Source organism: Peromyscus californicus, unplaced genomic scaffold, assembly GCF_007827085.1.
Source record: "Peromyscus californicus insignis strain IS unplaced genomic scaffold, ASM782708v3 Scaffold_18__1_contigs__length_77618521, whole genome shotgun sequence".
Lineage (NCBI taxonomy): Eukaryota > Metazoa > Chordata > Mammalia > Rodentia > Cricetidae > Peromyscus > Peromyscus californicus.
In genome coordinates, this window is record NW_026294480.1 from 6,598,191 (window position 1) to 6,701,798 (window position 103,608).

General features: G+C 39.5%; 3 protein-coding genes across 10 annotated transcripts in view; all 3 read right to left on the reverse strand.

Moving 5' to 3' along the window:
* Positions 1 to 18,039: 18,039 nt before the first annotated feature.
* LOC128113353 (zinc finger protein 58-like) lies at positions 18,040 to 64,773 on the reverse strand. 6 transcript variants are annotated; one of them, XM_052742960.1, is made up of 6 exons: positions 53,470 to 53,602; positions 43,532 to 43,765; positions 34,943 to 35,048; positions 31,811 to 31,937; positions 31,024 to 31,119; positions 18,040 to 20,479 (listed from the first exon to the last, which is right to left on the reverse strand). In XM_052742960.1, the coding sequence occupies exons 3-6, from the start codon at positions 34,982 to 34,984 to the stop codon at positions 18,192 to 18,194; spliced, it is 2,553 nt and encodes an 850-aa protein (XP_052598920.1). In that variant the 5' UTR covers positions 34,985 to 35,048; positions 43,532 to 43,765; positions 53,470 to 53,602; the 3' UTR covers positions 18,040 to 18,191. The 6 variants fall into 6 exon arrangements, with proteins under 6 accessions (XP_052598920.1, XP_052598921.1, XP_052598919.1 ...); XM_052742961.1 differs by having other exon boundaries at positions 43,532 to 43,748; positions 53,470 to 53,600; XM_052742959.1 differs by having other exon boundaries at positions 43,532 to 51,578; positions 53,470 to 53,557.
* LOC128113359 (zinc finger protein 58-like) lies at positions 64,662 to 76,687 on the reverse strand. Of its 3 annotated transcripts, XM_052742979.1 has the most exons (6): positions 76,558 to 76,687; positions 72,568 to 72,670; positions 72,163 to 72,252; positions 70,396 to 70,522; positions 69,803 to 69,898; positions 64,662 to 68,155 (listed from the first exon to the last, which is right to left on the reverse strand). In XM_052742979.1, exons 4-6 carry the CDS (start codon positions 70,517 to 70,519, stop codon positions 66,993 to 66,995), a joined length of 1,383 nt encoding a protein of 460 aa, XP_052598939.1. In that variant the 5' UTR covers positions 70,520 to 70,522; positions 72,163 to 72,252; positions 72,568 to 72,670; positions 76,558 to 76,687; the 3' UTR covers positions 64,662 to 66,992. The 3 variants fall into 3 exon arrangements, with proteins under 3 accessions (XP_052598939.1, XP_052598937.1, XP_052598938.1); XM_052742977.1 differs by lacking the exon at positions 72,163 to 72,252; XM_052742978.1 differs by lacking the exons at positions 72,163 to 72,252; positions 72,568 to 72,670 and having other exon boundaries at positions 76,558 to 76,684.
* A 20,343-nt stretch (positions 76,688 to 97,030) lies between these two features.
* The window catches only part of LOC128113356 (zinc finger protein 58-like), a 9,992-nt gene continuing 3,414 nt past the window's right edge, over positions 97,031 to 103,608 (reverse strand). Inside the window, exons 2-4 of the mRNA XM_052742973.1 lie at positions 101,791 to 101,917; positions 101,209 to 101,304; positions 97,031 to 99,412 (exon numbers count right to left, since the gene is read on the reverse strand). Of these exons, the coding sequence (XP_052598933.1) occupies positions 98,019 to 99,412; positions 101,209 to 101,304; positions 101,791 to 101,917 (1,617 nt within the window). The 3' untranslated portion in view covers positions 97,031 to 98,018. The remainder of the gene's footprint in view (positions 99,413 to 101,208; positions 101,305 to 101,790; positions 101,918 to 103,608) is intronic.

The following is a 103,608-nucleotide window of genomic DNA, read 5'->3' on the forward strand; positions in this document are numbered from 1 at the left end:
CAATTCTGATTTTTGAACTGAATTATAAGGACTTTGAACCACTTTGCTTAAATTTTCTGATTTGTAACCTGCCTTTCCTTGTTTGTTGGCATCTGTATAAAATGTACGAACTCCAGATATGGGTTTTTTCCTCACAATTTGAGGCAAGATCCAATCAGCTCTCTTTATAAGATCAATTCTATTGCTTTTGGGATATTTGCTGTTAATTTCTCCCAAAAAATTACTACAAGCTTTTTGCCAAGCTTCATTTTCTATCCATAATTTTTCAATGTCCTCCTTAGTTAAAGGTACGACAATTTCTGCTGGGTCTATTCCTGCTAATTGACGAAGTCTCAATTTTCCTTTCCAAATCAAGTCAGAGATTTTTTCAACATAAGTTTTTAATTTTTTATTTGGTTTATTTGGTAAAAATATCCATTCCAATATAATATCTTCCCTTTGCATTAATATTCCTGTTGGGGAATGCCTAGAAGGTAAAATAACCAAAATGCAATCCAGCTTTGGATCAATACGATCTACGTGCCCTTCATGTACTTACTTTTCTACCAAGGCCAATTCTTTCTCAGCTTCAGGTGATAATTCTCTTGGACTATTTAAGTCCTTATCACCTTCTAAGGTTTTAAACAAATTATTCAGTTCATCATTTTTTACCCCAACAATAGTTCTTAGATGAGAAATGTCTCCAAATAATCTTTGAAAGTCATTAAGAGTCTGTAGTCGATCTCTCCTAATTTGCACTTTTTGAGGTCTAATTTTTTGAAGTTCTATTTTATATCCTAAATAATTAATAGAGTCTCCTCTTTGTACCTTTTCTAAAGCAATTTGTAATCCCCAGCAAGGCAAAATTTTCTTTACTTTTTCAAACATTCTTTCTAAAGTATCTGCATTTGAATCAGCTAATAAAATGTCATCCATATAATGATAAATTATAGATTTAGGAAATTTTTTACGTACCACTTCTAATGGCTGTTTTACAAAATATTGGCACAAAGTTGGGCTATTCAACATTCCCTGTGGGAGAACCCTCCATTGAAATCTTTTAACCGGTTGAGAATTATTATAAATAGGCACTGTGAAAGCAAATCTTTCTCTGTCTTTTTCTTGTAAGGGTATTGAAAAGAAACAGTCTTTTAAATCAATAACTATGAGAGGCCAGCCTTTTGGTAACAGAGTAGGTAAAGGAATTCCAGATTGTAAAGAGCCCATTGGCTGAATTACTTTGTTAATTGCTCTAAGGTCTGTTACCATTCTCCATTTACCAGATTTTTTTTTTTATAACAAATACAGGAGAATTCCAAGGGCTGGTTGATTCTTCAATGTGATGAGCATTTAACTGTTCTTCCACCAGCTCTTGTAAAGCCTGGAGTTTCTCTGTTGTTAAAGGCCATTGCTGAACCCATACAGGCTTGTCTGTTGACCATTTTAAAGGTAGAGCTGTTAATGTTTTTGGAAGATTATCAGTTGTTGTGCCCTGTTCTTGTATGACATGGATGGCTGGTGAGCACTCATTAGAATAATATCTTTTAATATTTCTCTCAGAAACATGTACTAATTTATGATTTGTTTCTGAGATTGGAGGGATATTAATCTGAGTATTCCATTGTTGTAACAAGTCTCGATCCCACAGGTTCATAGCTATGTTAGCCATATATGGTTTTAATTTTCCTTTCTGTCCTTCTGGACCTATACATTCAAGCCATCTTACACTTTGTTTCACTCTAGATAATGTCCCAATTCCTAAGAGTTGAATGTTTACCTCCTGAAGAGGCCAATTTGGATGCCAAAATTCTGGTGCAATTATGGTAATGTCAGCACCTGTGTCTACCAAACCAGACAACAAAACACCATTTATTTTTATTGTTAGTTTTGGTCTTTGTTCATTAATAGAAGTTTGCCAAAAAATTTTCTTTATGTTTTTTCCTGTATTTCCTATTTTCTCTGTTTCATCATCTCGACTAACATGATTTATTCCAATAGACATTTGGTTATTTAGTTGCTTTGAGTAGGGGTTTCCTCTACAACTGCAGGAAAGGTTTGAACTGGATTTACTGTGGGGGCCTGCCTGAGGCCCCTCTGGGAGTTTCCCGAAGCTCGAGGCAGAGGGTTACCCTGTCTGTCCCTTGTTGATCTACATTCGTTGGTCCAGTGTTTTCCCTTACCACACCTTCTGCATACTCCAGAAGGAAGGGGCATTCTGTTGCCAGTGTTCCTTGAAGAAACATTATTTCTAGGAATGACCTGTTTACAATCCCTTTTCAAATGTCCTTGCTTTCCACATCCAAAACATCTAACATTGCTCAAACCTTTTGAAATTGCTTTTCCTACCCACATATCATCATGGTCATAAGCCTCTACATTAACTGTATCTCTAATCCAATCTTCCAAAGGTGCAGATCTTGCCTTTAACGGCCTAATTATTCTTTTGCACGCTGCATTTGCATTCTCAAAGGCTAAAGATTCAATTATTATCTGACTAGCCTCTGAATTTGGGACCATTTTTTGTACTGCTGAAGTCAATCTTTGTAAGAAATCTGTGAAAGATTCTTTGGGGCCCTGTATAACCTTTGTAAATGACTCAGTTTTTTTTCCTGGTTCTTCAACTCTGTCCCATGCATTCAAAGCTGCCGTTTTACATAGAACTAGGGTTTGGACATCATATGAACATTGTGTTTGTACTGAAGCATATTGGCCTTCGCCAATAAGCTGATCCTGGCAGACTTGTATTCCGCTATCCCTCCATTGTCTTTCTATATTTTTAGCCTCATTACTGAACCACATTTTCCACTGGAGATTTTGTCCGGGTTCAAGAACAGCCTGTGCCAATTCCTGCCAGTCCTTTGGTAGAATCCTATTACAAGTTGACCAGGTGTTTAACATTTGCTTTACATATGGGGAGTGCATGCCATAAGATGCTATTGCCTCCTTAAATCTTCGTAAGTCTAACATTTCAACTGGAACCCAAGTATTTTGTTCATTCTCTTCATCAGGTAGCTGCTGTACGGCTACTGGATAAATTAAGGGTGATTGTGTGAAAACTGGCTTTCTTTCTATAACCTTATGATCCAATTTTGAAACAACTTCACTATTTATTTCTTCTGTCTGAATTTGAATTTCTCTATAATTCATTTTTACCGGTTTAACAAGTTTTTCTAAGACTGTTATCCTGGCACTTAAGTTGACGATCTTTTTAAATAGTAAAATGAGGATAAGAAAAGTAATAAACTGAATAATTCGATCAATATTAATCTTTTCATATAGTTGTTCCATTGTCAGAGTGCCTAAAATTTCAAACAAAGCCCAATTTTCTTCCAATGTACACATAAAGCCCCTTTTTTTTTAATGTAGAAAAAAATTCTCTTTTAAATAGATATGTTAATTGACTTACCAAGTCTGGGTAGAACAGTAGAATCCCAGGGAATTTCACAGCCACCTGGTGTTCGAGGTGTGAATCCAGAGAGAGAGAGAGAGAGAAAGTGTAGCTGCTTGAGTCGAGTCAAGCCTTGGCTTTACAGGCAGGGGCCCTGTTCAGCAGGGCAGGTCTGAGTTGTTTGTAGCAGTTGCAAGTAGCTCCAGCTGCGGGTCAGTCAGGCCTGGGCCCAAGCTAGGCAGCCGGGCCGCCCAGGCTGGAAACCGGACCTGCCGCCAAGCCAAGCCAAGCGGTTTTTAATGAATTCTTGTCACGTTGGGCGCCAAATGTAGATGTATCCAACCTTCTTATTAAATAATAAACACAGAACCAATGCAAAGAAGAAAGCCAAGAGGTCAGAGCTAAGAGCTAAAACCTTACCCTTCCTCCTGCGGTGGTCCTACCTCTCCGAACCAGAGCTATCCCTGTGTTAAAGTCTTTATATAGAGTTCCTGTCCTGCCTTCTCATTGGTTGTAAACCCAACCACATGACCGCCTCCTCACAGCCTGTCTGTATAGGCCTCCAGGTTTTCCATGATTGGTATTAAGATTAAAGGCATGTGTATCCAATAATGGCTGTATCCCTGAACACACAGAGACTTACCCAGCTCTGCCTACCAAGTGCTGGAATTACAAGCGTAAGCTACCACTGCCCTGCTTTCCTATGGCTTGCTAATAGCTCTGACCCCCGGGCAACTTTATTTATTAACATACAAATAACATTTTAATACAAATAAAATATCACCACGAAGTGATATTCAGTTGGTGATATACTTGTGCCTGTCTAGGTGATAAGCCCTAGGGAGAGTTTAATGCTGTTATTCTAACAAGTAGATAGTAATTAAATGAACCCAAGTCCTCTTTTTTTTTTTTCCCAAGACAGGGTTTCTCTGTGTAGCTTTGTGCTTTTCCTGGAACTCACTCTGTAGACCAGGCTGGCCTTGAACTCACAGAGATCTGCCTGGCTCTGCCTCCAGAGTGCTGGGATCAAAGGCGTGCACCACCACCGCCGCCGCTGCCCAGCCCAAGTCCTCATTTTTATACCTAGAGAGTCAGGCACCTCTCATCACACACCAGAAAATATTAATTTTGTAGTAAATGGAGAATAATACACAAATGCAAATTGGTTGGCATGTAGAGTATATTAGCCTGTGGAAGGCCCTAATCAAAAAGTGACATGTGTATCACATTGTAAGGGAGGTCCCTTACACACATGTAAAGCCAAGGTTAGGGATAAGAGGTATAAGCATTGCTAGACCCAGATATAGTAGATATCTTCAGTGAAACAATAGTGATGTTGAAACGTCTCTAGAAGAGTGAAACATTGCTAGAAATGTCAGTAGCATTTCATGCTTGACCATACTGTGGCTATTACTATGTGGAGAACACTTATACAGGCTAAACCCCCCATACAGTAAGCATGTATATTGTAGGGCCTCACTGTGTTTCACTGTGAGTGGAGGAGCTCTTGGCAATTGATGGCTCCTGAAGAGAGGCAGTTAATCTGAGAGTCTTCCAGGTTCTAGTCAAATGTCCTACAGCCCTACACATAGAGGGAGCACTAAGTGGGATGAAGAAATAACAAAATGCCCACCAAGCTGAGAGTAAAGTGCTTTTAAGGATAAGTAATAGGTGAAGGAATGTGGAGATTTAAATAAAACATTCAATATACATGCATTAAATTCTCCCAAAATAAATATAATTTTAAACCTTGTTTGTTTTGGATATGTCTAAACTTGACCTGTTTTAGCAGTGATTACAGCACACGAGTGTGGCTGTCATAAAGTTTCCAGAGGGTCTGCATCCTACTGGGAAGGCGTCGTGAGATCAAGTGAGTGGACTCCTAAGATGGCTCAGATGTGAGGACTAAGGAGCCCTGCATCAGTGTAACCTCAGATAAGAGACAGGGATGGCTTTGCAGAGATGAGATGAGATCAGACTCACCTTGAATGTTCTATTTGACTTTGCCATGAGTACAATAGAGGAAGAATGAATAGTGGTCTGCCCGCCCTCCTTTACCTCACTCCTATATCCATAGTGATCACAGCTGGTTTTGTTCCCGGTTATCCATCATTACTAAAGTTAGGAAAGGAGTGTAACATTTAAATTACCTTGGGTGAAAAGTTAAAACACATAACATCCCTTCTATCATTGAGTTTTATTAAAAAGTTTATTAGCATGTAAATGTCATATGCACATTAGAGAAAACATGAATAAACCTTTAGATTACATGGCAAAGAAAGTCTATGCCTCTGGCTTTAATTTTCATCATAGTTAACAATAAAGAAAGGTTGCTGTGTGGGAAAGTATTATTTTTTAAAATGCCTAAGATGTGGTCAGCAATATAACATGAACAAAGGTCAGGTTTGCTGTGTGTATGTGACTCAATGTTTTCTTCCTTCTTAGAGTCTCTGTAGACCTGGTTATTTTCCTCAGAACACAAGAGGACTATTTCCTTATGAATGGAAATGACCTTAATGAATATAAATTTCTCCTACAAGAGAATGAATTTATAAAGCTACAGTTTGTGGGGAAATATTCTCAAGGACCCAGCTTATGTGAGAACTATAGCAGAGACAAACTCAGGAGTAAATAGTTTACCAGAGACTCTCAAGCTCAGGAGTAAATAATATAGCAAAGGCTCACACTGTCAGGAGGAGATAGTATAGCAGGGACAGATACACTCAGGAGTAAATAGAATAGCAGAGACCCACACCCTCAGGAGCAAATACTATAGCAGAAACATATACTCTCAGGACTAAATAGTATAGCAGAAACTCATAATCTCAACTGGTGTTTCTCATTTCTCTCTTTTAATTTTAAACCCCATTATTTTGAAAGTGAAAAAAAATTACGTGAAAATTAAAAGACCTGAAAACTACAGTGTTGTGGAATATTATTTTAACTAGGCAAAGATGCACTACATTTGTTTATGCTGTGGAACATTACTTAACTGTGAAAGGTGTTACATTAGTTTCTGCTGCCTTTGTTAACAGTGTAAACATGTGTTGCATTTGTTTTCCCCTTGCCTGCCTAAGGCACCTGATTGGTCTAATAAAAAGTGGAATGGTCAATAGCTAGGCAGGAGAGGAATAGGTGGGGCACCCAGGTAGAGAGAATAGATGGGAAGAGAAATCTAGGATGGAGGAAAAGGAGACCAGGATGAGGGAGAGAGACACACACCAGGGCCAGAAGCCAGGCAGCCTCCAGACAGTCATGGAGATAGCAGAACAGTAAGATAGACAAAAAGAAAAAAAGTAAAGAGCCTTGAGGCAGAACACAGATGAAGAGAAACATAAGAGCTAGCAAGAAATGAGACTAAGCTAAGGCCGAGCATTCATAACTATTAAGTGTCTGTGTCTTAATTTGGGAGCTGTTTGGTGGCCCAAGAGAAAGCCTGCTGCACTACACTGGTCATGAACTTCTGTACAGTTAGAACACACATTCAGAACAGAATCTGAGGCATTTACACTGGACTTGACATTGTCTGCACTAAATATATTTTATGCACTTATACACCATGAAAACGAAAATCCATGCCAGGGTTTGTAGATGTAACCAACCTTCTTATTAAATAAGAAACACAGAACCAATGCAAAGAAGAAAGCCAAGAGGTCAGAGCTAAGAGCTAAAACCTTACCCTTCCTCCTGCGGTGGTCCTACCTCTCCGAACCAGAGCTACCCCTGTGTTTAAGTCTTTACATAGAGTTCCTGTCCTGCCCTCTCATTGGTTGTGAACCCAACCACATGACTGCCTCCTCATGGCCTGTCTGTATAGGCCTCCAGGTTTTCCATGATTGGTATTGAGATTAAAGGCATGTGTATCCAATAATGGCTGTATCCCTGAACACACAGAGACTTACCCAGCTCTGCCTACGAAGTGCTGGGATTACAAGTGTACGCCACCACTGCCCTGCTTTCCTATGGCTTGCTAATAGCTCTGACCCCCGGGCAACTTTATTTATTAACATACAAATAACATTTTAATACAAATAAAATATCACCATAAGGGTTGGAACCTGAAAATCAGTTATGTCCTCTTTTACAACCCATGTTCATTACCTGCTTTAAATCCTTACTCATCCACTAATATTTAACCTTTATTCTCTTTTCTACTTTACCTAGTGTACTCAAATAGATATTTCTTCACATGTGTACATATATTGCTGTGTATATTAAATATATGAGAGAGAACATGCAGTGTATTTCTTTGAGTACCTCAACTGATATACATTAGATGTCCATCCATTTGTCTGTAAGTTTTGTGATTACACTTTTTTAGAGCTAAGTAGCATCCCCTCGGTATGTGTGTAATAAGCATAATTTATATTTATTAACTTATTTTCCATTACTATATATATGGACACCTATATTGACTCAAGTCCCTTACTCTCATGAGTAAAGAAGCAATCATCATGGGGCAATCTCTATACTAAGGCATGAGGAACCTGTGGCATCAGCCCAGGGCTCAAATTGTGTGGATAGTGCAGTTACTTGAGTCCTGGTTCCAGTGGTGTGAGATCACTATGGGTGTGGGGTGCTGGGAGGTTCCAGTGGCCATTGCAGTACCCATGGTTGTAGTAGGACAGGTCCATAGGGTTGAGGAAATTGGCTCATTTGCCAAGGCATGCACATAATGTACTTCCTTATGAGCCAACGTGGAGTCTGCCTGAGGACTTAGCAACAGGCGCTGTCAGAGTTCCTGATCATGGGGAGTCTGTCTGAGGACCTAGCAATAGGCACCATCTGAGTTCCTGATTGTGGGGAGTCTGCCTGAGGGCCTAGCAACAGGTGCTGTCAGAGGTCCTGATCATGCCTAGCTAGTGAGGGGTGGCCACACAATGTCACCAGATTGCTGTCTATGGTGATATTTTATTTGTATTAAAATGCTATTTGTATGTTAATAAATAAAGTTGCCCAGGGGTCAGAGCTATTAGCAAGCCATAGGAAAGCAGGGCAGTGGTAGCGTACACTTGTAATTCCAGCACTTGGTAGGCAGAGCTGGGTAAGTCTCTGTGTGTTCAGGGATACAGCCATTATTGGATACACATGCCTTTAATCTTAATACCAATCATGGAAAACCTGGAGGCCTATACAGACAGGCTGTGAGGAGGCGGTCATGTGGTTGGGTTTACAACCAATGAGAAGGCAGGACAGGAACTCTATATAAAGACTTTAACACAGGGGTAGCTCTGGTTTGGAGAGGTAGGACCACCGCAGGAGGAAGGGTAAGGTTTTAGCTCTTAGCTCTGACCTCTTGGCTTTCTTCTTTGCATTGGTTCTGTGTTTATTATTTAATAAGAAGGTTGGATACATCTACATTTGGCGCCCAACGTGACGAGAATTCATTAAAAACCGCTTGGCTTGGCTTGGCGGCAGGTCCGGTTTCCAGCCTGGGCGGACCGGCTGCCTAGCTTGGGCCCAGGCCTGACTGACCCACAGCTGGAGCTACTTGCAACTGCTACAAACAACTCAGACCTGCCCTGCTGAACAGGGCCCCTGCCTGTAAAGCCAAGGCTTGACTCGACTCAAGCAGCTACACTTTCTCTCTCTCTCTCTCTCTGGATTCACACCTCGAACACCAGGTGGCTGTGAAATTCCCTGGGATTCTACTGTTCTACCCAGACTTGGTAAGTCAATTAACATATCTATTTAAAAGAGAATTTTTTTCTACATTAAAAAAAAAGGGCTTTATGTGTACATTGGAAGAAAATTGGGCTTTGTTTGAAATTTTAGGCACTCTGACAATGGAACAACTATATGAAAAGATTAATATTGATCGAATTATTCAGTTTATTACTTTTCTTATCCTCATTTTACTATTTAAAAAGATCGTCAACTTAAGTGCCAGGATAACAGTCTTAGAAAAACTTGTTAAACCGGTAAAAATGAATTACAGAGAAATTCAAATTCAGACAAAAGAAATAAATAGTGAAGTTGTTTCAAAATTGGATCATAAGGTTACAGAAAGAAAGCCAGTTTTCACACAATCACCCTTAATTTATCCAGTAGCCGTACAGCAGCTACCTGATGAAGAGAATGAACAAAATACTTGGGTTCCAGTTGAAATGTTAGACTTACGAAGATTTAAGGAGGCAATAGCATCTTATGGCATGCACTCCCCATATGTAAAGCAAATGTTAAACACCTGGTCAACTTGTAATAGGATTCTACCAAAGGACTGGCAGGAATTGGCACAGGCTGTTCTTGAACCCGGACAAAATCTCCAGTGGAAAATGTGGTTCAGTAATGAGGCTAAAAATATAGAAAGACAATGGAGGGATAGCGGAATACAAGTCTGCCAGGATCAGCTTATTGGCGAAGGCCAATATGCTTCAGTACAAACACAATGTTCATATGATGTCCAAACCCTAGTTCTATGTAAAACGGCAGCTTTGAATGCATGGGACAGAGTTGAAGAACCAGGAAAAAAAACTGAGTCATTTACAAAGGTTATACAGGGCCCCAAAGAATCTTTCACAGATTTCTTACAAAGATTGACTTCAGCAGTACAAAAAATGGTCCCAAATTCAGAGGCTAGTCAGATAATAATTGAATCTTTAGCCTTTGAGAATGCAAATGCAGCGTGCAAAAGAATAATTAGGCCGTTAAAGGCAAGATCTGCACCTTTGGAAGATTGGATTAGAGATACAGTTAATGTAGAGGCTTATGACCATGATGATATGTGGGTAGGAAAAGCAATTTCAAAAGGTTTGAGCAATGTTAGATGTTTTGGATGTGGAAAGCAAGGACATTTGAAAAGGGATTGTAAACAGGTCATTCCTAGAAATAATGTTTCTTCAAGGAACACTGGCAACAGAATGCCCCTTCCTTCTGGAGTATGCAGAAGGTGTGGTAAGGGAAAACACTGGACCAACGAATGTAGATCAACAAGGGACAGACAGGGTAACCCTCTGCCTCGAGCTTCGGGAAACTCCCAGAGGGGCCTCAGGCAGGCCCCCACAGTAAATCCAGTTCAAACCTTTCCTGCAGTTGTAGAGGAAACCCCTACTCAAAGCAACTAAATAACCAAATGTCTATTGGAATAAATCATGTTAGTCGAGATGATGAAACAGAGAAAATAGGAAATATAGGAAAAAACATAAAGAAAATTTTTTGGCAAACTTCTATTAATGAACAAAGACCAAAACTAACAATAAAAATAAATGGTGTTTTGTTGTCTGGTTTGGTAGACACAGGTGCTGACATTACCATAATTGCACCAGAATTTTGGCATCCAACTTGGCCTCTTCAGGAGGTAAACATTCAACTCTTAGGAATTGGGACATTATCTAGAGTGAAACAAAGTGTAAGATGGCTTGAATGTATAGGTCCAGAAGGACAGAAAGGAAAATTAAAACCATATATGGCTAACATAGCTATGAACCTGTGGGGTCGAGACTTGTTACAACAATGGAATACTCAGATTAATATCCCTCCAATCTCAGAAACAAATCATAAATTAGTACATGTTTCTGAGAGAAATATTAAAAGATATTATTCTAATGAGTGCTCACCAGCCATCCAAGTCATACAAGAACAGGGCACAACAACTGATAATCTTCCAAAAACATTAACAGCTCTACCTTTAAAATGGTCAACAGACAAGCCTGTATGGGTTCAGCAATGGCCTTTAACAACAGAGAAACTCCAGGCTTTACAAGAGCTGGTGGAAGAACAGTTAAATGCTCATCACATTGAAGAATCAACCAGCCCTTGGAATTCTCCTGTATTTGTTATAAAAAAAAAAATCTGGTAAATGGAGAATGGTAACAGACCTTAGAGCAATTAACAAAGTAATTCAGCCAATGGGCTCTTTACAATCTGGAATTCCTTTACCTACTCTGTTACCAAAAGGCTGGCCTCTCATAGTTATTGATTTAAAAGACTGTTTCTTTTCAATACCCTTACAAGAAAAAGACAGAGAAAGATTTGCTTTCACAGTGCCTACTTATAATAATTCTCAACCGGTTAAAAGATTTCAATGGAGGGTTCTCCCACAGGGAATGTTGAATAGCCCAACTTTGTGCCAATATTTTGTAAAACAGCCATTAGAAGTGGTACGTAAAAAATTTCCTAAATCTATAATTTATCATTATATGGATGACATTTTATTAGCTGATTCAAATGCAGATACTTTAGAAAGAATGTTTGAAAAAGTAAAGAAAATTTTGCCTTGCTGGGGATTACAAATTGCTTTAGAAAAGGTACAAAGAGGAGATTCTATTAATTATTTAGGATATAAAATAGAACTTCAAAAAATTAGACCCCAAAAAGTGCAAATTAGGAGAGATCGACTACAGACTCTTAATGACTTTCAAAGATTATTTGGAGACATTTCTCATCTAAGAACTATTGTTGGGGTAAAAAAGGATGAACTGAATAATTTGTTTAAAACCTTAGAAGGTGATAAGGACTTAAATAGTCCAAGAGAATTATCACCTGAAGCTGAGAAAGAATTGGCCTTGGTAGAAAAGAAAGTACATGAAGGGCACGTAGATCGTATTGATCCAAAGCTGGATTGCATTTTGGTTATTTTACCTTCTAGGCATTCCCCAACAGGAATATTTATGCAAAGGGAAGATATAATATTGGAATGGATATTTTTACCAAATAAACCAAATAAAAAATTAAAAACTTATGTGGAAAAAATCTCTGACTTGATTTGGAAAGGAAAATTGAGACTTCGTCAATTAGCAGGAATAGACCCAGCAGAAATTGTCGTACCTTTAACTAAGGAGGACATTGAAAAATTATGGATAGAAAATGAAGCTTGGCAAAAAGCTTGTAGTAATTTTTTGGGTGAAATTAACAGCAAATATTCTAAAAGCAATAGAATTGATCTTATAAAGAGAGCTGATTGGATCTTGCCTCGAATTGTGAGGAAAAAACCCATATCTGGAGTTCGTACATTTTATACAGATGCCAACAAACAAGGAAAGGCAGGTTACAAATCAGAAAATTTAAGTAAAGTGGTTCAAAGTCCTTATAATTCAGTTCAAAAATCAGAATTGTATGCTATTCTGTTGGTATTAATGGATTTTTCAGAACCTCTCAATATAGTAACTGACTCTCAGTATGCTGAAAGAGTAGTATTACATATTGAGACTGCAGAATTTATCCACGATGCTTCAGAATTAACTTCATTATTTATTCAGTTACAAGATACAATCAGAAAAAGGAGTCATCCTTTATATATAACTCACATCCGATCCCATACTGGTCTGCCAGGCCCTCTAGCACAAGGCAATGATGAGATTGATAAATTATTGATAGGAAATGTGCTGGAGGCCTCAGAATTTCATAAAAAACATCATGTAAATAGTAAAGGTTTAAAAAAGGATTTTTCCATAACCTGGCAACAAGTCAAAGAAATAGTAAAGAAATGTCCTACTTGTTCCTTCTACAAACACCATTACCAGCAGGATGTAACCCAAAGGGTACTCAGAGGAATGAAATCTGGCAGATGGACGTGTTTCACTTTGCAGAATTTGGAAAACTGAAATATGTACACCACACTATCGATACTTATTCAGGATTTCAATGGGCAACTGCTTTGAGTTCTGAAAAAGCTGATTCTGTAATCACTCATTTGCTAGAAGTTATGGCCATTATGGGTATACCTGCACAAATCAAAACTGATAATGCTCCATCATATGTCTCTGTTAAAATGAAACAGTTTTTTGCTTATTATAATATAAACCATGTTACAGGTATACCACATAATCCTACAGGTCAAGCAGTTATAGAAAGATCAAACAGAACTCTAAAGGATATGCTAAATAAACAAAAAGGAGTAACAAAAACCCCCAGAAATAGACTACATAATGCTCTATTAACTTTGAATTTTCTCAATGCCAATGAGAAAGGAACAACAGCTGCAGAGAGACATTGGATAATAGAAAAAACTACAGAATTAAATCAACCTATATACTTTAAGGATGTGCTGACCTCAGAATGGAAACCAGGGTATGTGTTACGTTGGGGACGAAGTTTTGCTTTTGTTTCTACAGGAGAAGATAAGCTGTGGGTACCATCAAAATTGATAAAGGTTCGATTTGAACAAGAGAGACCTCTTAATTAGAGGAGGTGATAGTTCATCAACTATCGTAAACATCCAATTTAAACTAACTTACACCAGTAACACATGCCTTTTCATTTAATCAGATAACTTGTCAAAAAGGAACATCCCCAAAAAACCTTGGGGAAAGGTTTTTGTTTTTGTCTTTTAGGAGAATGAAGGTTAAGGAATTTGAAGAACACTGGACAAATGAGACAACTGAAGAAAAGGAACAAATCATCTATCCTAAGAAACAGAGTGAAATGGCATATGGGTATGTTATCTAAAAAAATTTTATGTCTTCCTAAATGTTTGTTTCTGCTTTTCTTTAAAGATTTAACACTATTTAACTTCTAATAGTCCCAGTTCAATTAAAATTTAAAGCTGACTTTGGAGTTGGAGAATGGCTCTCTCCTTCTTTAAACTCAAGCATGTTGTTAAAAGGAAAATGCAAACTCCCTGTATCATGCCAGAAGAAAAGAGCCATCTTCTGCTATGGGACAGGAGAAAAGCCAAATTAATTAAGGGACTATTCTATTACGAATCTCAACTCATTGATTCTATTCTGATTCTTTAAACTTTTCTTAAAGTATGAATTTTATATCAAAATTTACAAGATCAATATATATAGATATATATACATTTTAAACTTTGTTAAGATATAAATGGTCATATAGAGTACTAACTAATTCTAAAAAGTCGCATATATGGTCTTTGTGTTCGAGTCTCTTATCAGTTTTTTGCAGGAAATCACGGTTAGGCCTAACATCAACTGAAGTCTCCAGGAAGAAGATGGGGCCCCACAACAACAATTCCACGTGGACAATAATAACATCACTAAGCTGACAAACATCATCTACAGATCAGCTTTGAACTACAAAGTGCTCAGAGCAATTTTGAGAAGAGCTAGCTGAGATGATCCAGTCTCAAAGACTACTTGAATAAGGATTTGAGATAAACCCTGAAATTTGGCATTATACACAGACTGGATAACGAAGGATATATTTACCTTTCCTAGAATTTGACAATTAACCTAAAATTTTTCTTTCAGGATAAAGATACCTTCGCCCATACCCAGCAGGAAGCAATTTCAAGAATACGACGCCCACATTCCCAAAGAGGTGGTGTGGGGCAGTTGGTTTTTTTGGTCTTTTAATGGGTTTTGGGTCTGGGATAATTTTCATTGATTAGGGGGGTTGGTTACAAGTTATTGTCAAGGGTTAGGAAAAAGGCTAAGCAAAGGAGATTAGATTTAAGGTTCTTATTAAAAAAAAAGAAAGAAAGAAAAGAAAAATGTAAATACTTTACATTGGATTGGATTGTTTTATATTGTATACAAATTATATATATATTGAAATTGATATTGTTAGAAAATGTTATATATATTTTTCTAATTGTACCATTCATCTAACAATGTAATGCAATTTTCTGATCCTTGAATGTTATTACCAACTATTAGGATATAAAGAAATGAAAGTTAGTAGTTAGATATTATAATAGAACTTGTAGTTATATTAGGTATATTTTCAAGATTGAGTAGATATATTTTAGATAGACAGGTTATCTTCAAACCCTTCAGAGATCTACAGAATATGGCATTTAAAATGTTTTAATAACTTAAAAAATTTTTCTTTTTTGTTATGACTATGAGACATGTCGGCTCCTGGCAGTACCAATCTACTTCAGAGAAAATATGGGCATTGAAGAAACTGCATATGGAGTTAACTTTCATTGTGGCAAAAGTTAGCCACTGGACAACAAAGTATCCTCGAATCAACAGGACAAAATGAACAGACAGGACATGAAACAAAGGACTACTGATTCTTGCCAAAACAAGTGTGGTTATGGCTTTATCAAAAGGCATCTTCAGAGGCCAGGACAATATGGCACCATCCCTGAAGTGGCCTTCGCAATTCGGAAAAGGTACAGTGCCCTTTTCTTCGAAGGCAGCTGAACAGGCAATGGGCCGATGGCCTCTGATGTGCAATGGAACAGCAGCTGAAACAGTTATTCTTGAAGAGTAACTAAGCTCACGCCTCTCAATAGTAGACTGGCATTTGATAGAGGGATATGGAGAAGAATGGGATGCTGAGATGAAGCCATATATACACAGCCAAGAAGAATGGACAGCTGAATTAAAAAACCATCAACAATTTCCAGAATTTAAAATCCTGAATCATGACATGACACTAGTGGAATTCAGGTTTTTCTGGTACATGGACTACTCTCACTCAATGTGAGGTTGAACTGTTGACCTTGTGTACATCCTACTTCACAAATGAGTTTGTCAGATATGCTAAGCCTATAGGCTGAAGATGATGCCCCAGCACTGCGGAGAAACCTCAGGTGACTGTCCAGACAGCTGGCTGTTTCTGTCAACTCACAAATTTTTTGGAAGTTGCTTGCATGCACTTCCTGTTTTTATTTTTGTTAGCTTGGGTCTCTGAGGGAGTTGAAGATTAGTTAGTTATAGTTGAAGTTTAGTTAGTTATAGTTGAAGATTAATTAGGATACATTTTGGACTTACCAAAATAGGATAATGAAATTATTTTCTCTGAATTTGTCAAATACAAATGGACTAGACATTGTTTAGGTATTTATTACTTGTATATATTGTATATAGTTATTGTACTTTTGTATATAGTTTTTCTTATGTTAGTTATAAGCTTTTTCTTTTTTTTCCTTTTTATTAAAATAGAAAAGGGGAAATATGGTGATATTTTATTTGTATTAAAATGTTATTTGTATGTTAATAAATAAAGTTGCCCGGGGGTCAGAGCTATTAGCAAGCCATAGGAAAGCAGGGCAGTGGTAGCTTACGCTTGTAATTCCAGCACTTGGTAGGCAGAGCTGGGTAAGTCTCTGTGTGTTCAGGGATACAGCCATTATTGGATACACATGCCTTTAATCTTAATACCAATCATGGAAAACCTGGAGGCCTATACAGACAGGCTGTGAGGAGGCGGTCATGTGGTTGGGTTTACAACCAATGAGAAGGCAGGACAGGACCTCTATATAAAGACTTTAACACAGGGATAGCTCTGGTTCGGAGAGGTAGGACCACCGCAGGAGGAAGGGTAAGGTTTTAGCTCTTAGCTCTGACCTCTTGGCTTTCTTCTTTGCATTGGTTCTGTGTTTATTATTTAATAAGAAGGTTGGATACATCTACAGTTACCATTTATGGAATGAGCTTCAAATCCAATCAGAAAGTGATTGGTTGCTCTCCTAACTTCCCTGCCACCATTGCTCCACGGGCACTGTCGTTTATCTGAGGCACAGCGGCTGCACTTGACACTGCTGCTGCCTCAGCTGATGACGGCATCCCTCCAGCCACTGCTGTCACCTTGCTGCTGAGGCCTTAGAATGCAAGAGCCTTTATGTTGTTTTAAGTAAGTCTTTATTTTACCAATAAGGACACAACTCAGACGCACCTTAACCAAAGAAAGGATAAAGAAAATGTACATTTATACAATAGAGTATTGCTCAGCGGTAAAAAAACAATGACCTCATGAAATTTGCAGGCATATGGATGGAACTAGAAAAAAAATCATCCTGAGTGCGGTAAGCCAGGTTTTGAGTACAAACACAAACACTGTATGCACTCACTAATAACTGAATAGTAGATGTAAAGCAAAGGATTTCCAGCTACAATCCACAGCTCTAAAGAAACTAGGTAAGAAGAACTGTAAGAGGAATGCAAGGGCCACTCTGGGAGAGTAAACAGATGTGATCTCCTGAGTATACTGGGGGTGGGATGGTGGAGAACATGGGTATTCAGGATGGTTGAGTTGGAGGAGGGGCAGAGAGGGAGAGAAACAAGATCTTGATAAAGGGGGCCATTATGGGGCCTTGGGGAGAAACCTGGTGATGGGGAAAATCCTTAAGGATGACCCCAGCTAAGACTCCTAGCAATAGTGGAGAGGGTGCCCAATCTGGTCTTCTCCTGTAATCAGATGGGTGACTACCCTAATTGTCATCAGAGAACCTTCAGCCAGTAACTGATGGAAACAAATGCAGAGATCCACAGCTAAGCACTGGGCTGAGCTCCTGGAGTCCAGTTGAAGAGAAGGAAGAGCGATTATAACAACCAAGGGGGCGAAGGTCAAGATCAGGAAAAAGAAACCCACAGAAACAGATGATTAGAGCTAGTAGTTCATGAACTCTGGATGCAGAGCTAGGGAGCCTGGATGGGACTGACCTAGGCCCCCTGCATGTGGCTGACAATTGTGTAGCTTGGTCTGTTTGTGGGTCCCCTAGCTGTGGGACCAGGATCTGTCCCTGGCACATGAGCTGACTTTTTGGAACCTCCTCCCTATGATGAGCTACCTCTCAGTCTTGATGCAGAAGGGAGGAGCTTAGTTCTGCCTCAACTTGATATGCCATGCTTTGTTGACTCCTAAGGGAGGCCTTTCCCTTTCTGAGGAGTGGATGTAGGGTAGAAAGGAGGTGGGGAGGGAATGGGAGAAGAGGAAGCGTAACTGGTTTGAATGCAAAAAAAAAAAAAAAAAAAAAAAAAAATTAATAAAAAAGATCTGTATTGGTACCAAAGATTTTACATTTCACACTCATTGGGTTTGTAGTTAGAATGAATCATATGATGTGTTTTAAGGATTGAACAAGTAAACTATTTAAGACATTTGTAGGATTTCTCTCCCATATGAACGATATCATGTGTTGAATAAGGATATAAAGATTAGCAAAGTCTTTGCCACAATCTCTACACTTTTAGGGATTGTCTTCAGAAGGAATTTTCTTTTTTTTATGTCGATTAAGTGCTGAAGATGAGGAAAAACATCTGTCACACTCTTCACACTGGTAGGGTTTCTCTCCAGTATGGACTTTCTTGTGTTCCCCAAGGGATGAGTGATAATGAAAAGCTTTGTGACATTCTTCACACTTGTAGGGTTTCTCTCCAGTATGAATTCCCTTGTGTTTCCAAAGGGATGAGTCATAACAAAAGGTTTTGTGACATTCTTCACACTGGTAGGGTTTCTCTCCAGTATGAATTCCCTTGTGTTTCCAAAGGGATGAGTCATAACAAAAGGTTTTGTGACATTCTTCACACTGGTAGGGTTTCACTTCAGTATGAACTCTCTTGTGTTTCCTAAGGGATGAGTGATAATGAAAGGCTTTGCCACATTCTTCACACTTGTATGGTTTCTCTCCAGTATGAATTGTTTGATGTTCCTGTAGACTCCTAGAACAGGAATATCGTTTGCCACATTGTACACATGTATAAGGATTATGTTCAGAATGGATTGTTTGATGTCCTCTAAGGGATAAAGATGAAGAAAAACATCTGCCGCACTCTTCACACTTGTAAGGATTGTCTTCACAGTGAATTATTTGATGTCGCCGAAGAGATGAAGAAAAGTAAAAACATTTGCCACACTCTTCACACTTGAATGCTTTCTCCCCAGTATGAGTTTTCTGATGTTCTTGAAGGTATGATAAACAGGAAAACCCTTTGTCACATTCTGTACACATGTAGGGATTCTCTTTGGAATGAATTGCTTGATGTCGTCGAAGGGATGAAGATAAGTAAAAACATTTGCCACACTCTTGACACTTGCATGATTTCTCCCCAGTATGAATTGTCTGATGTTCTTGAAGGTTTGTAAAAGAGAAAAACCTTTTGCCACACACTGCACACTTGTTGGGATTGTCGTCAGAATGAATTTCTTGATGTCGTCTAAGGGATGAAGATGAGGAAAAACATTTGCCACACTCCTCACACTTGTGTGGTTTCTCTCCAGTATGGACTGTCTGATGTTCTTGAAGGCGTGCAAAGGAGGAAAACCTTTTGCCACACTCTCCACACGTGTAGGGATTGTCTTCAGAATGGATTATTTGATGTTGTTTAAGGGCGGAAGGTGAGGAAAAACACTTGCCACACTCTTCACACTTGTAGGCTTTCTCTGCAATATGAGCTGCCTTGTCCTCAATGAGGAAAGCAATCTTAGTAAATTCTTTTCCACTCAGTTCACGCTTGTGGAGTTTCTCTTGAATATGAACTGCCTTGTGGTTCTTAAGGCCTGAATGATAACGAAAGGCTTTGTGACATTCTTCACACTTGTATGGTCTCTCTCCACTATGAATTTTACGATGTTTCTGAAGCTTTGCAGAATGGGAAAAAGTTTTGCCACACTCTTCACACTTGCAGGGATTATCTTTGGAGTGAATTGCTTTATGTTGTCTAAGGTATGAAAACGAGGAAAAAGATTTGCCACACTCTTCACACTGGTAGGAGTTCTCTCCAGTATGAACTCTCTTGTGTCTCCTAAGGGATGAATGATAATGAAAGGCTTTGTGACATTCTTCACACTTGTATGGTTTCTCTCCAGTGTGAACTGTTTGATGTTCCTGAAGGCTTGCAGAACAGGAAAACCTTTTGCCACATTCTACACACTTATAGGGATAGTCTTCAGAATGGAATGTTTGATGTTGTCTAAGGGATGAAGATGAGCAAAAACATCTGCCACATACTTCACACTTGTAGAGAGAGTCTTCAGAGTGGATTGTTTGATGTCGTCTAAGGCATGAAGATGAGGAAAAACATTTGCCACACTCTTCACACTTGTAGGGTTTCTCTCCAGTATGAATTCGTTGATGTTCCCGAAGGACTGAAGGAACATGAAAAGCTTTGCCACATTCTTCACACTTGTAGGGTTTCTCTCCAGAATGAATTCTTTGATGTTGCTTCAGAATTGAAGGATAGTGAAATGATTTGCCACATTCTTCACATTTGTAGGGTTTCTCTCCAGAATGAATTCTTTGATGTTGCTTCAGCTTTGAAGGATAGTGAAATGATTTGCCACACTCTTCACACTTGTAGGGTTTCTCTCCAGAATGAATTCTTTGATGTTGCTTCAGCTTTGAAGGATAGTGAAATGATTTACCACATTCTTCACACTTGTAGGATTTTTCCCTTGTATGAATTCTCTGGTGTTGATTATATAGGGAGTTACAATCAATGGCCTTGCTGTAAACGTTATCATCATTGGGTGTTGTTCCTGTTGAGCAAACATTGAGATATGAACAAGAGATAGGAAATATTCTTCATAATTAGAATGCTCATCTTATTAAAAGGAAACATTTACTTATACATATTGAAGCATGAGAAACTACAGTATATTTTAAATGACAAAAAATTGGAGGCAGAAATAATCTATACTTATACTAGAATAGGGCACAACCAAATACAACATAGACATAATGGCATATTATTCAAAATTTAATAGCTAAGTAAGTAGTAAGAGCATTTTACTAACAGAAATAAGCATATTAAACAATAGAGATATTATAAGTACAACACTCATGAAATTATAAAGTAGGCAAGCCTGGAAAAGAGAAAGTTAATTGTGATTGTGTAAATTTGAGCCATCATTAAAATACAAAATTTTTATCCTTCACATAGAGTTTTGTGTTGGAAGGCACAAAAGATATGCTGCCCAAGAAGAAGATGGCCTATAACAAGAGTAAATAATATAGCTAAAAAATTCAGGACAGTATTTTAGGTTTTATTTGGATGGCAAAATATTTATACCTGAAACATACCAAGTCTCAATAAAAAAAAAAAGCCAACAACTTTAGGTTCACCTGTTCATTAAAGACATTTTGCTAAGACAACATATTTACCAGTGAATAGATAACAAATGGACTGATTTCTCTTTTTGTTTGCTTTTGCTTTTTAAAGACAGGCATTCTCTATGAATCTCTTGATGTCCTGGAACACATTATCTGCATCAGGCTGGCTTCAAAGTCAGAGATCCATCTACCTCTGCCTCCCAATTGCTGGGAGTAGGCCACTATGCCTGGGCAATTGTTATTTCTAAGATTTATTTAGTAACAAGACTAAGCAGTTATTGAGCATTAAATAGAGAGACAATGAACAACAAATGAAAACAGGAGACGTGTTTACTCATGAAGTAGAAATTCAAAGAGCAGAGTTCCTATTTTGTAATCTTACACTGTCCTTATGTACTTTATCAATGTGTTGTATCCATCAACTGAAATATATAGGAATATATAATAAATCGTTAGAGTTTATATTCACCTCCAAAATAATACCAAAGAATATCAAATGGCAAAGAAAGTAAACACGTTTGGAATTCACAAAATTTTGAAAGCTTAGTTGCTGCAGGCCACAAGATTATGCAAAGAGATTTCAGCTGTTATTTAAAAGGTCATCCCACCAGAAATATAAATATTCTGACAGAATAAACAAACATGGAAGGCATTTGGAAATACTGCCTTTTGAATAAATTGGTTGTCTCTTGCTGTAGATTTCTTGTGTGAAGCCTTATTTCTTGCTGGTATACTGGATGCCCCCCCCCCCCCACATTGTGTGGGAGGTCACACAGTCAAAACCTTTGTTCTTACAACCAGATCTTTGTTCCCTTCCCCAATATAAACTTAGAAGTCTGTCCTCCTGCAAATATCTTTATTGGCAGGACAGTTGGACTGAAAAAGTGTCTATGCAAATAGATCACAATTGGAGCCTTCACAAGACAGACTCAAGGACAGCATGTCTGAGCTTGTTAATCCATAGCCTTAAAGATAAGATGGGCAGAGTGCCCTCATCTCAACTTGCCCCACCAATAACGGGAAGGGCTCGGCTAACCTTGCACTAACGATAAACATGTCTTTAACTCTTCGTATTTACTTTCACCTTGGTTTATTGATGTAAGATTTTAGCTTAGGAGATTTACTGCTTGTGTTTTTTCCAGAGAGATAATAGGAAAAAGTAATTAACCATTTGCTCATTCCCAGAGAAATATAATTTTCCCACAGGCACCACTGGGATGTATGCAGCAAATGACCAGTGGGGCTAGGAGGTGTCAGGGTCTGGATTTTGTACAAAATAAGCATAGCTCCTCCCCTTGCTCTAACCACTTAGGTTAAAAGGTGTAATCTTTAGAACTGAAAGGTTCTTTAAAGCCAGCTAAAAATTGGCAAATATTCTAAAAAGGACCAGATGTCTCAGGCTTCCCCTGCTGTTTACACAGGTTGCTATGGGTTACCCACTTCCTCCAAAGCTGAGGAGGAAGTGGTGCTAGAAGAGGGACAGCTCCTGCCATGTCTTGCCTGTGTCTTACAGATTATAGAACTTTTAGCTTACTATCGAGCCGTACTTAGGAATATAGTATAGCACACAAATCCCTCTCTTCCCTTCTTAGATTTCCCTATTTGATTTAAGGTCTATCTCCCTCTTATTTGACCCCACTAACAGTTCACCAAGGCTTCTACTAGCCACTCCCCACTTGAGTCATAAGCCTGACAGTTAACTGTCTTGTGCAGCTCTTACCTGTTTTTATGTCTCTGAAAAATTCTAGCCTTGTTCCCTGCTAGAGCCAAAGAATTGCTGACTGTAAAGGTAGATAAGCTGGAAACTTTGCAGAATGGCAGAACAATAAAGAGATATATTAAGAGGAAAATGTATGTGAGCTGATGCGTTCACCCCCAGATATTTTATTAGGCTTCCTTCGATTCCTGTAGCATCCTGATCTCAACTGTGAAGATAGTCTTCAAAGCTGGACTTTGAAGCTATCAATACTTAGTGGTGAGTATTAAATGCATACTCCTAGTTATAGACAGTTTTAATCTTTGAATATATATGCACAAAGGGCATGCATTTTAAATCCTTATTTCTTAGTGTCTGATAAAGAAATTCTTTAGAAGATATCTTCATCAAAGACAAAGAACTCAAAAGAGGTCACTTTCCTCAACAGGACTGTAAGTAACATGAAATAAATTCATGTGTGAAGTTAGTTTCTTACACTGGGTTCACACTTAGGTATTCAGAAATGTGTGCAATTTTACAGATGTGTACAGAGTCTATTATTGAACTGTCACAGTGACTCTGTTTTTCCTGAGTTTCACCCAACTGCTGCCCCAACTAAACAATCCTGCTGGGAAAATGTTCTCAGGCAGCCTCGTGGGCAGGTTTGGAAGATCCACTGTTTTACAAAAAGAAACAAATTGTTTGAATCAATAGAACTAGAAGTTTTGGATTTTTAAGCCCTTGGCCTACATCTGGTTTGATGAAATTGTGGGTTTGGCTTTATAAACCCAATCAAACAAGGGTTAGAAAGTACTGGAATGCTCAATGTATTTCCTGACACAAAACTCAATTTTGTCCTTCAGGTCCTTCAACGGGGCAGGTGTGAGTATTTTTGGCTGGTCCAGATTCTGGTAAAACAGCTGACAGAGAGTCCTTCCCCGGGTCACCTTCTAAGAGTCAAGATGTTGACTGAAGAAGTAAGGGATATAATTGAGTTAAATCCACCCCTTCGGTCATTTCTGTGGATGCTGAAGGAGTGACCATATAGTCCACTCCATCTGTGCTCGCTCTGCTCTTGTTCTGGGCCTTACACTTTGTCACCTTTCCTGACCCTCCTTGTGGAACAGAGTCAGCCACTCTTTGAGCTCACTGTGGATTCAAGGCTACTGGATGCTGTGGGGTTCCTCTGTCCTCCTGCCTGTCCTCCATGGGCAGTGCCAACATCCTTTCTGAGGCTGTATTAGTGGGTCTGGAAACTCCATGTCTATTCCTCTTCAAACCGCTCATGCCGGGCAGTAAGCTCTCCATTATGGTATTCTCTATGATGATACAAGCTATTGAATGTATGAGTGCAGGATTGATTTAGATTTTATACAGTACACTATAAAGTGATCAGGAGACTGAAGTTCTCAATTCTTCCATGGACTGTATTTATATTTAAATTTTGTTTCGTTATAAAAGGTTTTCAGTTCAACAATTGTAATTTTAGAGTGTAAAAATTTTAAGAGATAAAGTACTTTCATTTATTAAGTACTAATCTGATGAGTCATTATTTTGTTGTAAACTGTTACAACAAAGGTAATTAAGGCATAATAGTTAATGAGTCACCTAATAATGATGAAAAATACTTAGTGTGCCCAAAGGTATGTTTATATTCATGCTAAATACAAATATAATTCATTTACAGACATAATATTAGAGGGAGAGAAAAATTTCTACCTTCCATTATCCAGTCCTCTGTACATGTCATCAAAATTAAGCCTAAAGAAGGTAACTGAACAAATTTAAGCCAAACTTCTTTTTTCATTAACATAGGATAATACTAAAATCAGATGCACTTAAAGTAACTGGTTATTGGGCCAGGAGTGGTGATATCAGCACACCTTTAATCCCAGCACTCAGGAGCAGGGGCAGAAAGATCTTTTTGAGCTTGGTGCTAGCCTAGTTTACAAAACCAATTCCAGGACAGTCAGGGCTACACAGACAAACCTTGTCTTGAAAAACAAAAGAAAACAAAATAGAACAACAACAAAAGAAAAAAAAAACATAGAAAACTGGTTATTGAAATTGAATGCTTGAATGCTTGAGTAGAAAGTGTTGAATCTACACTACACTTGCATGGCAGGACACAACCAGAATAGGTTAGCATGTGTACCTTCAGATGGGACACAGACCTACTGGAATTAACGGCATTCTAGTTTCAACACAGGATAAGGATGCGTGGGTGCCGCGGGCTATAGGAATACACAGAAGGTGACAACTAGTATTTAACAGGTCGATCCACTCACCCACCTGATGGGCAGCACCACCAGGCAAGGCCTTGGGGTCACTGGCTGTGGAAACGAGTGGTTTTCTGTCTGTAATTTCTCTCAAGTGCCACTACATTTCTTCCCTTAGAAGTGCTTATGGGTGTTTTCCCACTGCTTGTGTGTTTATCTCATGAAAACATTCCATTTTTGGGCACACTTACAGATGTGAATGATCACGAAGATGATTTCTGTTTAAGCTATATAATTCTGATGAACAGAAATAATACCAGAATATTTTTCTTTATTGACTCAGGAAAGTAACGGTATTCTCAGTCACAAATACAGCTAATTTTAGACTTCAGAAGAAATTCAAAATAGACTAAGCTGACCTTGAAGAAAATACACAAAGACAAGATAACAGGTGTTATTCGTTGATGAATCAAGGTCAGAATTGAAGCAACTTTGGTAGACATAACTCCCTTCAGTAATTCTCTTTCTGCACGTACCTGTACCACTCAAGATTCAGCCAAATACTATTTTTGTTAAGTCCTGAATTTCAATGTCATTCTCCATCTGGCAAAAAGTTACATGCTTGGCTGAGCATCACTGGCCAGTCAACATGACCTTCATAGCCTGACAAAAACCGTGTGACTTATCATGTGTTCTGAGAATGGGTCGGACCCTGAAAAGGTAACATAGAGCTGTCCAGAGTTTGGCTATGAGAAGTGCTGCTGCTACTCACAGGAACTGTGTAAAGAGCTGCATGAGTGTGAAGGAACTGTGTAAAGTGTTAGATGGTGAGAGAGCTATGTAAATGAGATGTACAGCTGTGGCCGTGTGGAGGTTTGTACCTGTGTGGAGGCAAGGAAGATGAAATTGTATAAAAAGGAGATGTAGAAGAGAAATGTATGTAAAAGAAAAATGTGCAGTCATGTGAAAATAGATGTAACTGTGTATAGAGATATATGGCTATATGTATTGTAAAGGAAGGTATGTAGTTGTATGTGCTGTGGGATGGTCTGTAGTGCTGTGGGATGGTCTGTATGTCAAATGTGTTGCTCTGATTAGTCAATAAATAAAGCACTAATTGGCCAGTGGCCAGGCAGGAAGTATAGACGGGACTAACAGAGAGAAGAATTGAGAGAACAGGAAGGCAGAGGGAAACAGTGCCAGCCGCCGCCATGACAAGCAGCATGTGAAGATGCTGTGGGCTGTTGGACTGCCAGGGCTTGGCGGGACCCAGAGAGAAAACTCTCCAGCTACATGTATGCATAGAATATGGAAGTGTAGAGATATGTAGCTGTGTGGAGACAGAGTCAGAGAGCATTTTTTAGGTAAAGTAAAAGAGAAAGATACCACCAGAAAGTTTGTGTGTTTCCTTATATTCCTTTGAGATAGAAAAAGTTTAGTCCTCAGATAGGTAAGAATTTTCCCTAAGCCCTTGCTACTCAGAGGTCTTATATTCACAACCCTGGAGCAGTTCTTGGGAACTGGCCTTCCCTGGACTGTGACACATGGGGAATAGGAATTGTCAGTGTCTGCTGCTCCTGTCTACCTATGGTCTGTTAGCTAGACCAGGAAATCCTATTTTTATCTGGAGGGAAGATGAATCACTCATGTTCCACAAAACAGGGCGTGGATTCTCTCATGCTGAGAGATTCTTAGATTCTGCATCACATTCCAAATGTGTCAAACAATGGAAAGACATTGTAATTTCATGGCACTCCAGGTCTTTTGAACTGATAGCTGAGGATACTGAAGGGAACCTTATACTGATGAGGCTCCCAGCACATTTCCTATCAACAGTTAATCTATTTCATCATTACATTGTGTTAGATGACCTGGAAGACCCATAAGGGATCAGATATGTGTTATATATGAGGGATGATTCCCATTCCTATTTCTTATAACTGAATAAATAATGAAGTTAATTCTGACTCATCTGGGATAAATTCAGCTCTTTGTCAAGGTTCACTTTCTGCCCATAATTTGTCAATTTTATCTTTAGTTAAAGGTACTATAATTTCTGCTGGGTCTAATTGACAAAGTTTTAATTCTCCTTTTAAAATCAAATCAGAAATCTTTTCCACATATGTCCTTGATTTCTTATTCTGTTCATGTGGTGGAAATATCCATTCTAATATCTTCACTCTGCATTAAAATTCCTGCAGGACAATGTGTAGATGGTAAAATAGCCAGAATTCAATCAAGCTCTGGACCCAAAGATCCACATGTGCACCCTGTAATTTCTTTTCTACCAAAGCCAGTTCTCTCTCATCTTTAGCTGATAATTCTCTTGGACTATTTAAGTCCTTGTCACCATCTAAGGTTTTGAACAAATTACTCAGTTCATGATTTTTTACCCCAACAGTGGGCTGTAGATTGGAAATGTCTCCTAGGCAATCTTTGAAAGTCATTAGAAGTCCACAATGGATCTCTCCTAATTTGCACCTTTTGGGGTCTAACTTTTTGGAGACCTATTTTATATCCTAACTAATTAATGGAATCTCGTCTTTCTATTTTTTCATGAGCAATTTGTAATCCCCAACAAGGCAAAATTTATCTTTACTTCTTGAGACATTTTTCTAAAGTAGCTACATTTCAATCAGCTTATAAGATGTTGTCCATGTAATGGTAAACTATAGATTGAGGGAATTACTTATATATCATTTCCAGTGGCTGTCATACAAAATACTGGCATAGGGTGGAGCTATTTAATATTCCCTGTGGCAGAAAGTTCCATTGATATCTCTTAACAGGCTGAGAATTATTACAAGTAGGCACCATGAAGGCAAATTTTTCTGTCTTTTTCTTGTAAAGGTATAGTGAAGAAACAGTCTTTTAAGTTGATAACAATAAGAGGTCATGCTTTAGGTAACAGAGAGTTGGCAAAGGATTTCAAGATTGTAGAGAGCCCATTGGCTGAATCACCTTATTAACAGCTCTTAGAGGTGTTACCATTCTCCATTTTCCAGATTTCTTTTTAATAACAAATACAGGAGAATTCCAAGGGCTGGCTGATTCTTCAATATGCTGAGCATTTAGCTGTTCCTGTGCCAGCATTCTAAGTCTTGCAATTTCTCTGATGTTAAAGGCCATTGCTCCACGCATACAGGCTCGTCTGTTAACATTTTAAAGGTAGGCCTGTTGGTGCCTTGGAAAGATCACCAGCTGTTGTGTTCTTGTACAACCTGAATGGCCAGTGACTGTTCTTTATTATACTTTCTAATATTTTCCCCAGAAACGTATGTTAGTTTTGTTTTTTTCTGAGATTGGAGGAATGTTAATCTGGGTATTCCACTGCTGTAACAAATCATGTTCCCATAAATTCATTGCTATGTCAGTCACATATGGCTTTAATTTTCCTCTCTGTCCTGGCTCTATACATTGAACCCATTTAATGCTCTGTTTTAATTGAGATTATGTCCCAGTGCTTAAAAGCTAAACATTTATCTCCTGAAGAGGCCAATTTGGATGCCAAGATTCTGGGGCAATTATTGTTACATCCACACCTATGTCTATAATTTATTCATATTTTGTCTTTGTACATTTATAGAAGTTTGCCAAAATATTTGCTTTATCGTTTCTCCAAAATTTTTTGTTCTCTTTTTTATAGCTGTTCTACCATCCAGAGCAGTATGGTTTTTCTTTTTTTTTACAATAGGCATTAGGTTGTTTAATTGTTCTGGGAAGGAGTTTCTTCTACAGTGACAGGAAAGGACTGAACCAGTTTTGAAATGGGGGCCTGCCAGAAGCAACTCAAGGGTGCCTCTGCCCTCTGATCTTTACACAACCTTTGTTAGAGTACAAATAAAGTATCACCACAGAACTACACGCTAGTTCAAACAACCATGACATCCCTGGGCTTTGAATTTCCTCCTCTTAACAAAGCTAATCCCAGAGCTGAGCTGTCAATGCCTGATTGTATAAGAAGTTCTCAGCAAAGTGGTAGATAATATATGACAGAGGCTCTGCCACAGGGACACTCAGCACAGCAGGATGAACTGTGGCACTCATTTAAACTAAGCTGCTTGTGCGATGTGTGGACCCACCGCATCAGGTAAAGAAAGGAATATGGCCTGAGGAGGCTGTGAGGTGGACTGTGAAAGTTCACCCAAAGCAGTCGTTCTGAGTTACCATCCAGAGACATCTGGGACCAGTGCCTATGATGTGGAGCAATCTTTTTGTACAATATGAATATGTATTACTCTAATAGTTAACAAAAAGCTGAATGGCCAATGGCTAGGCAGGATTTTATGGGCAGAGGGAATGCTGGAAAGAAGAGTAGATGAGAGGAGCTGCCAGCAGCTGCAGAGAGAAACAAGATATCCCCACATGGCAGAGGGTAGATAAGAAACATGGTTTCATTTAAAATGTAAGAACTAGCTAACAATGAAGCTAAGCTATTGGCTGAGCACTTATAATTAATACTAAGCCTTCATTTTGGTTATTTTAGAGTGGCTGCCAGGATAAAAGAAGCTCTGCCAACAAATGGCATTCCAATGTGGTGTTCCTATATCCACACAAGACCTGAGAAAGCTTAGAAAAGTTTCTAAACATACAAAAATGGAGCTGAACATGGCTTCCTCATCTTGGGTCTCTAGGTGGGCTGCAGTACAGAGACTCTTCTCCTGGCAACTGCCTGAACACTTGAGCTGCCAGCCCGAGTCCCACCAGAGTGCTGCATGGCAGGTTTGGGGTTTTGCTCCCACAGATAGAAGAGGTTACAGATGCTCAGGAAAGACAGATTCAGATGGAGAAAAGAAACCACAAGATCTCTTCATCCAACTGGACACATACACAGTAATATTAGCCATAATGCTTCCCATAGGGCTAGCGCCAGTGGCTACCCTGACTACATCTGAAAGAAAATATTTTACTAGTTCTGATGTATCTGGGAACACCAGGTTTATACATAAAGGCTTATAATTTCTCTAACAAGTTGTACTGGGAATATGTCCAAATAACAGTTAGGCATAATATATGATAAATACATTAACTTGAAAAAAGAACACAAAATAAAACCCCCCAAAACATGGAGCCTTACAATACACTGAAAGACCTAAATCTACTAAGTGACATGAGGGGCACACAATCACTGTACCCAGAACTGGCTTGATGGGCAACCCTGAAGCAACAATATAAGGTCTTGTAGCTCATCATGTCTTACTCTTCCTAGGTCTAATGGTCGGGCCCTGCTGACTTAACTAATGGGAAAACTGTTGAAAAAACCAAACAGCATGCGTTAAATCGATGTACCTAATGGGCCAAGTCAATCCCTTTATACAATACATTAACGCTTTAACTCTTCCCTAACACAGCGGGGAATGAACTATCCAAAGTGACTTTGTTTTTTTTTGTTTTTTTTTTTTTTTTGGTTTTTCGAGAGAGGGTTTCTCTGTGTAGCTTTGCGCCTTTCCTGGGACTCACTTGGTAGCCCAGGCTAGCCTCGAACTCACAGAGATCCGCCTGGCTCTGCCTCCCGAGTGCTGGGATTAAAGGCGTGCGCCACCACCGCCCGGCTCCAAAGTGACTTTGGTTTCTGAGTTTTATGCAGCTGCTCCCCACCCAGAAATTGTTCTAAACACCAGAACTGAAACTGTTGAGTCTTCTGTCCCTCCTGCCTCTCTGTGATGGAACTGTGCATTAGGCTTTATAAACCCAATCATGCTCACTTTGGTATGAGATGTTTCTGGCAAGAGTCTTCTCTCAAATTCTAAAACTCTTCAGTCTGACCAGCACTGAGTTCTCTTTCCCCGAGTCTTACACCACAATGGAGAATCAACAAAAAGAAAAACCTTGGAAGTCACTGTCAACAGGAGCACAGCTCAATGTTGGGGAAATACAAAGCTTAAGAGAGTTAAACCATCATAAATCTCTGAGAGATGAGCTTTGACAACAAAGATAAAGGAGAGAACTAAAGAATGATTCCCACAGTGTCATGTTCCAGGGTAATGGGAAAGCCTGCCTTTCTGTGGGATATTTGGACCTCAACCCTGACCCCAAACCCCTCATTCCTACACACCGGGATGCATGTTGGCTGCTGCTTGTCTCTTCACACCTGAAGATTCTTGTCTTTGCTCCAAAAATGTCACCAGGTGTGGCTTCGACACAACACGACCTGTTTGCAGAAAAAGAAGGAACAAGATTGTTTATGTGTTCTTTTACTTGGAATTGACATGCACCTTCCAGTACATAGCTTATAAGGAAAGAGATGATATAATAAATGATTGCAGACAATCCGTTCCTTAAATGTTTTCTGACAGAATCACTACACTACATAAAGAAATTACAACATTCAGATTCTGAGTTTCATTTAAAGGAAAAAAACATTAAAACTAAGTTATGAAACCCTTTCATTAACAAGTGTACTCTATGTTTCATGCCATTGAATTTCTAACAGTCCTACTAGATTGAAGGAAACATACATCCAACATAGAAAGGATAAACACAAAAAGAGAAAAACAGTGAAATGATTCTTTTAATAATTTATTTTTATTTTTTATGTGCATGGGTGTTTTTGCATGCATATGTCTGTGTGAGTGTGTTAAGATCTTGGAATTACAGACAGTTGTGAGCTGCCATGTGGGTGCTGGGAATTGAACCCTGGTCCTCTAGAAGAGCAGTCAGTGCTGCTAAGTACAGAGACATCTCTCCAGCACCGAAATCATTCTTAATACAGCACTCTCCATAATTCTTCTGAAAACAAAGGATATGAAACTCACTGTTGAAATGCTCCCATGAGATACCATACAAAGAGAAAGCTACATGTTGATGGTGAAATAAGAATTCACTATGGATGAGAGCCTCACCAAGGAACACAAGGTTGCTGTAATTCTCCAACATCACATCCCTGTACAAATTCCACTGAGCAGGCTCCAGGCATTCCCTCTCTTCTGGAGAGAAATCAATGGCCACATCCCAGAAGGACAGCATTTCCTGAAACAAAGATCAATGAATGACATTACACTTTTAGTTAATTAAAACCACTAATGATAATATAAATACCATGATGTATTGGGTGGACAGTTCTCCTGTCAACTTGACATTAGCTAGGGTCATTTGAGATGAGAGAAACATGATAGAGAAAATGCCTCCCTAAGACTGTCCTGTAGCCAAGCCTAAGGAACATTTTCTTAATTAGTGATTAATATGAGCTAGCACAGCCTGTTATGGGTGGTGCCCACCCTGGGCAGGCAGTTGTATATGGTGTAGGAAAGTAGGCTGGACAAGTCAGTAAACAGTGTTCTTCTGTAGCCTCTGCTCCAGTTCTTGCCTCAGGTTCCTGCATTGAACTGTTACCTGAAATTGTAGTCTAAAATAAACCCTCTCTTCTCCAACCTGTCTTTCATCATGGTCCTGATCACAGCAATAGAAACCCTAACACAGGCATCATGTGCCTGTGGACACAAATCTAGATTTTTCCCAGGATGAAAGAAGCTAGAAATGTTTCTTACATAGGTGAGTACTATTCCTCAGACATGTCCAGTGTGGTTACATGATCTCACACTGGATCCATCTTCAAGGAAAGTCAAGGCAAAAGATCCTATAAATTCAGTTGAGCATGATCCATTTAAGACAGAAATATAAAATGAATGCATCCACAGAACATACATTTAGTACCATATGCTACTATACACCACACATACACACATTTCTCACAGGAGGAAGTCATGATCGGGAAGAAGGAATTTCTCAACAGTTGATATCCACAGTCATGAATGTGAAGTGAAATGAACATACAGAGTCTGATGCAGCAGCTCGGGCTGTCATCTGGGTTTCAGGATTTCTACAGATTCACTAATGGTGCAAATGATGGTGACACGGGACATGAGAAGGAGCAGGCAGGGGAGGAACTCACAGACTGAATGTCATTTACATATCTGATCATGTGAGAAAACAGGCAAGTACAGGACTAACAACGCTGTTGAGAATTTAGCATAAAATACACATCACTTGATCATTTTCCCATTTTCCTTCCTATCTTTTCTCTGACAGGTGTTGATTGAGGTGTTTGCGGTATTCCTAGAGCATGTTTTGCACATACGACACCTGTGCATCTCTGTGCTGAAGCTGAGAAGTACAATTTTTGATGCTATTTACTTCTTCAAAAATTTTTTTTTCATATTTTATTGAGTAAAGTCCCAGAATGACCTATGAGAACAGTCACAGGGTATTTTTCCTTTTTACCAATACATGAAATATCAGTAATTTATGTATATGAGGCATTTTGTAATAATTTCCTGGTTAAGCTTTGGATACTCTTTCTTAGTTATGGTATGGTGTTGTGGAATATTATTTTAAGATGGTTACATTTATGCTGTGGAACATTTGTTTAATGATACAAGGATATATTGTATTCTTTTATGTTTCATTTGTTTAACCGTGTAAAGCTGAGTTCCTTGGCCTGTCTAAAACATCGGATGGTCTAATAAAGAGCTGAATGGCCAATGGCAAGGCAGGAAAAGGATATGTGGGGCTGGGAGGCAGAGAGAATAAACAAGCAGAAAAGGGGGAAAGACCAAGAGAACAAAGAGAGGAGGAAGGCTGGGGGCCAGCCCCACACCAGCCATGGAGGAAGAGTGAAAGTGAGATACACAGAAGTAAGAGAAAGGGAAAAGCCCAGAGGCAAAAGGTAGATGGGATAATGTAAGTAAAGAAAAACCGGCTAGGGAAGTTAAGCTAAGCTTAGACTGAGAATTCGTAAGTAATACTAAGCCCATGTGTGATTTATTTGGGGGCTGTGGCGGGCCCCCAAAAGAGCTAAAGAAACAAAAGACTGAAAGGTGCATAAACAACCAACAGTATGGTCAGCTCCTCAAACTATCTCCCAGGCATCTGAAATGTACCCTACATAATGCTTACAGACACCCAGCGCTCGGGACAACAGTACTGGGGGCTTCTCCCTCCTATCACACTGGCCCAGAGCATTCATTCTTCAGGAAGTGAAGCTGGCGTTTTTCTTTGGGAAACCAACCAGCTCCCAAGTAATGACACAGAGACTTCTTATTAATTAGGAAAGCTTGGCCTTTAGCTTATGCTTGTCCCACTATCTCATAACTTAATTTACCCTATTTCTATCCATTTATGTTTTGCCTCAGGGCTTTTACTTTTCTTTCATTCTGTATGTCCTGCTTTCCTGCTTCCTCCAGTCTGTCTGTCTGGCCCATGACATCTCCCTCTGTCTCTGTCTCCTAGATTCCTCCTCTTACTTACTGTCTCTGCCTGGAAGTCCCGCCTGTACTCCCTACCTAGCTTTTGGCCATTTGGTTTTTTATTAGACTAATCAGGTGCCTTAGGCAGACAAGGTAAACAAATGCAACACATCTTTACATAAACTAATATACCACAACATAAACAAATGCAACACATCTTTACATAGCAAAACTAATATTCCACAACAAGAAAGTCCCTAAGTGTTGTCTTCCTGAGGTGATTGTTCAATGGAAAAAACTATTACATCTCTAACTCTTATGCATCAGGACTTAACAATCTCTATCTTATATGAGTTACAATTCATTACATTTAACATTCTGATGAGATCATGTATTATTTACCTTTATCTGCCTGAAATAACTTTCAGTTTCACCAATATTGTCACAATTGGCAAGATTGTATTTTTTCTCTGAAAAATCATTAAATTAAAATATAAGTATGTCATTTTCCCCTTTCTCTTCATTGCAACTTCTCTCACGTCCCCCATGATTCCAAATAGAATACATCGTGTATTCTTCCCTAATTATTATTCTTATATACATACACACAGCACACACACACACATACATAATTGTATAAATATGAATGGCCGATTCTGTTCACTGTTGACTGTGTGTATGTTTGAGGACTGACCACTTGTTAGTGGATGAACAGTGAGCGCTCTCCTCCTGGAAACACTAATTCTTCCTCTCTCAGCAGTTCTCAGGTGCCTACACTTGGATGCTTACCCAGCAGACTGCCCCCTGCAGGGGATCTTGTGCCACTGTCATTGATCAGTCCTTGTTCAGGCAGCCATGTTGTTGGGGTATCACGGGTGCAGCTTCCCTTCACTCTCTAGAAGGCACAACCTCACATCAGACTTCCTGGGCCTCTGGCTCTCATTATCAATATGATCCCTGTGCAGAGATATTCCCTGAGCCTCATGTGCGGGAACTGTGGTGCAGGGTATCTTTTGGGTCACGGTACCAAAGACAATAGTTATGTGCACTTTGTAAGTTTCAGTTTTCTGTAATGCTCTGCTGCAGTGAGAAGCACCTTTGAGGAGCAGTGACAGCGACACTCCAGGGTGGGTCTAAGGAGAAGTACTTGGAGTGCAGCTGGGGATTATGATGGTTTAGTGGCATTAGTATGTTCTCCTCTATGATTTAAGATCTAACAAGTCATCTGAGGCAGCTCCAAGCATTCTGTAGGTCTCCTGTCCCCTCTAAGTCCCATTAGACATCTTCTACTATTGTTAAGATGTGAGAGGCACTGTGGCACCTTTAGGGATATCCTGCCACACTGGTCACTGCTGTGGTTCACGGGTGTCACAGCTAAGCAGGACTATTTGTGGCTTCTCTCCCTTGGAACTTGCAAAGCACCTTTTAGCACTGAGCAAACGCACCCTTAGACAGGAGACCTTCAGGTCAGATCCAGCTCCAGTCCCCTGACTCTTGTGTGTGAAAGGCATGAAGTTTTGATCAGTGGGAAAGGGGAGTAGCATATCATCACAAGACTTTAGGGACAACTGAAATATATCCTACATGAAGAATGACTACATAGAGAAATGTCTTTAAATAAAGTGCAGAGCTGAACAGCAATGAGGAGGCCTGGAGCTCTTCAAGAAACAGGCAGAATGTAACAATTTGGTGAATAGAACACCCAGTAATTTCTCAAGGGAAAAGAAATTGAACTGTATTGGAAGCTTCTTTGCAGTTAGTATAGAATGTTACCACATTTAGAAGTAAGTGGATAAAAGAGATCCCATTCTTTTTTTACTAGGGCACTGGTTCTCAACATGTAGGTCATGAAACCTTTGGCAAAACTTCATCTCCAAAAGTGTTTACATTACAATAAATAACCGTTGCAAAATTAGTTATGAAGTAGCAAGAAAAATAATTTTAAGGTTGAGGGTCACCACAGTGTTAAAGGGTCACAGCCTTAGGAAAGGTGAGACTGTAGAACTACATACACATCACCGAGAGGAGGGAAAAATTACCAGTGTGCAGTAGGGCAAAAGCCCAGAGAATATAAAGATGGAAACATTTACCTCTGAAAGAACTTAAGCAGGTCCTCAAAGCAAAATGAAATGTAAAGATCACTCCCCACATTGCCCAGCACAGCAGAGCACTATTCTACATGCAGAAGTGTCTGCTGTCCTGGGGCAGCACCCCTGTGATGTGGTGGGCAGTACGCCTGTAAAGATGATTGGATTTAGCAGGAATTTTACCCAATACTATTAACGGCAAACACTTCAGGGGCATTTAAAACAGGCAAATCTCACTTTTAGTGGAGAAAAAAAAATGGGAATAATGTCTGGCCTGAGGGGCACAATGCCACTCATTAAATATTGTTGCACATTCTTTCTATATATAATTGGAAGTTGGATATAATACTCCACTTGAACAGTGGCTGGTCCTAGAAGTGAGCATAGAACAACAAAATGGACAAAGTAGATGTCAAAAGAACTCTTGTATCTCCTGTCAGTGTCCCGCAGAGATAGGGTTTAGAGAATCAACAAAACTGAAGGAGACCAGGAGATTGGTGGGAGGTAAAATGATATGCAAAGAGAGAATTGTATTCCTGGTTAGGATCTAAAATATAGTGACCCTCCATTCAAAATCACCCATCTACTGATTACATAACACAGTGCTGTAAATACAGCACACACATCATGAAGTAGTAACTACAGGATCTTTGTCCCAGGGCTTCACTCACACAACTGTGCCATGAAACAGCCACTACTTTTTGCTTAAAGCCACCAAGTTTTGTCATTTTAAGACTCAAAGTAAATTAAACCATGAAAAAAATAAGGGAGATTGCTGCAGGCCACAGGAATATATCATAAGAACTCAGCTGGTTACGGCCAAGTCACTACCTGGAGGGATCAAGGAATTCCTCCAGAGGAAGCCAAATTCCACGGAGCTTTTGGTGTTACTTGGCTTGTTATATATCAGCTGTCTTCTGTTATGAAAATCATGTGTGCCTTCATAGTTTTCCCAACTGACTTTTCCCTAAGAAGGGCTAACAGTGTGGACCGATCACTCTCTGGACATACACATTCCAGGTATTTGGAGAACAGCCTCAGGAAAGGCTTTCTCTGGAATCAGATATCTCCCTTGGCCACTTTCAAGGACTAGCAGTAATATCAGTCCACATGAAAGTCTCCCGATTTAAGGCAAATTCCACAAGAAGACCCCACCTAGGTCGGGTGGACATTAAGTAATAGCTCTACACAATTTAGCTCAGACCCTCCTTTCTTACGCCTTACTAACTTTATAGACCTTTAACTCCTTACCTAACCACTTCTAGGAATATTTAGATAACTTTCTGTGATGACAGCTATGCTCAGCCAGAACCCCAGTTCAAGCCTCCCTATAATTATCATCATTGGCAGCATCTGGCTAGGTCCATCCCCAGATGGAGAAAAGTACCTTATCAGAGATACCTCTATACTCTCTAAGAACAGACTTAAGCATCCAGGCTGCCCATTTGAGAAGGCCTGGTGGATGTGCCAATTAAGCTTAACTTCCTCCTTTCCCAAACCTTACCTCCAGTTCCAGATCTCCCTTTAACTATCACCAGAGGCATCTAGCTGTGCACAGGCTGTCGAGCAACTGAGCACACTTTCCCCCACCCTGCAGAAAAACGGCAGATAGCTTGGATAGATAGGAGCCACAGGAAAAAAGAGGACAGTTTTATTTTATCCCATTGACCTAGCAACTTACAGATTCTTAACATTTTCTACCAATCACGTTTGAGGTTATAGTTGAGCACATAAGATCCCTCTTCTTAGCTATTACCCGAATTTAGTCTTTAGTTAATTCATTCCCCATTGGTCACTTCCCTTTGGGGTTGCAATGATAATTAATGGTTATTGCCCCTCTATATGATTCTTATCACCCCTCCATTTGACCCTGGAAGCCTGGCTTTGCACTGCCAAGGGAATACTGCTTGTAAGTGTATATATACCAGGACTTCCAGGGCACTGGAGGACAAAAAGAGAAAAGAGAATGGAAGAACTAGATGGGTAAAAATTTGAGAGGAACAAACTGAGATGGGGAAGAACTAGATTGAAGGGCTGGAAGAGAGGACTAGAGGAATGAGATGGAGGATGAGGAAGAGCCAGATGGGGAAGTACTAGCTGGGTAAGATTAAGCTGAAAAGGACCTAGATGAGGCAGAATTAAGACAAGAGAATTAAGATAGAACTTAGAGGGAGCAATAGATAAGTATAGAGAGAAATCAGGTAAGAAAGGAGCTAGGCACGAGAACAGAACTGAAGCTGTGTATATAGCATGTTATGCCAGAGGAATTAAAGCAAGTGGACTATAGAGCTCGGTGTGTTGAGATTCTATTTCCCGAAAATAGTCCTCGCCGAGGGTAGTTCTCTCTCCTGAGTCCCTGGGATGTATAATATTAAGGCTGGTCCCTCTAATATTATACAGAGAAGATCAAATATAGTATCTATGTTGGAAACATAAAATAACAAAATAAAAAAATAATTCATTTTATTTTTCTATTATCAGCTTGATACAATACAAATTCTTATCCTAATAGTGAAATGTTTCACTGAAGCTTGCCCAGTGACTGAGTAAAACCAAAACTTATTATAAACCAGTCATCCAGTCATCCTAGGGTCCGCACTGCTTTGTAGCCTCCCTGGTACTGTGGGTTGCAGTCTGATTGTTCTTTGCTCTATATCTCGAAAAAGGGCAATCTTACCAAAAGCAATCTACAAATTCAATGCAATTCCCATCAAAATCCCAATACAATTCTTCACAGACTTGGAAAGAACAATACTCAATTTCATATGGAAAAACAAAAAACCCAGGATAGCTAAAAGAAATCTGTATAATAAAGCAACCTCTGGAGGCATCCCCATCCCTGACCTCAAGTTCTACTATAGAGCTATACTAATAAAAACAGCTTGGTACTGGCATAAAAACCAAAATACAAACCAATGGAATCAAACTGAAGACCCTGACATTAATCCACATACATATGAACACCTGATTGTTGACAAAGAAGCCAAAACTATACAATGGAAGAAAGAAAGCATCTTCAACAAATGGTGCTGGCATAACTGTATGTCCAAATGTAAAAGATCACAAATAGATCCATATCTGTCACCGTGCACAAAACTCAAGTCCAAGTAGATCAAAGACCTCAACATAGATCTAGTGACACTGAACTTGATAGAAGACAAAGTAGGAAGTACTCTTGGCACCGGAGATCACTTCCTAAATAAAACATAAGCAGCACAGACACTGAGAATAACAATTAATAAATGGGACCTCCTGCAACTGAGCAGCTTTTGTACAGCAAAAGACACGGTCAGTAAGACAAAAAGACAGCCTACAGAAAGGGAAAAGACCTTCACCAACCCCTTTTCTGAGAGAGGACTGATCTCCAAAGTATATAAAGAATTTAAGAAACTAGACATCAAAATACTGAACAGTCCAATTAAAAAATGGGCTAAAGAGCCGGGAGGTGGTGGCGCACGCCTTTAATTCCAGCACTCGGGAGGCAGAGACAGGCAGATCTCTGTGAGTTCAAGGCCAGTCTGGTCTCCAAAGCGAGTTCCAGGAAAGGCGCAAAGCTACACAGAGAAACCCTGTTTTGAAAAACCAAAAAAAATAAATAAAAAAATAAAAAATAAATAAAAAATGGGCTAAAGAGCTAAATAGAGAATTCTCAAAAGAAGAATCTCAAATGGCTGAAAGACATTTAAAGAAATGCTCAACATCCTTAGTTTTCAGAGATATGCAAATCAAAACAACTCTGAAATACCACCTTACACCTGTCAGAATGGATATGATCAAAAACACTAATGACAGTCAATGTTGGAGAGGATGCGGAGCAAGAGGAACACACATTCACTGTTAGTGCGAGTGCAAACTTGCACAACCACTGTAGAAATTAATGGCAGTTTCTCAGAAAATTGGGTATTGATCTACCTCAAGACCCAGCCATAACACTCTTGGACATATACTCAAGGAATGCTCAATCATACCACAAAGATACATGCTCAACTATGTTCACAGCAGCACTATTTGTAATAGACAGAACCTGGAAACAACCTAGATGCCCGTAAACTGAAGAATGGATTAGAAAATGTGGTACAGGGCTGGAGAGATGGCTCAGAGGTTAAGAGCACTGCCAGCTCTTCCAGAGGTCCTGAGTTCAATTCCCAGCAACCACATGGTGGCTCACAACCATCTGTAATGAGATCTGGTGCCCTCTTCTGACATGCAGGCAAGAACACTGTATACATAATAAAAAAAAAATCTAAAAAAAAAAAAAGAAGAAAAAAAAGAAAATGTGGTACATATACACAATGGAGTACTACTCAGCAGAGAAAAACAATGAAAGCATGAAATTTGCAGGCAAATGGAAGGAACTAGAAAACACCATCCTGAGTGAGGGAACCCAAACCCAGAAGGACAAACATGATATGTACTCACTCATAAGTAGATACTAGATACGGAAACATGAATTATATAATTATTTTACAAAATAAACATCACATTCCTTACTCTGTACGTTAGATGTCTGGACATGTTTTTGGATTTTATAATCCATATGTTGTTTCTGATTCTTCTTAAAGCAACAGTATGTGGAGTGTGTCCAATAAGGATTTAGGACACGCACTCTCATAGATCTGACTTAAATTCATACAGATGCTGCCGAGAAGAGAACATTGGAATGCAGATTTTGAAAGAGTTGGTCATGGAACCACACACACCTTTCAACTCACAATATGTTGCTGGATTTGATGACGACTCTGGAGGACACTAGGACAGACACAAATACAACCAGAGCTGACGATGTGATCATATTCAATCAATGAATCATAATCAATGAATACCTGGGCTGCTCAGGTTTACTCCTTACATATGTATTTGATTCCTGTTCAAATCTTCTGCAATGTCTCTCCATGGACTCTATATAATCATATAGATGGATCAACAGGAACTGAATGTCATCACCCAGCACACCTCCCCTCCAGAGTTTTCCAGACATGACATATCTAACACAGCAAGGCTCATGCATGAGTTGTAAACACAAGGAACTCCCTCCCTCACACTGAAATTAGAATACAATGAAAGAAGCCTGGGAGGAAAGAGACAGGACTGCTCAACAAGGGGAACTGGATTGGACCTGTGAAGAGCAGGAACCAGCATTAGCATTTGGCTTCACTGGTTGGACATGGCAGTGCCCATGTGAAGGACAGGGAGGAAGTGGTTTTGTTCTGGATAACTGCAAGAAGCATCTGCACACAGTGGAACCTCTGGTGTAAGGACAGGGGAAGGCATCCCAGCTGTAGCTGAAGAAAAAGACCCAGGAATGTAACCACAGCAGCCGTATCACTCAAGAACTGCAGAATGGAAATGAAGAAATAATGTAGTCTCGGATTAGATACGAAAGGAGCAACCTGAAAAAAATAAATAAAACCAGAAGAAATCAACATCAGGTCATGACAGTAACAAACACAGATTAATATCCAAAAAGAATGAACAATCACTACATATAGGGAGGAATATTTTAGGCAGTTAAAGAGAAATTCTTCCTCACAGAGTAAATGAAAACAAGTATGTAATCACCAAAATTTAATACCTATAACGAAAGCATGATAGTGAATGAAGAGGCCTAACTTAACATCAGTGCAGCCATGACAGGCTGCAGACTAATGATACAAGGACTAGGACTCACCCTTACTATAACCAGGAGAAGCAACAGACTGTAACCTGCAGGAGACCAATCAAAATTGAGACAAGTACTAAAAGCTCTAGAACACAAAGAATAGCTTACATAATTTGTATATAGTTTGCCAATTTTCTTGCAGCAATGCCCATACCAGTCACTGTTTAACAAAACCTCTGTTACCTCACTCCTGCCCAATCAGGAGTTCAACCCTCATCTGAATCTGGAATTTTCCTACCCCCATCCTTTACTCCTTAAAAACCCTGCCTCAACTGAGCTCAAGGCTCTCCCTGATCCAACTGCTGTGCTGGAATGGACAGAGAGCCCAAGCTTATGCTTACAATAAAGGTTCTTTGCTTTTGCATATGAACTTGGACTCCTGGTGATCTCTTGTGGGCTCATGACACATAAGAGTGAAAAAAAGTCTCAATTACACATGGAATAGACCATAGAAATTAAGGACATGTAAGATAAATGAAATGAACAAAAGAAAGTATCAAGTCCATAAAATATGTTCAAGTGTTTCCTGTTACAGAATCAGGTAGCATAAGCTGTCCTTGAATTTGTTTTGAAATACAGGAGGGCCAGACGGTCCTGCCTGCCCCTCACATGTGCAGAGATCTCAGGGATGTGCAATAGAGTAGACTTTCTTTCCTATCAAAGGTCTGTTTGCTTTAAATCAGATGAATAAACACAGAGTTCTATGAGCTCTTCCTCACCCTGCTGACCTGACACAAATGCCTGGCACTGGAACCCAAGGCCATGAGAGTTTTTCATCTGTTCCTAGGAACCCTGCTTGCAGACAAACTCAATAATGTCAAGGCTAGATGAAGACATGTTGACAAAACCATTTGGGGACAAGCAGACATTCTGCCTTTTTTATTTACTCAACTCTAAATCAGGATTAAAGGAACTGTCAAAAATTTAAGAAAACCCACCCTCAAGGTGAATCTGGGTTCAGCTTCTCTAGTCCCCATTCAGCTTTGGACTGAGTCTTTCCCTCCATATGACTGCAGAATGTGTATATTCTCGCCCTAATCAAAGTTTTTCTATAGTAGCTGATTCTGGCAGATTTCCCAGAACTGCTGGCCTCAGGTTTTTCCTCCCTTAATTCTCGAACTGGCAGAGAGGATAAACACAATCAAGACCTCAAGACCGTTATACTAGGCCAGCTACAGAGTTCAGGAAAGACCCGAAACCGCGTTTGCTCTACAAATATTGAGAAATCTGACAGCGTCCATATGAGAACGGCTCAGCTATAGAAGCATGCTTCCTCACCAAAGCTGCAGTGTGCTCCCAGCTCCAACTCAGGAGCAGGCAGTCAGCTGACCACCATCAGTTTGCAATCCTGGACTTTGCACTATCATCTACTCCGCACTACCAGGCATCTCTCCTGTCCCAGAAGCACAAGATGAACTCGGGCTGCACGTGGCGTCCTAAGGAAACCATCACTCAAGGCACAGTCCCTATCACCCTCTCCCCAGAGCTGAGCTGAAACCCCACGTGACTCAACCAGTTCAGCACAGCACTCCAAGGAAGCTTATTCCGACCTTCCACCCAAGTCCGCAACCTTCCAAGAAGGAACCCAGGACCCCACATAGCGACTCAGACTGAGCTGCACCCTGGACCAACCTCCATGTCAGAGATGCAACAGGATTGTAGAGCAGGGTTGGACTCTCGCCCAACTTTGAAGAAGACCCTCCTTTGGCGACCGAAAACCGGAAAAGGATTTTCTTGGCCGCTTCCTGTGACGTCACAGTCGCATGGACTACATTTCCCAGAAGTCTGTGCGAAGGAATTCCTGGACTCCTTGTGTGATAGTTACTCCTCCTGGATTAGTTCCGGCTGCCTGCAGTAGAGATGGGACTGAGAAACAGAGTGAGTGGGCTGGACAGCTGTTAGGCCTGAGAAAAACCAACTGCACGAATGTCTGATTAAAGCAAGCTTCATGTTACAGGAGCACCAGGAACTGATCAGTTGGCTTTCTCTCCCAAAGTCGGTATTTCAGAGAGCAGCCCCTCGTTGCCTTTTGGGGTCCATTCTAGGGGAAGAGTTAAGGTTAATAGAAAACAGATGTCGAGATAATTGGGCCTTAGAAGTGATGAAATTTAAAAAATAAAAAATGCTAGTTCACTAATACATCATATGGCAGGGGAATCATCAAGGTATCTGGAAAACCATTTTCGTAAGGCAAAAGTGCAATCATATTACAGGTTATTTTTGTAAGGCAAATTGTGAGCATACATCATTGGGTCACAAGTTCAGCATAGGTTGAAACATGTTTTGGAGGGTACATTAGGCTTAGTAATCAGAAACATTCTTGTAAACTATGTGGATTTAATATCAATATAAAAAAAATGTGGTTTCTTAACAACAATTTGGCTACTGTTTTGGTTTCAAATAGCCATGGGGAGTCAGTCTGGTGTTCACCACCTGATCTACAACACCAGATGTGTGAATGTGTGCTGCTGGAGATTTTCTTGGCTCTTCTGGGAGCCCGCCAACCAGCTCCCAAATAAATTCATTCACGGACGCTTTTTCTTATTTATGAATGCTCGGCTTTGCCTTGGCTTAGCTTCTTTCTTGTCAGCTTTCCTTAATTTATTACATCTACCTTTTACCTCTGGGCTTTTCCCGTTCTCTTATTTCTGTGTCTTACTCTTACTCTGTGGCTTGCTGTGTGTGTAGCTGAATGGCTGGCCCCTGGAGTCCTGCACTTCTGGCTGCTGGATCTCTAATCCCTGTTTCCAGATTTCTCCTTCTATTTATACTCTCTGCCTGCCAGCCCTGCCTATCCTTTCTCCTGCTTTGCTATTGGCCAGTTCTTTATTAGACCATCAGGTGTTCTACACAGACACAGTAACACAGATTCACAGAGTTAAACATGTACAACATAAACAAAAGTAAAGCGCCTTAAAAAAATTCTACTACAAATGTGAGTCGAGACTTTAACAGAAATATTAGGCTTACAGGTCATTTCTGGTGCACATGTTCTCATTTTACTTACTACAGCATTAAAAAAAAAATCATGTTGATCAGTTGTACTTTAAAATGATAAAGCAATACTGTGTGGGATAATCTTTTTTTGTACACTGTGAAAATCTGTCTTTGCCAAGGCACCTTCTGATATCTTTAATAGAGCTGAGTGGCCAATATCGAGGCAGGAGAGGACAGGCAGGATTCATGGGACAGAGCAGAAGAAATGAATCCAGTTGCAAGGAGACACCTGCTACTTGAGGACCAAGACAGGCATACAGAATGGTGGAGACAATTAAAGAGAAGCCATGGGGCAGATCGAAGATTAATGAAGGCAGGTTAAATTGAGTTATAAGAGGTAGCTAGGGAAAAGCCTACACTAAAGGGCAAGTGTTCATAATCACTAAGAAATCTCCCTGAATGTGCTCCCCATGCTGGATAACCTTGCCCAGCTTTTATGCAGAGGGAGGAGCTCAGTCCTACCTCAACTTGATATGTCATGCTTTGTTCAAGCACATGGGAGGCCTGCCCCTTTCTGAAGGGAGACAGAGGAGGAGTGGATGGGAAGGGGAATAGATGTGAGTGTGTGTGTGTTTGTGGGGGGAATTGGAGGGGACGAGGGAGGGGAAACTGTGATTGGTATGTAAAATAAATGAAAAACCATTAATAACATAAAATAAAAGGAGTCTTCCTGTCGTTATTTCAGACTGTTGGTCCAGACAAGTAAGGAAAACTGCACAATACAGTAACGTGAATGAAAAGTATCTTTAAGAAGATTTTGAATCCAGCCTTGTTCTCCGTGAATGTGCTAAGTGCTCAGAGGCTTCTGACAAATGGACCCAATCCAAACCTGGACTGGAAAATTTAGAGACATTCTCTGGGGTGGGGGGTGGGGAACAGAAGACAAAAACAAAACAAATAAACCCAAAGTAAAGAAATTGAGGAAAAGATGAACAAAAAAGTGGAGGAAATCAATAAAGAAGTTGAGAAAAAGTCAAACAAAAAATGGGAAGAAATCTATAAAGAACTAGAGGAAAAGACATATAAAAAATTGGAAGAAAGCAACAAATCCCTTAAAGAAAACCATGAAGAAGCAAGGAAACAGGTGAGGGAAACAGTTCAGGACATGAAAAGGGAAAAAGAAACAGTGAAGAAGACACAAGCAGAGGGAATGCTGGAAACAGAAAATCTGAGTAAACGAACAGGAAACACAGATGCAAGCAAGTATAACCAACAGAATACAAGAGATGGAAGAGAGAATCTCTGGTGCAGAGGATACAATAGAGGAATTGGATTCGTCAGTCAAAGAAAACAACAAAGCCAAAAAAGTCATAACACAAAATGCCCAAGAAATCTGGGACACCATGAAAAGACCAAACCTAGGAATAATAGGGATAGAAGAAGGAGAATACCAACTCAAAGGCACAGAAAATATACTAAACAAGATCATAGAAGAAAACGTTCCCAACTTAAAGAAGGAAACACCTATGTTAGATACAAGAAGCCTATAGAACACCAAACAGACTAGACCCCCCAAAAGTCCCCTCACCACATAGTAATTAAACAACTAAACCTACAGAATAAAGAAAGAATATTAAGAGCAGCAAAGGGAAAAGGCCAAGTGACTTATAAGGCAGACCCATCAGAATAACACCCGACTTCTCAGTGGGGACTTTGAAAGCCAGAAGGACCTGGACAGAGGTAATGCAGATACTAAGAGACCATGGAGGCCAGCCTGGACTAATATACCCAGAAAACTTTCAATCACCATAGACAGAGTGAACAAGACATTCCAAAACAAAACCAGATTTAAACAATACCTGTCCACAAATCCAGCCCTACAGAAAGCACTAGAAGGAAAATTCCAACCTAAGGAAGTCAGATATACCCATGAAACACAGTCAATAGATAACCCCACAGCAGTAAATCCCAAAGAAGAGAAATACACACACACTACCACCAAAAAATAATGGGAATTAACAATCACTGGTCATTAATATCCCTTAATATCAATGGACTTAATTCTCCTACTAAAGAACACAGGCTAACAAATGGATACAAAAGCAGGACCCATCATTCTGCTGCATATAAGAAACACATATCAACTTCAAAGATAGACACCACTTAAAAATAAAAGGCTGGGAAAAGTCTTTCCAATCAAATGGTCTTAAGATGCAAGCTGTTGTAGCTACCCTAATATCCAACAAAATGGACTTCAAACTAAAATCAATCAAAAGAGATCAAGAAGACATTACATACTCATCACAGAAAAGATCCACCAAGATGAAGTTTCAATTCTGAACATTTATGCCCCACAAAGGCACCCACATATGTAAAACAAACATTACTAAAGCTTAAATCACACATATAACCCCACAAATTAATGGTGGGAGACTTCAACACCCCACTCTCATCACTGGACAGATATGCCAGGTCGAAACCTAACAGAGAAATAAGGGACTTAACTGATGTTATTACTCAAATAGACTTAATCGATATCTACAGAACATTCCACCCTAACAAAAAAGAATATAATTTCTTCTCAGCACTCCATGGAACCTTCTCTAAAATCCACCACATAAATGGTCAAAAAGCAAATCTCAACAGATATAAAAAAAATTGGAATAACCTCCTGTTTTCTATGGTTTAAAGTTAGATTTCAACAACAACAAAAATTACAGGAAGCCTACAATCTCATGGAAACTGAATAATGCTCAACTGAATCACCAATAGGTCATGGAAAAAACAAAGAAAGAAATTAAAGATTTCCTAGAATTCAATGAAAATGCATGTACTATATACCCAAACTTATGGGACACTATGAAAGCAGTGCTAAGAGAAAAATTCATAGCACTAAATGCCCACATAAAAAGGTTGGAGAAATCTCATACTAGTGACTTAATAGCATACCTGAAAGCTCTAGAACAAGACGAAGTAAAGTCACCCAGGAGGAATAGACACCAGAAAATAATCAAATTGAGAGCTGAAATCAATAAAATAGAAACAAAGAGAACAATACAAAAAATTAATGAAGCAAAGAGTTGAATTTTTGAGAAAACCAACAAGATAAACAAGCCCTTATCCAAACTAACCAAAAGGCAGAGCGAGAGCATCCAAATTAACAAAATCAGAAATGAAAAGGGAGACAAAACAACAGACAATGAAGAAATCCAGAGAATCATCGGGTCATACTTCAAAAACCTGTATGCCACAAAATTGCAAAATCTAAAAGAAATAGACAATTTTCTGGATAGGTACCACATACCTAACTTAAATCAAGACCAGATAAACGATTTAAATAGTCCAATAACCCCTAAGGAAATAGAAACAGTCATTAAAAGTCTCCCAACCAAAAAAAGCCCAGGACCAGATGGTTTCAATGCAGAATTCTACCAGATCTTCAACCAAGAGAATACTAACACTCTTTGAATTGTTCCACACAATAGAAACAGAAGGAACATTACCAAACTCCTTCTATGAGGCTACAATTACCCTGATTCCTAAACCAAACAAGGATACAACAAAGAAAGAGAACTACAGACCGAAGTCCCTCATGAACATTGATGCAAAAATACTCAATAAAATACTGGCAAGCAGACTCCAAGAACACATCAAAACAATTATCCACCATGATCAAGTAGGCTTCATCCCAGGGAAGCAAGGGGGGTTTAACATATGAAAGTCTGTCAATGTAATACACCACATAAACAAACTGAAAGAAAAAAACCACAAGATCATTTCATTAGATGCAGAAAAGGCATTTGACAAAATCCAACACCCCTTCATGATAAAGGTCTTAGAGAGATCAGGAATACAGGGAACATACCTAAACATAATAAAGGCAATTTACAGGAAGCCAACAGCCAACATCAAATTAAATGGAGAGAAACTCAAAGTGATTCCACTAAAATCAGGAACAAGACAAGATGTCCGCTCTCCCTATATTTATTCAATGTAGTACTTGAAGTTCTAGCTAGAGCAATAAGACAACAAAAGGAGATCAAGGGGGTTACAAATTGGTAAGAAAGAAGTCAAGCTTTCACTATTTGCAGATGACATGATAGTATACATAAATGACCCCAAAAATGTCACCAAGGAACTCCTACAGCTGATTAAACACCTTCAGTAATGTGGCATGACACAAGATTAACTAAAAAAAAAACCAGTAGCCCTCCTATATACAAATGACATACGGGCTGAGAAAGAAATCAGAGAAACATCACCTTTACAATAGCCACAAATTATATAAAATACCTTTGGGTAACTCTAAGCAAGTGAAGGACCTGTATGACAAGAGCTTTAAGTCTCTAAAGAAAGAAATTGAAGAAGATATCAGAAAAGGGTAAGTTCTCCCATGCTCATGGACACAGGTAGGATTAACATAGTAAAAATGGCAATCTTACCAAAAGCAATCTACAGATTCAATGCAATCCCCCAGTCCTGGAAAGAACAATACTCAACTTCACATGGAAAAACAAAAAAACTAGGATAGCCAAAATAATCCTGTACAATAAAGCAATCTCTGAAGGCATCATGATCCCTGAATTCAAGCTCTACTATAGAGCTACAGTAATAAAAACAGCTTGGTACTGGCATAAAAAGTGACAATGCGGACCAATGGAATCTAATTGAAGACACTGACATTAATCCGCACAGGCATGAACACCAGATTTTTGACAAAGAAGCCAAAACTTCACAATGGAAAAAAGAAAGTATCTTCAACAAATGATGCTTGAATAACTGGATGTCAACATGTAGAAGATTGCAAATATATCTATATCTGTCACCATGCACAAAACTTAAGTCCAAGTGCATCAAAGACCTCAACATAATTCCAGTTACTCTGAACCTAATAGAAGAGAAAGTAGGAAGCTGTCATGAACACATTGGCACAGGAGACCACTTCCAAAATATAACACCAGTAGCACAGACACTGAGAGCAACAATTAATAAGTGGGACCTCTTGAAACTCAGAAGTTTTGTAGGGCAAAGGACATGGTCAATAAGACAAAAACGACAGCCTACAGAATGGGAAAAGATCTTCACCAACCCCACATCTGACAGAGGGCTGATATCCAGAATATATAAAGAACTCAAGAACTAGATATTAAAATACTGAACAGTCCAATTAAAAAATGGTCTATAGAGCTAAACAGAGAATTCTCAAAAGAAGAATCTCAAATGGCTGAAACATTTAAGTAAATTCTCAACATCCTTAGTCATCAGAGAAATGCAAATCAAAATGACTCTGAGATACCATCTTACACCTGTCAGATTGGCTATGATCAATAACACTAATGACAGTCAATGTTGGAGACGATGTGGAGCAAAGGGAACACTCCTCCAGTGTTGGTAGGAGTGCAAACTTGTACAACCACTGTGGAAATCAGTATGGCCGTTTCTCAGAAAATAGGGAATCGATCTACATCAAGACCCAGTCATACCACTCTTGGGCACATACTCAAGGAATGCTCAATCATACCACAAAGATACATGCTCAACTATGTTCATAGCAGCATTATCTGTCATAGCCAGAACCTGGAAACAACCCAGATGCCCGTCAACTCAAGAATAGAATTAAGAAAATGTGGTACATATACACAATGGAGTACTACTCAGCAGAGAAAAACAATGAAAGCATGAAATTTGCAGGCAAATGGATGGAACTAGAAAATATCATCCTGAGTGAGGGAACCCAAACCCAGAAGGACAAACATGGTATGTACTCACTCATAAGTAGATACTAGATACAGAAACATGAATTGTATAATTATTTTACAAAATAACCATCACATTCCTTACTCTATACGTTAGATGTCTGGACATATTTTTGGATTTTAAGAGTCCATATGTTGTTTCTGAGTCTTCTTAAAGCCAACAGTATGTGGAGTGTGTCCAATAAGGATTTGGGACACGCACTCTCATAGATCTGACTTAAATTCATACAGATGCTGCAAAGAAGAGAACAATGGAATGCAGATTTTGAAAGAGTTGGTCATGGAACCACACACACCTTTCAACTCACAATATGTTGCTGGATTTGATGACGACTCTGGAGGACACTAGGACAGACACAAATACAACCAGAGCTGACGATGTGATCATATTCAATCAATGAATCATAATCAATGAATACCTGGGCTGCTCAGGTTTACTCCTTACATATGTATTTGATTCCTGTTCAAATCTTCTGCAATGTCTCTCCATGGACTCTATATAATCATATAGATGGATCAACAGGAACTGAATGTCATCACCCAGAACACCTCCCCTCCAGAGTTTTCCAGACATGACATATCTAACACAGCAAGGCTCATGCATGAGTTGTAAACACAAGGAACTCCCTCCCTCACACTGAAATTAGAATACAATGAGAGAAGCCTGGGAGGAAAGAGACAGGACTGCTCAACAAGGGGAACTGGACTGGACCTGTGAAGAGCAGGAACCAGCATTAGCACTTGGCTTTACAGGTTGGACATGGCAGTGTCCATGTGAAGGACAGGGAGGAAGTGGTTTTGCTCTTGCTAACTGTAAGAAGCATCTGCACATATTGGAACCTCTGGTGTAAGGACAGGGGAAGGTATCCCAGCTGCAGCTGCAGAAAAAGACCCAGGAATGTAACCACAGCAGCCATATCAGTCAAGAACTGCAGAATGGAAATGAAGAAATAATGTAGTCTCGGATTAGATACGAAAGGAGCAACCTGAAAAAAATAAATAAAACCAGAAGAAATCAACATCAGGTCATGACAGTAACAAACACAGATTAATATCCAAAAAGAATGAACAATCACTACATATAGGGAGGAATATTTTAGGCAGTTAAAGAGAAATTCTTCCTCACAGAGTAAATGAAAACAAGTATGTAATCACCAAAATTTAATACCTATAACGAAAGCATGATAGTGAATGAAGAGGCCTAACTTAACATCAGTGCAGCCATGACAGGCTGCAGACTAATGATACAAGGACTAGGCCTTACCCTTACTATAACCAGGAGAAGCAACAGACTGTAACCTGCAGGAGACCAATCAAAATTGAGACAAGTACTAAAAGCTCTAGAACACAAAGAATAGCTTACATAATTTGTATATAGTTTGCCAATTTTCTTGCAGCAACGCCCATACCAGTCACTGTTTAACAAAACCTCTGTTACCTCACTCCTGCCCAATCAGGAGTTCAACCCTCATCTGAATCTGGAATTTTCCTACCCCCATCCTTTACTCCTTAAAAACCCTGCCTCAACTGAGCTCAAGGCTCTCCCTGATCCAACTGCTGTGCTGGAATGGACAGAGAGCCCAAGCTTGTGCTTACAATAAAGTTTCGTTGCTTTTGCATATGAACTTGGACTCCTGGTGATCTCTTGGGGGCTCATGACACATAAGAGTGAAAAAAGTCTCAATTACACATGGAATAGACCATAGAAATTAAGCACATGTAAGATAAATGAAATGAACAAAAGAAAGTATTTATCAAGTCCATAAAATATGTTCAAGTGTTTCCTGTTACAGAATCAGGTAGCATAAGCTGTCCTTGAATTTGTTTTGAAATACAGGAGGGCCAGACGGTCCTGCCTGCCCCTCACAAATGCAGAGATCTCAGGGATGTGCAATAGAGTAGACTGAAGTCTTTCCTATCAAAGGTCTGTTTGCTTTAAATCAGATGAATAAACACAGAGTTCTATGAGCTCTTCCTCACCCTGCTGACCTGACACAAATGCCTGGCACTGGAACCCAAGGTCATGAGAGTTTTTCATCTGTTCCTAGGAACCCTGCTTGCAGACAAACTCAATAATGTCAAGGCTAGATGAAGACATGTTGACAAAACCATTTGGGGACAAGCAGACATTCTGCCTTCTTTATTTACTCAACTCTAAATCAGGGTTAAAGGAACTGCCAAAAATTTAAGAAAACCCACCCTCAAGGTGAATGAATCTGGGTTCAGCTTCTCTAGTCCCCATTCAGCTTTGCACTGGGTCTCTCCCTCCATATGACTGCAGAATGTGTGTATTCTCACCCTAATCAAAGTTTTTCTATAGCAGCTGATTCTGGCAGATTTCCCACGGGTGAACTGCTGGGCCTCAGGTTTTTCCTCCCTTAATTCTCGAACTGGCAGAGAAGATGAACACAATCAAGACCTCAAGACCGTTATACTAGGCCGGCTACAGAGTTCAGGAAGGACCAGACCCCGTTTGCTCTACAGTTTCTGAAAATCTGACAGCGTCCATGTGAGAATGGTTTCCCCAGGTAGCTGCTCACTTAGCTCCCAGCTCCACCTCAGGAGCAGGCAGTCAGCTGACCATCATTAGTTTGCAATCCAGGACTTTATACTATCATCCGCACTACCAGGCAGCTCTCCTGTCCAGGAAGACCAAGGCGGACTCGGGCTGCACGTGGCGTCCTAAGGAAACCATCACTCAAGGCACAGTCCCTATCACCCTCTCCCCAGAGCTGAGCTGAAACCCCACGTGACTCAACCAGTTCTGCACAGCACTCCAAAGAAGCTTATTCTGACTTCCCACCGAAGTCCGCTCCCTCCAAGACAGAACCCCGGACCCCACATATTGGCTCAGACTGAGCTGCACCCTGGACCAACCTCCATGTCAGAGATGCAACAGGATTGTAGAGCAGGGTTGGACTCTCGCCCAACTTTGAGGAAGACCCCCCTTTGGCGACCAAAAGCCGGAAAAGGATTTTCTAGGCCGCTTCCTGTGACGTCACAGTCGCATGGACTACATTTCCCAGAAGTCTGTGCGAAGGAATTCCTGGACTCCTTGTGTGATAGTTACTCCTCCTGGATTAGTTCAGGCTGCCTGCAGTAGAGATGGGACTGAGAAACAGAGTGAGTGGGCTGGACAGCTGTTAGGCCTGAGAAAAACCAACTGCACGAATGTCTGATTAAAGCAAGCTTCATGTTACAGGAGCACCAGGAACTGGTCAGTTGGCTTTCTCTCCCAAACCCGGTATTTCAGAGAGCAGCCCCTCATTGCTTTTTGGGGTCCATTCTAGGGGAAGAGTTAAGGTTAATAGAAAACAGATGTCGAGATAATTGGGCCTTAGAAGTGATGAAATTTAAAAAATAAAAAATGCTAGTTCACTAATATATGGCAGGGGAATCATCAAGGTATCTGGAAAACCATTTTCGTAAGGCAAAAGTGCAATCATATTACAGGTTATTTTTGTAAGGCAAATTGTGAGCATACATCATTGGGTCACAAGTTCAGCATAGGTTGAAACATGTTTTGGAGGGTACATTAGGCTTAGGAAACAGAAACTTATTCTTGTAAACTATGTGGATTTAATATCAATATAAAAAAATGTGGTTTCTTAACAACAATTTGGCTACTGTTTTGGTTTCAAATAGCCATGGGGAGTCAGTCTGGTGTTCACCACCTGATCTACAACACCAGATGTGTGAATGTGTGCTGCTGGAGATTTTTTTGGCTCTTCTGGGAGCCCGCCAACCAGCTCCCAAATAAATTCATTCACGGACGCTTTTTCTTATTTATGAATGCTCGGCTTTGCCTTGGCTTAATTTCTTGACAGCTTTCCTTAACTTATTACATCTACCTTTTACCTCTGGGCTTTTCCCGTTCTCTTATTTCTGTGTCTTACTCTTACTCTGTGGCTTGCTGTGTGTCTGGCTGCTGGATCTCTAATCCCTGTTTCCAGATTTCTCCTTCTATTTATACTCTCTGCCTGCCAGCCCTGCCTATCCTTTCTCCTGCTTTGCTATTGGCCAGTTCTTTATTAGACCATCAGGTGTTCTACACAGACACAGTAACACAGATTCACAGAGTTAAACATGTACAACATAAACAAAAGTAAAGCGCCTTAAAAAAATTCTACTACAAATGTGAGTCGAGACTTTAACAGAAATATTAGGCTTACAGGTCATTTCTGGTGCACATGTTCTCATTTTACTTACTACAGCATTAAAAAAAAATCATGTTGATCAGTTGTACTTTAAAATGATAAAGCAATACTGTGTGAGATAATCTTTTTTTGTACACTGTGAAGATCTGTCTTTGCCAAGGCACCTTCTGATTTCTTTAATAGAGCTGAGTGGCCAATATCGAGGCAGGAGAGGACAGGCAGGATTCATGGGACAGAGCAGAAGAAATGAATCCAGTTGCAAGGAGACACCTGTTACTTGAGGACCAAGACAGGCATACAGAATGGTGGAGACAATTAAAGAGAAGCCATGGGGCAGATCGAAGATTAATGAAGGCAGGTTAAATTGAGTTATAAGAGGTAGCTAGGGAAAAGCCTACACTAAAGGGCAAGTGTTCATAATCACTAAGAAATCTCCCTGAACGTGCTCCCCATGCTGGATAACCTTGCCCAGCTTTTATGCAGAGGGAGGAGCTCAGTCCTACCTCAACTTGATATGTCATGCTTTGTTCAAGCACATGGGAGGCCTGCCCCTTTCTGAAGGGAGACAGAGGAGGAGTGGATGGGAAGGGGAATAGATGTGAGTGTGTGTGTGTTTGTGGGGGGAATTGGAGGGGACGAGGGAGGGGAAACTGTGATTGGTATGTAAAATAAATGAAAAACCATTAATAACATAAAATAAAAGGAGTCTTCCTGTCGTTATTTCAGACTGTTGGTCCAGACAAGTAAGGAAAACTGCACAATACAGTAACGTGAATGAAAAGTATCTTTAAGAAGATTTTGAATCCAGCCTTGTTCTCCGTGAATGTGCTAAGTGCTCAGAGGCTTCTGACAAATGGACCCAATCCAAACCTGGACTGGAAAATTTAGAGACATTCTCTGGGGTGGGGGGTGGGGAACAGAAGACAAAAACAAAACAAATAAACCCAAAGTAAAGAAATTGAGGAAAAGATGAACAAAAAAGTGGAGGAAATCAATAAAGAAGTTGAGAAAAAGTCAAACAAAAAATGGGAAGAAATCTATAAAGAACTAGAGGAAAAGACATATAAAAAATTGGAAGAAAGCAACAAATCCCTTAAAGAAAACCATGAAGAAGCAAGGAAACAGGTGAGGGAAACAGTTCAGGACATGAAAAGGGAAAAAGAAACAGTGAAGAAGACACAAGCAGAGGGAATGCTGGAAACAGAAAATCTGAGTAAACGAACAGGAAACACAGATGCAAGCAAGTATAACCAACAGAATACAAGAGATGGAAGAGAGAATCTCTGGTGCAGAGGATACAATAGAGGAATTGGATTCGTCAGTCAAAGAAAACAACAAAGCCAAAAAAGTCATAACACAAAATGCCCAAGAAATCTGGGACACCATGAAAAGACCAAACCTAGGAATAATAGGGATAGAAGAAGGAGAATACCAACTCAAAGGCACAGAAAATATACTAAACAAGATCATAGAAGAAAACGTTCCCAACTTAAAGAAGGAAACACCTATGTAGATACAAGAAGCCTATAGAACACCAAACAGACTAGACCCCCCAAAAGTCCCCTCACCACATAGTAATTAAACAACTAAACCTACAGAATAAAGAAAGAATATTAAGAGCAGCAAAGGGAAAAGGCCAAGTGACTTATAAGGCAGACCCATCAGAATAACACCCGACTTCTCAGTGGGGACTTTGAAAGCCAGAAGGACCTGGACAGAGGTAATGCAGATACTAAGAGACCATGGAGGCCAGCCTGGACTAATATACCCAGAAAACTTTCAATCACCATAGACAGAGTGAACAAGACATTCCAAAACAAATCCAGATTTAAACAATACCTATCCACAAATCCAGCCCTACAGAAAGCACTAGAAGGAAAATTTCAGCCTAAGAAAGTCAGATACACCCATGAAACACAGGCAATAACCCCACAGCAGTAAATCCCAAAGAAGAGAAATACACACACACTACCACCAAAAAATAATGGGAATTAACAATCACTGGTCATTAATATCCCTTAATATCAATGGACTTAATTCACCTATAAAAAGACACAGGCTAACAAATGGATACAAAAGCAGGACCCATCATTCTGCTGCATATAAGAAACACATATCGTGCACTGGCACACAGTAGGCGCTCAATAAATGTTGAATGAATGATTTAAAAAAAAAAAGAAATACATATCAACTTCAAAGATAGACACTACTTAAGAATAAAAGCCTAGGAAATGTCTTTCCAATCAAATGGTCTTAAGATGTAAGCTGTTGTAGCTACCCTAATATCCAACAAAATGGACTTCAAACTAAAATCAATCAAAAGAGATCAAGAAGGACATTACATACTCATCACAGAAAAGATCCACCAAGATGAAGTTTCAATTCTGAACATTTATGCCCCACAAGGTAACCCACATATGTAAAACAAACATTACTAAAGCTTAAATCACGCATATAACCCCACAAATTAATGGTGGGAGACTTCAACACCCCACTCTCATCACTGGACAGATATGCCAGGTCGAAACCTAACAGAGAAATAAGGGACTTAACTGATGTTATGACTCAAATAGACTTAATCGATATCTACAGAACATTCCACCCTAACAAAAAAGAATATAATTTCTTCTCAGCACTCCATGGAACCTTCTCTAAAATCCACCACATAAATGGTCAAAAAGCAAATCTCAACAGATATAAAAAAAATTGGAATAACCTCCTGTTTTCTATGGTTTAAAGTTAGATTTCAACAACAACAAAAATTACAGGAAGCCTACAATCTCATGGAAACTGAATAATGCTCAACTGAATCACCAATAGGTTATGGAAAAAATAAAGAAAGAAATTAAAGATTTCCTAGAATTCAATGAAAATGCATGTACTATATACCCAAACTTATGGGACACTATGAAAGCAGTGCTAAGAGGAAAATTCATAGCACTAAATGCCCACATAAAAAGGTTGCAAAAATCTCACACTAGTGACTTAACAGCACACCTGAAATCTCTAGAAGAAGAAGAAGAAGCAAAGTCACCCAGGAGGAATAGACACCAGAAAATAATCAAATTAAGAGCTGAAATCAATAAAATAGAAACAAAGAGAACAATACAAAAAATTAATGAAGGAAAGAGTTGTTTCTTTGAGAAAACCAACAAGATAGACAAGCCCTTATCCAGACTAACCAAAAGGCAGAGCGAGAGTATCCAAATTCACAAAATCAGAACAGAAAAGGGAGACATAACAACTGACACTGAGGAAATCCAGAGAATCATCAGGTCATACTTCAAAAACCTGTATGCCACAAAATTGCAAAATCTAAAAGAAATAGACAATTTTCTGGATAGGTACCACATACCTAACTTAAATCAAGACCAGATAAACGATTTAAATAGTCCAATAACCCCTAAGGAAATAGAAACAGTCATTAAAAGTCTCCCAACCAAAAAAAGTCCAGGACCAGATGGTTTCAATGCAGAATTCTACCAGATCTTCAACCAAGAGAATACCAATACTCTTTAAATTGTTCCACACAATAGAAACAGAAGGAACATTACCAAACTCCTTCTATGAGGCTACAATTACCCTGATTACCAAGCTAAACAGTGATGCAACAAAGGAAGAGAACTACAGACCAATCTCCCTCATGAACATTGATGCAAAAATACTCAATAAAATACTGGCAAACAGACTCCAAGAACACATCAAAACAATTATCCACCATGATCAAGTAGGCTTCATCCCAGGGAAGCAAGGGGGGTTCAACATATGAAAGTCTGTCAATGTAATACACCACATAAACAAACTGAAAGAAAAAACCCACAAGATCATTTCATTAGATGCTGAAAAGACCTTTGACAAAATCCAACACCCTTTCATGATAAAGGTCTTGGAGAGATCAGGAATACAGGGAACATACCTAAATACAATAAAGGCAATTTACAGGAAGCCAACAGCCAACATCAAATTAAATGGAGAGAAACTCAAAGTGATTCCACTAAAATCAGGAACAAGACAAGGATGTGCGCTCTCCCTATATTTATTCAATATAGTACTTGAAGTTCTAGCTAGAGCAATAAGACAACAAAAGGAGATCAAGGGGGTTACAAATTGGTGAGAAAGAAGTCAAGCTTTCACTATTTGCAGATGACATGATAGTATACATAAGTGACCCCAAAAATGTCACCAAGGAACTCCTACAGCTGATTAAACACCTTCAGTAATGTGGCATGACACAAGATTAACTAAAAAAAAAAAAAAAACCAGTAGCCCTCCTATATACAAATGACATACGGGCTGAGAAAGAAATCAGAGAAACATCACCTTTACAATAGCCACAAATTATATAAAATACCTTTGGGTAACTCTAAGCAAGTGAAGGACCTGTATGACAAGAGCTTTAAGTCTCTAAAAAAAGAAATTGAAGAAGATATCAGAAAAGGGAAAGTTCTCCCATGCTCATGGACACAGGTAGGATTAACATAGTAAAAATGGCAATCTTACCAAAAGCAATCTACAGATTCAATGCAATCCCCCAGACCTGGAAAGAACAATACTCAACTTCATATGGAAAAACAAAAAACCCAGGATAGCCAAAACAATCCTGTACAATAAAGCAATCTCTGAAGGCATCATGATCCCTGAATTAAGCTCTACTATGGATCTACAGTAATAAAAACAGCTTGGTACTGGCATAAAAAGTGACAATGCGGACCAATGGAATCTAATTGAAGACACTGACATTAATCCACACAGGCATGAACACCAGATTTTTGACAAAGAAGCCAAAACTTTACAATGGAAAAAAGAAAGTATCTTCAACAAATGGTGCTTGAATAACTGGATGTCAACATGTAGAAGATTGCAAATATATCCATATCTGTCACCATGCACACAACTTAAGTCCAAGTGCATCAAAGTCCTCATCATAATTCCAGTTACTCTGAAACTAATAGAAGAGAAATTAGGAAGTTGTCTTGAACACATTGGCACCGGATATCACTTCCTAAATATAACACCAGTAGCACAGACACTGAGAGCAACAATTAATAAGTGGGACCTCTTGAAACTCAGAAGCTTTTGTAGGGCAAAGGACATGGTCAATAAGACAAAACAACAACCTACAGAATGGGAAAAGATCTTCACCAACCCCACATCTGACAGAGGGCTGATATCCAGAATATATAAAGAACTCAAGAAACTAGACATTAAAATACCTAACAGTCCAATTAAAAGATGGTCTATAGAGCTAAGCAGAGAATTCTCAAAAGAAGAATTTCAAATGGCTGAAACATTTAAGGAAATTCTCAACATCCTTAGTCATCAGGGAAATGCAAATCAAAATGACTCTGAGATACCATCTTACAACTTTCAGAATGGCTAAGATCAAAAACATTGAAGACAGGGGTTGGGGATTTAGCTCAGTGGTAGTGAGCTTGCCTAGCAAGCACAAGGCACTGGGTTCAGTTCTCAGCTCTGAAATAAAAAAAAAATTAAAAAAAAGAATGCAACGCATTTGGGGGCTGGAGAGATGGCTCAGAGGTTAAGAGCACCGACTGCTCTTCCAGAGGTCCTGAGTTCAATTTCCAGCAACCACATAGTGACTCACAACCATCTGTAATGACATCTGATACCCTCTTCTGTATACATAATAAATAAATCTTTAAAAAAAATTGAAGACAGTTTATGTTGGAGAGGATGTGGAGCAAGCAGAACACTCCTCCACTGTTGGTGGGAATGCAAACTTGTATAGCCACTTTGGAAATCAGTATGGTGGTTTCTCAGAAAATTGGAAATCAATCTTCCTTAAGACCCAGCTGTAGTACTCTTGGGCATATACCCATGGCATGCTCAATCATACCACAAGGACACATGCTCAACTATGTTCAGAGCAGCATTACTTGTAATAGCCAGAACCTGGAAACAACCTAGATGTTCCTCAACTGATGAATGGATAAAGAAAATGTGGTATATATACACAATGGAGTACTACTCAGCAGAGAAAAACAATGACATCATGAGAGAGGTAAGCTAGACTCAGAAAGACAAACATGGTATGTACCCACTCATAAGTGGATACTAGATGTAAAGCAATGGATAACCAGAGTGCAACCCATAGCTCCAGGGAGACTAGATAGTAAGGAGGACCCTAGGAAAGACACAGGAATTCCCCAGCAATGGAGACATAGATGACATCTACATGAGCAAACTGGGCATGGGTGGTAGTGGAGAGCAAGGGATGGGGGAACGAGAGCTTAGGGGAGTGGGAGGTTCGAGCTGGATCAGGAACAGAGTGGGAGAACAAGGAAAGAGATACCATGATAAATGAAGCCACCATGGGAATAGGGAGAAGCATAGTACCAGGGAGGTCCCCAGGAATCCACAAAGATGACTCCACCATAGACTACTAGCAATGGTTGAGAGGGTGTCTGAGCTGACCTACTCTGGTGATCGGATGGCTGAATACCCTAACTGTCATCATAGAACCCTCATCCAGTGACTCATGGAAGCTGATGTAGAGATCCACAGCCTCCCAGGTAAGCTCCAGGAATCCAATCAACAAGAGAGAGGAGGGATTCTATGATCAAGAGATACCAAGACCATGATTGGGAAAAGTATAGAGACAACTAGACAAACTAGTGGAAACACATGAACTGTGGACCAATAGCTGAGGAGCCCCCATGGTACTGTACTAGGCCCTCTTGATAACCAAGACAGTTGTTTAGCTTGAACTGTTTAGGGGTCCCCTAGGCAGTGGGACCGGGACCTCTCCCTAGTGCATGAACTGACTTTTTGGAACCTAGTGCTTATGGTGAGACACTTTGTGTAGCCTTGGTGCAGGGAGGAGGGGATTGGACCTGCCTCAACTGAATGTACCAGGCTCTGCTGACTCCCCATGGGAGACCTTGCCTTGGAGGAGGTGGGAATGGGGGGTGGGTTGGGAGCTTAGGTGGGGGGTGGGAGGAGGGAAAACAGGGGAATCTGTGGTTGATATGTAAAATGAAAAGAAAATCTTTTAATAAAAAAAGGAAAAATATTGTATTAATAATTCAAAATCCATACTAATGTATTTTGAGATTAACAGTATTTTATCATTTCTTTTTTTATCATTTCTATATAACAACACCCCATTTTCTTTAGAAAGAGATTGACTATGACCATTAACCATTTATAATAATGTGAGAAATTCATGGATGTTTGAAAAGGAGAGTTATTTATTAAGGGATGAAATGGGGATCACACACTCACTAATTCAAAAGAAAGATGGAATAGGCTCCAGACCAGATGGCCAAATTGTGTCAGGAAGCCTTCCATGTCCAAGAGAGCATGCGACCCTCCCTTTTCCTTTTAAGAGGTCAGGTAGATTGCTGTGGAATGGTCTGTATGTCAAGTGTGTTGCTGATTGGTCAATAAATAAATCACCGATTGGCCAGAGACCAGGCAGGAAGTATAGGCAGGACAAGGAGGAGAATAAAGCTGGGAAGTGGAAGGCTGAGTCAGAGAGACACTGCCAGCCGCCATGATGAGAAACAGCATGTGAAGATGCCAGTAAGCCACGAGCCATGTGGCAAGGTATAGATTAATGGAAATGGATTAATTTAAGCTGTAAGAACAGTTAGCAAGAAGCCTGCCACGGCCATACAGTTTGTAACTAATATAAGTCTCTGTGTTTACTTGGTCGGGTCTGAGTGGCTGTGGGACTGGCGGGTGACAGATTTGTCCTGACTGTGGGCCAGGCAGGAAAACTCTAGCTACACAGCCCAGAGTACCAGGATTGTCGTATTGGAGCCGATCTCAGAGTACCAGGATTGTCGTATTGGAGCCGATCTCAGAGTACCAGGATTGTCGTATTGGAGTCGATCTCTCTAATAGTTACAGCAGATTTCATACTTGTCTAGTCTTACACTTTAAAGTCACTGTTGCCTCAAATGAGAATGTCCCCAGTAGGGTCATATATTTGAATATTGGTTCCCAGTTGGTGAGAACAGTTTGGCAAGGAGGCAAGGTGTGACCTTATTGCCAGGGATGTCATTGGGGGTTGGGGGAGATGGGCTTTGAAGATCTTCCAAGATTCCATGTTATTTCCAGTCAGCTTTCTCTGTTTCCTATTTGTGGATCAATGTGTAAGTTCTCTGCTATTACTCTAGTACCATGTCTACCTACCTTCTGCCATCCTCTCTACCAGAAGACTACACCCCTATGGACCCTTGAGCAACACATTAAATTCTTTCTTTTCTGATTCATCATACAGCAATTAAAACATTACCAAGATACCCACTCATCTCTGTGATGTTCTAATGAAGAGAGAAAAAACGTCTAGTTACTCCACATTGGTCTATGATCACAGACTAAACAAACATTCCATCCAAGTACCAATCTTCATGAAACAGTGAGTTCACTGGGGTTAATGGCAGGAGCATGGCTGAAGGATGAGAACAGAACAGGGATTACTTAGAGGTAGCAGCAGCAGTGGAAGCAGCACTAAAAAGCTTACTGGATGCTAGGTGAGAACCCAAACAAGCCACATCCCTGCAGCTCACTGTATGACTTGCAGGCAGTTCCACTGATGAGGTGGTCTCCGCCCCTTCAGTCCTTACAGCTTATATAAACTTCAGCAGGGAGGGTCCTGTGAATCTTGTAAATGTCTAGGAATTTCCCATGCCTATTACACGTGTACTTCCTGAAGGTGAATGAAACCCCTTTAGGTTGGGATATTTCACTTCAGAGGATATTTCTCTTGGTTGCATTGCATATACTGTCATGATGGAGGGAACATGAATGATTTGATAAAACATTGTTTAGAGTGTCATGGTGGACTTCCGTAAGATGGAGCCATATACATCTAGAGAGGGTCTTGCCCCATTGATCTACCATAGAAGTTTCCTAACAGATATTACCAGAAAGTTTGTCTCCTATTTGATTCTAGATCTCACCATTTGAAGAGTCATACACTTTGGGCAACTGAGTTTGAAAGCCATCTACAGCAGGGTGACCCCATCTGCTCTAAGTGTCCTGGTAGTGAGTCTCAGAAATACTTCTTAGCTTAGATACTATATCTTGCTTTGCAACTTGGCAATTGCATGAACATGACGGACAGGAGTCTGTAAAATTCTCCAAACAACCTAAAGCCCTCAGTGGTACTAAAATGACTAAAGTCTATCTTGACCTGACTACACTGGGTTTGCTTAAACACTGCTAAGCACTCATCTTCCACATTGACATGGATTCTGCTTTCAAAACCATGTCTTCAGGCTTATGTGACTAGTAATTTTCCATATCAGCCCATTTACTATCCATGAACATCTTGTTTGCAGTCTTAATTTCTCTACACATTTCATAAATTCTTTAATTTGTTACTTAGTAGCCTCACTCTTGTTCCTGACTTTCCATAACATTAGTCATCATAGACTAGGAAAAAAATACAATGGAACATAAAAGAACAGGAATAACAAAAGCAATGATAGGAGAAAGGGTAGTCAGATACAGCTTAGCAGCTGACTTCCAACTCTACTACAGAGCTAAATGAGAAGGACTGAATAAGATTCACAAAAACAAGTATATAGACCATTGCAATGTAAAACAAGACCCAAAGACAAGTGCTAATGCAATGGGTATATTAATTTAACATGGAAATGGGAAAAAAGCGTCATATGGTGATTGTTGTAGGGTTCTCTAAAGGAATAGGACAATGGAATGCAAATATTAAGAATTTATTAAACTGGCTTACAGGATGTGGTCCAGGTAGTCCAATAGTGGTGGTCTCACTATGATAAGTGAATGATACTAGCAGCTGTTCAGTACAAGAGGCTGGATGTCTCCACAGTTCCAATCTGGTGCTGAAGAATTTTGGATGATACTTGAAGAGTTGCTGGTTTTTAGTCTGTGTTGTAATCCAGAAGATGTTGGATTTAATAAAGGTTGCAGCAAGTGGATGGAGAGTTAGGGCAAGCAGTGAGAAAGCACAATTTCTTTCTTCAATGTCCTTTTGTATTATCACCAAAAGAGTATAGCCCAGCTTTATTGTGGTCTTCCTTCTTCATACGATGTGATTAAGAAAATCCCTTTTAAGAGTGCCCAGAAGATTGGGTTTCCATTGATTCCAAGTCAGGCCATGGTGCCAACCAAGATGAGCCATCATAGTAATTAACATCACAAACACAAATGCACACACCTTCACACCACATCGGGCATTCAAATTTTTACCAAAAAGGGAAATTCATTGTACATAGGTCATCTATGTACTGATGCTATATCTGTGGTGACTGTGTTGAGTGTGTGTTACATGTATGGGAAGAAAGGCAACACCTTTAGAGGGAACAGAGTCATCAGAAGGGGGCAGACTGAGAGTAAAAGGGGAAAGAGGTAGAAAATACTGATGCATATGTACTGATGTCAAATTGGAATTTTTACTTGGCCTAAGTAGCCTAAGTAACTTTTCCTGTTGCTGTCATAAATTACCTGACAAGGGCAACATATAGGAGAAAGGGTTTAATCTGGTCATTTATCAGTTTGGTTATGTAACATATTGATATCTCCAGACTTGAGTGATCTGCAGGATTCTGATGTTTGTAATGACTTCTTTCAAGCACATCAAATACATCACATATATTTTAAACAATGCATCATGTTTATCCACATTCTGTATTAATACTGTGTGTGTGCACTATAATTCCTTTATATCCATTACTATGTAAGTTCTAAGAAAAGACATTGCTACACTACTAATATTAGTGTACTTCAATTGCTATTTTGAGGAGTGTATACTAAAAATGGATCCTGCCAGACTCATTTTATGTAGAAGGTTTCTCTACAATATGAATTCACTCATGGCCCCTAACGATTTAAGGCTTTGTCACTACTTCATTTGTAGGGTTTCCTATACTAAATGTATTTTTTGATGTTAAGTTATGAAGAGTAGAATAAATTGCTTCTCTTATCAATTAAGTATGTTAGTTTCATTCATGGCTAAATTTCTCATGTTGAGTTTGCAACAACTGTTCAACATGTAGCTACTGTCTTTACTTTTACAAAATTCATCTACACTATGAAATTTTTGCTAAATAAGGGAAACATAAAATTCTTTATCATATTCTTTGTATCTATAGGACTTTTCTGCAGTGTGAAAGCTCTGGTGTCCAGTAGAGGCACAACACATCTAAAGGCTTTGTGACATTATATCTAGTACAGAGACTGGTGGCAACAGAGGTATGAAGAAGAGGGAAATGCCTTCCTGTGTCCCTTGCTGTCCTACACCGATTTGTTGGAGTCATGAATGGTATGACCAGAAACAACTTTGGGGAGTAAATATTTCATTTCAACATAAGGGTCAGTGTTCCTCTTCCAGGGATGCTATGACTGGAAGGGAAGCAGGAACCATGGTTCCTAACATGTTTATCAGCCTCCTACTCACCCACAATTCTCATGTGACCCAGGACCTCAGGGTGGTACTGCATGTCCTAGGTGGACTCTCCTACATCACTTACCGATCAAGAAAATGGCCCCCTGACATGCCCATAAGGCACTCTGATCCAGGAAAGCACCTACTCAGATAATGGTGGCCTAGGTGAAGTTGACAGCTGAAGCTAAGGAGGACATTTGCATCTGCAGGGTTTCTCACCTGTATCACTGCTTTGGTGTTGCTGAAGATTGAAGTATTGTTCAAGGCTTCGGGACAGTCATTGTACTTGGAGAGTGTCTCTGCAGTATGAAGTATCTGCAGATACTCACAGTGTAAAGAACAGGTAGAGAACTTACCACACTGATTGCTTTTGTTGGCTTCCTCATCAGAATGAATTCTCCAATGCTTATATAGTCATGAGGAACAGGTAAGCCCCGGTCCTCTTCTGCACATGAATAGGGTTTCTCTCAGATGAGAATTACTGAGGTTGAACCAGGACTGAACAATAATTCAAACCTTCAATAACACATCCTTCACATTATAGCTTTGATGTCCTGGATGAAGATTGTTGGGTTACTTAAAATATGAAGAAACACTAAAAGCTTATCACTCCCTTCATAATTGGACTTCTTCTCTCCAGATTGAACTTTATTGTTGGTAGAAAGTGTTGACTCAGTGGTAAAGCACTCACCATTCAAGTATGTGCAAAGTGATAAAATCTTGCTAAATATTCATTCCTTATCCGAGACAAATGTATGACTTCTCTACTCAATGGAATCACTTGTCTCAGATAAGGACTGAATATTTAGCAAGATTTTATAACTTTGCACATACTTGTCAAGTTCCTATTAAGAATGAATCCCTTTATGTCTTCTAAGGGATGAAGATCGGAAAAAACTTTTCCCACACTTTTCACATTTATAGGGTTTCTCTCCAGTATGAACAATTTGGTGCTGATTGAGGCTATCAAGCCTAGAAAAGACTTTTCCACATTGTTCACATATATGGGGTTTCTCTCCAGTATGAACTCTCTGGTGTTCAGTAAGGGCTGAGTGATTTGGAAAGGCATAGTGGCATTCCCTACACTTATATGTATGAATTTTTTTGTGTTTTTTAAGGTCTAAAGTAGAGTAAAACATTTTGCCACATATTTCACATTTGTAAGATTTCTCCCCAGAATGACGCAATTTGTGCCAAGGAAGGTATGAGAGAGTAGAAAATGTTTTCCCACACTCTTCACATTTGTACGGTTTCTCTCCAGAATGAATTCTTTGGTGATCCTGAAGGTGTGGAAAAGAGTAAAACCTTCTGCCACATTCTTCACACTTGTAGGAATTCTCTTCTGAATGAATTCTCTGATGACGCTTAAGGAATGCAGAAGAGTAAAATGCCTTGTCACAGTCTTTACACTTATAGGGTTTCTTTCCAGAATGAATTCTTTGATGCCGCTTAAGCAATGAAGGATAGTGAAATGCTTTGCCACATTCCTCACACTTGTAGGGTTTCTCTGCAGAATGAATTATTTGATGTTTCTTAAGCAATAAAGGACAGTAAAATAACTTTCCACATTCTTCACACTTGTAGGATTTCTCTGCAGAATGAATTCTTTGGTGTACTTTAAGTAATGAAGGGTAGGAAAATACTTTGGCACATTCTTTACACTTGTAGGGTTTTTCTCCAGTATGATTTTTCCGGTGTCTATAACGTGTTGAGTGAGTACTAAAGGCCTTACCACATTCTTCACACTTGTAGGGTTTTTCTCCAGTATGAATTCTCTGGTGTACAGAAAGTTTTGATTGAGTATTAAAGGCCTTACCACATTCTTCACACTTGTAGGATTTTTCTCCAGTATGAATTCTCTGGTGTATAGAAAGTCTTGAGCGAACACGAAAGGCTTTACCACATTCTTCACATTTGTAGGGGGCCTCGTGTATATTTGTCTGGTGTTGAATAAGCAGTGAATTACAATAAAAGGCCTTGCTGTAATCTTTACCTTTATTGGCTGTTTTTCCTGTTGACCAAAAGTTGAGACATGAACAAAAGCTTAGCATATTCTTTATATTCATAACGCTTATCTTTAAAATGGGGACATTTACCCATACTCACATTCTGATGGAGAAATCAGAAATAACACTATATTTTTACACCTATGTTCACTGAAAATAACCCAAACTATAGTAGGTGGAAACAATCTAAACTTCTACTAAGTAAAAGCCTGATCAAATTGAATATAGAAATAATGGCATGCCAGGCGGTGGTAGCACACACCTTTAATCCCAGCACTGGGGAGGCAGACACAGGTGGATATCTGTGAGTTTGAAGCCAGCCTGGTCTATGTAGTGAGTTCCAGGACACCACAGAGAAACCCTGTCTCATAAAAAACAGAAAGAAGAAGAAGAGGAAGAAGAAAGAAAGAAAGAAAGAAAGGAAGGAAGGAAGGAAGGAAGGAAGGAAGGAAGGAAGGAAGGAAGGAAGGCACACTATTCAAAGTTAAGTAGCTAACTAAGTAGTAATTATCTACAATGAAGGAGTCTCTTAAGGGTACACACAAAAAGAAATAAATACCTTAAACAAACACAGGTATTAAATGTAGACATACATGGCATTACCAACCGAGAAAGGGGGAGATTAATAGTAATTTTGTGAGACTGGAGCCATATAGAAATACCATTTTTAAGCTAAGTATGAAGTTCAGAATTTTAGGTTTGAATTAAAGTATGTCTACCAAATCTTAAGTAATACACCTCACAATTTTCAGACAGCACTTCATGTTTTATTTGGATGACAAACATCTCAATGATATCATAATTATGAAAAAAATTTAGGTTCACCTATGAGTAACAACTTTTGCCAAAGAAAATATGTTGTCAGTGAAAAGGAGTTAAAATTGGCTGACTTTCTAAGAATTATTAATTTACAACCAATGAGCTATGAAAAGAGACAATGTTAAATGTATGAAAACATGAGACTTGTGTTTTCACATGAAGTGGAAATACACCATTCGCATATTCATATAACTGTGACGAAGTGTTCATAATTGGATAATCTATCCACAAAATTATATAGGTTACATATAGACAATTGATTACAGTTGGGAAAAGATCCTTGAATTCTCAATATTCTGAAATCTTATTGATAAGCTATTCAAATTCTTCTAGTTTGGGACAGTTTTAGTCTATGACTATATGTCCACAAAGGGTATGCATTCTAAATCCTTAGTGAGTATGGAATTAAAAATAAGAATACCTTTTCATCATTCACAAAGGACTCTAATGAGGTGATTTTGATCAACATGAGAATAAGTGATATAAAATACATTTATATGTGAAGTTACTGTCTTACAATGGTTTCACACATAGGTCTTTAGAAATGTGTGCAAATTTTCAGAGGTTTAGAAAATAGTGTGAAGTTACAATGTAAACTCAAAAAAATGACCTTTGGAAGTCACTGGAAATACAAGCACAGCTCAACACTGGGGAATTATTTAAGAGACTTAAACCATCATAAAGGTCTGAGAGATGCCCTTTGACAACAAAAGCAAAGAGAGACCTCAAGAATTATGTCCATATCATGATTCAAGGCAGATGGGAAAGTCTGCCTTTCTGTTGAATATTTGCACTTCAACTCTGTTCTTGACCGCCCCCCCATTCCTACACACCTGTATGCACAGTAGCTGCCACTTGTTTCTTCATACCCACAGGCCCTTGTTTTTGCTCCAGAAATGTCACCAGGTGTGGCTTAGAGAGAACTAGACCTGTTTGTAGGAAAAGGAAACAAGATGAAGTGTTCTTCTACTGGGAATTGGCATGTTTGTTCCAGTACACTGTTGATAAGGAAAGAGATGGTGTAATAAATGACTGCAGACAATCATTTCCTTAAATGTTTTCTCACAGGACCACTACAGTACATGAAGGAATTTACAACATCCAGATTCTGAGTTTCATTTAAGGGGAAAAAAACATTAAAACTGACTTGTGAAACATTTTCATTAATATATAAGGTACATGCCCATTGTAACTGAGTTTCTACCATTCCCATTAGTGTGAAGGATATATTCTTCCAACACAGACAGGTTAAACTCACAAAAAAAGAAAGCAATGTTTCTGAGCTAAACATATTCCCTAATTTTTCTTTAAAGCTAAACTATGAAACTTTTTGTTGGAAAGCACAAGCTCCCGTGAGATGATGTATAGAGTGAGGAAGTTACATGCTGACAATAAGATAAGAATTCCCAGTGGAAGTGATCCTCACCCAGGAAATCAAGGTGGCTGTAATTCTCCAACATCACATCCCTGTACAAATTCCACTGAGCAGGCTCCAGGCATTCCCTCTCTTCTGGAGAGAAATCAATGGCCACATCCCCGAAGGACAGCATTTCCTGAAATAAAGATTAATGCCATTAATAACAGACATTGTGGGATGAGTTCTCTGTCAATGTGACACAAGCTAGGGTCATTTGAGAGGAAGGAACTTCAACTGACAATGTGCATTCCAGAAGAATGTCCTGTGTGCAACCCTATAGGAGGCTGTTTTTAATTATTCACTGACATATGACAACCCAACTCATTGTGGGTGGTACAACCCCTGGGCAGGTGGTCTTAGATGGTATAAGAAAGCAGGATGAGCCAGGTGGTGGCGGCGCACGCCTTTAATCCCAGCACTCGGGAGGCAGAGCCAAGCGGATCTCTGTGAGTTCGAGGCCAGCCTGGACTACCAAGTGAGTTCCAGGAAAGGCACAAAGCTACACAGAGAAACCCTGTCTCAAAAAACCGGAAAAAAAAAAAAAAAAAAAAGCAGGATGAGCAAGCCATGGATAGCAAGCCAATAAGCAGTGTTTTTTATGGCTTACACTCCAGTTCCTGCCTACAGGTTCCTGCCTCCTTGACTTCCCTCAGTGTTGGACTGTTACCTGAAGTTGTAAGTTGAAATAAATACATTCTTCTCCAAGTTGCTTTGCTCATGGACTTTATCATTGTAAAAGAAACTCTAACCCAGGTATCCTGTACTTGTGTTACACAATTCTATATTTTGCCCAGGATGAAAAGAATGCTAGATATAGGTGACATGTTTCTAACAAAGCTGAATCATATTCCTCAGACACTTCAAATGTGGTCATATGATTTCACACTGGACCCATCAAGGAAAGAGAAGAGTTTCCTATAAGTTCACGTGGAAACTCTTAAGACGGATGAAATGTAAAATGAATGTTTCCATAGAAAAACATGCATTTAGTCCTACATGCTTGTTTTATCTACCAAACATATATACATTTTTCACAGGAGAAAGCCATGGTCAGAGGGAAGGAACTCCTCAAACCCTTAATATGAACAATCATGAATATGAAATGCAATGAAAATGCAGTTTCTGATGTAGCAGCAAGGAGCTGATGTCTGGATTTCTTAATTTGTACAGAGTCCAGTAGTGATGCTAATGTCAGTGCACCAAGAGACACATGATGGAGCACCCAAGGGATAGAACAACACCACCAAAAAAAAAAAAAAAAAGAACTCACAGAAAAATATGTTAGGTATCAGAACCAATAAGAATCAGCAAGTATAGGAATAACAACATTTTTTTTTTTAGTATTTCAAATACACTAGACTTCATTCTGACTTGGTTATTTCCCTTTTTCTCTTTTTCTCAGACATATACTGACCTGTTTGATATATTCTTAAAGCATGTCTTCACCATGTGACATCTGTGTCTCACTGTGTTGTGTTGAAGAATTATAATGGGTGGCTGGGGTAGACTGAATGAAAATGGCCCTCATAAGCACATCTATTTGAATACTTTGTCCATAGTTAGTGGAACTCTTTGGAAGGATTACATGGTTTTTTAGAGTAGATGTGACCCTGTCGGTGGAGATGTGTTAATGGACTTTGAGGCTTCAAAAGCCCAATGTAGGCCAAGTATCTCTCTACCTCTTGCCTGTGGATTAAGATGCATGATCTCACCTACTGCTCCACCACATCTGCTTGCCTGCTACCATGCTCTTCACCATGCCGATCATTAACTAACCTTCTGAAACTGTAAGACGGCCCCAGACTAAATGTTCTGCTTTATCAGTTGTCTTCTGCATCGTCTCTCTTCATAATAACAGAACAGTGACTAGGATAGCAACAGGAACAGTTTTTTCTTATTTTTAAATTTTCAATATTTCAGAGTTTTTTTCATATTATTGCATCAGGTCCCAAAATGACTTATGAAAGAAATCATATTATACTTCTTCCCCTTTTTTAATGAAAAAAATTAGAGATTTATATATTAATAAAGTATTTTGTAATAATTTTATGGATAAACTTTGCATAATCTTTCCATCAGTTTTAGTATGCTGATTTCCTCAAACACTATTTTTTATTATTAAAATCCCAAAAAGACTGTCTTATATGCTTCTGAAATGTACACAACATAATGTTTACATACATCCAGCATTCAGAGCAACAGTACTGTGAACTTCATCCTCCTATGGTACTGTTTCAGAGCATCCAAGTTCAGTATGTCCTCAAGCCTCAGCTTTCTGATGTCACTGGCCAAGGAGAAAAAGCATTATATTTCCAACTTCTATTAGTTATAACTCTTTACTTTTAACATATGGATGATATCATGTGATACATGTCTCTCTGTGCCTGAAATAATTTCCAGTTTCAGTCATATTGTCACAACTTACATGACTTTATTCCTTTTTTTCTGAAATATTAATTAAAATAAATAAAAAATTCCCAATCTCTCTCCTAACTCCAATCGTATTCTCTTCTAAGTTCTATGACTTTATGTTCCAGACATATATTCTCCTCTAAGATCCATAAACTAACTAGCTATGGATATTTGCCTAGGTTTCTAGTATTCTTGATATGGCCTTAAGTCCAATTGGACAGCTGCTGTTTGTGTGAAGATGTGAGTGGCACTGAAGCATCTTTAGGGGCATCTGTTCACATTGGTCATCGCCGTGGTTCATAGGTTAAAAAGCTAAGGGGGACTAGTTATTCCTTCCCTCCCTGGGAAGCTTGCAAAGCAGTTTCACAGAGAAGGGGACTTTCAGGTCAGATCCAGGTCCAGTCCTCTGAGTCTTGGGTCTGAAATGCCTGGTGTTTTCAGCAATGGGAAGAAGGAGTAGCTATAGTCAAAAGACTTTTGGCACAGAGGAACCATACTTTGTAAATAAAAATTATGCTGAAAAATATCTTTACTTATGAATAAAGTAGCAGAGAGGAGGCCAATAGATTTCCAAGTCATAAGCAGATTGAAGGAAGATGATGAAGAGAAATCCCTGTCATTTCTTGAGGAAAAAGCCATTACACTCTGTTGAAAGCTTCCGTGTAGCTAGTAGAACACGTCCCCACATTTCAAGTAAATGAAAACCACAGATTCCACTCTTCCATACTTAGCAGATCACCGACAACAGGTCAGCTTGGAGAACTGCAGGAACTCAGGGCAGAGTGAAGATGGAAACCTCGTTCTCTCTGAGAAGTAGAGCAGGTCCCCAGTGGTGAACTGACTGCAAGGACCTCTCCCTAACGCTGCCCAGCACCCGTTACCACTGTTCTAGATGGGGAAGTGTTGCTGTGCTGAGGCCGCTCTCCGCACTGTGGGCTGCCTGGGGATGCGGGGCAGAAGGCCTGCCACCATTTAATTGAAATTTTATCTAATATAATTAAAGCAAACATTTCAGGAGGAGTTGAGACTGGCAATGTTCACTTCCTATGGAGAGGAAATGCAAATAAATTCTGGCCTGAAGGGGACAAACTGTGATTCATTAAAAATTACCGCAAATTCATTCCAATCCCCGAATCAGGCAGTGGAGTCCAACTGTCCTCCCCTCGAATGGAGGCTGGTCCTAGAGACAAGCCTACAACACAGTAGACAGAGCCGAACTCATAAGACCTCTTGTATCTATGTCCGTGTCCCTCAGAGATTTTGCTTTTGACAGAGGCCAGACAAACTGAGTACTAGGAGATTGTGCAGAAGTCAAAACTAAGTGCAAAGCAAGGGCTGTATTATCAATCAGGCTTTACACAATAATGACTCTCCATTTAGTCTGCGCTTATCTATCAATTAAAGAACACACTGCTTTAAAAATACACTAAACACATCATGAAGTGCTGTGGAACAATGCTTTTCTACACTATGAATATGTATTACTCTCAATGGTTAATAAAAAGCTGACAGGCCAGTAGCTTGGCAGGAAGTGAGGTGGGAAAGCCAAACTGAGGATGGGAAGAAGGAGGGCAGAGTGGGGAGAGATGTGAGCTAGACTCCTAGGAAGCAAGACATGCTAGAGGACAGGAAAAGCCACAAGCCATATGGCAATACATAGATTAATAGAAATGGGTTAATTTAAATATAAGAGCTAGTTAGTAATAAGCCTGAGTTATTGATGGAGCATTTGTAATAACATAAGCCTCTGTGTGTTTATTTGGGACCAGGCTGTTGGGACAGGAAACATCCCTTTACACTGAAGTAACAATGCACTGATCTATCCCAACCTTTGACACACATAAGTGTGGCACACAGCAATCATTAATTTTTGCTTTAAGTCCACACATTTTTGCAATGTGATGACCCAGATACTGTATATGGAACCCTAAAACTGACATGATAGATCATATGCAATGTATTTATTGAAAAAAATGGAATGAATAATTAGAATTTTAGCTTCAACTTAAATATCACATGCTTTGCTCTGTATGACAGAAGGTCTTGATGTATCCGGATTTTAAATAATCAGTACATTGTTACTAAATCTTAATACAATAGTAAGTGATGTATATCCAACAAACAGTTGGGACTCACATTCTCATCCACTGACTTACGTAGCTCCACAAAGAAAAGAACAATGGGATGCAGAATTTAAACAGCTGGCTAGCCAATTTGACACATACCTTTCAACTCAAAATATGTCAGTTTATTTGAAAATAATTTTGGATGGACTCAATGACAGAAACTTTTATAACCCTAAAAGACAAAGTAATGAAGATCTGTGTTTCTGAAATTAATTCCATGCATACATGTTTGGTTTCTATTTAATTCTGTCCAAATATCTTCTGTAATTTCTCTCAGTGGTCTCTGGCATAATCATATAGACAACCATGAATTGGATTCCATTATCCAGCACACTTTCCCTTCAGAGTTTTCCAGGAATGACCTGTCTAACATAGCAAGATTAGTACTGGAGTCTGTAAAAACCAGTAACTCCTTCCCTCATAGCATTGCTTCCACAAACACTAGCATACAATAAAAATACCCTGGAATCGGCAGGGCTGGACACTATAGGGACTAAACTCCTCCCCATGGAAGAGTAATAAACAGAACTTTGCTTTGCTGGATGGATGACAGAGAACCACATGTGAGTGACAGTGGAGGAGGTAGATGTCATCACCCACACGGAGAGTAGGTTCTGTTTTGGGTAAATGTAGAGAAGCAGTCCACACACACTTTAACCTCTGGTGAAGGAGGGAGAAGGCATCCAAGGGGCGGAGAAGCAGGGAAGAATGTTAACCACTGTGGGCTGCATCAGTCACCGAGAACTCCAGAGAGGGAATGAGGTCCGTTTACTTTAAATCACATGAATATGCACAGGTCTGTGAGTTCTTCCTCACCCTGCTGACCCGACACAAAAGCCTGGCACCCTGGCCCAAAAGCCTTTCCACCTGCTCCTGGGGCTCCGGCTGATGGACTGGCTCAACAAGTTCAAGGCTAGATCAAGGCATGTTTATACAACAGTTGTGTTTCTTGAGAGTTATTAACCATAACTTAGGGATGGAAGGCCCTTCAAAGGCTTAAAACACCCCAGTCCTCAAAGTAAAGCTGAGCATCAACTCCCCGAGTTCCTGCTCTGCAGTGCGTCCTTCCCTCTGTGTGTCTGTTGTTCCTTCACCCCTAGTCACAGCTTTTCTGGTAAATTTGTCTGCAGAGTTCCAGAGTTTCCCAGCTGCGAACTGTTATGTCTCAGTTTGTTTGTTTGTTTCCTTTTAATTCAGGAACTGGCCGGAAAAACAAAGACAATAATACCCCCAAGATCATTACAAGGCTTGCTAGGGAGCATATGAGAGATTAAAAAAAAAAAAACCCAACCTACTCTAGAGGTACCGAGAAAACCGTCAACATCCATCTGAGAGTGGGTAAAAGAGAATGTACCCGCCCCCCGCCAAGCTCCCAGGACCAACTGAAATGCAGCTTCTCGACTGACCCACCAAGTCCTGGCAATCCAGAACTTTCAGTGTCCTAACAAAACCATCAGTCGGCATCAGACACGCCCTCTCCCCACTCCTGACCTGGACCTTATGGCCCAGCACAAAAGGTCAGCACAGTACCCCCAAGGCATCCTTTTCTGCCCTCCCACCCAGGTCCGCTCCCTCCAAGACGGACCCCCGCACCCCGCACAGTGCGTCAGGCCGCGCTGCACCCTGGACCAACCTCCATGTCAGAGACGCAAGAGGAATGCACAGCAGGACAGGACTCTCGCCCAACTTTGGGGAAATAGCACACTTTCAGACAGAAAGAACAAGTATTGTTTCCGGAGTGGGTCTCTGTGACGTCACAAGGACCAGACTACATTTCCCACAAGTCTGCGCGAAGGAATTCCGGGAACCCTGGTTTGGCGATTTCTTATGTTCCTGGATTTGTCCCTGGCAACCAGCAGTAGAGTATGGAAGAAGAAGCGGGGATTGCAGGGCAGCCATGGGGAGTGAGGCTGGAGTTCACCTCCTGACCCACAACACGAGATGTGTGAATGTGAGTCGAGCCTTTGACAGAAATATTAGAGGCCATTTCTGGTCCATGACCTGACTGTGTAAATAGTTTTGTACCTTCTCTAAAGACATACTGAACTAGCTTAGGACAAGGCAAATGGTGACTCCTTTAAAAGGTTGATTAATGGACTGCATCATATGATGTAATGCCGTCCAAATATTTCCCCAGTGCTGCTTGAAAAACAAAGATTTTACTATCCATTTATGCATATGGGGAATATTTCTTACCTTATGGATCATGTGCCTTCTGGCTGTCCACCTTCTGGCCTATTTCTGTGGTTATCCTTTTCTTGGTTGCAGGTCATCTGCAACCAAGGTCAGCTTCACATGCTGATAATGCTGGGCCTCTTGCTCAGGAAGGATTACATGGCTTTTTATTAGCATGTGCAGCTTGTGAGCATTCTAATTCAAAGAAGCAAAAGAAGGCTTCATAGTCAGAAGAGCTGTTCTACAGACACCAGTAAGTGGTAATGAGCAAATATATTTAGTCACTCACCGCTTCTTGTTACCTTGTTTCTACTAGAAACTATCAGAGCATAAATATGCAGGCTCATCATATACATCCAAGCAAAGGATGACATATTCCTTCTGTTCATTTCCTTAGTCTATGGAATCGTTTCCCGCTCTGTTGCTATCATAGCACACGCTGATAAAAAAGCACCTTGGTGGTGGAAAACCATTATTTGCCTCACAGGTTATGAACTACACCCAGGTTAGGTTTTGTTGATGACACAGGGTAGTTATCTGGGAAGACGTAGCTCAAATGAGAAACTGACTCCATCTACATCTCCTGTAGGGCATTTCCTTTATTAATGATTGATGTGGGTGGGCCCTGTTCTTGGTGTGTTTAAGGGGGATGGGACTTCACCCCTGTGCAGGTGGTCCTGAGCAAGAGAAGAGACCAGGCTGGAGAAGCCAGTGAGCAGCATTCCCCCATGGCTTCTGCCTCCCATTTCCTGTGCTGATTCCCCTGTCATCTGGAAGTGTAAACTGAAATAAACCTTTTCCCCCCCAAGTTGTGCCTTTTGTTATCATGTTTTATAACAACAGTAGAAGCCGAATGAATACAAACCATCATTGAAGGAAGTCAGAGCAGGAGGTCCCGGAAAGAAACTGGAAGCAAGGACAGAAGCAGAAACCATGGAAATATGCTGCTTACGGGCTTGCCCCGTTGGCTTGCCCAGTTTGCTTTATTAAACAACCCAGGAGCAGCTGCTAAGGGTCTGAGCCTTCACGCATCAATTATCAATCAAGAAATTGTTCCACAAACTATAGGTCAGTCTGATAGAGATAATTCCATAATTACGGTTCCATCTTCCTAGAGGATTAACTTGTGTCAAGTTGATAAAATCTAACCATCATACTCTCCTATTTGGAAGTCCATGTTAGTCATTTTAAATAGCTCTTAGGAGTTTTCAGATGCTGAAGAAGGGAAGATACACCTATGTGGGGGGAGAACTTTTGCCAAACATGCATGAACAAAATTATAAATCAGTTATATATGCGAGTGGTGATACCCTATCACTCCCCCCTCCCAAGCAACCTTGCAGCCATGCCATGGATGATTTATTACCACTTTACTTTGTCAAGTTGAGAAGTGCCATATAGTGTTCGATACATTAATAAAAATATATCCCTGTTAATTGTATAGATCAAGTACAGGGAATGTGATGGACACAGGATGCTTCTAGACTGTTAAGGTTGGAACGGCCACCCTGTATGTTGGTGTAACTGTTCCGTGGGATAGGCTCATGGACTAATAAAAAGGAGAAGGGGTTTGTGGTGGTTCAAATGAGAATGCTTCCCACCCCTAGCTCATACATTTGAATTCTTGGTCCCCAGTTGATGTAACTGTTCTGGAAGGATTAGGAGATATAGCCTTGTTACTGCTCCAGCGCCATGCCTGCCTCCTGCCATGCTCCCCACGTGATAGTCATCAACTCTAACTCCCTAGAACCATGAGCCCCAAATTAAGTGCCTTCTTTTTTAAGTTGCTTTGGTCATGGCATTTTAATACAACAGAAAACTAAGACAAGTGGGGAAAAGCACAAACACCATTTTGTTTTTTGACTGTGAATCAATGTGGTGAGATATTTCAAGGTCCTGCACCATAATTTTCCCACTGTGGTGATCTGCAGCCTCAAACTCTTGGTCTAAATAAACTCTTCCTTTCTTCAGTTTCTTTCTTTAAAAAATTACTTATTTTACACCCTGGGCACAGTTTCCCCTCCTTCCTCTTCAGTTTCTAGTAACAGATGTTTTATCACACTAGTAAGACAAGTATCTACATTACCCATCCACAGGTTTTTTCCTTCAGTGCAAGAAAATACCTGATTCAACTATGAAATAATGAATCTTATGAATAGAGATTCAGAATTTCTTTAATTAAAAAATGATGTATATAGGTGTTTATCCTGCGTGTGTGTCTGTGCAGCATGTGCAAGCATTGTCCATGGTGGTCAGAAGAGGACTTCAGATCCTGGTAACTGGAGGTTGTAGGTGGAGTTTTCCTGTCCCAACTGTCTGCTCCCAGATAACTGACACAGAGGCTTATAGTACTTACAAACGCTCGGCCAGTAGCTCAGGCTTATTATTAACTTGATCTTACAACTTAAATTAACCCATTTCTATTAACCTACATTCTGCCATGTGGCTGGTGGCTTTACCTGTCCTCCAGCATGTCGTGCTCCCCCTGCAGCTCCTGGTGGCTCCTCCTCTTTGCCCCTCTTTATCCCAGTATCCTCAGTCTGATTGTCCCGCCTGACTATATCCTGATTGCTACAGAGCAATCAGCTTCTTTATTAACCAATTAAGAGTAATACATATTTCCAGTGTACAGAAGGATTATTCCACAGCAGGAGGTAGAGCCAGTTGTGAACTGCCAGAACCTCTAGAAGAGCAGCCACTGCTCTTAACCACTGAGCCATTGCTATAGCCCCAGATTCAGACATTTGTCCTAAGGCACTGAACTAGCAAATAAAATGAAAGAACATAAAAATAAGTTTAGGTATCATGAGAAAAAGAGGCTTGTCCTTCAAACACAAAGCAAATTTAACATTAAAAACAAATCACAGTGATACTCCAACAGAACAAAAGGTGCAAAGAAACAAATGAACAGGCAGAATAGACATTTTTTAAATGTTCAACACCCTTCCAGGTTTAAGATCTCAGCAAAACAAGCGTAGAAAGAAAAATTTCCACGTAATATTGGCAGTTGTTAAAACAACAACAACAAACTAAATCTATAAACAACAACAAAAAAGCCAATCTAAACAAATCCAAAACTTGGAGCTCACATCACACAAACAAACAAATAAACAAACAAACAAACAAACCAAAACATTCAATCCTTTCCTCACAGATCCAGTCTCATCACTAATCCCTACATCATCCTCAAGTATTGTCCAACGCTTCCATAAAATAAAAAGGAAGAAAAGACACCTAAATCAAGAGGTGAGAAGTACTCACCTCTACTTTTCTACATGACATCCTACAGGCAGAAAACCCTAAGCACTTTTTTAAATATCATTAGTACATAGTGGACACCAATAAATTTCAGGCCTAAAAATTAAAGTTTAAAATATTGAACATTTGCATTTCCTAACAGAACAGCAATCTGTCCGAAAAAATCAAATAAATAATCCCATTCATGACAGTATAAAAATATTTGAATAAATTAAACCAACAAAGTGAGAACTTTGTACAAAGAAAATTATAAAATGTCCATGAAATAAAAAAGAAATACTTGAATGGATTGTAATACATCTTAAGCTCATGGAGTGGAAGAATTTGTAGTATTGAAATGTCAATTCTACAAAATGCAATCTATATAAAAAATGCAATTTCTAGCCAACTTTCAGTGGGATTCGTTGTAACTAGAAATTTATATAAAGTGAACATAGAAATGGGTTCACTACGTTCGAAACTCACATTTTCCATAATTGTGGGCTTTCTCTCCAGTATGAATTATCAGATATATAGGAAGTCCTCAATGTCTATAAAATACCTAGACTAATTATTTACCCTTCTCTCCCTAATGATTTGTTGATGTTTCTTAAGTTGAGGAAGATAGGGAAACATTTTACCAGAGTCTTCATACTTATAGGGCTAATTTCCAGAATGAATTATTTGATATTGCCTAAGGCTTGAAGTAAAGTAGAGCATTTTCCCATATTCTGCACATTTGTAATGTTTTCCTCAGTATGAAGTAATTTGTGTTGAGAAAAGTATGTAAAATTACAAAAGACTTTCCCACATTCTTCACAATTGTAAAATTTTTCTCTAGAGTGGATTTGCAGGTGGTTAGGAAATTGCCATCGAGTTTTAAAGCCTTTGTTACATACTTCATACTAACAGGGATTCTTTTGAGAATGAATTCTTTGATGTTTCTTAAGGCAAGAAAGACAGTAAAACTTTTTGCCACACTTCACATTTCCAGGATTTCAGTCCAGTATGACCCACATTCTGCAGAGCAGAGGATGAATGACTAGAAGAGGCTTTTCCATGTCCTTCATACTTGACAGGTTTCTCTCCTGTGTGAATTTTCTGGTTTTAAAAAAGTACTGATGGAACACTAAAGGCCTTACCACATAGTTCACACTTGTAGGGTTTCACCTGTGTGTGGATTTTCCAGTGTTTAATAAGGAGGGAGTTCCAATCAAAGGCTTTATCACATTATTTACATGTAAGGCATTTTGTTCCTTTGATTAAAAGTTGATATATGAATAAAACTGGAAACAATCTAAAATTCCAATGAAATAATAATAAGAAAAACAAGGCAGACTACAGAAATAACAGAATATCATTCAAGATTAAACAGCTAAGGAAGTTGTTACATCAAAAATAATGAAAACTCTTAAGGGCATTATGCTAACAGAAATAAGCCCACAAAAAAGAAATTTGTATGGCTAGACATACACAAAAAGTATAAAGTAGCCAAACTTGGAGGAAAAAGAAGTTAATGGTGATTGTGTAGGATTGGATGGACACAGAAATACACAAATTTTATCCTAAGTGTAGAATTTTAGTTTTAGAAGTTACAATAAAAGACTTTACTGCATAACAAGCAGACAGTCCATAATGCTGTTAATAATATATTTCAAGTATTTAAGACTTTTGTGATGTTTTATTTGTGTTCTGACAAATAAAGCTTTCCTGGAGATCAGAGAGTGGAGCTAGCATACTCCTTTAAGCCCTGCACACAGGGCACAGAGGTAGTCTACAGAGCTAATTCTAGGACAGCCAGAGCTACACTGTCTTTAAAAAATCAACCAACCAAACAAAAAAGCAGGAAGATGAAACTCATTGTTGGAAAGAACAAGTTCCCGTGAGATATTCTACAAATGGAGAAAGTTACATGTTTGCAGTGAATTGAGAATTCACTATGGATGTGATCCTCACCTGGGAACGCAAAGTTTCTGTTATTCTCTAACATCACTTCCCTGTACAAATTCCACTGAACAGGGTACAGGCATTCCCACTTATCTGCAAAGAAATAAATGGCCACATCCCTGAATGACAATATTTCCTAAAATCCAAAAAAATGAATGAATAACACACATTAAACCATCAATCATAAGTGAATATAAAAAGCACCATATGTCTGTTGATAAAATTCTAGTTTTTTTCCAGTATGACAAGAGAGCTGGAAGTGTTTCTGACATAGGTGAGTGATATTATAGGTACTTTTGATGTGGCCACTAATAGGCTTTCTACCCCCCAATAATAGGTTTCTCTGCAGATGCAGTTAGCCAGATAAAGCGGAATTGAAAAAGTATAACAACAGGTTTATTTGAACAAAGCAACTCCTAGGCAGGTTCTCTAGTCCCAGAGATGGAGGCTGGAGAAGCTGTGCCCACAAATGAAAATAGGGAGACTTTATAGGTTGAGGGTGAAGGGTGATGACTCATCCTCCACAAGCTAAGTTTGTGCCCAAGTGTGGTCCAAGCTGAGCACTTTAGGCAGAGACTTGGGCGGCTGGCAACTTTAGGGAATGGAGCTGCAGTAGCAGCCAAGAATGGGGAACTGGTCTGTTGGGTGCCTTTCCTTTGTCCAGAGGCTCTCAGAGTGGGTGGCGTCTAGAGAGATGTGGGGTCTTACCCCACCAGGAACTTAGATCACCTCTGAGGAGGTGGTCTGAAACCGAGGAAAGGTAAGTGCGCAGCTCGCCCGTGTCCCAGCCTTCCTCTTACCCAGAGACAATCAGACACAGTGGGGAGTCATGTCAAGCAGGAACTCATTTATTACTAGGCAGTAAGCATGTTTTATAGCAGAAAACCTCAGAACCCTAGGAGATGGTGGAAGGAACCAACCAAACGTTTCAAAGGTCACCCTATACTCATTCCTTTGTCTACGAGCTGTTTATGTACTGACATCATCCTGTCTGATTTTTTTATCTAATCTCAGCATAAAAAACTTGGGCTCCATCTGTCCAACTTCTTCTTGGCACCATCTTTGCAGCCCATGAGAGAGAGAGACAGGATTGGGCCCTCTGGATTGTGGAAGGGCAAGCTGGGGGTTCCAACTGAACAGCCACCTGATCTCACACTGGACCTATCTTCAAGAGAATGGCAGAGGAGGCTATAAATATATCAATACGGGGGTTTTAAGAAAGATAAAAAGGAAAATTAATTCATCCACAAGAACATATGCATTTTCTATGGTATGCTTATAATATACAGTACATATATTTATCACAGTAGAAAATTCTGGTCAGGGAGGGGGCCCTCAACTCCTAACACACACAATCATGAATGCAATTAAAACAGATTTTGATGCAGCAATTCTGGGCAGTTATGGGTATCTGGCCTCCAATTTCATGCAGATAACATTAAAATCCAAAGAAGACTGCACACTGATACACAACAACACAACACTGGCCACTTCAGTACTGCATTCTCACAGTGGCTCATGGAATAAATCAGGCAGGAAGGCAGTCCTGAGAGGAATGGTTAAACTGATAAATTCTTAATTCTAATGCCAGAGAGGTCTCAAGTAAGTAGTGATCCATCTCAAAGTTGTTAAAAAGGAGAGAGAAGCCTAACTGAAATACAGAAGTAGACAACAAATAATGAAAAGAAGGACAGACTGTGAGATGGAGATTTGAGGACACACAGAATTAACCAAACCTTTGGTTCTTTAAAAAGATAAGATGATCCAGCTCCTAACCAAGCCAGCAAGTGTTAGGTTCTTTAAAAAGATAAGATGATCCAGCTCCTAGCCAAGCCAGCAAGTGTTAGGTCTCAAACCAGGGACAAATGGCTACTGAAGGTGCCTATTTAACATATCAAAGTGGACCTGGCTGCCAGGTTCACCCAGCATCCCTCAGTGCCTACCTGTTACAGGCTGTGGCTGGCACACCCAGCCCTGCCCCTCCTCTGCCCCTACCCTGAACTCTCTAGCTCAGGGGCTGGGCTGCCCTTTCCCCAGCTGCCCTTCCCTATATAATCCTGCCATTTTGGTGACCTGGCATTTTTCTGTCTACCATTTACCCTCCTGGCTGTCCCTTCACCCCACTCCCCTCCCCTATCTCCTTACATAGCCCAGCTCAGGGTCATGTTCACTCTGGACTCTCCCAGATGTCTCTGCCTCTGGCTGTGCTCGCCCTTTTATCTACAATAAAGCTCCTCCACCATACCCAGAAGCAGCCATGTTTTTCCTTTTTATTTTTATTTTTCATCCACCAAGAGAGAAAGAAAGAGAGAAATACCCTAAACTAATAAAATCCATAACAAGGGCAAGTGTTTCAACAGATTCTAATGAAACCCAGAAGATGATCAGGAAATGCTTTGCAAACTTATGTTCCAGAACATTAGAATATTTCAAAGAAATGGATCCATTTATAAATACTTATGAGCTACTGAACATAAAGCCAGAGATAGATACAATCTAAACAGACCCATAATCAAAAAGGAGATTAAAGCGGTCATTAAAAGTTTTACCACAAAGTAAAGAAAGTCCAGGACCAGATAAATTTACTGTTAAATTCTACTACACTTCCAAGGAAGATCTAACACCAACATTTCTCAAACTCTTCCAAAAGTACAAAGAGAAGGAAACTCCAGACTCATTCTAAGGAGCCAGTGTGAGCCTAATATGAAAACTACATGCACATACATACACACACACACACACACACACACACACACACACACACACACACACACACACACACACACGACCAATATTCCTAATGAACACAGATACAATAAAACCTCAACTTAATTCCCACCTTGAGGTATCAGACTTCTAGATTTTGCTTTTGCTTTGGTCTGACTTTAACCAGCCCTGGTTACCCACTCTTGGAATAAGATATAGCCTGTTTTTGATTTGGCAAGAAATAACAGTTGAGAGATGAGAGATTTGGGACTTTGAAAGAGACATCGGATGTTGTTGTATGATATTTTGTTTGTGTTCTGACCAATAAAGCTTGCCTGGAGATCAGAGGGCAGAGCTAGCCACTGGTTAACCACAGAAGCCAGGCAGTGGTGACATGCACCTTTAACCCCAGCACTTGGGATCTCATGCTGTTGATCTGAGCACTTGGGAGGCTCACCCCTTTAATCCAAGCACAATTATGAGGAGGAGACAGAAATATAAGGTGGGCAGAGACAGGATTTCGGGCCCATTCAGTCTGAGGTTTCATAGAAACAGGACCAGTGCTATTCGGTCTGAGATTTTGTAAAGGTAAGAAGTCTCTGGTGGCTGCTGCTCTGCTTCTCCGATATTTCAGCTTTCACCCAAGATATCTGACTCTGGGTTTTTATTGTTGAGACTAATTAGGATCATGCTTCAGGATATTAAAAAGATGAACTTTAAATTTGAATCTTTAAAGGCTGTGGGCTTTTAGACTTATATACTGTGGTCTATATTATGAATATTGACATCAGATCTTGAGGATAAATAGGAAAAAGAAAAGTTATGGTTTAATAGTTGCTTCTGTGTCAAGGTAACAAGGAATCAACTATGCTGGTCATCTTTTTATCAACTTGGCACAAATGAGGGTAATTAGACTCCACGGAAAGCATCTTTGTAGCTAACTGAACACATTACAAATTCTAAAGCTTAAATGAAAAACCATAGCCTCCACTCCCACCAGCCAGGGAATACTCAGCTTGAAGAATGGCAAGAGCTGAACTTGGGAGACAGTTTTGTTTGAAAGAACTAAAGCAGGACCCCAAAGGCAGAATTAACTGCTGAGATCACTATGTATGAATACTCTGCACAGGACATCACTGTTTTGTATGGAGAAGTGTTTGATGTTCAGGCCAATCTCCTTACTGTGTACTGCCTATGTGTGAAACACAGAAGACATGCTACCAGGATCTCGTTGGATTTTTAGCCAATACAATTAAAGGCAAGAAGTTCAAGGGCACCTGAGATTGGCAAAATCTAATTTATATGTGGAAGAAATACAAATAATTTCCAGCATGGGGTGAGGCAAAATGTGATTCACTAAAAAAAAAAAAAAAAAAAAAAAAAAAAAAAAAAAAAAAAAAGCTGTAAATTGAAACTAATCCCATAATTGGGAGGTAGAGTCTAATGCTCTCTCCATTAATGAAGCTGTTGCTGAACAGAAGCCCAGACCAGCAGAAGTGACAGAGTAGAAATCATAAGAACTCCTGCATTTCCTGTGTCCCACAGAGGCATTTGTGAGAGAATCCATACAAATCTGACTACCAGGAGATTGTGAGAAGTCAAAGCTAGTTGCAAAGAGAGGGATGAATTCCTGATCAGCCTGCAGCTAGTAGTAACCCTCCATTTCAAACCTGGGATAACTATCATTTACAGGACTAACTGCTTTAAAAAAATACCACAAACATCATGAAGTTGCCAACTCACCAGTCTCTGTCCAGGATCTTGTTCCACATAAGTGAGACAGGAAGCAATCCAATCACTGACCCTTGTAGTCAATACATTTTCAACATTTTAACTCACAGAATATCATTGGAACACTGAGAAAGACATGGGAAGCCATAGGTGATATTGAGACAGAATGTTTCAAAATAAGTAACATGTGTTTCATTCTGTATGCTAGATGTCTAACTATAAACATGAATTTTAAATTCTCAGTATGTGGTTACTGCTTAGTCTTACTGAAATGTCAGGTGCAGTTTGTCCTGTAAGTAGCTGGGTCTCATTTTCATCCATATGACTTAAAATATAGCTACCTCTAAGAAGAGAACAGTTCAATACAGTCTTTGAAAGCCACGCAATGTGATACACACTTTTCAACTTAAATCACACCACTGCACTTGCTACAACTATGGATGGGCTCATTGACAGAAACATTTATAACCTCCACTGAGAAAATGATGAAAATGTATGCTTCTTCTGTTCATTGCTTACATATTTTTTACTTTTACTCAAATCTGTTAAAAATACCTTCTATATATTCTCTATGGCTTCTGGCCTATGTCACCCACACTACCAGGAACTGAATGTCAACACCCAGCACACCTTCCCTTCAAAAATTTCCTAGAATGACATGTCTAACATAACAAGTTATAAAACAACAATACCACCTATAGTTGGTGGGATTGAAAACTGGTGGAGCCACTCTAGAAATTATTGTGAAAAACCCTAAAGAGCTAAAAATAAAGCTACCACATGATCCAGCTATACTACTTCTTGGCATATGATCAAAGGACTTGGCAGCATCTTTCAGAGACACATGTTCAGTCATGTTCATTGCTGCTCTAGTCACAATAGCTAGAGAATGGAAACAAGTATCCTTCGACACATGGATGATGAAAATATGGTACATATATACTATGGAATACTATTCAGTTGTAAAGAAAAAAGAAATTTGTGAGTAAATGGATAGAACTAGGAAAGATCATATAGAGTAAGGAAATCCATACCTAGAAAGACTCTGCCAGGGCTATCCTAGACTCTCCTTCTTTCCTGGGATAAGGAACCAGCTGTTCTGTCTCAGAAAGGCAGGCTGGACTTGGGCAGTGGCCTGGTCCTAAAGAAGCATTCACTCCCCTCGCTGGTCCCATCGCCTTCTCCCCATTCTTGACGTGGCATCCTGAGGTTTTTGTCCCAGCCTTGGTCAGCACAGCACTTCCCCATCAGTTTTGTCCTGTACAGCAGCTACTCCCTCCAAGCCTGACTGTGCACACCCTGTCCAATTCCTCAGGCCTATAGGGCTGCACTGCCCCATGAACCAATCTCCAAGTAGGAGATCCAACCAGAGCCTGGAGCAGGATCCAACACCTAACTGGGGGAGAAGTGTGTGCAGATGGAACACAAAAGCACAGTTTCTAGAGCCTGGCTTATGATGTCACACTAGGAGAGACTGAATTGCCCACCAGTCAGTGCAAAAGAGTTCTATGAACGCAGAGGGCCATGTACAGTTCCTGGACTTCCTCAGTAGGTGAGGATGGATGGAAACAGCAGCCTCTGCACATGGACAGTCACAGGGAGTCAGGCTGCATTTGATATCCAGGATTCACAACACATGAGATGTCTGAATGTGAGGCCAGCTTTTCATAGTAAAGCTTATTAGATTTATTTCTAGCTATTTTATTGTGCTTTAAAATTTAGTCCATAATGGAACATTCCCAGTGACTCAATTTTTACTTTAAAACAGTCGGCTTCAACCTAATATGGCAATTCACTAACTCTTAAAAATGAATTTTGAAGCCAGGCCTTATATAATACCTGAGGCCTGACCAGAGTGAGTTCAAAGCTGGCCTGAGCAACTTAGTGAAAACATTAATGAAGGAGAAACAAAAATAACAACAAATAGTGATGTAGAGGTGGCTAATTCTGGGGCCCATCCCCTGACAGCAGGAGGACATGATTTCAATAACCTATATACACATAACCCCTTGATCTTACCTAGTAACATACTATGTGAGCCATAGATGAGTCACATTCCACAGCTGGAAAAACAATTTATGTGTGAACGTTGTATAGGTGATGGGCCAGAGGGCTGTTCAGAATCTTTATACAAGGCTCAAGTCCTGCTTTCTGGGTAGGCATGGTAGAACACTGTAGTGAGTCTTTTACTGTCCCACCAGCCAGATCCCAAATCATAACATGGAGACTTCTGACTAATTATGAAAGCTTGACCAATAGCTTAGGCTTGTTTCTAACTAGTTCTTATAATTTAAATTAACCCATATCTTTTAATCTATGTTTTTTTAATGAGGCTCAGTTACCTTTACTTTGTAAAGTTCACTTGCTCTGTGTCCTTGGCATCTCCTTGTGACTCTGCCCTTCTTCCCAGCATCCTTTCTGCCCCAAAGATCCTGCCTAGCTATTGGCCATTCAGCTTTTTATTAAACCAATCACAGAGACATATCTTTATACAGTGTAATCAAATATCTCACAACAGAGCACAGCGTAAATCCCAGCGCTAGGCACAATCGGAAAGACCAATGTGAGGCTGACAAGAAGACTATTCATAGCAAGTTCTAGGCCAGCCAGGAAACACAATGAGACCCTGTATGGGGGTGGGAGGAATCTTGCTTTCTGGTATTTTCATGCAAAGAAACTTCCAAAGTCTATCTTAGTATCTTTCTATCTGTCCACCACTTCCTCAGTCCATATATTCATTCATCCTTTAAGCTATTTAAGAATATTTCATTTATTTTTATGACCACTGAACCTGAACTTTACCCTTTCATGCCTGGTTTTCAGAATGGAGGCCAAGTGTTCGCTACAAGGCCCTCTGTTCTTTTCTCGGGGGGGGGGGGGGAGACATGTTTCTGTGGTCAGGGTTGTTTGGTCTTGAGTTGGAGTGCTGAATGTACTGACTCTTGTCCCAGAATCAGTTATGGGACTTCACTCTGTCTAAGGTTTGAGCTTCTTTGTTTAGTATCTTTGCAGCTGGAGTTTTTCTGTGTCCACCTGGCTCCTGTAGCTGCTCAGACCCAAGTAAACACACAGAGACTTATATTACTTATAAACTGTATGGCCATGGCAGGTTCCTTGCTATCTAGTTCTTATATCTTAAATCAACCCATTTCTATAAATCTATACCTTGCCACGTGGCTCGTGGCTTACCAGTATCTTTATATATTACTTCTCATGGCAGTGGCGGCTGGCAGCATCTCCTGACTCAGCCTTCCACTTCCCAGAATTCTCCTCTCTCCTTATCCCGCCTATACTATAGTTCCTGCGTGACTACTGACCAATCAGCACTTTACTTATTAACCAATCAGAGCCACACATTCACAGCATATCTTTAATTTAATCTAATTCTGAAATTATGCCTCAGTGACAGTATCCTGAAATTCCAGGATAGTCTACTTTGAGCTTCCCTCAGTTTCCACAACTCAAGACACAGAAACGATGATTCCCTGAATAAGAAGAAATCAGAACTAAGTTCTTGGGATACAAAATGAGCTACTTTGATTAAAAGAACTATACTGGCTGCATGGTTAATGTGTTTCCCATCTTCTCTTAGATACTATTCCTGTATTTGTCATCCTTGAGATCAATTATACACAAACTATCAGAAATAAGTGTTCATCTCACAGAAGAGAGATGCCGGCTGGTTTCTAAGTGGAGACAGAAAGAGGACACTCAGCTTTGTCAGCAGAAACCACTCATGTAGGGAAAGGGGGCTGGCTAAAGAAACACACCCTGACCCTGGAGCCCAGAACTAGGGAAGGATGGCTCAGATCAGGGCAGAAAAAAACACAGTTTGGCTCAGTCAGATCAGAGCCATCTCTGCCCCTGGCCAACTGACTTGTGATACCAACCAATCACAGAGCAGGATAGTAGTTGACTCCACCCCCAAGACTTTCTGTGAAAACCGCCCTACCTAGTCAGTTAGAAAAAAGGCTGTTCTCTCCACCCTGGTAGAAGCAGCTACTCTCCTGGACTCTACCTTCCCAAATAAATCTTTCTCAAATGAGTTTTTTGGATGTGAAGATCTTCATTCACTGGCATAGAGGTCCTTGCTGAGACGTCCCCCAGTGGACAAAACAAGGGAGAGTTGAAACAGCAGAGCAAGGAGGAGCTGAACAGAAGATATTTGTTGAAACGTCCCTCGGTAGATAGAGCAAGAGCAAGAGAGAGAGAGAGAGAGAGAGAGAGAGAGAGAGAGAGAGAGAGAGAGAGAGAGAGAGAGAGAGCGCTAATAAGTAACACTTTTCTCCAGAGCCAGAGGAGATTGCTACATTTCTGTAGGGGTTTCCCCTTTCCCAGAGTGAAGCAAAAGAAGCAACATCTTAGTCCGGAGAAGCCGAGCTCTGCTAGGAAGCCCCCTTAAGTGGAGGCTGAGCAAAGCTCAGCTGTAGAGGTTCTCCAGGAGAGGAGCAGGATTGCTATATCCTGTGGGGAGACCATCCTCCATTACATCAGGTATACCTTGACTTTCCTGAAGAGTCAGGATACCCTTCCCTGATGAAGCAGTTCCAGGCCTGACTCTCCCAAGAAGTCAGAAAATTTTCCCTTCCAGGGTTGGGCTGCTTCTTTGCAGTTCCAGCCGTCAGAGCTGTGCTAAACAGCTCCAGGTGTCCAGGACACCTTCAGGGCAGAGCTGATGTTCTGAGCACCTCGAGGTGTTCAGGATACCTCACCCTCCAGGGCTGAACTGTCTCCTTGCAGTTTCAGCCATCAGAGCTGTCCTAAGCAGCTCAAAGTGTTGCCTGACTTTCCAGGTAGTCAGGAAACCTTTCCCCAGAGTTGTTGCAACCAATTTACCAACATTTTTGATGCCAAAACCCAGGACACCAAACCCACAGAGTTGCAAAAGTCACATTTTGTAATCAGTTTACTAACATTTTTGTTGCCAAAACCCGGGACACCAAATCCACAGAGTTGCAAAATTTGATCAGTTTACTAACAACTCCTATCCTCTGTCTTTTTAAAAACTTCAATAACTGTTCATGATATGAGTTTGTATTAGGTGACAAGAATGCCGTCTTTATATTGTAATAGACACAGGAAAGTGAATAATACAGACTGTTGAAGAGGAAGCAGTAATAACAAGAGTGCAAGTAAGGATTGTTAGTGTTTTACCAAGAATTTAGTGAAATACACTTAGGAAATTTGTATCTGGTCAGTTTACTTCACAGTAATTTAATGGTTACAACCTTTTCAAAAGACAGATTACCCTGTCACCTTTTTCACCATCACAAAGATACACTTTCTGATAAGATCAGCATCATTAGTACCACATATTAGAAGCAGACACTATCTCTTTCATTAATGCTCAGGCTCTTGGCTTTTTAAAATTACTGTTCTTAGTCTTTGATTATTTCATACAATGTACTTTCCTCTTCCATTTTTAAAATTTTTTGCAATTAAAAAAATAAATATATAATTACATTATTTCCCTCTCTTCTTTCCAAGCTTCCAATATTCCTTCTTCTTCCCCCTCAAAGTCATGGTCTCTTTCATTATTATTGTTACATACATGTAAGTACATAAATATGTAAATACAACCTGCTGAGTCCATTCAGTGTTATTTATATATTTATGACTTTATGATTGACCACTTGGTATTGGATAACCAATTAGCTGGCAGTTCCCTGAGGAATATTAATTCTTCCTCTCTCAGCAGTCATTAGTTGTTCCTAGTTCTTTGTCAATGAGATTTGCCCTTCCACTGCAGCACATCTTTTGGTATTGTCATTGTTTGGGTTTTATTTCAGCAGCCATATTGTTACAGTACCATGGGTGTTGTTTCCTTTCATTTCTAGGAGACGTGACCTGACAGCACACTTTCTGGCTTTCTAACATTTACAATCCTCTCCCCCCACCCACCCATATTCACTAACTAAGCCTTGGGCAAGAAGGTTATGTTGCAGATGTGTGCATCTGCACTTGGTGTGTGTGCTTGTACACATGTTGCATCTTTCCAGAAAATGTCTGTCACACAACATAATTGGACACAACATAAAGGGACACAACAGAGCCAATAATTTGGGGAGAAAAGAATGCATGGTGCTGGCTATTGGAGCGAGGCTTGCAACTGAGGTTGATCAGGTTGAGTGGGCACAACCAAGGACAGAATTCTAATACAGCCATCCCTTTTCATGTTGACAGTGGCTGCAGGGTTCTTCTATGATCTGTCAAGTAAATGAGATAAAAGAGAGGATGAGAGGGGTGTCTTGGCTTGTCCTTTTTTACAGCTTGGAGGCCAAAAGGAGAAGATAGTAAAAGTGATAGTCAGCACCCTTCGGGTCACATCTTTGATAAAAAAAAACAAAAAAAACCCCAAAAAAACAAAAGCTGTGATCCAATATGTAGGTGCAGGCATAGTAATGGTCAATAAATGAAAGTAGTGTAATCAAGAAATACTCAGCACTCAAAATGGAATTAGGGAAGACTTTTAAAAGAGAAATGAAAGAATCTGTTACAGCCTGGCTAGTGAAACTGTGGGACATCTGAGTAGATAGCATCAGTCTGACTGTGGTAGAGTGGGTAGCTGTTCCAGCTTTGACCTGGAAGTACCACCCCCTTTGAGGCTTCAGTAACTGTCATGCCTACAAGGCAGAGCCAAGAGAGGACCTCTGAAGACCTGAGATCTGGATGGGCGAGCTCTCTTGGTTCCTGGATCCTGGACGCTGGAGGTAGACCAATCAGAGTTCTCCAGAGAACACCACTGGACTTCACCACACCTTTCCCAGACCCTGTAACCTATCCCTTCACTTGTAAGTTACCCCACAAAATAAACCTGCCTTTTAACTACGTGGAGTTGCCATAATATTTAAACCAATACCTGGCGCCCAACATGGGGGACCTGGAGAGAAAAACTCCAGCTATACTGTGGAAGCAGAAAAACAGAGCAATACAACTACTCATCATTCCTTAAGGCAAAGGCTTCATAAGCAGATACAATTTCCATGAGGGAAATCATCCCTGATGGACTGGCTTATTAGAGTCATTAAAATAGAAATACCTGGTCACTTTAACTGAGGTGCTCATAAATACCAGGAGCTGGAGGACCATAGAGTGACAGGTACTACTGAGGGACCCAGGTACAATAAAAGCTGTGTTTAAACCACAGTTCATTGGGAACATAAATAGAACTATGTTCACAGAGGACTTAAAGAAACGATTAATTCTTCAGAGATCTGGAGACTTGTATACAGCTTTAGTGGCTTTGATGAGCCCTTTGTTTGAGCCAGATCATTATAAGATAAAAAGGCTGTGACAGAACTAATTAATTTAGGCCAACATGTAAATAATGTCCACAAAGTGAGAGAGCTACCTAAAAGACAGTATAAATGTAGTGCAGAGGAAAAATTATGTCTAGTTACTCAAAGACACATGTAGCAAGATTTGTTTTGAATCAGATTTCTGGACCACCAAATCTATGTTGTATAAGAAACTCCAAAGATAAATGCCCAAACTACCAGCTGAAATTGAAAAAAGAAAAGAAATAATCCTGCACATCCTATCAGAGGATATTGTACTCAAAGTAGAAATAGATAGACTAACCTCAGAAAGTGGACAACTAATTAGTGAGTAAATAATATATATCTTTAAATGAACAGTGGAACAAATCCAAGAGGAAGGCAGTCCTAAGAAAAGTTACACTAAGATTCTTAATTGAATGTCTAAAATAAATAGTCTGATGATGCACTTCAAAGCTGGAGAAAAGAAGCCAAACCAAAATGCAGAAGTTGACACGAAGTACAAACAATATATACTAAAAATAATAAAAATGAGGACTGAAATTCATGAACTAGATAGAGTTAAAGAACAGTATACTAAACAAAAAGCAGATATCTCATAAGACAGACAAGAGACTCTAACTCCCAGTGAAGCAACCAGAGATAGATAGGGAGTGATAGTGGAGGAGGGGGGAGAATGGAGGGGAAAAGGAAGGAAGGAAGGAAGGAAGGAAGGAAGGAAGGAAGGAAGGAAGGAAGGAAGACAGACCTAAATTAATGGAAGACAAAAGGGAGTTGTTACAACAGACTCCAATGGAATACAGCAAACCATCACAGAAGCCTTTGAAAACTTATTTTCCAAAAAATTTAGAAAGGTTAGAAGAAATGAATACACTTCAAATATATACAACTGAGTGAACATAAAGCCAGAAGATATAAACATCCTAAACAGCCCTATAGCAATAAATATACTGAAGCAGTAACTAAAAGTCTAACTGCAAAGTAAAATCCAGGACCAGATAGACTTACTGCAAAATTCTACCAAGCTTTAAAGATTGAATGACACTATTCAAATTCTTTCATAAAATAGAAACAGAAGAAACTACCAAGAAGAACAGTAAGGAAACTACCAAGGAACCACCAAGCTAATTCTAAGGAGCTGGTATAACCATAACAAAATTAGAAAGATACACACACACATGCACCCACACCATAGCATATCACTATCCATAATGAATGTTTAGATACTCCCTTTCCCCCACAAACCAAAACCCCCAAACCTAAAAACTTCTCAAAGAATTTCACACTTAGATTATAAATCACAACTAATAGGGTTTTATCTCCTCAGGTTGGCTCAACATATGTAAATCAACACATAATGTAGCATATTAATAGACATAAAGACAGAAATCATATGAGTACTTCAATGGATGAAGAAAAGGTACCTGATGAACTGCAAAACACATTGAGGAAGAAACTCGGAATAGATGGAACATCTCTCAATATAATAAAGGCAATGGATGACAAGTGGATGGCCAACCTTTAGAAAGTAGAGGAAAAACAATGAAAACAGTCCCGGGAAAATCTGATATGAGACAAGGGTTAACTGTCTGTATTCTTACTCAATAATGTGCTCTATTGTTAACAAGAGAATTAAGGCAATATAGAGAGCAAAAGGACAAAAATGCGATCTGAAGTTAAACTATTCTTATATCTAGATGGCATGATTCTTTATTTAAAAGACTTCACATACACCACCAAAAATGTATGAATCTGATACTTTCAGTAAAATAGTAGCTTACAAACTCAACATACAAAAGTCATTAACCTTTATATACACCAATAACAGACTCTTTGAGAAATTAGAGAGAAATGCCCATTCATAATGGGAGATGAATAAGAGGAAGAGGAGGAAATGAGGAGGAAGGGGGAAAATATTTACTGGGGTAATATTAACCAAGGTGGTGAAAGACTACAAGCTCTCAGTATGTGGTTTTGGCAAGTTTGGAACTACTATTAGCAAAAATTTAAAATACTGAAAACAGTTTCCAAAGGAAGATACTAGATGATAGAAAGAAACCACATGTTCATGGACTGGCAAAGCTCACACTCTCAGACTGACAAGACTGATAAAAGCTATCTACACAGTCAATGCTATCCAGGGCAAAATTCCAATGACATTCATCATAGAACCAGAACAACAACAACAAAAAGCAACTCATTTGGGAACACAAAAGACCACAGACAACATAGTTTATACATTACTTGACCTCAAGCGATACAACCTAGTGAAAAGGACTGCAAGATACTCATACAAAAACAAACAAAACAACAAAAACAAAACAAGACAAAAAACCCACCCATATAGACAAATATAATGTGAGATACAGACTTGAGCCAATATGGTAACAAAAATGTCAAAACCATGTCGTGTAACGGAGTCTTTTCAACAATTAGAGGGGGCAAAACTAGATGTACAGCCATAAAAGGATAAAACTAGATCTGTCTATTTCATCCTATAGAAAAATCAATTTGGACTTGAGAAAATCACTGAATATTAAAAATCCAAAAAAGTGCCAGGCAGTGATGGCAGTCTATAATCTCAGCACTTGGGAGGCAGAGACAGGCGGATATCCATGAGTTAGAAGCCAGCCTCATCTATAGAGCGAGTTTTAGGACTGCCAGGACTACACAGAGAAACCCTGTCTCAAAATACAAAAATTAAAACAAAAAAATGCAAAGAAGTATTATAAACACTAATACCACATTTGCATCAACATGAATACCATATGTGCTATCAAAAGTCTGCAGAAAAAAGAAAAATATCATAGTAAGTACATTTTTACTGTTACATCATCTGTGGAGTGTGTGTAAGCAAAGAAATGGTTTTTGGAAAAGAATGAGGTTAATTGTCAGACTGGGACAAAAAGGAAACAGGGAAACAGGAGCAAAAGATAATGGTGTATAGCATTAAATAACAAACTCATACTTTTCTTTGGCTTGCAGCATTACTTTTTTCTCTTGCTGTGATAAAAGACTCTTACATGAGTAATGTCAGGAGAAACAGTTTAATATTGCTCATTGTACACAGGCAATGCTTTTATTAGTTACTTTTCTGCTGTGATTAAACACCATGACCAAGGCAACTTATAGAGGAATGACTTGACTTGACTTTATGGTACAGAAGGGGTCAAAGTCCGGGACAGAGGGAGGGGATGGCAGCAAGCTGCATGGTGGCTGAAGCAGGAAGCTGAACATTCCCATCCTCAATGGAAGCAGGAAGCAGAGAGCAAACTGGATGCAGAGGGAGCTTTTTATTCTCAAAGTTCACCTCCAGTGACCTACTCCTAACCTCCCCAAATAGGGCCACCAACTCAGGGAACAAATGTTCAAATGCCTAAGACTACAGGGTACATTTCTCATTCAAACCACGACACTGTGAATCATGGTGAGAACGGGCAGCAGTAGCTGACGCAGCTGCTCATGTCTCAACAGTCAGGAAGCAAAGGAAGACAGATGGTTGTTCTCAATTCATTTTCTCCTCTTATACAATCCAGGATCCTAGTTCAAAATAGACGGTTCTTACTATAATCAACAGGCCTGACCACAACCCCAAGAGCAAACACTCCAAACTCCGCCAGAATCAGGGATGAATGAGTTAAAAAGGATTTTCCAAATTCTTTACACTTGTAAAGTTTCTCTCCAGAATAAATACTCTCTTAGACAAAGTTCAAGGTACCACACAATACCTTGTCACATACTTCACACTTGAAGGGATTCTCTTGAGAATGAGCCCTTTGATGTTTCTTAAAGTTTGAAGTACAGTAAAACATTTTGCCACTTTCTTCATATCTGTAAAGTTTCTCTACAGTAGGAAGTACCTCGTGTTTAATAAAGACTTAAAGATTAATAAAGGTAAGGTTTCTCTTCAGAATGAATTTTTTGGTGTTATTCAAAGCCTGAAGTACAGTAAAGTTTTGACACATTATTTACATTTGTGAGGTTTCTCTCCAGTGTGAATTTACTGGTGTTAGCTAAGTCTTCAGCAAGTATAAAATACTTCGCCACATTCTTCCCATTTGTAAGGTTTCTCTTCATTATGGAGTAATTTGTGCAGAGTAAGGTATGAATGAGTAGAAAAAGCTTTTCCACATTCTTCACACTTGTAGGGTTTCTCTCCACTATGAATTCTCTGGTGTTTAGAACGTCCTGAGCGAGTACAAAAGACCTTCCCACACACTTCACACTTGTAGGGATTTTGAGAATGAATTCTCTGATGTTCCTTAAGTAGTGAAGGGTAGCTATATGATTTTCCACATTCTTCACATTTGTAGGGTTTCTCTCCAGAATGACCAAGTCTGTGCCTCATAAGGTATGAATGAGTAGAAAAGGCTTTTCCACATTCCTCACAATTGTAGAGTTTCACTTCAGCATGAATTCTTTGGTGTTTAGAAAGTTCTGAGCGAGTTCTAAACATACTGCCACATATTTCGCAACTGTAGGGTTTCACTCCAGAATGAATTCTTTGATGTTCCTTAAGGATTGAAGGATAACAAAATGTTTTGCCACATTCTTCACATTTGTATGGTTTCTCTCTAGAATGGCCTAATTTGTGTCGAATGAGGTATGAATGAGTAGAAAAGGCTTTTCCACATTCCTCACAGCTGTAGAGTTTCACCTCAGCATGAATTCTCTGGTGCTTGGAAAGGTCTGAGCTAGTTCTAAACATGCTACCACATACTTCACACTTGTAGGGTTTCACTCCAGAATGGATAATTTGATGCCCCTTCAGGTTTGAACGATAGTAAAACGTTTTACCACATTCTTCACACTGGTAGGGTTTCTCTCCAGTATGAATTCTTTGGTGTTGGTGAAAGTATGTAGATCTACGGAATGCTTTGCCACATTCTTCACAACGGTATGGTTTCTCTCCAGAATGAATTCTTTGATGTTGCTTTAGGGTTGAGGGGTAGGAAAAGGCTTTACCACATTCTTCACACCTGTAAGGATTTTCTGCAGAATGAATTCTTTGATGTTGCTTAAGGAATGAAGGTAAATAAAATGCTTTGCCACATTCTTCACACTTGCAGAGATTCTCTGCAGAATGAGTTCTTTGATGTTGCTTAAGTAATGAAGGGAAATAAAATGCTTTTGCACATTCCTCACACTTGTAAGGCTTTTCTCCAGAATGAATTTTCTTATGTATGTAAAGTGCTGAGCGAGTACTGAAGGCCTTGCCACATTCCTCACACTTGTAGGGTTTCTCTCCTGTATGAATTCTCTGGTGTATAGAAAGTGCTGAGTGAGCACTAAAGACCTTCCCACATTCTTCACACTTGTAGGGTTTCTCCACAGGATGAATTCTCTGGTGTTGAATAAGGAGTGAGTTCCAATCAAAGGCCTTGTCAAATTCTTGACATTTATAGGGTGTTCCCCCTAGTGAGTAAAAGTTGAGATATGAATAAAATCTGAGCAACATTCCTTATATTTATAGTGCTTATCTTTAATATGGACACTGTTACTTATAATTTTATAGACAAATGAGAAACTACATTACCATACCTATATTCACTGTAGTGAAATTCAGAAAACATTGTAGATGGAAACAATATAAACTTCTATTGAAAGATGAAGACAAAAAATAATATAGAAAATATTGAAGCCATTATCCAAAGTTAAATGGCTAAGGAAGTTGTACCATCAAAACTAATAAAGACTTCTTAAGGGCATTATGCTAAGAGACATAAGCCCACTAGACAAATTGTTTGATTAGACACAAAAAGTACATTATCTATATTGGGTACTTTTCTGTTGCTGTGAAAAAAATACCATGACTAAGGCAAATTTACAGAACAATATGAGTGCATCATGGAGGACTATATGAAAGCAAATAGCAGGCAGGATGGCTGGAGTACAACTGCGGCTCATACTGTGCCCAAACCATGAAGCAGAAGAACAAACTAGCAGTAGAGGGAGGATTCTAACATAACTCCCAGTTATGTACCACATCCAGCAAGGCTAGGGACCAAGGATTCAAAGACAGGAATCCATGGGAAGACATTATCATTCAACTACAGCAGCCAAACTTGAATATCTGGATGTTAATTTTGATTGTCTTAAATTAAATGAATGTAGAAACACACAGTTTTTATCTTAAGAATAGAGTTTTAGTTTTGGATGTTTGAAAAGATTTGTTTCCTAACAAGTTAACCACCTATAATACTGTGAAATAATAGATTTCAAGAGTAGAAGACAGTATTTTATGTTAACTTTTCATAAAAAGAAAATAAATTCCTGAAAGATACAGACATATGAAAAACTTCGAAGTTTGTGTATAAATGATACTCTTGATAAAGGCAACATTACTGTCAATGAGTAAACCATAAAGCTGGCCTATTTGTACTCATTTATGAGATAAAACAATTGAAAAACAAAATATACAGGACATAAAAACATGGGACTCATATTTACCCATGAAGTGGAAATATATAGTCCTGATGTTCACAGAACTAAAGCTCATATATTTATAAAAAAAATTATATTGTCCTGAATTGCTTAGCATTGGACATTCAACTCACAGAAATATATAAGTTGCATGTGAAGAAATAATTTAAGGAACTCAGAGTACAAAGTAGTAACAGAAAATAGAACTGCAAAATAAGAAAAAGCTTAGTGAGTCCACAAAATTCTGAAGACCCACTGATGGTCATCAAAAATATGCTTCTAGGTGTGTAGTTTTTAATTTAGGATGTTATACCCACAAAGGGAATGCATTTTAAATGACACAGAGTATGTCATACAAAAAAAAAAGTCACCAGAATACAGCATAGTCATTCACAGCTTGATGAGAAATTTGTAATTAACAAGATTCACAAGACATGGAAGAAATTCATGTTTAAAGTTACTGCACGTACAGGTCTTTAGAAATATGTGGGAATTTTCACAGGGGTAGAAAACAGTAAGAAGTCAGTTACAATATAAACGCAGCACAATTAAGAACTCCGACTCACTGTAAATACAGGCAGAGCTCACTGGAGGGTAGGAACAAAGCTTAGAGACTTGAACCAACACACACATCTGCCAGATGTCCTTCTGTGACAGCAAACGATCGAGAAGGAGAGCCTAGAAAACGGCTCCACCAGAACACTCTGTCTCGATGCTCAAGACAAAGCCCGGCTTTTGTTGGATCTCTGACCCCCACTCTGTCCACTCTCCCCCTCCTTCCTACACACCTGGGTGCACGGCAGCTGCTGTTTGTCTTTTCACATCTGAAGGCCCTTGTCTTTGTTCCAGAAATGTGACCAGGTATGGCTTACAGGAAGCAAGACCTGTTGTGGGGGAAGGGGAACATCATTGTTAGTGTTTTCTACTGGGAATTAGCATCCTATTCCATTATTAAGCTTCTAAGAAAAGATTAAGAATTGTAGAAAATTAGTTCACTAAATGACATACAATATGTAGGAGTAATTTATAATCTGAAGATCCTTAGTTTTATTTACAAAGTAAACATGAAAGCTTTAACATGTGTGCTCCATGCCTCATACTACTGAGTTTATAGAATTATAACCAGAATGAAGGAAACGTATTAAAAAACAAAAACAATCAAATAATCAAAAAGCCACATTAAAAAAAACAAGAAGAAATACAAAAAATATTTCTTAGCATATCAGCAATCTCCCTAATTTTCCCATAGAAGCAGGTATACAAAAGTCACTGCTGGAAGGCACAAATTCCCATGGGATGTTCTACAAAGGGTGAAAGTTATATGTTGGGGGAGGAGGGGAATAAGAGTTCACCACAGAAGTAATCCTCACCCAAGAACACAAGGTTGCTATAATTCTCCAACATCACATCCCTGTACAAATTCCACTGAGCAAGGTCCAGGCATTCCCATTCCTCTGCAGAGAAATCAATGGCCACATCCCTGAATGACAGCATTTCCTGAAATAAAAACAAATAATTAACTATACATATTAAATTAAAACCATAATAATAACATAAACACCAGCATCTTGTCTTTGTGAAACACAATTCTAAGTTTTGTTCAGGATAAAAGAAAAGCTAGAAGTGCTTAAGACATAGATAAGTAACTGCTGTGGAACAATCTTTTTGTACACTGTGAAGATTTATCACTTGGATTGGCTTACTAAAAAGTTGAATGGCTGATAGCTAGGCAGGATTTTTGGGGCAGGACTTCTGGGAAGAAGGGAGGAGTCTTAGGAGTCTCAAGCCAAACCTGGAAGAAGCAACATGGGAAGTTCATAGATGAGGTAAATGAGTCTTAGGGCAGCATATAGATGAATAGAAATGAATTAATTTAAGTTGTAAGAGCTTACTGGAGACAAGCCTAAGCTACTGGCCTAGCATTTATAATGAATAGTAAGTCTCAGTCTGGTTATTTGGGAGCAGCTGCTGGGTTACAGAGAAACTCTGCCTACAAGTAATATCCTAACACTTCTGATATGGTCATATGATCTCATCCTTGGTCTCACAAGGGTCACCCTTAATCCATCTTCAAGCAAAGAGAATGCAGAGATCCTAATATCTCATATGGACATTTGACTTACAACATATATAAACATTTCTCACAGGAAAAAGTCATGGTGAGGGAGAACGTACTTATCAACCTTTAATATGCACAATCATGAATGTGAAATGCAATGAAAGTGTAGATTCTGATGTAGAAGCTCAGGTAGAGGTATGGGTTACTGAATTTGTACAGAGTTCAACAGTGATGCTAATGCCAGTACACCAAGAAATGAGATAGAGAAGCAGAACAGTAGGATGAACTCCCAGACAAAAGGGAATCACAAGTATTTCAAAAAATTACAAATTACTAAGTGTAGTAATAACATTGTTTGAAGACTTAAAATACACTAGACAACACTCTAACTTTTCTCACCTCCATTTTCCTCTTGTTGTATGTTTTCCTTTTTCAGAGAGCTATTTGTGCATTTGCTGTAATCCTACAGCAGGCCTTGAGCTCATGATAACTATGCCTTGGTATCCAGAGGCCAAGAATTATAATTTGTGATGCTACTTTCTATTTTCTCTTATTTTAATACTTTCTACACTTTTTTTTCTTATTACATAGAATTCTTAAAATGATCTATGAGAGCAGTGATAACACTTTTCCTATGATTAAATATCAAAAATATGAGAAATGTTCATTTTAATTTTGTAATAATTGTTACAGGGGTACTTTGCATAAGTCTTCATACCAGTTTCATATGCTCATCTATCTGGTCAAACACTTTTTTTTTCCTGTTTACAATATACAAAATCTTGCTTTCCAAGCATCTGAAATATACAATATATTCGGGTTACCTATAGCCACCACTCTGGGCCACAATTCCATAAGCTTCTTCTTCCTATCTAACTTCACCAGAGCATTCATTCATCAGTGTCTCCTCAGGCCTCTCTCCCTCCTGAGCCTGATCCACGTAAGTGTGTGACAGAGCAATCATGAATTTTTGTATTTAGTCAACATGTTTTGCAACAATGACTAGGAGTGTAGAATTGGAACCCTGAAAAAGACACGAGAGACCAAATGCCATATCTTTATTAGAAACACAGACTGTAAATTTATTTAAACTGCTACTTCTAATATCAATGACAGATGCTTCATTCTG

Excerpts from the sequence above, each read along its gene's own strand:
- LOC128113359 (XM_052742977.1), bottom strand. Across the intron at positions 69,899-70,395 it reads CAGCCACCTTGATTTCCTGG|GTCTAGTTCTCTCTAAGCCA; the intron begins GTGAGGATCACT and ends TCCTACAAACAG. Across the intron at positions 68,156-69,802 it reads GGCAGCTACTGTGCATACAG|GAAAAACAGCCAATAAAGGT; the intron begins GTGTGTAGGAAT and ends TTTGGTCAACAG.
- LOC128113353 (XM_052742960.1), bottom strand. The coding sequence starts at position 34,984 with ATGACAGTGGCACAAGATCCCCTGCAGGGGGCAGTCTGCTGG. Across the intron at positions 31,938-34,942 it reads TGCAGGGGGCAGTCTGCTGG|GAAATGCTGTCCTTCTGGGA; the intron begins GTAAGCATCCAA and ends TCTTTGTTTCAG. Across the intron at positions 20,480-31,023 it reads AGCAGCCAACATGCATCCCG|GAACAACACCCAATGATGAT; the intron begins GTGTGTAGGAAT and ends TTTGCTCAACAG.